General features: G+C 46.7%; 1 protein-coding gene across 1 annotated transcript; it reads right to left on the bottom strand.

Moving 5' to 3' along the window:
• Positions 1–8,171: 8,171 nt before the first annotated feature.
• LOC144690692 (interleukin-21 receptor-like) lies at positions 8,172–111,313 on the bottom strand. The gene is made up of 9 exons (XM_078558439.1): positions 111,193–111,313; positions 108,931–109,012; positions 101,620–101,734; positions 88,318–88,517; positions 87,369–87,520; positions 72,001–72,169; positions 64,812–64,920; positions 50,174–50,258; positions 8,172–10,551 (listed from the first exon to the last, which is right to left on the bottom strand). The coding sequence occupies exons 2-9, from the start codon at positions 108,998–109,000 to the stop codon at positions 9,571–9,573; spliced, it is 1,881 nt and encodes a 626-aa protein (XP_078414565.1). The 5' UTR covers positions 109,001–109,012; positions 111,193–111,313; the 3' UTR covers positions 8,172–9,570.
• Between the last annotated feature and the right edge of the window lie 32,866 nt (positions 111,314–144,179).

Genomic DNA, 144,179 nt, shown 5'->3' on the forward strand with positions numbered 1-144,179 from the left:
CATGTAAACTGTGAAGGACCTCATGCTGAGGACTAACAAACTGGAAGGTCAGCAGGGGCAAAGCAGAGAGAATTTATCTAGAACTCTGTTAGGAACCATACAGGTCCCAGAGGACCATGCTCACACAATCAATCCAGTTTCTGCCACCCTACCCAAAGCCAGCACCCGAGCAGGCAGGGACCGAGTATGTACAGCCTATGGTGCATGGCTGGTGGGGGAGGTGCGACATAATTAAGCTCAGCTTCACAGGGGGTGGGGAGTGTACCGGATTGGATTACAGATGACATCCTGCAGGGCTGGGCGCCGAAAAGTGGAAATCTTTCCTGATGTACCTTGAGACGTTTAATGCGGGCTTCCCTGGCAGCTGAACACTATGTCACCACCCACCTAAGGTTAATAGGGATGGTGTTGGCTATACCAAACTTACAGGAAGGCAAGCCCCTATATGAGGTAGAAAATATTGGGATTATAAGAGATAGCAATTGGCTTAAATTCTACCCTGTGCCCAAATATGCAACCGGGAAGGTTCATATTTTACAGGGATCTCACTGGCTGGATGCAGAGAAAAAAGGAATAATATTGTCTGTTTACATCTCATAGGGATGGGCTTGAGAGCCGCATGTGGGTTTAACATCACCCTAAATTGCACCCTTGAAATTTCCAGTGCCTGCCATGAGCCAACACGGGTGGCGTATTGTGGATGAAGGGAATACTGCTTGACCACCAACGAGCCTCAGTACCAATATGGCTACAACCACTGCCCAGTGATCAACTCAAGCTTCTTCTTCTATCCCCGGGCCACAAGGACAATCAAACATTTGATGATAGTTTGTATCCAGCCTCCCCGTAGGGAGCAGATGAATTTAACCGATGGTCTGAAGGACAATTTACTGAAATACCTCCAAATGAAAGGTGTAGCTATGGGTACATGTGGAACATTCCTTGTTCCAGTCCTACTCAGGCCCCCTCCCACAACTCTTTCTCCGGTACATTGATGACTGTTTCGGTGCCGCTTCATGCTCCCGTCTGGACCTGGAAAAATTTATTAATTTTGCTTCCAATTTCCACCCCTCCATCATTTTCACATGGTCCATCTCTGACACTTCTCTTCCCTTCCTTGACCTCTGTCTCAATTTCTGGTGTTCGACTGTCCACCAACATTCATTACAAGTCCACTGACTCCCACAGCTACCTCGACTACAGCTCCTCACACCCCGCTTCCTGTAAGGACTCCATCCCATTCTCTCAGTTCCTTCGCCTCCGTCGCATCTGTTCCGATGATGCCACTTTCCAAAACAGTTCTCCTGATATGTCTTCCTTCTTCCTTAACCAAGGTTTTCCACCCATAGTGGTTGACAGGGCCCTCAACCGTGTCCGGCCCATCTCCCGCGCATCCGCCCTCACACCTTCCTCTCCCTCCCAGATCCACAATAGGGTCCCCCTTGTCCTCACTTATCACCCAACCAGCCTCCGCATTCAAAGGATCATCCTCTGCCATTTCCGCCAATTCCAGCATGATGCCACCACCAAGCACATCTTCCCTTCACTACCCACCCCCCCACCACACCGTCGGCATTCCGTAGGGACCGTTCCCTCCGGGACACCCTGGTCCACTCCTCCATCACCCCCTCTCATGGCACCTTCCCATGCAACCGCAGAAGGAGCAACACCTGCCCCTTTAATTCGCTGCTCCCAATGCAGTCTCCTCTACATTGGAGAGACCAAATGCAGCAAATGCAGACTGGGTGACTGCTTTGCATGCGCAAGCATGACACAGACCTCCCTGTCGCTTGCCATTTCAACACACCACCCTGCTCTCATGCCCACATGTCCATCCTTGGCCTGCCGCAATGTCCCAGTGACGCTCAACACAAACTGGAGGAACAGCACCCCATCTTCATTAGGCACTTTACAGCCTTCCGGACTTAACATTGAGTTCAACAACTTCAGATCGTGAACTCTCTCCTCCATCCTCACCCCCTTTCCGATCCCCTTTTTTCTAATAATTATTATATATTTTTAAAATGTATTTTTCTTTTCCGACCTATTTCTAGTATTATTTTAAAATTTATTTCCATCCATTGTTTTATTTCCACCATTTAGCCTATTTCGTTCCCTTCCCTCCATCCCACCCCCACTAGGGCTATCTGTCACTTGCTCATCCTGCTTTCTACCCTTAATGTCACCATTAGCACATCCTTTAGCTAATATCACCACCGTCAACACCCCTTTGTCCTTTTGTCTATGACATCTTTGGCAATCTCTCCTTTGCCTCCACCTATCACTGGCCCTCTATCCAGCTCCACCTGTCCCACCGCCCTTAAACAGCTTATATTTCACCTCATTTCTATTTCTCTTCAGTTCTGATGAAGAGTCATACGGACTTGAAATGTTAACTCTGTCTTCCTCTCCACAGATGCTGAGAGACTTGCTGAGATTTTCCAGCTATTTTTGTTTATGTTACTGAAATACCTGCTCCCTGAGGGGAAGCGAATCCCCGAACTGCCAGAACATCTGCCACAATTGAGGAAAGAGGCCCAGGCAATGAAGCAGTATCATCGGATCCAAGAGGAGGTCAAACAACTGGGAGAGGATGTGAGGAAAGAATTGGAGGACACATGGTGGTGGGTGATCTAGGATTGGGGTCTTAGGATGGATGTACACCCTGGATAGAATTCTTCCCATGCACTAGTTGCTAATTGCTATTGGTCTACTGTCCAAGTGTTGCCTCCGCCGTCAGAGGAGGAGTGTTATTCAAGTCAGTGTAGTGAACACAAATTCAGGTGGTAATCCCGCAGTCTGAATTTACCGTCAATCTAGGGTACAGCCAGCACAACCAATGCAACCAGTAACTGCACAACCAATTTCAAGGGGAGAGAGAGAATATGAAGTTTTGCGTCCTGCCATTTGAAGTGAGCCTAACTATGGGCTTGGCCACCCACATGGGCCGAGGAGCTTTCCTTGGTGGTAGGTTATAGCGTACCTTGGCACATATGTATTCTCCTCTTGGGGCCAAAGGGGGGCACTGAAGGGATTAATGCACAAGGTTACATATATGCTTAAAGTTACAAATTTTGCTTAGCCTTTCTGAACTTGCAGACATAGCTAATTTAGGACTAATAGAATAATTAGGGTATGATCTAACCAGACAGATTCCAATAGTGACATAAGGGGACTTTTTGCTAGTGTCTGAGATTACAAGGTTAGATGGGATAAGATATTGTTATTTTTAATAATTTGCTGAATTCTGCTGCAAAGAGAGCCAATAAGAGGGGGCTAGAAAACTGAGGAGGTCAGAGTAAGTAGGGAAAAGGGTACTTGTGTTGTAAGGGAGAGGAGAATAAGAGAAAAACTAGGTGCAGGTGCAGATCATTTTTACACAGCCATGAATGTCTGAGATCGAAAGTATAAACAAGGTATTATGTAATCATGATTAATGTTATCATGCTTGCAAAAATGCTATAAACATATGGGAAAAATCTTTGTATCTTTGAGATGCCTTGATTTCCCGTGTATGCATACATGTCAATCAATAACTGCTTGGTTCATCTTCCAGCTGATTTGTGTCGAATGTCTTTAGATACTCCACAACAGGTGTAAGAATACTGGTTTGCTGTAATTCGACCAATAACCTAAAAATTGATCAAATTTAAGCAGAATGCTTTGCAAGGCTGAACAAGACTTTTTGAAGTAACCTGCTAAAAAGCTGCTGCTGCATTATCACAGATAAACCAGAACCAATGGGCTGTGACAGGAAGCAGCACTTTCAGGCCATGGAATGTTTAGCTGAGAGGCTCACAGTCATAAACTAGGACTAAAACCAACAGACAACCCCGCTCCAAAGCTGTGTTTAGTCTTCCAGCTAAACTGTGCCATATTAAGAAATGCTTGTTGGAATGCAGAAGTTAATTAGCGTGTAAGCTTAGTGCAAACACTTATATTTCAATAGTCTGATAAGAAATGCAAACAGCTAAATTGAATAACTATTATGAATAGCTCCGAGCATAACATGCCAATATGAACAATGAAACCCCTGAAAGCTGTTTTGAAGGCCAGGAAAAGGGATAATTCAAGGGAGCGATAAAGTCGGCCATTGGATGAGATAAGCAGAAGATGGTGTAAAACCTGATTAAGGCTTCAGGAACTCATGAAAGCTGAATAATGCCAGAATCATAGAATGTTTACACAGAGAAGTAGACCATTCAGCCCCTAACTCCACAGTTCAAAGAACTCAAAGTTTCATTGAATAATGTATGATTATGAAAGACTTTTACTGGACAGTGAGGCCAGTCAGTGTAATATCCTGAATATTGATAAAAAGGTATAGAAAGTGGTTATTGATGGAACATTGCTGCTTCAACCAAAATGAGGTGGCTTTAGCCAGTTGGCTTGAGGACACACAATCAACAAGGACTGATCAGCTATTAGTGGTTGTATGTATGGGGTAACATTATTGGTGTACCGCTGGTATTGTAGTGTTTTTGTAACAAATTTTAGATTTAGTGGTAGTCGTGGTTTTGTCAAATGATTGGGTCTGAGATCACCTCCAAACGTGTGGGTGGACACCCCATGTCAGTGGCTCTGAAGGTCACAGTGGCCCTCAACTTCTAGCCACTGGCTCCTTCTGGGGGTCAGTGGGGGATCTTTGTGAGTTGTCCCAATCAGCTGTCCACAGTTGCTTCAAGCTGGTGACTGATGCTCTGTTCAGGCGGGCAATGACATTTATTCATTTCCGTGCGGACGAGGCCAGCCAGGCTGAGCAAGCCAGAGGCTTTGCAGCGACTGCTGGGTTCCCCCACATTTGGGGTACAATCGACTGTACACATGCGGCCATCAAGGCGCCAGCAGATGAGCCCGGTGCCTTTGTCAACAGGAAGGGATTCCACTCCATGAACGTGCAGATAGTGTGTGACCATAGGATGCAGATTCTGCAAGTCTGTGCAAGGTACCCTGGCAGCTCCCATGACACTTACATCTTCAGACACTCCCAGGTGCCAAGGCTCTTCAGTGCTCCAGCTCAGCTGGATGGATGGCTGCTGGGTGACAAGGGCTTTCTGTTGAAAAGGTGGCTTATGATGACTCTCTGCCACCCAAGAACAGAGGCAGAGCAGCATTACAACAGGAGTCAAGCCTCCACAAGGGCGGTGATAGAGAGGACCATAGGTCTTCTGAAGATGCACTTCTGATGCCTGGACTTTTCAGGGGGAGCACAATACCCCCCAGAGCAGGTGTCACTGATAGCGGTTGCATGCTGCGCGCTCCACAATCTTACTCTGGCAAGGGGGGATCCTGTGGAGGAAAAGGATCTTGAGGTAGCTCCACAGGCTACAGAGGATAAATCCAATAGTGAGTCAGAAAAGGAGCACAGTGAGGAGAACGCTGAGGATGTGGAGGCAGGCCTCAGTATCCGTCAGGGAGGCAGGGACACCAGGGATGCCTGGATCCAATGCTAGGCTGCCAAAGATCCACTTCCACCTAATACCAGGGCTGCCCCCTCCATCCTGGATGTCCGAAATGCCCCTGTTATGTGAACCCAATGTCCACTCAGTGCCTGTGCAATAAAGTTTAGAGCCACTTACATCCACCATTACATGCTGGCGTACCCTGCACCAAAAATAAAAGGTGAAGCATACTCAGGCCATCAAAACAAAAACAAATTTAATGTTATTGTCACGTTCAAATCACATTGACATGACCATTACTGGTGTTGATGTCCACACCAGTAGACATATACACCAAACATAACTGAACAGAAGATCACCCGTGAACAGTGTTCATGGTGCCTTAAACTTATGTTTGCAAGTGCTACGTCTTGGTGCCGCCCCCCTTGCTGGCAGTGGCGTTGGAGGCAGCCGCTGACTCTGCTGCCTTGTTGGCCTTGATGACCTTGGCGGTCGTCCTCTGGCCAGTGGAGCCTGTGCTGGCCTCACCTGGGAGGGAACTGCCAATGCCATGGCTGGCATCTCCCCAATCATCGCAGTCTCATCAGAGGCCAAGGTCACTGGCAGAGGGGCAGAGAAGCCGCTGCCATCATCCAGAGCACCCTGAGAGGAGCCCGCAGAGACGACAAGCAGCCCATGTGCCAATGTGAGATCGCTCTGGACCTCCCTGCTCGTCATTGATGGACGGGCACCTAGCTGGGATACTGAGTGCCTCATCCATCTCCCACACCGGCACTGACCACCTGAGGTCATTGCCGGTGTGAGGGCTTGCAGGCCCCAGAGCAACCTCAGGAACCCTGGATTCTGTCCCTGGAGCTGCCTCTCCATGAGTGTCACCACTCTCTCAATAGGGGCAGCAGTGCGCTTAGCCATGAGGATCAACACAGTGCTTATGCTCTGCATGGACTCCTCCACAACAGAGACCATGGCACGCAGACCCTCATGGATCTCCGCCAGATCCTCTCGCACATCCCACTGGGCATCCAGTGTCTGCCGCCAATGGATGATTTAGAGGCTCATCGCCTGCATCGTCTTGGTCTCCAGCAGCCCTCCAACTGCTGGTGCCCTGGGCACTCTCTGCCTCCGCCTGCACCTCTAGCGAGTGCGAAGTGCCCCCACTCATATGCACCAACAACGTAGCCGATGATCTAATGCCCAACCGAGGTGCTGGTAAATGCGCTGGTGCCTGGCTCAGAATGCGGGTGTGACGCAGGCGCAGATGAAGCCGGTGGTCCTCTGGCATCAGGGGTGGCCCTTCTGGGTCCTGAGAATGAATGCATGCTGGCGAATCTAAGGGAGAAGAAGGACATGTCATTAGTTAAAGTCATCACTCTTGTCACTGTGCATGCCAGGCAACCTAGTGAGGCAATGGAGATCTGCATCACGGTGCCCTCGTCTTCCAATGATCAATGGGGACTCCAGGTCTGAGGCTCCCATCAATGAAGAGATTACACTAGAATGGTGGTACAAGTCAAACTTCTCACCTCTGTGCACTGCGCTTTTACCTTCGTCTGGCACCCCAGCCTCTCCACGCCCGGTTACACAGGGAGTGTGCCAGCTCTCCAGCTCAAGGGCATCCTGCTCGAACTTGGTCAGCAGCAGCAGGTTGGGCGGGGCCTCCACCTGTCCGTGACCTCTCCAATTGGTTATGGCCTGTCTTCTCCTGAAAGGACAGAGGGGCATTGATTAGTCCACTGTCTACCCATTCAGGTTGGCTGGCCAATTAAGGCCCACTATGCGTGAAACGGGGCTTCCCAATGGTTGGGAAGGGCCGGGTGTGGGCAGAGAAGGGGGCCAGTTAGCTGCCGGATCCAATGGCGACCTGGCGGCCAGTTTAAAAACGGCGCAGCCAGCCTTTGAAGGCTAAGGGTGAAGAAGCATACAGTCTGCGTTGCGGAGATGGTACTTATGGCCTTGGCAGTGGTTGGAGATGCCCTGGGAGTGTCTGAAGATGTAAGTGTCATGGGTGGGCACTTGGCCCCTGCTTTTCAGACGAGTGTCTCGCGGTCCTCCTAGAGGAGATGGCTGCCAGGAGGGACACCCTTGTACCAAGGGATGGAAGGAGGAGGCCACCACACGTGACGAAGAAAGCCTGGGAGGAGCTGGCAGCCTGGGTCAGCAGCCATGACATTGTGCAGTGCACGTGGGTGAAGTGCCACAAGAGGTTCAATGACCTGCTGTGCTCGGGGAGGGTGAGTGCCAGGTTGGCATGGATCAGTGGGGTGTAGTGTTAAGGGCTGGCCATCCCCCGTGGAGCTCAGGGGTGTTAGCGTCTGAGTGTCAACTGTCAATAACGCTGGAGCTGGCCAAAGGGATGAGCCCCGGCAGCTTGGACTGAGTGCCTTGCAGCTCGAGGGCCATGACTCTGATGTGCCCTGCAAGGTGTTCCTCAGGTGGGCTTGGCCAGGCTGCAATTGCAGATATGGGCCGATTGCGGTCGGGGGTATGTTTCCTGGCAGCTCCCGGGCCCACCGATTGTGCCCGCCCGCTGAGCTAAAGATTCAGCCCCAAGTTATTTTAGCTCTTATATCCAACTCTCCAACTGTCAAGAATGTTTACTTTACCTTCAGGGCCTCGATAAGCTTTGAGTAATGTGTCCAGAATAAACCCCCTGGTGATTGCTGGCAAGTGTCCGATGAAGCCACCAAACTTATATATTCCTTTCATAGGGACCTCTTTGACATGTGATGAGTGAGCAGGAAGTCACACCTTTTAGACTTTGATTTAGGTTAAACCTTTAGCAAATTTATTTAACGTACACAAGCAGGAAACAGTTGCATCATTTAGTAATGTAATTACGGTAGAAAGTCTATTTAACTCAAGTAGATAAAGATTCCAAATCTGAGAACGAGTTTGAACCTCGACAAATAATGTCCACATGCACACAGTGATTCTTCATTCTTTGTTGTATTTCTTTTCTCTGTGGGCCTTGATACAAGGCTTGCTACTGGATTGTTTTTTCTCTGTTTTAGAAGATTTAAACTATTTGTTCAATTTAAACTCCAAGGTTCTGTGTTGAGAATCTCCACAGACTTGTTTTGTAAAAGGCTAATATTCTGTAACAGGGTTTAAAGGGATATCTACTAGACTTAAATACCATATTTTGACACTCAACTCTATTGATGATGCCTAGTGGAATAGTGCAGTCTAAAGGGCTGTGTTCAAGCTTTCAGCATAAAAATTTTAACGTTCCCATTTATAATAAAAGCCAGAATTTCAAAGCCGAGACAAGTCAAACCATGTAGTGCAGCAAGACCTCAAAATGCAAATGTTCAAGCTCTCCCCATGCCGTCACTCTTATCATTTCCCCCAATATTTTCAGGTTTGAACAATGGGAAAATTTAGCCTCACCTTTTTAGGACTAGATGACTGGATGGTGCAAAGTCTCTGCTGCCTGATTTGTGTTAATCCACCGGTTGGAATCTGATTCTCCAGGTCAAAGGAATTTAAAAAGCTGCTGCTGAGTTGCTGACCAATCAGTCCTTCTCTGCCCTATTACTTTACATGGGTTTAACTATGGTTTGGTTCAGCTCAAGTTGGCTTTGTGTCTTTAAAACTGAAACAGGAATTGGTTGAAACAAATTTGAGGAACAGAAGCAACCAGTAGTATAATTATAGATTCTGTTACACATTGGTTACTGCTTCTGGGAACAATCAGAGGATTAGCTGAAAGCAATTTCGCAAGAGGTGTTGCCAAAGTGTGAGTTTTTAATTTTCTACATTAACTGACAACCAACAACACTGGAGATGCAAGATGTTGCAGGTTTTGCAAGATTGAGTTAATTAGCAGAATTTCTGAAGTATCACACTGGCAGGAAATCTAAACACAATGAGCTAATATTACACTACACACTGTTGTAAACGACAACTCAGTTTGTCATTAAAAATAATTGTAGAAACACATGTTCTGCAACACAATTCCTTTTTTCTCCATTTGGAATCGATTCAAAGGGAAACAAGTGTTGACCATCTTTAATCAATGTCAATTCCTCCCACTAAGTGCTGTCATTTTTAGCTATGCAGGAAATGGCATCAGTACAAAATGTTTCCGACATCATGACAACCTTTATGCCCCATTGAGCCATGCCTGCCAGGCATTAGAACTGAGATTAGAAATTAACCAGGGCCATTATCCATGGCTGCTGCAATCCATAAAGTTAGAGGTGGATCTAGCCCACTGCTTGACATAGCTTCTGTAATACTGCTCTTCCTGCTCTGAATTAGCAGGGCTGTTATCATCCGGTTTTTGTTCCTGCCCTACTTTGATTATTCCACCTGCGTCTGTGTTTGTTTTATATCCGGAATCCACAGCAGTCATAGAATCAGTGTCAGTCTCAGTGAATCCACTGTCAACAGTATCTAAATCCAGTAATGTCTTTGGATAACCAAGGTCTGGTTCTAGCCTACTGCATGATGAGATGGTATCAAGGCTTCCATCACTCCAAGAACCACCTTCACCTACATTTCTGCCATTCCAAGAGGCATCTTCACCATCATTCAAAGGAAAATGTTCATTTTCTGGTCCCCAGTCAGCCATGTTGAGGCAATGAAGATCAAGAACATTCCCACTTGTCCCTTCTTGGGCACCAGCAGATTGTAACAAGGACATGGCGTTGAATGGTGTGGTACTGTCACAATTCTGAAGGGTTTCTGATGTAACTGGGTACAAATGACTGAACAGTTGGTTGCTGATAGGATAATCCTGCTCATTTGAATTATCTGCATCAGAATTGCTATTACATTGGGTCAAGTAGGGTGGTTTGGTTGACTTGCATTTGTAACTACATTGGGAACAACAAGGTACAACCTCATCAGTTACTGTTACAGTGTTGATAGATACCCGTCCATAGGATTTATCCTTCCACTGCTGGATGTTGTTCCCAAACTGGCCCCGAGAGTGAGATGAAACACAGGAACTTGGGCCACACAAGGCCTGCCATGAGGAGTGGATCTCAGACTGTTTGTCCCAGGGTTTCAATCCCATCATCAACGTTTTCTGAAGAGCAACAGGTTCATCATATACCTGTACACTGTCCCCCTTCTCTAAGACCATTACATTTTTCTCATTGACTTCATACAATGCATCTGGGTGTTGGGCATTAACCCAGCTCTGAAACGGTAAAGAGAGACCTGGTTAAAAGCAACTAAAGATGACAAGTCGTTGACTCGTATTTCAATATTTTTATCTATAAAATTTTAACAGACAATTTGAATAGTGGAACATTGATATGGAGTGCAATATTTGGATCGGCAAAATAACTCCACTATGCAAGGAATTACAAAATACAACCAACTTCGTAATATAAATTAACTAACATCGATCAACCAATGTCATTTATTAGCTGATACCGGAAATTCAACAGCATCACATAACCCAGAATGGTCCTTTTTACTTCTATATAAAAACATTCTGCTGCATTATGTGGGATCAAAGGAAACAGTTAATATGATAACAGTAAGTATTATTGAAGAAGGACATGATGATCATATCTGCCTTTTTAAATCATAGAAAACCAGGTAAAGGGTGTGGTGCCAAACACTTCCAGGATAGAAATAAATATAGAACTTACATCTCTATAATGCTTTTTATGACCCAGGCTTAGGTCCTACGCAGCTGAAGGCCACAGGCACAAATGGTGGAGCAATTAAAATTGGGGATGCACGAGAGGCCAGAATTAGAGGAATCCAAATATCTCAGGAAGTTGTGGAGTCGGAGGAGGTTACATAGATAATGAAGAGCGAGGCCATAGAGGGATTTGAAAGCAAGGGTGAACATTTTAAAATCAAGGCATTGCTTGACCAGGAGGTTAATATAGGTCAGCAAGCACAGCAGTGATAGGGGCATGTGATGTGAGTTAGGACATAAATGACCTGAAGTTTATGGAGGGTAGAAATATGGGAGGCCAGCCAGGAGTATGTAAGGATAGTCGAGCCTAGAAGCAACAAAGGCATGAATGAGGGTTTCAGCAGCAGATGAACTGAGACAGGGTGAAGATGGGCAATGTTATGGAGGTGGAAATAGGAGGTCTTAGTGATGGCATGAATATGAGGTCAGAAGCTCATCTCAGGATCAAATATGACACCAAGGCTGTGAACACACTGGTTTAATTGTTGCCAGCGAGAGGGATCAGTCACTAGACGACAGAGCTTGGAGTGGGAACAGAAAAGAATGGCTTCAGTCCTTCCAATATTTAATTGGAGGAAATTTCTGCTCATCCAGCGCTGGATGTCAGATAATTTGAATACCAGTCTGATAATTTAACAAAAATGGAGGAGTCGAGAGAGGTGAAGGTGAAATAGAACTGGGTATCATCAGTGTAGAATGAAAACTAACATTTTGTCTTCAGATGATGTCGCCAAGGAGCAGCACGTAGTTGAGAAATAGATGGGGGCCAAGGATAGATCCTTGGCGGGACACCAGAGGTAATAATGCGGGAGCAGGAAGAGAAGCCATTGCAAGTGATTCTCTGGCTAAGGTTAGATAGATAAGAAGGGAACCGCATGAATGTAGCTCCACCCAGCTGGATGACAGTAGATTGGTATTGGAGGGGGATAGAGTGGTCAACTATGTCAAAGCCTGTGGACAGGTCAAGAAGGATGAGGGAGGGAAAGCTTACCTTGTCGCAGTCACATAGGATGTCATTCGTGACTTTGATGTGAGCTGTTTCAGTACTATGACAGGGTTGGAAACCTGATTGGAGGGTTTGCAGCATTTAGGTCTTGGGGGAGAATGCATTAGAGTAGCAAACTCTGATCAGACTTTACTTCTGTAGAGCAAAGCTGGAGGGAAGAGATTACACAGCATTGGGACCCTCAGTGCTCAGAAGAGACAAAGCTGGAAAACTTAGAGAAGCATTGAATCCAGTACAGTCAATAAAACTGAGAGACAAGTAGGGAAAGTGACTGGAGACAACTGCTGAGAGAAAGATTGTCAGAGTAAAGATCCCACTGTCCTATCAAGCACACCCAAGATTGGTATAGCACGTGTCTGATGATGTAGTCCAGTCTAAAGTTCCTTCAATCTTCCCAGAAAATTATGCCTTAGCTCCAGTGGGAGAAGGGGAGTCCCATTGCACTTGTGAGATGTAAGACATAAGAAATAGAAGGAGTAGACTATTTAGCCCTCTGAGCCCGCTCCACTATAGAATAAGATCATGACTAATCTTGTATTTCAATTCCACCTTCCCTTACTATCCCCATGCACCTTAATTCCCTTAGTATCCAAAAATTCTGTCAACCTCTGTCTTACGTATGCTCAGCAACTGAGCATCCACAGTTCTCTGAGGTAGAGAATTGTAAAGATTTACAATGTTTTGAGTGAAGAAATTTCTCCTCATCCACTGGTTCCCCCTAATCTACCATGCCACTTACAACCTCAAACACGATGTCAGCGTTAAACAAGATTTTGTTTTTGTAAATCCATGTTGATTCTGCTTAATCATATTATGATTTTCTAAGTGCTCTATTACCACTTCCCTAATAATAGATTTGAATGCTTTCTCTACTACTGAAATCAGACTAACTAGCTTATTCTCCGTTTTTCTCTCTCATTCCATTCCTGGTTATTGGGCGTACATTTCCTACTTTCTAATCTGTGGGGAGCTAACCACTCTATCATGGGAGTTGACCACTCCATCCTCCTAAAATCTAGGGGATTCTGTAAGGTCAAAACCAATTCTGGAAAATCAAAACCAACTCTAAAATGTAGTCTTTCAGGTCCAGGGGATTTGTCAGTCTTTAGCCCCATTAATTTATCCTGTACTACTTCTTTAGTTATACTAATTTCTTTAAATTCCTCATTCTCACTAAAACCTTGGTTCCCCACTACTTCCAGAATTTTTTTTGTGTCTTCTACTGTGAAGACAGATACAAATTATTTGTTTAACTTTTAATTTAACATGATAATTTCTACTGCCTCTGCCATTTACTTTTACTAACCCCTTCTTTTTACATACCTGTAGAAGCTTTTACAATTGTTTTTATGCCTCTTGTTAGTGACACATTTCCATTTTTCTATATCAGCTATCCTATGGGTGTAAATGAGATTGTCATTTTTGTGCCTAATTATGGGTATTTCTGTGTAGTGGACTGGAGCCCAAAAGGGACACGATTGTGCCTGCATCATGTTTGGACTGTGTCCAAACCCATTTTACATATGATGGTTATCGGCTGTAGAACTAGCCAGTCCCCATGAACTTTGAATGCTGATTTCAGAGATGGAAGATTAATATCAAACTCTTTGTGGAGCGCGGTCTCATACTAATTCTGTCTTCATTGCCCAAGCATAACTGTCTTGCAAGAAAAAAACACAAAATTATAATAAGAACTGCCAGGGCTGTGATATTTTCCACATAAAATTATATGTAAATAGATCTGAGCTGTTGAACAGTTCAGCTCTGTACCAAGTAGATGCTTGTGACTGAGGTGCAACAGTTGGTCCTCTGAAAGCTTGCTACTTTCTGTTTCAAATCAATCTTATTGATAATGTTTTAACATGCTGGCTGTTTTTTGTTTCCATTACACTTATATTTTCTTGAAGCAAGATATGTTTTTAGATATAATGTTGGGATAGATATTTGGAGACTAGAATAAAATAGATTTCTATTGTTATAAGCATGTCAACATTAGAAAGTTTTAACTGTGAATGGGAGAGTTGAAATTATAGTATAAGGGTCTGGCACATATTGGGTTAATGTAGTACTGAGTACAGTACCACCAACATAGTGATGTAAGAGAACACATGACCCGCACCCAGGGTCTGTCTAGTGTTGGAAAGAGCCGTGCATAACAGCAAGCATGGAGACAGCTCCTGGCTTGTACTCTTTACTGTAGATTTATAAATGGTTTTAAAAGTCAATAAAGACTTGCAGTTAATCTACGTAAGACTGCAAAGACTTCTTCAGATCTACTGAACAGTAACCAACACCCTACAACATGATGGCAGCTTGTGGAAAAAGCCAAGACCTCACAGGAAATGCAGAGAGAAACTAAAAAGCTGGAAAGACTGAGAAAAAAAATCAGCAAAGCAGTCTGACCTGAAAAGAAACTCCAGAAGCACAGGCGCAGAGAAAAAATCACCAGGAACAAGCTCCAAAGAAAGGTTTGGAAGCTGAGGGCAGAGATTTAAAATTCCTTACTGCAGCAGAAGACTCCACTGAACCTCCTTTGGAAGTCCAGCTTCTAATCCCAGAGTGCAGAGTTAGCAGGGGTGAGATAAATCTTTTAAAACTCAAGGCTACACCAAACCCTGAGAAATCTTTACATAATTCAGAATCAGAAGTGCAATTTGAATAAACCCATCGCCAAACTTAATTCCCAAGCTCACTCCAAAATTGAAAAGATAATAGTTAAATAATGTGGGAGAATCACAGCTTCTAATCTCGGCTGAGAGAGCCAGGATTCAACAAATTTGTAACTTTAAAGTAAAACGCTGAGCAAAAGGACACTGCAGGCAGTCGATCCAGACAGCCATTGTTGAAAAAATATTTTTCAGGCTGAGCGCAATAGCCATTGTAGCGGAGCCTGCCAAAACCAGTAAACGCTTTGTCTCCAAGTGAATGGCAATGCCATCCTGAACTTCAGAAAGCTCTTAAAGCCAAACCTGAACTTTTAAGAATTTAACCATGGCTCAGAATTCCACTCATCCACAACAATTTGGACTAATTCAAGGTCCGAACCTAAAGGAAAATATGGCATCCTGAATCACCGGAGTCCATCAGGTCTAAGTAGAAATTCAGAAAAAGTCCAAATCAATACCCTTTTATACTGGTTTTGTGAACTTGCAGATGAAATAATCCTAATGCAAGACATTAACGAATACTCAACCAGCTTCGATGAAATATATTAAAAGCCTTTTACGAATATTTTACTCTTCAACTTGTGGAGCACACAGAGCTTAAAAAGAGTGATAGAAAACCCCCAGTAAAACTATGAAAGGGGAAAAGACATTACCCAAGAAAACCACACAAGTGTGCCAGAGAGGCAAAGAATTTTCTAGAAGTCCAAAAAAAATATATTTTTGGAAACCCCGAGACATTACCCGAACTGCAACAGCAGCTAGCAGTGCAGAGCGAGCAGCTGACTGTGAATGAAGGAAAGCTATCTGATGAAGTCGAAAATATACAATACCCTGCAAAAGGAAAATGAAATAAGGTTGGAAAATGTTTGCATCAGAGTTGAATTGGAAGATTTGAAACACAAAATTCAAACTGAGGATATACCTTTGAAAATGCACAATATGAATCAAACTGTTAGAGATCTGAACAAATGAATCCCTGAGATGTCACAAAGGTGCCAGGAGGAAATAACAACTCTGAATTCCATTGTTGGCAAATCAAAGCTGGAGTTGGGAAAACTCAACCAGAAATATAGCCAGGCATAACAGCAGGCAGAAAATACGCTCAAAGAAGTTGCTGCCTTGGAAGAACCGAAGAACCAGTTGGCAGAGAAGACTCAGGAATGTTCAATATTCCAGGAGGGAGGCAAGAGGGACAAGAAAGAGACTATGGAGCTGAAGAAAATGGTTGGACATTCGGAAGAAAACTTTGGAAAGCATTACATTTCCAAAGATATATATGAAGAGATGAAAATTAAGAACCTAGAATGGCAAGAGCAAGTTGAACTTTTCAGCATGAAGAGTCTCAGAAACAATTGGCAGAATGTGAGCTTGAAGGATAGCGCAGAGGAATTATGCTCTGCTAAAGAAAAACTGATCAGCGTAGAGAACCAACTTTCACAAACGAAAGATAAGTTTGTAAAGTAAAAACAAGAACTGATGAGAATATTGGAATTTTACTCACAGGAAGTAGACGAGGACTTGAAACACTTAAATGACGAACTTATAGAAGCACATTCAACAAAGATAGATCTATAATTAAAACTTGATGAACTTTAAGCATCAGAAGTCTCCGGAAGCATCACATAAAATGCCTGGAACAGGAGAATGAATTGCTGATGCGTAAGAATAGTTGCTTGAAAGCAGAATTAGCAACCAAATTGATGAACTTCTTGAACTTTGGTCCAATCTCAACAACACAAAGGTTGAGATACACAATATGGAAGAGCAAATCCAGACTTTGAAAGCTGATAAGAGAAATTCTACAAAACAGATTGATGATCTGACAATGACGCCGGAGATGGCCGAGGGGTGAGCCTTGAGACTCGAGGGCCATGACTTGGATGTGCCCTCCAAGGTGCTCCTCAGCTTGGGTTGGCCAGGCTGCAATGGCGCTGCAGCTAGAGAGTGGACTAACCAATGCTCCTCTATCCTTTCAAAAGAGGAGCCAAAACAACATCGAGAGGTCAAGGACAAGCAGAGGCCCCTGAAACCTCCTAATCAAGACGAGGCTTGAAATAGATGCTATGGAGCTGGAGAGCCGCCACCCACCTCGATCAGTCAGTTATGGAGAGGCAAGGGACTCTGACGAAGGTAAGATCCTTGTGTAAGAGATTAGCATGTAAAATGAAAGCGCATAAGATTGGGGGTAGCGTATTGAGATGGATAGAAAACTGGTAGGCAGACAGGAAACAAAGAGTCGGATTAATCAGGTCTTTTTCCGAACGGCAGGCAGTGACTAGTGGGGTACCGCAGGGATTGGTGCTGGGACCCCAGCTATTCACAATATATATAAATGATTTAGATGAGGGAACTAAATGTAATATCTCCAAATTTGGAGATTACACAAAGCTGGGTAGGAGGGTGAGCTGTGAGGAGGAGGCAGAGATGCTTCAGTGTGATTTGGACAAGCTGAGTGAGTGGGCAAATGCACGGCAGATGCAGTATAATGTGGGTAAATGTGAGGTTATCCACTTTGGTAGCAAAAACAGGAAGGCAGATTATTATCTGAATGGCTATAAATTGAGAGAGGGGAATGTGCAACAAGACCTGGGTGTCCTCATACACCAGTCGCTGAAGGTAAGCATGCAGGTGCAGCAGGCGGTAAAGAAGGCAAATGGTATGTTGGTCTTCATAGCAAGAGGATTCGAGTACAGGAGCAGGGATGTCTTGCTGCAATTATACAGGGCATTGGTGAGACCATACCTGGAATATTGCGTGCAGTTTTGGTCTCCTTATCTGAGGAAGGATGTTCTTGCTATAGAGGGAGTGCAGCGAAGGTTTACCAGACTGATTCCTGGGTTGGCGGGACTGACATATGAGGAGATATTGAGTTGGTTAGGATTATATTCGCTGGAGTTCAGAAGAATGAGGGGGGATCTCATAGAAACCTATAAAATTCTAACAGGACTAGACAGGGTAGATGCAGGAAGGATGTTCCCGATGGTGGGGGAGTCCAGAACTAGGGGTCATAGTCTGAGGATACGGGGTACACGATTTAGGACTGAGATGAGGAGAAATTTCTTCACCCAGAGAGCGGTGAGCCTGTGGAATTCACTACCACAGAAAGTAGTTGAAGCCAAAACATTGTATGTTTTCAAGAAGGAGTTAGATATAGCTCTTGGGGTGAAAGGGATCAAAGGATATGGGGAGAAAGAGGGAGCAGGCTGTTGAGTTGGATGATCAGCCATGATCATAATGAATGGTGGAGCAGGCTCGAAGGGCCGAATGGCCTATTCCTGCTCCTATTTTCTATGTTTCTAGTCTCATCGTTAATGGGAGCCTCAAACCTGGAGTCCCCATTAATCATTGAAAGACAACAGCACTGTGATGCAGATCTCCATGGTCTCACCAGGGTGCTTGGTATGCACAGTGACAGTGTGATGACTTAAACTAATGACATGTCGTTGTTCTCCCTTAGATTCACCAGCACACACTCGAATGCAGGACCCTGAAGAGCCACCCTTGTTGCCAGAGGACCGCCGGGCTTCAGATTCACCTGTGTCACACCTGCTTTCTGCACCAGGCACCAGCGCAGATACCAGCACCTCGATGGGCATTAGATCATTGACTAGAATGTTGGAGCACAGCAGTGAGGGCACTTCACACTCCTTTGAGGAGCAGGCGGAGGCAGAGAGTGCCCAGGGTGCTGGCAGTCGGAGCACTGCTGGGGACCAGGACGATGCTGAGTTGAAGGCAGATGATGAGCCTCTGGAGTCGTCCATTAGGTGGCAGGTGCTGGATGTCGAGCGGGATGTGTGAGAGGATCTGGCAGAGATCCATGAGGGTCTGTAGGCCATGGTCTCTGTTACGGAGGAGTCCATGTGGAGTAAAAGCACTGCGTTGACCCTTATGGCTGAACGCACTGCCTCCTCCATTGAGAGAGTGGTGACTCTCATGAGAGGCAACTCCAGGAACAGAATGACAGATTCCTGGGGTTGCGCTTGGACCTGCAAGCCCTCACACAGGCAATGACCTCAGGTAGTCAGTGCTAGCGTGGGAGGTGGATGAGGCACCCAGTATCCCAGCTAGGTGCCCATCCATCAGTGGTGAGCAGGGAGGTCCGGAGCGACCTCACATTTATGCATGACCTACTGATGTCTCTGCAGGGTCCTCTCAGGATGCTCTGGATGATGGCAGCAGCTCCTCCGCCCCTCTGCCAATGTCTGTGGCACCTGATGAGGCTCCCTCCCAGGCGGGACCAGCACAGGTTCCACTGGCCAGAGGACGACCGCCAAGGTCATCAAGGCCAACAGGATAGCAGAGTCAGCGGCTGTCTCCAATGCTGCTGCCAGTATGGGGGTGGGGGGAGCACTTGTAAACGTAAGTTTGAGGCACCATGAGCACAAGAGGGACTGTTCACAGGTGATCTTCTGTTCTGCCATGTTTTGTTAATATGTTTACTGGTGTGGCCATTAACACCAGATATGGTAATGTTCATTTGTTGTGAGTGTCAAAATTATATTAATTTTGCTTTTGTCTTAATGGCCTGAGTATGCTTCACCTTATTTTGGTGCAGGGTACGCCGGTATCTAATGCTGGGCATTAGTGGCTCTAAACTTTATTGCACAGGCCCTGAGTGAACTTTGGGTTCAAGTGAAAAGGTCATTTCAGACATCCTGGATGGAGACAGCAGCTCTGGCATGAGGTGGAAGCAGATCTTTGGCAGCCTAGCTGAAGGAGTGTTGGATCAAGGTGTTCATGGTGTCCCTGCCTCCCTGAAGGATACAGAGTTCTGCTACCATGCCCTCAATGTTCTCCTCACTGTATTCCTCTTCTGACTCACTACTGGATTCATCCTCTATGGTCTGTGGAGCTGCCTCAAGATCCTCTTCCTCCAGTGGGTCCCCCCTTGCCAGTGCCAGATTGTGGAGAGTGCAGGCTGCAACTACTATCAGTGACACACGCACTGGAAGGTATTGTAGTGCTACCCCTGAACGGTCCAGGCATCAGAAGCGCATCTTCAGAAAACCTATGGTTCTTTCTATCACCGTCCTTTTGGAGGCATGACACCTAATATAATGCTGCTTTGCCTCTGTTCTTGGGTGGTAGAGAGGCATCATAAGGCACCTTTTCAATGAATAGCCCTTGTCACCCAGCAGCCATCCATCCAGTTGAGCTGGAGCACTGAAGAGCCTCAGCACCTGGGAGTGTTTGAGGATGTAAGCGTCATGGGAGCTGCCAGGGTACCTTACACAAACTTGTAGAATCTGCGTCCTGTGGTCACACACTATCTGCACGTTCATGGAGTGGAATCCCTTCCTGTTGACAAAGGCACCAGGCTCACTTGCTGGCGCCTTGATGGTCACATGTGTGCAGTCGATTGCACCCTGGACACGGGGGAAGCCAGCAATCGCTGCAAAGCCTCTGGCTCGCTCAGCCTGGCTGGCCTCGTCCATACAGAAATTAATAAATGTCATTACCCGTCTGAACAGAGCTTCTGTCACCAGTTTGATGCAACTGTGGACGGCTGATTGGGAGACTCCACACAGATCCCCCACTGACCCCTGGAAAGAGCCAGAGGCATAGAAGTTGAGGGCCACTATGACCTTCAGGGTCACTGACATAGAGTGTCCACCCACACAGTTGGAGCTGATCTCAGGCCCAATCATCTGGCAAATGGAGGTCACTGTCTCCCTTGAGAAGCAGAGCCTCCTTCTGCATTGCAAATCGAACATATTGAGGTAGCTGTATCGCTGCCTGTAAACCCTGGCAGCAGGATAGTGGCATCTTCTATGGCCCCTTCTGCCTTGGACTACCTGCTCGCCCTGCGCCCCTTGTGCCTGCGTCTCTCCTCCCACAGCCCCTCCCCTGGAAGCTGCTTTGGGACACCTGGCTTCCTCTCCCTTCTGCCCCTCTCTTCCTCCTCCGAGGTGGTGCCACTAGCGGAGACCACAATCCCCATTACCATGGTAACAGAAGGCTGTATGATACCTGGAAGGGTTCACACGGTCAAAATTCTCGGGGAGACACTGATGAGTCCTGAAATGAAGCCTGGAAATGCTGAGAATGAAGCTCAGAACAGAGATGAAGCTGTCAAGTTCAAATAAGCAACCGGCAGCAAACTATCTCCTAAACTCCTCACTGTTCACAATACAATCCCACCCTTGAATAAGGTTTTTTAAAAAGTGCGCTGCCCGCCTGCCTGTTTGCCTGTGCGATGAGCAAAACATTGCACGGGCAGCGTAAAATCATGAGCAATTGCCTTTTTAATGGCCTTAAGTGGCCTTTTAATTGATGGCGGGCTTGGCTCCGACACTAGCGTGTGCCCGCCAATCAGGAGATTGCTCGGGTGTGGGATGGTGTCAGGATGCTTGGCCAACGTCATCTCGCATGATTTTTTTTCCCCAATCGTGGGCCCGCCTGTGGGATGTAAAATTCTGCTCAAGGGCTTCAAGTGGGAGATGGGGTAGTTGTAATGTAGTAATAAAAATGCAAATATAGGATGGTGATAACAATGTAAGACATAAGGTAAACTATAATCACTTATAATAGATTGGATAAAGATTTGGGGGGAGGTGTAGTATAAAGGTCTGGCATACATTGGGTTAATATGGGATTCATATTACATTGCTGCTCACATAGCGATATAAGAAAGTACATGACCTGCACCCAGGGCCAGTCTAGTGCTGGACAGAACCGTGTGTACCAGTAAGCATGGAGACTGTTCCTAGCTTGTACCCTTTTCTGTATATTTGTAAATAGTTCTAAAAGTCAATAAAGACTTACAGTTAACCTACGAATGACTATGAAGGCTTATACAGACCTACCAAATTGTAACCAGCACCCTACAACAGAAATGAGGCCCCATCTGTCTTCACAGGCCAGGGTGACCAAACATCCCAGATATTATGGGCAGAATCTTCTGCCTGTCGGGTGGGCAGGCCCGACCCAACCTCTGGCAGGCGGGGAGCCGATCCCTGCTGGAGAAGTGGGCCCCGCCGCCATTTTAAGTGGGCGGGCCAATTAAGGCCCACCCAGCGCAACGCCCGGCAGGAAGCGCTATGCACTTCCTGTGCGGGCGAGGGGGGATTCCCCAAATGCGAGAGTGCGCTCTTTCGCGCATGCACATGAAAGAGCGCACATCTCCCTGAGGCTAAGTGCTGCCTCAGGGAGATCGCTTACACTTGTACAAACATTAAAAATAGAAAAATAAAAAAATCTTTAATATGTCCCCCTCATGTGACAATGTCACATAAAATGGGACACTTTCATAAATTTCAGTAAAACTTAATTAAAGTTTTTTAAACCCTACATGAAACCTCATCCCGCCGGTGGATGAGGTTTCATGTTTTCTCTATTTGCCGCTGGGGCTCCTGGCCTGCCCACCAACCTTAAGGTTGGACGGGCAGGTCCTTTAATTGTTTTAATTATCCTGTCAATGGCCTCAATTGGCCATTGACAGGTCGGCAGGCGGTTCCCCCCGACGTCATCCCGCGTCATTTTGCGTGTTGGCAAGTGGGCCCCGCCCCCTACTCGCCAACTGTAAAATTCAGCCCTATGTGATTGTTCCCTGACAATCCCCACCCCGCTCTCACAGTCCTGCTCCCCCAACTCTCGCACTCACAGTTCTCCCAGAACAGTTCTCTCTGATGTGCTAGCCAATATTTATCCCTCAACCAGATTGTCTTCCTCTCTGCTTCCCCCTCTATCTCTGTCTTTCTGCCTGTTTCTGTGTCTGTCCATCTCTCCATCCATCTGTCACTCTCTCTCAGCCAGTTTCTCTCTCTGGCTCTGTCTGCCCCTCTGTTGGGAACAAAGGAGCAGGAGTAAGCCATTCAGTTCATCGAGCCTGCTCTGCTATTCAATACAATAATAGCTGATCATCTACTTCAATGCCTTTTTCCCTCACTATCCCCATATCCCTTTATGTCATTGGTATTTAGAAATCTGTCAATCTCTACCTTAAACATACTCAATGACTGAGCTTCCACAGCCCTCTGGGGTAGAGATTTCCAAAGATTCACAACCCTCTGAGTAAAGAATTTCTCCTCATCTCAGTCCTAAGCGGCTTCCTCCTTATTTTGAAATTGTGTCCCCTGGTTCTCGACTCCCCAACTAGAGGAAACATCTTACCTGCATCTACGCTGTCTATCCCTTTTAAGTATTTTGTAGGTTTCAATTAGATCACCTCTCATTGTTCGAAACTCTAGAGAATACAGGCCCAGTTTCCCCAGTCTCTCTTCATAGGACAGTCCTGCCATCCTGGGAACAAGTCTGGTGAACCTTCATTGCATCCCCTCTAAGGCAATAATATCCTTCCTAAGGTAAGGGGACGAAAACTGCACACAATACTCCAGATGCGGACTAATCAAGGTTCTATACAATTGAAGCAAGACTTTGCTACTCCTGTACTCAAATCCTCTTGCGATAAAGGTGAGCATACCATTAGCCTTCCTAATTGCTTGATGCACCTGCACATTAGCTTTCAGTGACTTGTTGACGAGGACACCCAGGTCCCTTTGTACATTTACACTTTCTAATTTCTCATCATTTAAGAAATACCCTGCACATTTGTTCCTCCTCCCAAGTGGATAACGTCATATTTTTCCACATTATATTTCATCTGCCATGTTCTTGCCCACTCATTAAGTCTGTCCAAATCCCCTTGTTGTTTACCAGTTACAATAACATAACCGATCTGCTTTGTTTTCTGCTTGATAACCTGATGCATTGAGGCAAAATGGAACACCTTAACTGTTCCCTAGTTTGAGTTCAGTTAGCCCAGCACAGACTGAAGCTTAAGAGAGTTTCTTCCCCATCCTGCTAAACCTTGAGGTTGTTCATATCTATCTTCCAGTAGTTTCTTAGAGAACAGAGGCAGTGGCCTGGGAATAGGGCACCTGGTATCATCTCCTGAGTTAGGAGATACTGAACAGAGGGGCAAGAGAGCCAAGGAAGCTGACCTGCCACCAATACAAAGTACAGTCTAGGATACATCCCTGGCTGTGTGGGAAAATGGCTGCACAAATGTAAGGATACACCACACGAAGCCTCTCAACGTGGCCCCCGGAGCCAGTTTTCAAAATGCAGGTAAGTGGAGTGGAAGATCCTGAAAGGAGCTGCTCCTCCAATCACAGGCTGTTCTTCTCCCACGTTTGCTACTGATAGGCTCACTGGTGTCCGTGTTGGTTAAACCCAACTCCTTAGTTTAGCACTGGTCCCCTCCCCCCTTCCCTAGTGACCAGGTTTGGTGCCTATTCTGCCTCTCTTTAGCTTTGCTTCTTAAGTGAAAAGGCAAGAAAGGTTTTAGCTCTGCTTCTAGGCCCTTTTTAATGGTCATTTTTATTAATTACTCATTTTTTTTTAAAATTATCAATTTATTGCTTTGACATTGATTGTTTTACTCAGTGAGTTGTTTATGTTTCCTTCATACCTTAACATTTTTTTTTGAAATTCCTGTTTAATGTTGTGCCAACCCAGGTCTCAGGCAGCTGCTGCTGGGTTTCTCGCTGAAGGGGAATGAGAGGCTCATGAGAAATGTGATTGCTTTTGGAGGGCTGGCAAAAGGAATTATTTTTGCTCCAATAGAAACAGGACTTGTTGAAAATACTCAGCACATCTGGCAGCATCTATGCAAAAATAAGCGGAGGTCAGTGACCCTTCATCAGAGCCAGTGCAGAACATGGATCTGAAGCATTGACTCTGCTTCTCTCTCCACAGATGCTGTCTGGCCTGTTCTGTATTTCCACATTTTCTATTTTTATTTCAGATTTCCAGCATCTGCAGTACTTTACTCTCCTATTATATGCTCCATGCTGGCCATTTGTAAGTGTGGCTAGTTTCAATTTTAAATGAGAAAATATTGATCACTCAGTTCAAAGTGTAACTTTTCTGCTAAAAAAGCCCACTTGTGTGGATAGAAATAGCACATTATTGAAGGTGAATTGTTTGGCGCTAATTTACTAGAAGCCTGGCCATTTATGCCTAGAGGGCTAGAAAACAAGGTGGTAGAATCATGCTTCAGCTATACAGAGCAGTCCTGGACATGCCAACTTAGGAAGGATATATTGGCTATGGAGGGAGTACAGACTAGATTTCCCAGATGATACCTGGACTTCAAGGATTAAATTATGAGGAAATATTATGCAAATTAGGTCTGTATTCTCTGGAATTTAGAAGGGTAAGAGGTGGTTTGCTTGGAGCTTTTCAGGAAACTAAGAGATTCAGTTAGGGTAGATAGAGAGAAACTATTTTCACTGGTTAAGGAGTATAGGGCTAGGGGGCTAATCCAAAAATTAGAGTCCGGCTTTTCAGGATTGAAATTAGGAAATGCTTTTACACACAAAGGGCGGTAGAAGTTTGATACTCTCTTCTGCAAATGATAACTGATGCTAGATGAATTATTAATTTTAAATCTGAAATGGATAGATTTTTATTAACCAGAGGTATTTAGGGATATAGATTCAAGATAAGTTGCAGAAGGTGTAGGGGGGACATGAGGAAGAACTTTTTTATGCAGAGGGTAGTGGGTGTATGGAATTCGTTGCCCAAGTTGGTGGTAGAGGCAGAAACTTTAAACTCTTTTAAAAAGTACCTGGATCTGCACCTAAAGTGCTGTAAACTGCAGGGCTATGGGCTGGGTTCAGGAAGGTGGGATTAGAAAGGGCACCTGGGTGTTCTCGGGCTGGCATGGACAAGATGGGCCGAATGGCCTCCTTCTGTGCTGTAACTTTTCTATGGTTCTATATAGTTCAAGGGCAGGTATATGGAGTTCGGTCATAGATCAGCCATCTCATTGAATAGCAGCACAGCTTTGAGGAGCTAAGTGGTGCACTCCTCTTCCTCTAACAAAAATTTATCAATCTCAGATTTAAAATTAATTGATCTAGCATCCAAGTCATTTTTGGAAGAGAGCTCCCAACCTCTGCCACCCTTTGTATTTATAAATGTTTCCTAACTTCACTCCTCAAAGGTCAGGCTCCAATTTTAGATCATGTCCCCCTAGTCCTAGATTCTCCAACCAGTGGAAATAGCTTTTCTCTTTTTACCCTATCAGTTGCACTTAAACTCTTGAATGTTTCCAACTTTTCATGATTTATAAAGTACTCTGATCTATCCTTTTTAGGTCCCAAGTGGTCACATTTGCCCACATTGAAATATATTTGCCGCAGTTTTACTCAATTCACTCAATCTATTAATGTATCTTTATAATTTTATGCTTCCATCTACACTGCTTACAATGCCACCTATCTTTGTGTCATCAGCAAACTTGAGTATGTGGCTCTTTATTTCATTAAGTAAGTTAATAAATACAATAAAAACTGGTTGAGGTCCCAATGTAGATTCCTGTGGGACACCCGGCCTATTTGAGTAGATAACTATTATCCCTACACTCTGTATCCTGCTGCTCAAATAACTTCCTAAACAGACCCATAAATTGGGAATCCTAATCCCAGTTGAATTGGGATTCAATTTTAGCTAACAGTTTCTGATGAATGACTTTTTTGAATGCCTTCTTGAAGCCCATACAAATAGCATTTGTGGACATTTTTGTTCACTACTCACTTCTTATAAACTAAATGGTCCAATTTTAAAGGCTTGCAGAGACAGAAAGGCCTGCGCGTGTATGTACACAAATCTTGGAAAAAGCATATGGGATTCCTGGCTCTATAGAGTACAAAAGCAAGGAATTTAGGCTAACTTTTTGTAAAACACTGATTATGTCTCCGCAGGAATTCAATTCTAGGCATCACATTTTAGGAAGGATGTCAAGGCCTTAGAGAGGATGCAAAAGAGGTTTATTAGAATTGTACCAGGGATGAAGAAGCTGGGATTGTTTTCCTTTAGAGCAGAGAAGAGGAGATTTAAGAGAGGTGTTCAAAATTTACTGGAGTATGAGGAAAGAGCAGGGGAGTGGGGCTAATTGGATAGCTCTTTCAAAGAACTAGTGGAAGCATGATGGGATGAACGAGTTCTGTGCTCTATCATTCTATAATTCTATGATAATTAAGAATGGGTTAAAAAATGAAAGCAGGAGTCTGATGCGATGAAGCACAGATAAATTTGCTGTTAGCGGCATCACCACAGCAACATCAATTCCTGTTTCTTCCTAGTACGTGCTGCTGATCTGCTTCGCTTTGGAGAGGAAACTGTTGTGGCGCCTCTCACTCTTTGTGAAAGTGTTGAGCTAGCTTCGAGGTTTTCTCACTTGCTATTTGAATTTGACAGCTCTGGTGCTGATTGATTGTAATATCTCATGGGACCACCAAACAGGAAAAAACATGAGAACGCTTCAAGATTTCTGATCCAGGGTTGGTTAACATATGCATGTCCTATGAATGTTGAGTGCTCCTGTGTGAGTTTGAGTCTTTGTGTGTTCATGTATGTATATGTGCGTGCATCCAGCTGACTCATACTCATAAGTTTATCCATTTAAAAGCAACAAAGATATTTGGATTAATCTACCTCATCTCAGACTGGGAAATTGAAAAATCATCAGCAACTCAATATAATGGAAACTCTTTTTTATTTTCTTCAAATTCCTTCCTCTTTTCTACATACAGAATTTCACATTGGGTGCAATTCTCGAGCTGCCAGTGGAGGCCTTCCCAGATTCTCACTATCCTTGACAAAACCCAAACCATGATTGTTGGTTGGTCATTCGGCTATGGGAGGGCCTGACAATTCTGTTCTCACCTAGTGCTGGTGCGTGCACCTTCCAGCAGGATTGAGGAAATGTCCAAAACACGGTGGCTCTAATCTGCCCAGGCTCTGAATAGCCAATGCAGAAAGACCAATAGTTGGAATTGGCTAACTTTAGCCCCTAGATCTCTCTCCTAAAGAGTGGACACAGATGGTGAGATTACTTTAAAAGGGATCCTTCTTGGACTGTAACATTGGATTAAATTATTATCTAGAAAGAGGAAGGAAACTAGTACAGATTTGTAAAAGTCATGTTGTATCTGCCAGCATAGATATTTTCCTGACTGAAACGAATAGATTTTTGTTAGGTAAGAGCTGTGGAGGAAAAGCAGGTAAATGGAGGTGGGGCAGAGATCCACCATGATCTGACAGAATAGAGTATGGACTTGAGGAGCTAAATGGCCTACCTACTCTTGGTACAATGTACATCAATTTGGAGTTGGGATATTTTGGACGTCTTGGTTTAAGGAATGTTAAGGTCATAGAGATGGTGCAGAAGGATTTATTAAAATGACACGAGAGCTGAGAGATTTTTTTACAAGGACAGACTAGAGAAATTCATGAGAAGGGACAACGAGATGGATAGAGGCAGAGTGGTGGTGGGGGGGGGGGGGGGGGGGGGGGGGGGGGTGGAGGGGGGGGGGTGTCAATTATGAGGAGCTTTTAATAAAGTAAATCAAGAAAATCTATTCCTGATGGAAGGTCATCAACCTGAAAGGTTGGGCTGGATTTTCCTACTAAATCCAAGGGGCTTCAGAGTCCCCACATTGGGATCAAATGGGGTTCTCGAGCCCATGGAAAAAGCCAGCCCAGCCTTTCAGGTTGATGACCTGGCTGGGATTCAGACTGGAGGAGCTATTTTCCGGAGAAGCCCTCCTAATTGTCCACCTCTGCACTCACCAACCTTCCAATTCTGCTGGTCCAATCAGACAGCAGGCAACCCTGGAGCCTTGGCAGCCCCACTGGGAGCAATAGGTGCTGCTAAGGAAGGTGGGAGACCTCGAGAGTGACTCATAAGGAAGGCACTCTCGGAGACATAAATTTAAGCTATAAGGGGCCAGCTGTGAGGCCCCTCGGAGCAGAGGGGAAACTCCTCCAGTGGTAGTGTTTGGGCCCTGCGTGTAGCCTTTGCTGCTGGCAGGCCCCTCTATGTGGGATGGAGACTGGCTCAGATGGCCCTCCGGGGGTGACCTCCCTAAGTGGCAGGGTATGGATGGGGGAATTGTTCTGCTGCCAGCAACTCTTTCGAGTACAATCACAGTTCTTGGTTTTCCGGGAGTGGGACATGAAACTCTTTCGAGTTATCAACAGTCACAGATTGCAACTCTTTTGAGTACAATCACAGTTCTTGGTTTTACGGGAGTGGGACATGAAACTCTTTCGAGTTATCAACAGTCACAGATTGCAACTCTTTCGAGTACAATCACAGTTCTTGGTTTTCCGGGAGTGGGACATGAACCCACAACAAAGTGCTGGCCCTCTAGATCACCTCTAATTAGATCCTCAATTATTTAAATTGGCTGCTTGCCTCCATTCAGCTGGCAACTGATCAACATCCAGGCTTGCCTCTGGGAATCCTCCCCAGCTACGGGCATGCATTGGGCTCCCTGATGTTTTCCTGAGGCCACCCCCCACCCCCCCCCACCCCCAAGTCTGCCACCCTGGGGCTGGGAAAATTATGCACATTAACTCTGTTTCTCTCTCCACAGGTGCTGCCAGACCTGCTGAGTATTTCCAGCATTTTCTGTTTTAATATCACAGGCTTGAGTTGACTGAGGGAGCAAAGTTAGCCAGGGCACTGGGAGAATACCCAGCTCTTCTAACACTGACATGAAATATTTAAACTCTTGAACAAGCAAACAGACCTCAATTTAGCATCAAAAGGATGGCACCTCTGACAATGCAGCATTCACTCACTACTGCACGGATGTGTCAATGTGGATTATTGAATCTGAATTATAAACTGAAGCCCGAGTGTGGTACTCAAACTCTTAGCCTTCATCGACATTGCTGTCTACAATGGGTTAATTATCCCATTAAATGGTAAACTCAGCCAGTGAAGACAGCCAACTCAGTCAAAGCTTTGGTTCAAATTTACAACTCCCAGATGTGATGCCCAGTGATTAAGTTTGAGAATATTCTCTGCCCTGGATCTGTGTATCCAAACCAGTTATCAAACTACATGATTCACAAGTGGAGTCATTACATATTGGGCATGGACATTGAGACCAATGGATTTGAAGGTTTCACCATTGATAGGGTGGGATTGTTAATCTTGAAGGCCAAGATCACTTGTACTGAAAGACCTTCTCAATCTGATCCATTCTTGTGATCCTGCAAACAGTACGATTTTTTTGTTATTTCTCTAGTCCCTGTTACTCACAGTGTATTGAGCAGATGCGCAAAATTGGAAATTGTTGGAACGTACTGATTAAAGTAGAGCAACAATGAACTTTTTATTGAAAGTCCTTCTTGATGTAGTTTACTCCCCTCCAACAATCAGCCTGTACAAGGCCATTGCAGAGTGGAGTCCTTTCGTGAGCGTGTTCAATTCTCTGGGCAACTGCAGAGTTGTGTTTCTTCAATTTTTATCAAAGGAAGTTAAGGTCAGATGGGAGGATAGCACAACACTTCAGAGCAAACCCTCTGCATGGTAATTCGTTCAATGAAGCAAAAACAAGAAGGGGCTGACCTGAAGTCACTGACAGATTTTTGCATTGCATCGAGTGGCACTCAGGGGTTGTATTCAATTCCAGAGCAGTATTTTTTCTGAAAGAGTTATCTATGAACCAAAGCTTGTGAATTTCAGTAGCGGATGAGAATTCTGGAAAGGCTGAACAGTGTTCAGCACTTCAACTCATTGGGAGAATGTGGTTTGCTTTGTTATACTGGTGACCAATTGGTCAGTATCGATGTTAGTCACCTTGGAAACCAATTTTCTTCACATCTTCCCTGAAGTCACTGACTTTCACTGGTTTTGGTTCCCACCTTTCCTGAGGGCACTGGCTTTTACTGGGGTATGGGTCTCTTCCTCTCCTGAATGTGGTGATTCTAAATAGGGTTCAAGTCCCCATCTCTCCTGAATGGAAAGGGGTTAAGGCCATTGGGATTCTATAATTTGGGGGTGAATGAAAAAAGGGTTTGCACCATTGGAATTCTATACAATGGAAAAGAATTGGAAGAGCTTTGGTTCACTGGGATTCTGTACAATGAGACTGAATAGGAAAGGGTTTGCAGCATTGGGATTCCAAACAGGCCACTTAATGTGCACACTGCTATAACATATCTGCAAAGATCAACTGCCAACTGTTGTAAAGTAAGAGGCAGATGTAGGTCTTGATCAGTGCAAGATTCAGGAAGTCTATCTCCTTAATCTTCAAGTATCTGAGAAAGTCATCAATTTGTTGCAGAACCAACTTTAGGCTGAGCTTCCTGTCATTGCAGCAAATGCCGGATGTTTTCATTCTCTTTATCTTAATAAGGTCAATGGTTGGCATCTGTGGACATCGCAAATCTTTTTTAAGATCCCCTTTGTTGTACAGTCAGCGTCCAGTGATGGTCGACATCAAAATGCAACTAACAATCAACTGAAGATTCAATTTGATGCAATGAATTTTGGGAAGGCAGTTGCTGTTCTGCAGCAACTGGCAATGGCGGAGGAGGAGGGGGGGGGGGGGGTGCGGTGTTGGAACACTGAGTGACATGTGATCCCACAGGGTTTGTAGGGGAGGAAGGGGGTGGCTGAAATATGGGTAGTGGGACTAGATTGGGATTGATAGAGGGCTATGGAGAGGTCATGGCAGTGGAACTAGACGGATGGAAGGGAGTTGCCCTGGGAATTCTCAACGTCGACTCTGGACCCCATGAAGTCTCATGGTATCAGTTCAAACACAGGCAAGGAAACCTCCTCTGATTACCACCTACCGAACCCCCTCAGATGGTGAATCAGTGCTCCTGCATGTTGAACACCACTTGGTGGAAGCACTGAGGGTGGATAGGGCACAGAATGTACTCTGGGTGGGGGTCTTCAATGTCCATCACAAAGAGAGGCTTGGTAGCACCACTGCTGACCGAGCTGGCCGACTCCTAAATGACATAGCTGCTAGACTGGGTCTGCAGCAGGTGGTGATAGAACTAACAAGAAGTAAAAACTTCCTTGACCTCGCCCTCAACAATCTACCTGTCACAGCTGCATCTGTCCATGACAATATTGGCAGGAGTTACCACCACATAGTCCATGTGGAGACAAAGTCCCGCCTTCACTTTGAGGATATCCTCCTTTGTGTTGTGTGGCACTGTAGTAAATGGGATAGATTTCGAACAGATCTAGCAACTCAAAACTGCGCATCTGTGAGGCGCTGTGGACAATCAGTAGCAGCAGAATTGTACTCAACCACAATCTGTAACCTCATGGCCCGGCATATCCCCCACTCTACTATTACCATCAAGCTAGGGGAACAACCCTGGTTCAATGAGGAGTGCAGGAGGGAATACCAGGAGCAGCACCAGGCATACCTAAAAATGAAGTGTCAACCTGGTGAAGCTATAACACAGGACTACTTACATGCCAAACAGCGAAAGCAGCACCATTCACAACTCGTCAGATCCTCGTGCAGGCCATGCCCATATACAGCAAGACCTGGGCAACATTCAAGTTTGGGCTAATAAGTGGCAAGAAACATTCGTGCCACACAAATGCCAGGCAATGACCATCCCAACAAGAGAGAATCCAAACATCTTTCCTTGACATTCAATGGCATTACCATCACTGAATCCCCCACTATCAACATCCTGGGGATTACAATTGACCGGAAACTGAACTGGATCAGCCATATAAATACAGTGGCTACAAGAGCAGGTCAGACGCTGGGAATTCTGCAGCGAGTAACCCACCTCCTGACTCCCAAAGCCAGCTTACCATTTAAAAGGTACAAATCAGGAGTGTGATGAAATACTCTCCACTTGCCTGGATGAGTGCAGCTCTGACAACACTCTAAAAGCTTGACATCATCCAGGACATAGCCGCCCACTTTAATGGCATCCTATCCACCACCTTCAACATCCACTCCCTCCATCACCGACGCACAGTGGCAGCAGTGTGTACCATATAAAAGATGCGCTGCCGAAATTCACAACGACTCCTTCGACAATGCTTTCCAAAACTCTCTCCATAGCCCTGTATTAAACCCATGACCACTACCATCTAGAAGGACAAGGGCAGCAGATGCATGGGAACACCACCATCTGCAAGTTCCCCTCTAAGCCACACACCATCCTGACTTGGAAATATGTCACCATTCCTTCACTGTCACTGGGTTAAAATCCTGGAACTCCCTCCCCAACAGCACTGTGGTTGTACCTATGCAACAGGGACTGCAGGGGTTCAGGAAGGCAGCTCACCACCACCTTCTCAAGGACAATTAGGGATGGGCAATAAAAATGTTGGCCTAGCCAGCGATGCCCACATCCTGTGAAATAATTTTTTTTAAAATTAGCATGGGATTAATACAGGGCGATGGAGAGAGTGTGGCTGTGGGGTCAGTGTGGGATTGATACAAGGCTATGGGGAGAGGAGTGGGAATAGTATGGGATTGATTCAGAGTTATGGGATAGCATGACAGTGGGAATAGTCTGAGATTGATACAGCCCTATGGGTAGAGAGCATGATAATGGGAATAATATGAGATTCACAAGAACAAAACACAAGAACACGAGAATTAGGAGCAGGAGTAGGCCATTTGTCCCCTCAAGCCTGCTTCACCATTCGGTAAGACCATCGCTGATCTGATCATGGCCTCACTTCACTTTCCTGTCTGTCCCCCATAAGCCTTGACTCCCTGGTTGATCAAAAATCTAACTCAGCCTTGAATATATTTAATGACCCAGCTTCTATTGCTCTCTGGGGAAGAGAATTCCACAGGCTGATGACCTTCCGAAAGAAGAAATTTCTAAGTCTTCAATGGGAGAGCCCCTAATTTTTAAGCTGTGTCCCCTAGTTCTAGATTCCCCGACAAGGGAAAACATCCTCTCAGCGTCCACCCTGTCCCCTCAGGATCTTATATGTTTCAATAAGATCACTTCTCATTTTTCTAAACTCCTATGGGTATAGGCACAACCTGCTCAATCTTTCCTCATAAGATAACTCCTTCATTGTAGGAATCAGTGACATGAACCTTCACTGAACCGCTTCTTCTAATGCAATTCTATCCTTTCTTAAGGAGACCAAAACTGTACACAGTACTCCAGAAGTGATCTGACTAAGCCCCCTGTACAGCTGTAGCAACTCTTCCCTTTTATATTCGATTCCCCTTGCAATAAACACCAACATTCCATTTGCCTTCCTAATCACTTGCTGCACCAAAATACCAGCTTCTTGTGATTCATGAACCAGAGCACCCAGTTCCCACTGTATTGTAATGTCTCTCTATTCAAATAACATGCTGCTTTTCTATTCTTCCTGCCAAAGTGGACAAGTTCACATTTTCCCACATGTACTCCATCTGCTAAATTTTTGCCCACTCGCTTGACCTATCTAAGTCCCTCTGTAGACTCTTTATATCCTCTTGACAACTTATGTTCCTTTGTATCTTTGTGCCCTTAGAAAATTTAGCTACTATATATTTGGTCCCTTCATCCAACTCATTGATCTAGATTGTAAATAGCAGGTGCCCCAGCACTGATCCCTGTGGCACTTCATGAGTTATAGCTTGCCAGCCCGAAAAGCATCCATTATCCCTACTCTCTGCTTCCTGTTAGCTAACCAATCCTCTGTCCGTGCTAATATGTTACCCCCAACACCATAAGCTCTTATTTTGTGTGCAAGCCATTAGTCCAAGGAACTTGTCCACCTTTAGTTCTAATAGTTTTCCCAGTACCTTCTCCCTTATGATTGTGATTGTTTGAAGTTCCTCCCTCCCTTTTACCTCTTGATTTTCAAATATTCTTGGTATGATTTTTGTGTCTTCTACAGCGAAGACAGACACAAAATACCTGTTCAATGCTTCCGCCATTTCCTTGTTTTCCATATTAATTCCCATTCTCACTCTGAGGGACCAACACACATTTTAGTTACTCTTTTCCTTTTTAAATACTTGCAGAAACTCTTACTACCTGTTTTATATTTCTAGCTATCCTTTTCTCATACTCTAATTTCTTAGTCATTCTTTACCGATTTTTAAAAATCTGTCCAATCCTCTGACCTACCACTAATCTTTGCAGTATTGAATGCTTTTACTTTCAATTTGACACTACCCTTAACTTCTTTAATTAACCACAATGGTATGTCCTTTCTTTCTCAATGGAATATATCTTTCCTGAGAGTTATGGAATATCTCCTTAAATATCTACCACTTTTTCCCAATTGCCCTAACTTTTAACCTATTTTGCAAGTTCACTTTAGCAACTCTGTCCTCATCCTTGTAATTGCCTTTATTGAAGTTTAAGAAACTAGTCTCAGGCCTGCACTTCTTACCCTCAAGCTGAATATGAAATTCTATCATGTTATGATCACTGTCACCTAGAGGCTCCTTCACTATGAAATAATCAATTATTCCTGTCTCGTTGCACATTAGCAGGTCTAAAATAGCCTGCTCCCTTGTTGGCTAGTACACACTGCTCTAAGAAATTGTCCCGAATAAACTCCATGAACTCATCATCCAGGCTATTTTTGTCAATCTGATTCCTCCAATCTATATGAAGATTAAAATCACCCCTGATTATTGAAGTAACCTTCTTACACACCCCAATTATTTCTTCCTGTATACTCTGTCCTACAGTGTAGCTACTGTTAGGGGGCCTATTCCCACATGTGACTTCTGATCTTTGCTATTTCTTATCTCTACCCAAACTGATTCTACATCTTGATCTTCTATGGTCACCTCTCATGACTGTAGTCACATTGTCCTTAATTAACAGAGCTACCCCACCAACTTTACCTTTTTCCAGCTTCCTGTCCTTCCAAAATGTCAAATACCCTTGAATATTTAGGTTCCAGCTGTGGTCACCTTGCAACCACATCTCTGAAATGGCTTTCAGGTCATACATATTTGTTTGTTTCATACAGGGCTATGGGGAGAGAGTGAGACAGTAGGATTAGTATGAAGATAGAAACATAGGGCGGAATTTGACGGCCTTGTCGCAGCAGAGGCGGTGTCATAAAATGCAGCAGGTCATTCAAAACTCCGTTGACTTCGCCAGGACCGTAAAACCCCGCCAGCGTAAAGTTCTGTCCATAGGTCTCAGGAGCAGGAGAAGGCCATTGAGCCCTACGAGCCTGCTCCGTCATTCAATAAGATCATGGCTGATCTGGTTGTGGTCTCAATTCCACTTTCCTGTCTTCCCCCCATAACCCTTGACTCCCTTGTCTATCAAAAATCTGTCTAACTCTGCCTTGAATTAATTCAATGATCCAGCCCCCACTGCTTTCTGGGGAAGAGAATGCCACATACTGACTACCCTTTGAGGGAAAAAAATTCTCCTCATCGTTGTTATCAATGGTAGACCTCTTATCCTTAAACTGTGTCCCCTGCAGTGGGGGATTTAGTTACCCGTGCTCTTACCTTGTTCTTCGGCCACCACACCACCACCGCCTCCCTCCCACCCCCGCTCCAAACCTCTCCCAGTCTTGAAAGGCGAAGCCAAGAAAATACACAAGTTGATCAGTGCTTTTTCACTTGTAAAAAATGTCTATATAAATAATTGCCTTATTGAAATCTAAGCTTACCTCTTGTCTGAATGATGGTGAGGGTAAATGTTGTGACATGAGGTGAGCAAACATAGAAACATAGAAACTAGGAGCAGGAATAGGCCATTCGGCCCTTCGAGCCGATTCATTATGATCATGGTTGATCATCGAACTCAATAGCCTGCTCCCGCTTTCTCTATAGAAACATAGAATGGAACATGGAACCTGCTGGTGAGAAAAGCCAAAAACCAAGGACAGATTATACATAGGGAGAGAGAGGGAGAGAGATTGTCCGCAGGTAGGAGAGGGAAGCTGACCCGATACACACTCAATCTGTTGGTATAATTTTGTTCAGAGACGGGGACAGCATATTGGAGCCCTGCTCTGGTGCCAACAGTTTACTGAGGCAAAACAGCACTGTCAGCACACCTGTTACCCTGGAGACCCGGGAAACATTGCACTTTACTGAGATCTCATCACTTACTGGAAAGTCTCATAACAGTGGCACTCAGTGGAAGAGCATGAGATGCTGTGGTGGATTTAGGCTGGACCGTGTTACCATCATGTAAATTAAAATCAACTTAAAACTCGGCTTGACGTTTCAACCTCTGACCAAACTGGCTGAGGTTTTACTGAAACTCCTCTCCTCCATCAAAGCTTGCTGACTATTAAGAAGAATGGGAATGTGTGGAGTGAGGCTCTGGGACTGCCCAGCATCTTCCCTCCAACATCTGACCATGGTCTGTCTTCCAATCCAGCTTCTGGTGTCTCTCTGTGCTGGACATGGTGTCTGGAGTGAGAGCCAAGGAATGATTCTGAAGACTATGAAACCAGCTGATAGGATGTAGCCCAGAGCAGTGCCAGGCGACTCTGTCTCCATTTATTTCTTGTCATTGAGTCTAACTTGGCATTATTGAGTTAAGAAGATAACTGTAAGCATGTGTGTGGACTACAATTCCTCCTGTCCCAGCATGGTGGGCTGGTACTTTTAAAACCATCTCATAGCCATACCAAAATTTTAAGACTTGCAATTGTATAGCGCCTTTCACAACCACCAGAAATCCCAAAGCTGTACAGCCAATGAAGTACTTTTGAAGTGGGAATGTGGGAAACACCACAGCCAGTTTGCACCCAGTAAGCTCTTTCAAACAATGTGATAATGACCAGAACCTGTCTTAGAGTCATAGAGATCAACAGCACAGAAAAAGGCCCTTCGACCCATCGAGTCTGCGCCGGTCAAACAGATACCTAACTATTCTAATCCCATTTTCCAGCACTAGGCCCATAGCCTTGTATGCCATGGCATCGCAAGTGCACATCCAAATACTTCTTAAATGTTATGAGGGTTTCTGCCTCTACCACCCTTTCAGGCAATGAGTTCCAGATTCCCACCACCCTTTGGGTGAAAAAATTATTCCTCACATCCCCTCTAAGCCTCCTGCCCCTTACCTTAAATCTATGGCCCCAAGTTATTGATCCCTCCACCAAAGGGAAAATTCCTTCCTGTCTACCCTATCTATGCCCCCCATAATTTTATACACCTCAATCATGTCCCCCCTCAATCTCCTCTGCTCCAGGGAAAATAACCCCAGTCTAACCAATCTCTCCTCATAACTAAAACTCTCCAGCCCAGGCAACATCCTGGTAAATCTCCTCTGCACTCTCTCTAGTGCAATCACATCCTTCCTATAATGCAGATTCCAGTACTGCACGCAATACTCTAGCTGTGGCCTAACCAGCGTTTTATACAGTTCCAGCATAACCTCCCTGCTCTTATATTCTATGCTTCGGCTAATAAAGGCAAGTATCCCATATGCCTTCTTAACCACCTTATCTACCTGTCCCGCTACCTTAACGGACCGGTGTACATGCACATCAAGGTCCCTCTGATCCTCGGTATTTCCCAGGGTCCTACCATTCATCATGTATTTCCGTGCCTTGTTTGTCTTGCCCAAGTGCATCACCTCACACTTATCTGGATTAAATTACATTTGCCACTGATCAACCCATCTGACCAGCCCGTCTATATCCTCCTGTAATCTAAGGCTATCCTCCTTACTATTTACCACCCCACCAATTTTCGTGTCATCCGCGAACTTACTGATCAATTCTCCTACATTCAAGTCTAAATCATTTATATATACCACAAACAGCAAGGGACCCAACACCGATCCCTGTGGACACAGGCATCCAGTCACAAAAACACCCCTCGACCATCACCCTCTGCTTCCTGCCACTCAGCCAAGTCTGGATCCAATTTTCCAAATTGCCTTGGATCCCATGGGCTCTTACCTTTGTTATCAGTCTCCCATGCGGGACCTTATCAAAAGCCTTGCTGAAGTTCAAGTAGACTATGTCAAATGCGTTGCCCTCATCTACACACCTGGTCACCTCTTCGAAAAATTCAATCAAATTGGTCAGACATGACCTCCCCTTAACAAAACCATGCTGACTGTCCTTGATTAAGCCCTGCCTCTCCAAGTGTAGATTAATTCTGTCCCTCAGAATTGCTTCAAATAGTTTTCCCACCACCGAGGTTAGACTGACTGGCCTGTAGTTCCCTGGTTTATCCCTTCCTCCCTTCTTGAATAACGGTACCACATTGGCTGTCCTCCAGCCCTCTGGCACCTCTCCTGTGGCCAGAGAGATATTGAAAATTATTGCCAGTGTCCCTTTCTATCTCCTCCCTTGCCTCACTCAACAGCCTGGGGTACATTTCATCTGGGCCTGGAGATTTATCTACTTTTAAGCCTGCCAGACCACTTAGAACCTCCTCCCTTTCTATGCTAATTTCTTTAATTATATAACAGGGTGGAGGATAATCAGACCAAAAACTAAAGGCTGAAACTAGTTTCCATTTTAGTGCCCTAGATTTGCCCTGCTTTTTATATGTAGAAGTTACAAGATGATGAAAAACAGGCCATTTGCATTTGGTCCAACCAGTTTGGGATGATGTTTACCCTCCACACAAGCAAATAGTTCTAATCACATTTACCCAACATGTTCCCAGATCCCTTGAATCCTTCACCTTTCATCCATCCAGTTTCATCTAAAATGTGGGCACTTTCTGCCCAACCATTAACCCTGAATATGAATTCCAGTCTCACGACTCTGAAGAAGCTTCTCCTGCCCTCTGTTCTAAATACTCTCTAATGTATCATGTATCTATGACTCCTATTCCTTGACTCTCAACCACTCGAAACAGTCTGCTTCTATCTACCCTTAACTATCATATCATAATTGCTAAAATTATTATATTGCTCCTTAACTTGCATTACAAAAACAGGAACAATTTTTCAAGGTTTTCTTTTCATTTGTGTCTCCACATATTGGGCAACATCCTGGTAAATCTGCATTAACTCCCTCTGTACCCTAGGAATATAATTACTGATTTTTTTTAACAGAAATTCATTACCTCACACTCAATTACACTGAATTCCATCTGCCACTTATTAGGCCATTCCCCATCTTGTCAATATTCTTTACAGCTTTCTTTGGCCTCCTTTTACATTTACATTAGAAATCCCTATGCCTACGTATTTAAACCTCCCAGCGCTGTTCTGAAAAGTTCCCATTTATGATAACCATATTCTTTTGTTTCAAGGTAATTTTTATCCTGTGTTCCATTTTGCATCCTATTTGAATCTCTTTTTTAATCTCTAGGATGTAAAGGTAAAAAGGAATGTTAACGATATCCGGCATCTGGTTATCGAGGAAACGGAACTGGGACCAGGCTCTAATAATCTTGTGTGATGTTGACTGAGGGATAAATATTGGCCAGGACACCAAGGGTAACTCACCTGCTACTCTTCAAAATAACCTCATGGGATCTTTTATATCCAAAGGCGGCATCTCTGACAGGCCAGCGCTTCCCTGGAGTGACTGCCTGGACAGGAGTGGGACTTCAACTCACAACTGTCTGACCCAGAGGCCAGACTGCTAGCATCAGAGCTGACACCTTTAACCTGTGGCCCTGGCTATTCATTCAAACAACCAGAGTGAGTGAGCTCCCTACTTGCATTGGTGATCATGGGCTGAGGGGAGCGAACGGACTTCATTATTGCAAGGTAAAGCACGTTAGCTCACCGTGTGCCCCTAGCTGTTTGCTCTAGGCTTGTTAGCAAGTGGCATGCCTTGTATCAGAGAGAGAGAGAGTGTATGTGGGAGGAGAGGGATTTATCAAAAAAAAGGGGGAAATATAATTGCTGCGGCAACCTGGTTGGAAAAGGAGCCATTTCTAGCCATCTGTTAATATCATTTCTGAACAGTTCAATCTCCTTTCAAACTTACTTTTCTAAGCAATGCTTTCGTGGTGGAATAGCGGGAGTGTTACTATTTACTTTGTGAAGATTTGACAGAGACCAAGACAGGCCCGCTTTGTGAAATGATCATTTGTCAGTAAAGTGAGTGCATCTGAAAGGTGTTTTCATCGGGTATGTTTTTGTAGCTGATCAGAGGCAGAGATGTTGTTGAGAGCACCCCGGGTGGTCAAAGGTGTTACTGAGACCACGCCGGGTGGTCAGAGATGTTACTGAGACCACCCCGGGTGGTCAGAGATGTTACTGAGACCACCCCGGGTGGTCAGAGATGTTACTGAGACCACCCCGGGTGGTCAGAGATGTTACTGAGACCACCCCGGGTGGTCAGAGATGTTACTGAGACCACCCCGGGCGGTCAGAGATGTTACCCCGGGTGCCTGTCATTCCCGTCACACAGGGACTCGGTCCCAAAAGTAACTCATTTACTCAGCACTTCCCTTTTTAACTCTGCAAATGCAGCATCGGTTTGCACACCTAGTTTGAATGTTTTGAAACCCATTTATTTTGGGGCCTTCCTGTCGTTTTGGAGCCCTGTGCCATGGCACAGTGTGTACCATTGTAAATCCACCCCTGGAGTCCTAGTTCTAGCCTCTCCCACAGGTGGAAACATCCTCCCAGTTTCTACCCTATCAAATCCCCTCAGGATCTTCCATGTTTCAATAAGATCACCCCTCACTTTTCTAAAGTCCAATAAATTTCGGCCCAACCTGTTCAATCTTTCTTCATAGGATAAGCCTTTCATCCCAGGAACGAGGTTGACACAGGGCTATGGGAAGAGCAGGGTAGTGGGATTAGTATGTAATTGATATAGGGCTATGGAGAATGTGGCAATGGGAATAGTATGAGATTGATTACAGAGCTATGGGGAGTACGGTGCAATGGAGTAGTTTGAGGTTGATACAGGGCTATGAGGAAGTTGGGGTGGTTGGGTATAGGCTGCGTCATATAAGACCTTAGGAATTAGCGAAATTACAAGGGAGATTTTCCCACTCGACTGCATCCAACCTGTTCTGCACCTGTCCTACGAGTGTTTGATGGGTCAGTATAAAGGGGCTTTACTCTGTTCAGTACTATATGTTGAACATATGCTGTCTGAAGCCTGTCCGCCATCTACAAGGCACAAGTCAGGAGTGCGATGGAATGGATGAGCGCAGCTCCAGCAATACTCGAGAAGCTCAACACCATCCAGGACAAAGCGGCCCCTTGATTGGCACCCCTTCCACCACCTTCAGCATTCACTCCCTCCACTAAAATAAAAACAAAATGCTGCGGAAGCTGGAAATCTGAAATAAAAACAGAAAATTCTGGAAGAACTCAGCAGGTCTGGCAGCATCTGTGGAGTGAGAAACAGAGTTAATGTTTTGAGTCTGTTTGACTCTAATTCAGATCTTCAGAACTCTGAACATGCGGACTCAAAAGGTTAACTCTGTTTCTCTCCCCACAGATGCTGCCAGGCCTGCTGAGTTTTTCCAGCATTTTCTGTTTTTATTTCACTCCCTCCACCACTGGCGCACAGTGTACACCACCTACAAGATGCACTGCAGCAACTCACCAAGGCTCCTTCGGCAGCACCTTCCAAACCCGCGACCTGTATCACCTAGGAGGGCAAGCGCAGCAGAAGTACAGGAACACCACCACCTGCAGGTTCACCTCCCAGCCACACACCATCCTGACCTAGAAATATATCGCCGTTCCTTCACTGTTGCTGGGTCAAAAAGCTGGAGCTCCCTTCCTAATAGCACAGTGGGTGTACCTACACCAGACAGAGTGCAGCAGTTCAGAAAGGTGTCTCCCCACCACCTTCTCAAGGGCAATTAGGGAAGGACAAAAAAATGCTGGTCTTGGCAGAGATGCTCACATCCCACAGAAGAGGTAAAAAAAAGGCCCTAGGAGAGCTGATGAGACAGATTAGAGGGAGTTTTACTTTAACAATCCTTTTTTTAGAGTAACCTGCAGCCTTTCTCTCTACTTCCTCCTCACTCCATACATTGCAAACTGTTCTCTAACCAGCAACACTCACCGCATGTCAAAAAATTATTAGTAGTGCAGCATGATGCAATAGAACAGCAACAGGCAATGGTTGCAGTACCTGCAAGACATCTGGTGGTGGAACTGAATAGCGCAGGCAGCTGAAACTCTTTTGAGTTATTAACAGTCACAGATTGCAACTCGTTCGAGTACAATTACAGTTCTTTGTTTCCGGGAGTGGGACATGAACCCACAACCCTCTGATTCAACGGCGAGGGTGCTATGAACTGAGCCACAGCTGACACCTCCTGTGCAGGCAGCTGAAGCTGCACATCATGGGCTGAATTTTCCCCCCGTCGGGGGGTAAGTTGATGGGCGGGCACGATGCCATTTTACGTGGGCGGGCCAATTAAGGCCCACCCAGTGTAACATCTGTAGGGAAGCGCTATGCGTTCCCTGTGTAGGCGGGGGAGGGGGGGGAATTTCCTAAAATCGAGAGTGTGCTCTTTCGCACATGCACATGAAAGAGCGCACTCATCTCCCTGAGGCTAAGTGCTACCTCAGGGAGATTGGTTCTAAATGTGAAAAAGCTCAAAATAGAAAAATAAAATTTCCCTAACATGTCCCCTCATGTGACAATGTCACATGAGTTGGGACATGTTCATAATTTCCAAAAAAACTTCATTAAAATTTAAAAAACCCTACATGAAACTTCATCCCGCCTGTGGATGAGGTTTCATGCTTTTTCTAGTTCGCGCCGGGGCTCCCGGCCTGGCCGCCAACCTTAAGGTTGGACGGGCAGGTCCACTAATTACTTTAATCGACCCTGTCAATGGCCTCAATTGGCCATTGACAGGTCGGTGGGCGCATGGTTGATTTTGCTGCGCCCCCGGCTTGCTGAAAATTGAAATGGGGCGCGGTGACATGGGGAGTTCTCACCGCGCGTCATTTTACGCGTCCGTGAGTGGGCCTCACCCCCCTCCGCTCGCCGACGGTAAAATCCAGCCCCATATTTAATCAGGGACCAGCCAGACAACTTGTCAACCTTTCAGATTTTGCCCCATTCAGGTTCAGTTTTCTGTTTTGAACTGTGATTCTCAGGTGAAAGACTGAGCCATAAGGGCAGGAGACCAAGAGAATAAGTCATTTCCACAGTGCAAGACACCACCATAGTTGGGGAAAGTAGCCAAGAAGTTGAGGTAAATTGAAAATTGTTGGGTCAGAGGAAAGGAGGAGGAGAGAAATAAAGTGGGTCAAGTGCACCAAGTGTCACTATGGAAACACTTAAGTGGTCATCATGTTATAGGATTTAAGTGAGCTTTGGAAAAGAACGAGAAACAGTCTAGAGTAAAATAAATTAATTGGGAGAGAGCCAACTTTAATGGGGTGAGAATGGATCTGGCCCAGGTAAATTGGAATCAAAGAATGGCAGGCAGAACTATAATGGAACAATGTACTGCCTTTAAAGAGAAGTTAATTCGGGTGCAGTTGAAATACATTCCGACAAGAGGGTGTGGGGAAGATAAGGCAACTAAGCTGAGTAATGAAGCTGGGCAATGAAAGAGATAGAGAGTAAGATGAAGCAGATAAATGGTGCGTATGATAGATGTCAGGTTGCTAACATAAGTGAGAACCAGGCTGAATATAGAAAGTTCAGAAGGAAACTGAAAAAAATTGGAGAGGCAAAGAGAGATAATGAGAAGAGATTGGGAGCCAACTTATAAAGGGAATCCAAAAGTCTTCAATAGGGGAAAGAATAGTAAAAGGGTGGTAAAAGGAATGGGGCTGATTAGGCTTCTAACTGGGGATTTACGCATGGAGGCAGAGAGTATGGCTGAGGTACTAAATGAGTACTTTGCATCTGTCTTTACCAAGGAAGCAGACGCTGACAAAGTCATAGTGAAAGAGGAAATAGTTGACACATTGGATGGGCTTAAAATTGATAAAGAGGTGGTAGAAAGGCTGGCTGTACTTAAAACACGCTGTCCATACTTAAAGTATGTTAGCACCCAACTCTACTTCATCACCTCTCCCAGTTCCTCCATTCTCACTAAATTACCAGCCATCCAGTACTCAATGAGCAGAAATTAAATTGTGGGGAGACTGAAGCCATTCTTTTTGATCCTCAGTTCAAACTCCATTCCCTAACCACTGGTTCCATCCCCCTTCTTGGCAACAGTCTGAAATTAAACCAGTCTGTTCACAAACATGATGTCACATGTCCAACTTCGCCCCTGTCACACCTCATCTGCTGCTGAAACCCTCACACATTCATTATCTCTAGACTCGACTATCCCAAAACACTCTGGGCTGCTCTCCCGCATTCTACCCTCAGTAAACTTAAGGTCATAAAAACTCTGCTGCCCGTGCCTTAAGTCACAGCTAGTTCCTTTCACCTATCACGCCTGTGCTCACTGACTTACATTGGCTCCAGGTCAAGCAACATCTTGATTTTAAAACCCTCATTCTTGTTTTCAAATTTCTCTCCATGACCTCACCCCTCTCTAATCTCCTGCAGCCCTACAACCCTTCAAGGCAACTGTGTTCCTCTAATTCTGGCCTTTTGAGCATTTCTGATTTTAACTATTCCACCATTAGTTTTCAAAAAAGGGTGTAAAGATAGGCCCAGCAACTTCAGGGCAGTGGGTTTAATCTCAGTGCTGGGAAATCTTTCAGAACCAATAATCTTAGGCAAAATTAATAATCACTTGGATAAATGTGGATTAATTAAGGAAAGCCAGCATAGATTTGTTAAAGTCAAATTGTATTGAACTAACTTGATTGACAATTCCCTTCCCTTCCTTGACCTCTCTGTCTCAATTTCTGGTGATCGACTGTCCACCAATATCCATTACAAGCCAACCGACTCCCACAGCTACCTCGACTACAGCTCCTCACACCCCGCTTCCTGTAAGGACTCCATCCCATTCTCTCAGTTCCTTCGCCTCCGTCGTATCTGTTCTGATGATGCCACTTTCAAAAACAGTTCCTCTGACATGTCTTCCTTCTTCCTTAACCGAGGTTTTCCACCCATGGTGGTTGACAGGGCCCTCAACCGTGTCCGGCCCATCTCCCGCGCATCCGCCCTCACACCTTCCTCTCCCTCCCAGAAACATGATAGGGTCCCCCTTGTCCTCACTTATCACCTCACCAGCCTCCGCGTTCAAAGGATCATCCTCCACCATTTCCGCTAACTCCAGCATGATGCCACTACCAAACACATCTTTCCATCCAATGTGTCAACTATTTCCTCTTTCACTATGACTTTGTTAGCGTCTGCTTCCTTGGTAAAGACAGATGCAAAGTACTCATTTAGTACCTCAGCCACACTCTCTGCCTCCATGCGTAAATCTCCAGTTAGAAGCCTAATCGGCCCCATTCCTTTTACCGTCCTTTTACCTTTCCATGCAACCGCAGAAGGTGCAACACCTGCCCCTTTACTTCCTCTCTCCTCACCGTCCAAGGGCCCAAACACTCCTTTTAAGTGAAGCAGCATTTCACTTGCACTTTCCTCAATTTAGTCTACTGCATTCGTTGCTCCCAATGCGGTTTCCTCTACATTGGAGAGACCAAATGCAGACTGGGTGACCGCTTTGCAGAACACCTTCGGTCTGTCTGCAAGCATGACCCAGACCTCCCTGTCGCTTGCCATTTCAACACTCCACCCTGCTCTCATGCCCACATGTCCGTCCTTGGCCTGCTGCATTGTTCCAGTGAAGCTCAACGCAAACTGGAGGAGCAGCACCTCATCTTCCGACTAGGCATTTTACAGCCTTCCGGACTGAATATTATTCAACAATTTTAGATCATGAACTCTCTCCTCCATCCCCACCCCCTTTCTGATCCCCCCCTTTTTTTCCAAATAATTTATATAGATTTTTCTTTCCCCACCTATTTCCATTATTTTTAAATGTATTTCCATCCATTGTTTTATCTCTACCTTTTAGCCTTTTTCGATTCCTTCACCCCACCCCACCCCCACTAGGGCTATCTGTACCTTGCTTATCCTGCTTTCTACCCTTAATTAGCACATTCCTTAGATAATATCACCACCTTCAACACCTCTTTGTCCTTTTGTCTGTGACATCTTTTGGTTATCTCCACCTATCACTGGCCCTCTATCCAGCTCTACTTGTCCCACCCCCCCTTAAACCAGCTTATATTTCATCTCTCTTCTATTTTTACTTAGTTCTGTTGAAGGGTCATTCGGACTCGAAACGCTAACTGTGTTCCTCTCCGCAGATGCTGCCAGACCTGCTGAGTTTTTCCAGGTATTTTTGTTTTTGTTTTTAACTTGATTAAATTTTTTGATGAGGTAATAGAGATGGTTGATGACAATAATACAGTTGATGTGGTGTACATAGACTTCCAAAAGGTGTTTGATAAAGTGCCACACAACTCTGTAAGCAGAGTTAAAGCTCATGAAATAAAAGGGGCAGTGACAACATGGAAATGAAGTTGGCTGAGTGACAGGAAATTGTTGAATGGTGAATAATTGTTTTTCAGACTAGGGAAAGCTATATAGCGGGCTTCCCCAGGGTTTGGTATGAGGACCGCTGCATTTCTTAATCTATATTAATGATCTAGACTTGGGGTGCAGAGCACAACATCAAAATTTGCAGATGATGCAAAACTTGGAATAATTGTGCACTGTGGAGAGTATAACAGGCTGGTGGAATGGGTGAACATGTGGCAAATGAAATTTAATGCAGAGAAATGTGAAGTGATACATTTTGGTAGGAAGAATGAGGAGAGGCAAAATAAAACAATATAAAACAAAGGATGCAGATCTAAACAGGGTGCAGGAACAGAGAAACCTGGGGTATACGTACACAAATTGTTGAAAAAGAGGTTAATAAGGCATACGGGGATCTGGGCTTTTTAGATCGAGGCATAGAATATAAAAGCAAGGAAGGAATGATAAAACTTATTTTTATTCATTCACGGGATGTGGGCATTGCTGGCTAGGTCAGCATTTATTGCCCATCCCTAATTGCCCTTGAGAAAGTGGTGATGAGCCGCCTTCTTGAATCACTGCAGTCCATGTGGTGTAGGTACATCCACAGTGCTGTTAGGAAGGATGTTCCAGGATTTTGACCCAGTGACAGCGAAGGAACGGCGATATATTTCCAAGTCAGGATGGTGAGTGACTTGGAGGAGAACTTCCAGGTGGTGGTGTTCCCATCTATCTGCTGCCCTTGTCCTTCTAGATGGTAGTGGTCATGGGTTTGGAAGGTGCTGTCTAAGGAGCCCTGGTGAGTTCCTGCAGTGCATCTTGTAAATGGTACACACTGCTGCTACTGTGCATTGGCAGTGGAGGGAGTGAATGTTTATGGAAGATGTGCCAATCATGCAGGCTGCTTTGTCCTGGACTGTGTCAAGCCTCTTGAGTGTTGTTGGAGCTGCACTCATCCAGGCAAGTGGGGAGTATTCCATCACACTCCTGACTTGTGCCTTGTAGATGGTGGACAGGCTTTGGGGAGTCAGAAGGAGTTACTCGCCACAGGATTCCTCGCCTCTAACCCACTCTTGTAGCCACAGTATTTATATGGCTAGTCCAGTTATTTTCTGGTCAATGGTAACCCCCAGGATGTTTATAGTGGGGGATTCAGCAATGCTAATGCCATTGAACATCAAGGGGCGATGGTTAGGTTCTCCCTTGTTGGAGATGGTCATTGCCTGACACTTCTTGGCACAAGTGTTACTTGCCACTTGTCAGCCAAAGCCTGGATATTGTCCAGGTCTTGCAGCATTTGGATATGGACAGCTTCAGTATCTGAGGAATCACGAATGGTGCTGAACATTGTGCAATCATCAGCGAACATCACCACTTCTGACCTTATGATGCAAGGAAGGTCATTGATGAAGCAGCTGAAGATGTTTGGGCCTAGGGCACTACCCTGAGGAACTCCCATGGTAATGTCCTGGAGCTGAGATGATTTACCTCCAACAACCACAACCTTCTTCCTTTGTGCTAGGTATGACTCCAACCAGTGGAGAGTTTTCCCCCTAATTCCAATTGACTCCAGTTTTGCCAAGGCTCCTGATGCCACACTCGGTCAAATGCTGCCTTGATGTCAAGGGTAGTCACTCTCACCTCTCAGCCTCAACTGGAATATTGTGTCTAATTCTGGGTACCACACTTTAGGAAGGATGTGAAAATTTCAGAGAGACTGCAAAAAAGATTTCCGAGAAGTTTTCCAGGGGTGAGGAACTTAAGTGGATGGACTAGAAAATCTGAGGTTTTTCTTCTTAGAGAAAAGAAGGTTGAGAGGTGATTTCATAAAGATGTTCAAAATTGTGAGGGATATGGACTGGGGAGACAGGGAGAAACTGTTCCCATTGCATTGGGATTAATTAAGAATCAAAGGACACTAACATAATGGCATAAGAATCAATGGTGACATGAGGAAAAGCTTTTTTATGCAGTGAGTGGCTAGGATCTGCAAGGCACTACCTGAATGTGGTGGAGGCAGATTCAATCATTGCTTTCAAAAGTGAATTAGACAATTATCTGGAGAAAAAGACTGCAGAGCTAAGTGGAAAAGGTAGGGTAAAGGGAGTAGCTGAGTTGCTTTTGCAGAGAGCTGGCATGGACACAATTGGCTGAATGGCCTTCACTGTTACAACCATAGTATGATTTTATTTGACCCCATGCTTGGTTTTTAAAAGGTAGCAGGGTGTAGGAGGCAGGTAAGGACTGAAGGGGGAGCAGTTCCAGAGTTTTGATGAATGTTGATTTGGAGGTGGGACAGTGCAGGAACAATAAACAGGTGATGTTCCCATCATAATGGGATCAGTAAAAGGGAGGGAAAAGAGTGAGAAAGAGATCCCCCGTGAGAGGGGATCACCAACGGAGAACAACCTGTTTCTATATCCTGCTCACTCTCTGCTGAAGTTAGTACTTACTGGTTATTTTCGTGCCCAAGGCTCAGTCAGCTTGGGTTTGGCAAAGAAGGTCCCATGCTCCTTCTAGGTAGGAGGAGTCCCATTAGGACGGTAAAATGAGTATTAAGACACTGTCTCGTTCCAGCCCCAACAAGACAACATCCCACCATGAGACAAGAGAGTGTCTCACAGAACACCTTCAAATAAAGAATACTAAAACTTGGATCCTTTTTAAAGGGTGAGGGGAGGAAATGGGACCTTGTATTGTCAGTTTCATAGGCATAAATCAAGTGTAACAAGCACCAATTTTGGGGACCAAAGTCCCATGCCCAAAGTACACCTGAAAGGTACCCAACCCAATATCTGGTTGGGCCATCTTTCATTAGTTACTGGTTCATAACTTGTTTTAGGCACCCCTCAGGAAGAACAGGTTGTGATTAGTGGAACTGGGCTCAGGCCGTCTCCTTTAGGATTCCACCGTGTTGCTGCAGCCCTAATTTTTGAAAACACTCACTGAGGAGCCAGACTGCTCCCCGAGTCCACAGTATCACAATTGCTTCTTCCACCGCCAACCCAGGACTTGTCAATGGCTCATATTATGCTAATTAAGCCAACTCTGGGCCAGTCTCAGGCATCATAGTTTGGGCGCTCGCACCAGACATCCATTTCAGGCCCAAATGCAAGCCTGAAGGTATTTCCAACCCTGTATTGCTCTGCACTGTAGTTATGCAAGTGTCACTAACCTCCCTCCCCATATCACTCTACACTGTAATTACATTCCTATGTTGCTGGCTATTTTAATTTCCATGTCCCTGCCTTAGAGTTGAGGCATTTGCTCTGTGCTGCAGGAATCCCCAATATTCAAACTCCCATTAAACATCTGATGGATTATTACCGTGAAATTTCCTCCGTGATCCACAAACAGTGGTTTGAAGAATGGGGCTGGATTGGGAGTCATCACCCACAGTTTCTTCCGCAGTCTGTAAAATAAGAAGAGTCAGTGAGAGAAAGAAAAAGAGGGAGTCAGAACCTGCATTTATATTTCAGTTTATTGCATCCAAAGGCTGCGCACAATTAACTCCTTTTAAAGTACAGACATGTAGGCAAATGCAGCAGTCATTTTTGTACTCTATTAAAAATTGCATTGTGCATTTTGCCCACATGAGGCTACTATACACATATGTACCAGCAGAAGGGGCCTAAGGGAAATAAAGAAGGATCCACTGTTTTAACAGCATGTGCAGTTCTGATTCTGAATGCTCCTTACTGAATATCTTACTGTTTCTTCCCAAGAACTTCACAATTTTGTGCACATCAGACCACCAATCAATGGACTGCTGGAGGAGTGATTTCCCTCTCGGGTTACCCATTGAGAGCCCTTCAAATGGGGCAGAGATCCCAAGACAGAAGATTGTCTGGGGCTGGGTGAGTCAGTAGAAGAGCTGATAGCCCCAGAAATGTTCTACTTTCCACTGTGTCCAGACAAAACTTTCTAGTCTATGGGGTCCCGGCACCAACCCCTGTGTCAGCTTTGTATGTCATCCCTCCACTGAGGCTGCGGGATACCAAGAGTGAGGTGGGGACTGTGGAAAAACAGAACATTTAAAAATTGTCGGCTGATCTAAAACACAGTTGCCTTCAAAAAGAAGGAAAAATATTAAAGCCATACCGCATACAAGAAGTGGAAGAAACACAGAAAAAGGAAATAACTTTTAAAGGGGAAGTAAATGAAATGGAAAATAAATAATGGAGTATTAAACCTGTAGTGGATGGACACTTCACAGAGTTTAAAGTAGACACAGTGGGAGGAGTTTCTGTCCTATCTGACAAAGTAAAGTGGCTTAAGCGTATTATGCTACAGACTTCATCTATCAAGTTACAGGTTCCAGGTGGGAATACACTGAAAGTCATAGGCCAACACATGGTAAAATTGAAGTATAAAGATAGAGAAATCATTGGACCTCTGTATATCATCCAGAATCAAGAATCTTCTTTACTAAGCAGGAAGGCATGCTTAAAATTGAAGCTAATCTATAAAGTTGATCAAGTTGCTGATGAGCATTACAGCAATACATTCAGGAATGAATTTCCAAGATTATTTATAGGCTTGGAAAGTCTGAAGACTGAGTACCATATTACCCTGCAAACTGATGCTAAACCAATTTGCCTTTTTACACCAAGGAAAGTCCTTCACCCACTCTTGGACAAAGTCAAGGGTGGAATTGAGAACATGCTGTATCAAGGGGTTATCTCACCAGTAACCATGCCAACAAAATAGGTCACGTTCCAAGGCCAAGTGGCTCAATTAGAATCTGTGTGGATTTAATCATTGGAATGTGAGGTCCATAGTGAATGAGAGTCTTTCCAAACTAGCCGAAAGTGCTCTATTCACCAAACTGGATGCAAATAGTGGATTTTGGCAGTTGCCTCTGGACAAAGAATCCACTTTTATAGCACCATTCGGTCATTATTGCTTTAATAGAATTGCGATCCACTCCTGAAATTTTCCAGAGAACAATGTCTCAAACCCTAGAAGGCATGGAAGGAGTAAGTTGCAATTTGTACAACATGGCTCCACGAGAGAAAAGCATGACCGTAGAGTTGGAGTAGTCCTGAAAGTCTTACAGAATGCAGGCCTAACATTGAATGAAAAATGTGAGTTCGCCAAACCTATGATTAAATTCCTAGGTCACATTGTATGAGCCTCTGGAATAACAGTTGACATACAAAAAACAAAGGTGATCAGAGAATTTCCACAACCCAAGAACATTACTGAACTTCAGAGATTTCTCAGGATGGTCAACCAACGGGCAAGCTCCTACCAAATCTGGCAGAAGTCAATGAGTCTTTGAGACAGCTGTTGAGACAGGGTCAACAGTGTTTCTGGAAAGCGGACCAACAAAATGCTCTGAAATTTTAGCACATTATGACCAAGAGCTAACAACCATTATAGCAGCAGATGCATCATCTACAGGTTTGGGTGCAGTATTATATCAAGTACAGAGAAACGGTAAATGTAGACCAGTTTACTTCACCTCAAGGATTCACAGACACAGGGAAAAGATATGCTACAATTGAGAAGGAAGCATCGGCAGCAACAAGGGCGTGCAAGAAGCTCTCAGACTACGTGATAGGATTGCGGATCAAAATTGAAACAGACTTTAAGCCACTCATCACTCTTTTGAACATGAAAGTGATTGTGAAGATGCTGCCTAGAATCCAAGATTCTGATTAAGTTTAACGAGATATGACTCCATAACAGAGTACGTTCAAAGGAAGTACCAGGCGAAAGCAGACACGCTATTGAGGATACCTATCGAATGAACCAATCTAGAGGATATACATTTCATCGAGGAGGGGGCTACTGCAAAGAAGTTGCAAAGATAAAACAGGCACAGCAGCAAGATGATGAATGTGTCCAGACGAGAAAATAATGTCTGGAAGGGAAGACTATACTCCTAACAATCCAGTACCACAGCAGTACTTTGTACAGAGAAAGCACCTCACAATCATTGATGATTTCCTAGCTTTTAATGGCAGAATAGTCACTCTGAGAACATCAGCTTTATTTCTTCAAAGACTTCACCAAGGTCACTTAGGGATAGAAAAATGTCGAGCGAGAGCCCAGCAATCAGTCTAGTGGTCAGGCATGACTCGTTCTATAGAAGAAATGATTTCCAATTGTCTTATGTGTGCAGTGAACAGCCAAGAGCAAAAAGAACCACTATCAACTTCTACTTTTCCATCAAGACCTTGGGAGTGCCTTGGAATAGATTTTTATTTTATTTTAAAGGCAAGATATTCCTTATTGTCATTGATTACTAGTCAAGGTGGATTGAAGTGAACAGATTGCACAGCATCACGGTGGAAGCAGTCATTCAATCACAGAAGAGAATTTATGCAATCACATAGCATTCCGGACATTGAGGTGTCAGACAATGGTCTGCAATTTGCAAATTAATTATTCCAAAATTTTGCAAAAGGTTCTATATTCATTCACATAACCAATTCACTCACCTCAATATTCTCGGACAAATGGAGAAGCTGAAAGAGGTGTGCAAACCAAAGACTTAATGAAGAAGAATGAAGATCTTAAGTTAGCTCTTGAGTTACAGAACCTTCACTACAAAATGGTTTTTCACCATCAGGGTTGTTGATAGGAAGGAGTTTGAGAACACAGCTTCAACAGAAACTAAAACCCAACATTACCTTGAATGACCATTAGCAGGTAAAACAGTGTGAGGAAGAACAAAGAAACAAGACAAAGCTCTACAGCCACCCAGGAGGAGGACACTTAGACTGACAAAAGGGAGAGTGCAGAATGTCCTCGACCTCAGAAAGAGATTAGAACACAATCAGGAAGATTGGTCAAGAAACCTCGGAGACTAACCCTGTGAGGTCTGAGACCTTGTGGTGAGATGTAAGAGGATGTATATAATTGGGATAAAGTCTTGGGGGGAGATGTAGAGGGTTAACATCAGAAGCAAATGATGCTGTTGTAATGATGATGTAACACCACATGATTGCATAACAGAAATCTGGAGAGAGCAGAAGCTTCAGCCTCATGCAATGTTCTTAATATGTATAGAGTTGCTGTAAATAAAGAGCAATGGTTTTAACAAACTATAGTCTTGAACAGCTTACTTTGGGAGAATAAATAAACCCCAAAGAACTCCACCTAGACTCCGAACACATGATGAAACAGATATGTTTCAATGGTTAGGGATCTATAAGCCTGTGATCCATGTGCACTGCACATTTAATTTGGAAGGTACCATTTAATTCCAGTCAGAGATATGCAAATATGACATAATGACTTTTTAATAAACTCAAGTGCCTTCCTGCCGCTTCCACGTGGCATACAGCCGCCGTGCTGCCTGCATAATTCAGCCGAGAGTTCCTGGGGCTGGGTTTCCAAAATGCAGCCTCCCACGCAATTTTACAGCCCTCCCACCCCAGTCCCCACTCCAACGGCCTGCATTTAATTCCATCGCCTGTGCGTTCTCCAACAATTCACTGTGTGAAGATATGGCTCCTATCCTCTCTCCTCATCCTTCTAATTATTTTACTCCTTGTCATTGGCTCCCTAAACAGAGGAAATCGTCTTTCCCTACTTACCTTATGAAAACCCATCACTGAAAGTCTTTGCACAGGGAGTTGTGATTGAAGCACATCAACATTTGAGGACCGTTTGGACTGGGATAAAGGGATATGGGAACAAGGTGGATATGTGGGATTAGGATGCGGCTCTTCTGGAGGATTGGTTGGGTTGTTTCTACATAGCTATTCTGTATAATTGCAATGAATTATAATTCGAGGATAGCAGCCAATTCAAAGTGAGTTTCTGTAGGATCCAAGAGGACTGAACAGATGTGACTTCCGCTTTTAGGAAGACTACTGGCTGGTTTGAGGTTGATGCCACAGCTGCATGTTTTTATTTTTAGGTTCTGTTTGCCCTGCCTGCATTTTTATATTTTTAGTTAAGCTGACAAGCAGCTTCCTGAGGAAATGTGATTGAGTAAAAATGAGAGGAGGCGGCGAGGGACAACAGCCAAGCCAAGCTAGCAGAATGTCTATTTGATAGAAGTGGCTATGCAGCTTCTAGATGTTTTTCCACACTGCACAATACATCCCACAGCCTCCCCTAGACTCTCTGATTTTAGAACATTAATTCCACTAAACACCGATTTCATTATGCAATAGCTGATGTGGAATTGAGTCCTGCACATCAGCACACAAAGGACCCGATCCCCAGTCTATGTGGGGTTAGTTCCTCTCAACTGCACTGGAAGTAGGTGTTTTAATCTTCCTCCAAATATAAGGTGTGGTGATGGGTACCCGTATGGGCCCCAGTTATGCCTGTCTCTTTATGGGGTGTGTGGAACATTCCTTGTTCCAGTCTTATTCAGGCCCACTCCTACTATTCTTTTCTCAGTACATCGATGACTGTTTTGGTGCCACTTCATGCTCTCGTCTGGACCTAGAAAAACTTTGCTTCCAATTTCCACCCCTCCACCACTTTCACATGGTCCATCTCCAACACTTCCCTTCCCTTCCTTGACCTCTCTGTCTCAATTTACAGTGATAGACTGTCCACCAATATTCATTACAAGCCCACTGACTCCCACAGCTACCTCAACTACAGCTCCTCACACCCCGCTTCCTGTAAGGACTCCATCCCATTTTTTCAGTTCCTTCGCCTCCGTCGCATCTGTTCCGATGATGCCACTTTCCAAAACAGTTCCTCTGACATGTCTTCCTTCTTCCTTTACCGAGGTTTCCCACCAATGGTGATTGACAGGGCCCTCAACAGTATCCGACCCATCTCCCGCACCTCTGTCCTCACACCTCCTCTCCCTCCCAGAACCATGATAGGGTCCCCCCTGTCCTCACTTTTCACCCCACCAGCCTCTGCATTCAAAGGATCATCCTCTGCCATTTCCGCCAACTCCAGCATGATGCCACCACCAAACACATCTTCCCTTCAACCCCCTGGTGGCATTCCGCAGGGACCGTTCCCTCTGGGACACCTGGTCCACTCCTCCATCACCTCCTACACCTCAACCCCCTCCCATGGCACCTTCCCATGTAACCGCAGAAGGTGCAACACCTGCCCCTTTACCTCCTCACTCCTCACCGTCCAAGGGCCCAAACCCTCCTTTCAGGTGAAGCAGCGCTTCACTTGTACCTCCGTCAATTTGGTTTATGCATTCGCTGCTCCCAATGCAGTCTCTTCTACATTGGAGAGACCAAATGCAGACAACTGGGTGACCGCTTTGCAGAACATCTTCAGTCTGTCCGTAAGCATGACCCAGACCTTCCTGTCGCTTGCCATTTCAACACACCACCCTGCTCTCATGCCCACATGTCCGTCCTTGGCCTGCTGCATTGTTCCAGTGAAGCTCAACGCAAACTGGAGGAACAGCACCTCATCATCCGACTAGGCACTTTACAGCTTCCGGACTTAACTTTGAGTTCAACAACTTGAGACCATGAACTCTCTCCTCTACCCCCACCCCTTTTTGATCCCCCTCTTTTTTCTTATTCATTTTTATTTTTAAATTTTTGTTTATTTAGTTATTTTCCCCCCACTTATTTTCATTAACATTATTTATTTCCATTTTTATTCATTGTTTTATCCCCAGCTTTCAGCCTTTTCGATCTTTTTCCCCACTATTGTCCCCTCCCCTCCACCTCACCCCCACTAGGGCCATCTGTCACTTTCCAGAGCGCTTACCCTGGTCCGGCCATTATCACATTCTGCTTTCCACTCTTAATGTCACCATTAGCACCTCCTTTAGCCAGTACCACCACTATTAACAACACTTTGACCTTTTGTTTATGACATCTTTCGCAATCTCTCCTTTGCCTCCACCTATCGCTGGCCTTCTATCCAGCTTCACCTGTTCCGCCCCCCACCCCCCCCCCCACCCCTTCTCCTTAAACAGTATATATTTCACCACATTTCTACTCCCCTTTAGCTCTGAAGAAGAGTCATATGGACTCGAAACGTTAACTGTGTCTTCCTCTCCACAGATGCTGTCAGACCTGCTCAGTTTTTCCAGCATTTTTTGTTTTTGTTTCAGATTTCCAGCATCCGCAGTATTTTGCCTTTAACTTAGTGTTCTGATAATGGCTTTAGTTGCCTTGGGATCAACAAGAAATATCAGCTCCACTTTCTGGTCCTAATTACTCCACTTATTCCTATTGAAAATGTGTATGTCTTTCTTCGATGAGGTTAATATTGGTCTGGCCTATGAAGCCCCCATGGTGAAATATCCTGCCAACAGTGACTGTTGGATTCAGGCATGAAGAATGGAAGGGGTTTGATCCTTTGGCATCTTGCACAATGATAATGAATGGGAAGGGGCTTTATCCACTGGAATTCTGGATGATAGCAGTGATTGGGCAGGGATTTGGTCCATTGGAATTCTATGCAATGGATGTGAATTGGTAAGGCTTTGATCCAGTGAGATTCTGGGAATGAATTGGAAGAGTTTGGTTTGTTGAGGCTCTATACAATGGTATTTTGACTGTTTTTGATTCTATACAATGAACAAGCAGGGGTTTAGTTGATAATGGATTGGATGAATCCATGTAAAGTTACAAAGCTTGATCCAGTCTTTGCCTGATGTCCACAAACTTTCCAGTAGGAGTAAGACCATAAGACCATAAGATATAGGAGCAGAAGTAGGCCATTCGGCCCATTGAGTCTGCTCCGCCATTCAATGAGATCATGGCTGATCTGATAATCTTTAACTCCACTTTTCTGCCTTTTCCCTATAACCTTTGATTCCCTTACTAATTAAAAATCTGTCTATCTCAGCCTTGAACATTCTTAACGACTCAGCCTCTATAGCCCTCTGTGGTTAATCCACAGATTAACTACCCTCTGAGAGAAGAAATTCCTCCTCACCTCTGTTTTAAATGGGTGACCCCTTACTCTGAGATTATGCCCTCTGGTCCTAGACTCTCCCACGAGGGAAAACAACCTCTCAGCATCTACCCTGCCAAGCCCCCTAAGAATCTTATATGTTTCAATAAGATCATCTCTCAATCTTCTAAACTCCAATGAGTACAGGCCCAACCTACTCAACCTCTCCTCATAAGAAAATCCCTCCATACCTGGGGTCGACCTGGTGAACCTTCTCTGGACTGCCTCCAATGCCAGTACATCTTTCCTTAGATAAGGGACCAAAACTGTTCACAGTATTCTAGGTGTGGTCTAACTAATGCCTTGTATAGTTTTAGCAAGACTTCCCTATTTTTATACTCATTCCCTTTGAAATAAAGGCCAACATTCCATTTGCCTTCCCTATTACCTGCTGGATTTGTTTGCTAGCTTTTTGGGATTCATGCATGAGGACCCCTAAATCCCTCTGTGATGTAGCCTTCTGCAGTCTTTCTCCATTTAAATAATATTAGGCTCTTCTATTCTTCCTGCCAAAGTACATAACCTCACATTTTCCCACATTATATTCCATCTGAAAAGCTTTTGTCCACTCACTTAACCTGTCTATATTCCTCTGTATCCTCACCATTTGCCTTCCCACCTATTTTTGTGTCATCCACAGACTTGGTGATAGTACATTCATTTCCCTCATCTAAGTCATTAACATATATTGTAAATAATTGTGGCCCCAGCACTGATCCCTGTGGCACTCCACTAGTTACAGGCTGTCGTCCTGAAAATGCCCCCCTTATCCCAACTCCCTGTCTTCTATTAGTTAGCCAATCCTCTGTCCATGCTAATATACTACCCCCAACACCATGGGTTCTTATCTTATTAAGTAGCCTTATGTGGGGTACCTTATTGAACGCCTTTTGGAAATCAAAATATATTACATCTACTGGTTCCCCTTTATCTATACTGCTTGTTAACTCCTTGAGGAACTCTAATAAATTTGTCAGGCATGATTTCCCCTTCATGCAGCCATGCTGACTCTGCTTAATTATATTATGCATTTCTAAATGCTCTTCTATTACATCCTTTATAATATATGCTAACATTTTCCCAATGACAGATGTTAAGCTAACTGGCCTATAATTACCTGTTTTTTGTCTCCCTCCCTTTTTGAATAAGGATGTTACACTGGCAGTTCTCCACTCCTCTGGGGCTTTTCTGGAATCTAAGGATTCTTGGAAGATTACTACCAGTGCATCCACTATCTCTGCAGCTACTTCCTTTAATATCCTCGGATGCAACCCATCAGGCCCACAGGACTTATCGGCCTTTAGCCCCATTAGTTTCCCTAGTACTTTTTCTCTAGTGATAGTTATTGTATTTATTTCCTCCCCGCACCTTTGCCCCTTGATTATTTAATATTTTTGGAAAGCTATTAGTGTCTTCTACCATGAAAACTGATGCAAAGTATTTACTCAATTCCTCTGCTATTTCCTGGTTCCCCATTATTATTTCCCCAGCCTCATTCTCTAAGGGACCTATGTTCACTTTGGCCTCTCTCTTCCTTTTTATATATTTAAAGAAGTTCTTACTGTCCATTTTTATATTACTTGCTACTTTACCCTCAAAGTTTATTTTCTTCCTCTTTATTTTTTTTTGGGTCATCTTCTGTTGGTTTTAAAAGCTTTCCCAATCCTCTGGTTTACCACTATTCTATTAATCTATTAAACATTGTGGAGAGTTATAGGATTAACAGTCAAACTTCTTTGTATCATGGAACAATAGACTTTCCAATGTAAACAGGATGGCTCTGAAGTGTCATGAGGGGAAAGCATAACCTTGTCTTCTGTTCTGTTAAGCACTTGTATAAAGAAACACATGACAGTAATGACATCAGCCATGAGTATATTGAAGGGTAACTTTAGGGGCTAGGGTAATAAACATGGTAGAGGTAGAGGTATGGAAAGAAAGCAGTTGATAAAGCCAGTTTTTCAAAGGACTTGAGAACAGTTACATCAGGAAGTCTTGTTTCAGGGAAATAGGTTTGGAGTAAACAATTGCAACTGTTTACATGAATAGCATGTCTTTAAAGGATTTGGGGATAGGTACACTATGAGGTCTTATCTATATCATGTACCTTTAATGTGAGCATAATATGCTGTATTAAGGAGTATGATTTTCAATAATTCTTCAGAGGGCTCAAGAGATAGAACTTGAGTTGATGACTCAAACCGATCATTAATCAAGTCTGATCTATAGACAACATTACAGAGTGTTTTGAGATCACTCAAAAAGTATTCTTGTGAACTATAGGAGGAAGGAAATTGACTGCTAACAGGTTTTTTTTTCTCACTTTTTAACCCAGGGATCCTGGGCTATGAGGTCTGCTAATTCGGCACAGGAATTCCCAGAATGAGCCTGAGACATTGCTGTTCAGTACATCCAAGTCTCTAACTGAGGAGTACTATGTTCACAGAATGAGCCTGAGACATTGCTGTTCTGTACATCTGATTCTCTAACTGAGGAGTGCTATTTTCACACAATCACAGAATCACTGAAATTCAACTACAATAAGTGCCCTTAACGCAGAAAATTATCCCGAGGCACTTGGCAGGAGTGTAACCAGGCAAATTTGGATGCTGAACTAATTAAGAGATTAAGAGGTCTAAAAGTCTGGTCAGATAAACCAAAGAATTAGGTTTTAAGGGGTACTTAAAGGAGAAGGAGGTAGAGAGGTTTAGGGATGGAATTCCAGAGCTTAGGGCTTGAAAACAGCTGTCAAGGGGTTGGGCAAAGGATGTGGAGGATGCACAAGAGATCCGAGTTGGAGGAATGCAGAAATCTTGGAGGCTGTAGGCCTGGAGGAGATTACAGATATAGGGAGGATGAGGCTGTGGACGGGTTTAAACTCCTGGATGACACACTATATGGAAAGTTATCTAAAGGCAACAGCTCAACTCTGTCACATTCCCCATGTTGATGCTTTTCAATATCACCGCTATTTTACTTTTGTTTGATTGCGTTGATTGAAAGGACCACTTGAGACAGTTGACTGAGGATGTGGTGCAATATAACGTCACAAACATTAATTCATTCATTCATTCATGAAATAAGATTACTCCCAGTCAGTTTCAGTTATTAGTCTATTGGAACCATTACAGTGTGATCAGTTACTATTTACACGGACATCCCAGAAATGGGTGACTTCGTCAAGCTCCTCTGAAATTATTCTCTGTATTAAGCTCTATAATCTACATCTCCTCCCCTGCCATATCTTATCAACTAAGGGTGTTTCTACAACATTGTGCACAAGTGAGATCTGATCACTTTTCTTACAACCTTCGCAACAATTCGTGTGTGGAGAACATCTTTTGTGTAACAAACTATTGCACATAATGAGAGAAGGACTTTGAGCAGGAAAGGGCCAAGGAGGAGAATGGGAGAAGGTTTAGGGGAGAGAAGGTTTGACCAGATTTATAGAGAGTGTGTGTGTGCGCATGCGTGTGTGTGAGCGTATGTGTCTGTGTGTGGTGTGTGCGTGGGTGTGGTGTGTGTGTGTGCGCGCACGTGTTTATGGTGTGTGTGTGTTTGTGGTGTGCGCGCGTGTATGTGAGCTTATGTGTTGTGTGTTTGTGTGGTGTGTGAGGTGTGTATGTTTGTGGTGTGCGCACCTGTGTGTGAGTGTATGTGTGGTGTGTGTGTCGTGTGTGTGTGGGTGTATGTGTGGTGTGTGTGTGGGTGTGGGTGTGGTGTGGTTATGGTGTGTGTGTGCGCGTGTGTGGTGTGTGCACGTGTGCGTGAGTGTATGTGTGGTGTGTGTGTGTGTGCGGTGTGTGTGTGTGCACGGTGTGTGTAGGCGTTTGTGTGGTGTGTATGTGCGGGGTGTGTGTATGTGGTTGCGGTGTGTGTGTGGTTGTGGTGTGTGGGTGTGTATTGTGTTTGTGGTTGTGTGTGTGTGTATGTGTCGTGTGTGTGCGTGTGTGTGTTGTGGTTTGTGTGGTTGTGGTGTGTGTATCTGTGTGGACTATGTGGTTGTGGTGTGTGTGTGTGGTTGTGGTGTGTGTGGGTGTGGGCGTATGTGTGTGGTGTGTTTGCATGTGTGTGTGTGTATGTGTGTGTGTGTGGGCGCATGTATATGGTGTGTGTGTGTGAGCGTGTGTGTGTGTGTGGGCGTATATGTGTGGTGTGTGTGTGTGGGCTATGTGGTTGTGGTGTGTGTGGGTGTGGGAGTATGTGTGGTATGTTTGCATGTGTGTGTGGGCGTGTGTGTGTGGGCGTATGTGTGTGGTGTGTGGTGTGTGTGGGTGTGTGTGTGGGTGCGTGTGTGGTTGTGGAGTGTGTGTGTGTTTGGTTTGTATGTGTGTATGTATGTGTGGGCTGTGTGTGTGGTGTGTGTGTGACATGTGCGCGCGTGGCGTCCACGCGTGTGTGTGTGTGTGTGTGTGTGTGTGTGAAGATGTGGTGTCTGTGTATGGTCGTGTGGTGTATGTGTGTGGCGCGGTCTGTATGTGGTGTGTGTGTGTGTATCTATGTGTGGAGTGTCTGTGTGTGTGTGGTGTGTGGTGTGTGTGTGTGTGTGATGCCTGTGAGGGTGTGGTGTGTGCATATGGGCATGTGATGTATGTGTGTGGTGTGTCTGTGTGTGTGTGTGGTGGGTGTGTGGTGTGTGCTGTGTGTGTGTGCGCGCACATGTGTGTGGTGTGTGCATGCACGGTGTGTGTGTGTGTGTGTGTGATGTGCGTGTGGTGTGTGTGTGATGCCTGTGAGGGTGTGGTGTGTGCATATGGGCATGTGATGTATGTGTGTGGTGTGTCTGTGTGTGTGTGTGGTGGGTGTGTGGTGTGTGCTGTGTGTGTGTGCGCGCACATGTGTGTGGTGTGTGCATGCACGGTGTGTGTGTGTGTGTGTGTGTGATGTCTGTGAGGATGTGGTGTGTGCGTATGGGCGTGTGGTGTGTGTGTATGGTGTGTTCGGTGTCTGTGTGTGTGTGATATCTGTGAAGATGTGGTGTGTGTGTATGGTGTATGGTATAAGTGTGTGTTGTATTTGGTGTGTGTGTGGCGTGTTTGTTGTGTGTGGGGATGTGGTGTGTGTGTACATGTATGATGTGTGTGTGTGTGGTGTGTGTGTGTGGTGTGTGGTGGGTGTGTGGTGTGTGTGTGTGCGCGCACATGTGTGTGGTGTGTGCATGCACGGTGTGTGAGTGTGCGTGTGTGTGTGTGAGATGTCTGTGAGGATGTGGTGTGTGTGTATGGGTGTGTGGTGTGTGTGTATGGTGTGTTCGGTGTGTGTGTGTGGTGTGTGTCGGTGTGTGTGTGGTCTGTGTGTGTGTGGTGTGTGGTCTGTGTGCATGCGTGTATGGCATGTGTGTGTGTGTGTGTGTGTGTGTGTGTGTGTGGTCTGTGTGTGTGTGTGTGTGAAGATGTGGTGTCTGTGTATGGTCGTGTGGTGTATGTGTGTGGCGCGGTCTGTATGTGGTGTGTGTGTGTGTATCTAATGTGTGGAGTGTCTGTGTATGTGTGGTGTGTGGTGTGTGGCATGTGCGTGTGGTGTGTGTGTGTGTGATGCCTGTGAGGGTGTGGTGTGTGCATATGGGCATGTGATGTATGTGTGTGGTGTGTCTGTGTGTGTGTGTGGTGGGTGTGTGGTGTGTGCTGTGTGTGTGTGCGCGCACATGTGTGTGGTGTGTGCATGCACGGTGTGTGTGTGTGTGTGTGTGTGTGATGTCTGTGAGGATGTGGTGTGTGCGTATGGGCGTGTGGTGTGTGTGTATGGTGTGTTCGGTGTCTGTGTGTGTGTGATATCTGTGAAGATGTGGTGTGTGTGTATGGTGTATGGTATAAGTGTGTGTTGTATTTGGTGTGTGTGTGGCGTGTTTGTTGTGTGTGGGGATGTGGTGTGTGTGTAGATGTATGATGTGTGTGTGTGTGTGTGGTGTGTGTGTGTGGTGTGTGGTGGGTGTGTGGTGTGTGTGTGTGTGCGCACATGTGTGTGGTGTGTGCATGCACGGTGTGTGAGTGTGCGTGTGTGTGTGTGAGATGTCTGTGAGGATGTGGTGTGTGTGTATGGGTGTGTGGTGTGTGTGTATGGTGTGTTCGGTGTGTGTGTGTGGTGTGTGTCGGTGTGTGTGTGGTCTGTGCGTGTGTGGTGTGTGGTCTGTGTGCATGCGTGTATGGCATGTGTGTGTGTGTGTGTGTGTGTGTGTGGTCTGTGTGTGTGTGTGGTCTGTGTGTGTGTGTGTGTGTGTGTGTGTGTGGTGTGTGTGTGTGTGTGTGTGGCATGTGTGTGTCTGTGGATGTGTGGCATGTGTGTGTCTGTTTGTGTGTGTGTGTGGCATGTGCGTGTCTGAGTGGCATGTGTGTGTCTGTGTGTGTGTGATGTGTATGTGGCGTATGTGTGTCTGTGTGTATGTGTGCGTGTGCATCTGTGTGTGTAGTGTCTGTGAGGGTATGGTGTGTGCGTATGGGCGTGTGGTGTGTGTGCGGTGTGTTTGGTGTGTGTGTGTGTCTGTGTCTATGTGTTTGTGTCTGTGTGTGTGTGTGTGGTGTGTGCACGTGTGTGTGGGCGTATGTGTCGTGTGTGTGTGTGTGTGTGTGTTGTGTGTGAGCGTATGTGTGTGTGTGTGTGGTTTGTGTGTGGGTGTGAGGTGTGTGTGGTGTATGTGTGTGTTTGTGTGTGTGTGTGTGTGTTTGTGCATGTGGTTGTGGTGTGTGTGTGCGTGTGGCGTGTGTGGTTTGTATGTGTGTATATGGGGGGTGTGTGCGGTTGTGTGATTGTGGAGTGTGTATGTGTGCGCGTGTATGTGTGTATGTGTGTGTGTGCGTGTGTGTCTGTGGCGTCTGTGGGTGTGTGTGGTTTATGTGTGTGTTTGTGTTTGTGTGTGTGTGGTGTATATATATATGAGAGTGTGTGTGTGTGTGTGTATGTGTGAGAGAGCGCGCACGTGTGTGTATTGGTGTGTGGGTATGTACGCATGAAAAGGACACAGAAGTTACTAGGTTGTACATCAGGAATGAAGGGGCAGGTAATACACTACCATGCTAACATTGTACCCACTGAATAGGAAATGTGAACTGTGATAGAACCAGTATACATGACAGGAAGTGAGGGAAATGCCAGGTGATCTTACCTTTGAGGTACATTGAATATCACAACTGCCACAACTAAGATCAGTGTAGGGATGAGGCCACAGAGGAATGGGAGCCACGGTATCTGTTCAAGGTCTGTCTTGCACGCTGCTATAGAATGCAGAAAAAAAACTAGCTTATTACATTAAAAGTGGTAGTTTTCAATTTTAATCGTGGTTTCAGTTTTAGAAGAGTTTTCTCTCTCGAAGGCTCGGACCCAGGTTCCAGTCTACCCTAGTGTTATACAAGCAGCTGCTCTGATGCTTGTACAAGAACAAGGTAACTCCATGTGCTGGAAAACTGAAATAAAAGCAGAAAATGTTGGAAATATTCAGCAGGTCTGGCAACACCTGTGGAGAGAGAAATAGAGTGAACATTTCAGGTCAATAGCCTGCTTTCGTCAGACCTGGGAGATGTAACAGTTTTTAGGCAAGGCAGGGAAAGGGTGGCTGAGACTAAAGAGCAAACTGGCAGATCTGTGACATGGTGGAAGGCAGGACAGATAAAATGACAAAAGGGATTGTTAGGTGTTGTATGTTCAGTAGGTCTCACAAAGGTGTTCTGAGTCCTGTATGGTTGAACATTAACTGTTTATCGGTAACACATAAGTATGTGCATATGGTACAATGTAGAGCCCAAGCTATCAGCTAACTCCATGCTTGCTGCTACTCAAGTCCACAGCTAGACTTGTACCAAAATTGGGAGAGCTGTCTCACAGGTAGTCAAACAACAGTCTGACATAATCAAACTCGCCATGTTATAACTTTCCGGTAAAGTCCCAGACTCCATAACCATCCCTGGACAGACCCACCAGAAATGGTGGCACAGCGCTGTACAGTCAGGAGGGAGTGGTCCTGGGGGTCTTCAAGACTGACTCCAGACCCCGTGAAGCCTCATGCCATCAGCTGAAACATGGTCTAGGAAACCTCTTGCTGATTATCATGTCCCGCCCTCCCTTCCTCAAATGATGAATCAGTGCTCCTCCATATTGAATACCACTTGGAAAAGCACTAAGGGTAGCAAGGCACAGAGGTACTCTCGGTGGGGGACTTCAATGTCTGTCACCAAGTGTGGCTTGGTAGAACCAATTCTGACCGAGCTGGCCAAGTCCTCAAGGACTTATCTGCCTGATTGGTTAGAAATCCAACAAGAGGGAAGAACCTACTTGACCTGATCCTCAGCAATCCACTTGTTCCAGATGCATCTGTTCACGACAGGATTGGTAGGAGTGACCACTGCACAGTCCTTGTGGAGACAAGTTCCGTCTTCACATTAGAGGATACTGTCTATCATGTTGTGCACCTTTGTGCTAAATGGGATAGATTTAGATCAGATCTAGTAGCTCAAAACTGGGCGTCCATGAAGCACTTTGGGCCATCAGCAGCAGCAGAATCATATTCACAATCTGTAACCTTATGGCCCAGCATATCCCTCACTTTACCATGGCCATCAAGCCAGGGGATCAGCCCTGGTTCAACAAGGAATGTAGGAGAGCATGCCAGGAACAGACATACCTAAAAATAGTGGTGGAAATTAAACAACGCACTGGAAGAGGAGGCTCCACAAATATCCCCACCCTCAATGATGGAGGAGCCCAGCACATCAGTACAAAAGATAAGGCTGAAGCATTCGCAACAATCTTCAGCCAGTCTTCAGCCAGAAGTGCCGAGTGGATGATCCATCTCGGCCTCCTCCAGAGGTCCCCAGCTTCACAGATGCCAGTCTTCAGCCAATTCAATTCTCTCCATGTGATATCAAGAAATTGCTGATAGCTCTGGATACTGCAAAGGCTATGGGGCCTGACAATATCCCGGCAATAGTACTGAAGATTTGTTCTCCAGAACTTGCCGCGCCCCTAGCCAAGCTGTTCCAGTACAGCTACAACACTGGCATCTACCCAGCTATGTGGAAAATTGCCCAGGTATGTCCTGTACACAAAAAGCTGGACAAATCCAACCCGGCCAATTACCACCCCATCAGTCTACTCTCGATCATCAGTAAAGTGATGGAAGGGGTCATCAACAGTGCTATCAAGCAACGCTTGCTTAGCAATAACCTACTCACTGATGCTCAGTTTGGGTTCCACGAGGGTCACTCAGCTTCTGACCTCATTATAGCCTTGGTTCAAACATGGATAAAAGGGCTGAACTCCCGAGGTGAGGTGAGAGTGACTACTCTTGACATCAAGGCAGCATTTGACCAAGTGTGGCATCAAGGAGCCCTAGCAAAACTGGAGTCAATGGGAATCAGGGGGAAAACTCTCCGCTGGTTGGAGTCATACCTAGCACAAAGGAAGATGGTTGTGGTATTTGGAGGTCAATCATCTCAGTTCCAGGACATCACTGCAGGGTTTCCTCAGGGTAGTGTCCTCGGCCCAACCATCTTCAGCTGCTTCATCAATGACCTTCCTTCCACCCTAAGGTCAGAAGTGGGGATGTTCGCTGATGATTGCACAATGTTCAGCTCCATTTGCTACTCCTCAGATACTGAAGCAGTCCATGTCCAAATGCAGCAAGACCCGGATAATATCCAAGCTTGGGCTGGCAAGTGGTAAGTAACATTCATGTCACACAAGTGCCAGGCAATGGCCATCTCCAACAAGAGAGAATCCAACCATCGCTCCTTGAAATTCGATGGCATTACCTTAACTGAATCCCCCACTATCAACATCCTGGGGGTTACTATTGACCAGAAACTGAACTGGACTAGCCATATAAATACTGTGGCTACAAGAGCAGGTCAGAGGCTAGGAATCCTGCGGCAAGTAACTCACCTCCTGACTCCCCAAAGCCTGTCCACCATCTACAAGGCACAAGTGTGTGATGGAATACTCTCCATTTGCCTGGATGAGTGCAGCTCCCACAACACTCAAGAAGCTCGACACCATCCAGGACAAAGCAGCTGCTTGATTGGCACCACATCCACAAACATTCACTCCCTCCACCACCGATGCACAGTAGCAGCAGTGTGTACCATCTACAAGATGCACTGCAGGAATTCACCAAGGCTCCTTAGACAGCACCTTCCAAACCCACGACCATTACTATCTAGAAGGACAAGGCCAGCAGAGAGATGGGAACACCTACACCTGGAAGTTCCCCTCCAAACCGCTCACCATCCTGACTTGGAAATATATCACCGTTCCTTCACTGTCCCTGGGTCAAAATTCTGGAACTCCCTTCCTAACAGCACTGTGGGTGTACCTACACCACATGGACTGCAGTGGTTCAAGAAGGAAGCTCACCACCACCTTCTCAAGGGCAGTTCGGGAGGGGCATGCCTACATCCCATAAATGAATAAGAAAAACCTCATGAGCACAGGACCACATGCATGCTAAACAGTAGAAGCAGCATGTGATAAACAGAGCTAAGCAATTCCAACACCAACAGATTTGGACAATTAAGCAACTAACCGGAGGAAGGGGCTCCACAAATATCCCCATCCTTAATCATGGGGGAGCCCAGCACATCAATGCAAAAGGCAAGGCTAAAGCATTTGCAACCATCTTCAGCCACAAGTACCAAGATGATCCATCTTGGCCTCGTGCAAAGGTTCCCAACATCACAGATGCTAGCCTTCAGCCAATCCGATTCACTCAGGTGAAATGAAGAAACGGCTGAGTGCAGGCACAGCAATATCCTCCTGGTATTAGTACTGAAGACGCATGCTCCAGAAATAACCACACCCCTGGCCAAGCCATTCCAGTAGAACTGGAACACTGCCATCTACCTGATAATGTGGAAAATTGCCTGAGTGGCTGATAGCCACAAAAAGACGGGACAATTTCGATCTGACCGATTACCACCCCATAAGCCTACTCTCAATCATCAGCCTACTCTCAATCATCAGCAAAGTGATGGAATGTGTCATCAACAGTGCTATTAAGTGACACTTACTCACCAATAATCTGCTCGCCTGTACACATTTTATCCTTGTGGCCCATACCCCACGAATGAAGAAATAAAAAGTTGTTGTACATTGTGGGAAGGTATCAGATAGGCAGAAAAGTGAAAAATGGGTCAGATTTTACTGACCCCGGGGCAACAAGCTGAGAGGCGGTGGGCCAGTAAAATACCAGGAAACCCTGTCAGGCTGACTCCCTGATGCAGTCATGGTGCTGAAGTTACCCAGTTTCCCTCTGCTAGGCTGCCCTGTGACCAGAGGTGGGCAGCCAGTTTGAATAATTAAATGCTCGATTAAGGGGGTTTTCCCGGGTCACTGACAGCGGCCCTCCCTGCCGCCTGTGGAGGCAACCAACTACGTGGAGTCAGCCTCTCAGTGGCTTCCCAGGTATGGGGCTGGCCATCAGTGCCAGAAGCTCCATGGCCCAAGGAGGGGGGTCAAGAGCAGCAAAGTTAGCCACCACAGCTTCGACACTGCCACTGGTGGGGCTTCTCCTCCAATCACTGGGGCCTACCTGATTGGCCCCAGCGAAAAAAAAATCTCTTCCACCCCTGTGAGCACCATCTTCCTTATTTGCCACCTCCCCTGCCAGCCATTCATCAATTGGATGCTCCCAACAATATTGCTTTCTTATTTCAGACCTCCCTCCTGTCCACACGGCCCACTTTATTTCCCGCTGGCGGGACTTTGTTGTTGCTGCAAAGTTTTGCACACGGAGTTCAATCCAGAGCAGGTGAGGTAATGCATTAGGGGGGGACAAACAATGCAAGGGAGCACACAATAACTGGTGGGATTCTGAGAAGTGTAGAGGAACATGCAGAGGCAGTTTGGAGCGCGGGTAGAAAAAGTGATCGAGGAGGAGTGCAGGGAACTTGGCTGAGGCATAGAGTATAAGAGCAGGGAATATACAGAACACTAGTTAGATCACAGCCAGAGTACTGTGTATAATTCTGGGCACCGTATTACCAGAAGGATGTGATTGCACTACAGAGGGCGCAGAAGAAATTTACAAGGATGTTGCTGGGAATAGAGAATTTTAGCTATGTGGAAAGATTGGGTTGGCTGTGGTCATTTTCTTGGAAACAGAGGAGGCTGAGGGGAGATTTGATTGGGTGGATCAAATTAGGAGGAGCCTAGATAGAGTGAATAGGAAGGGCCTATTTCCCTGAGCAGAAAGATATAGACTTAAAGTAATTCACAGGAGGATTAGAGGGGAGTTGAGGAGTATTTTTTTCATCCAGAGTGGTGGAGGCCTGAAACTCACTGTGTGAAAGGGTAGTAGAGGCAGAAAACCCACTGCATTTAAAAATACTTGTTTTTTTCATTCTTTCATGGGATATGGGTGTCACTTGCAAGGCCAGCATTTGTTGCCCTTCCCTAATTGCCCTTGAACTGAATGGCTTGCTAGGCCATTTCAGAGGGCAATTAAGGGTCAACCACATTGCCATGGGTCTGGTGTCATATGTAGGCCAGGCCAGGTAAGGACGGTAGATTTCCTTCCCTAAAGGACATTAGTGAACCAGATGGGTTTTTACAACAATCGATGATAGTTTCATGGTCACCATTGACTAGTTTTCAATTCCAGGTTTTATTAATTGAATTTAAATTCCACCAGCTGCCATTTGAACCCATGACCCAGAGCATTGGCCTGGGCTTCTGCTGTCCAGTGACAATACCACTGCACCATCATCTCCCCAATGTGCACTGGAAATGCCGCAAGCTACAGGCCTACGGACCATGATCTGGAAAGTGGGATTAGGCTGGATAGCTCTTTTTCAGCCAACACAGTCACAATGAGCCAAACCATCTCCTTCTGTGCAGTAAATTTTTCTACATTTCTTGATTCTATATAAATTCGAGGAGAGTACCTCATCTCTTAGTTAGGCACTTTACAGCATTCCAGACTCACACTGAGTTTAACAATTTCAGATCGTAACCTCTACCCCCATTGTCTCATTATCACCTGCTTTTGTCTTGTGCATCATGCCTTTTGCTATCTTATCTCTCCTGCCCTCCACCCTATCGCAGACCTTCCCTTTTGGTCTTTCCTCTCTTTTCCATCTTCCCTGCTTTGCTTAAAACAATTACATCTCAAAGTATTCCCAATTCTGATGAAAGTTCATCAACCTGAAACATAACCCTGTTTCCCTCTCCACAGATGCTGCCAGACCTGCTAAGTATTTCCAGTATTTTCTGATGCTCTGATGTGTTTTGCCTGAGTAATAGAAATAAAGCAAAGCAAAGCGTCCACTGTCCCAGCCTTTGATCACCATTCAGGCACCCACAGATATGGGTGGGGATGGGGTGCGTGGCACAAAAATAGGATTGGACGCCTGTGAGGTCCAGCATAGTCAAAAAGTTAGTGGACATTCCACCGTTTAGGTTTACACATGAAAAATGTGCACTTGGGTGAGGGACTGGCAATCGTGTCAGCGCCTTTAGGAGGTGTCTCAGCACCTGGCTAGGAATGGAAGGTAGATCCAGGGTCCCCGTACATGACTCAGACAAGGAGGCCTTTGTGATCTCTGAACCTGTTGACCCTGCCAATACTCTCTGCCAACATTTAGAGAATAGTCATTTGGTCAAGGGCTGGAGGAGTCAGTGGAGCTGAGTCTCAGGAGGAATCGGCAATTCTGGGAAGCAGAGGAGAACTAGGGGATGAGGGGGGGAACAAAACTAACCAGCACCAGTAGAAAGTGACTGACATCTTCAGGGACTGAGATGAGTTTTATACAACAGGAAATAGAATTCTATTGGTCACGACAGAATTAGCTTCATATCAAAGTGTTAGTGATGCTGGTGAGCGGCACACAGTGGGACTCCTCCTCACCCTGCCCATCTCCTCACCCCTCTCCTCTCATCCTTTCTCCCCATTCCTCATCCTCCCCTCCCACCCCTTTCCTCCTCAGTCCTCTCCCCCTCCTCCCATCTCCTCTCCTTATCCTTTCAACTCCTCCTCTGTGCTTTGCCTCAGCCCTCTCGTTCTCAACCTCTATGCCCCTCCCCTCTCCTCCCCACTCCTCCCCTCTGCTCCTTACCCCTTCTCCCCTCTGATCCTTCTCACTCTCTCCTGCCACCTGTGTCTGCTCTTCCTCAGCTGTCCCCTTGACTTCAGCCCTCTCCCCTCCTCTCCTACTCACCCCAATCTCCTCCCCAATATTCTGCGAACATGGAGTTCAGAACTGAGGGAACTTAACGTTCTCCAGTTCTGCCGAGGTGTGTAAATGGAGACCCACTGAACAAAGAAATCCACTGATCCCGCCCATGGTTTTGAGTGGGTCACTAACCTGTTCTCCAGTTCACTGGGGGGCTCCAGTCGCTCCAGGTCCCTGTGTAATCAGAACCTTCTGCAGGGCAACTGCGAATCTGCGCTGAATGCTGCGTGTCCGAGGCCAACTCCGAGGCCACCAATGGGAAAGTTCTCTGGTTATTTCTTACGTGCTTGACATTCTGGTGCTGCAAATGAAAGAAATAATTTCATTCATTGTTGAAAATACAAACCCTTTGCCTCCGGACTGAAGCAGCTGCTTTGGTAGGACAGGCTGTGGTTATCACAGCCCGCTCATTAAAATTCATCATTGAATGAGTCAAGGGTCAGAAGGTCATGTTCAATATTCCACTCCAGAAATTTAGCCAGGCTGGCACCTCAGTGCAGAAAAGGTGGCACTTTGTGACGGAGGGTGAGTACTAGGGAGCATTGCACTGTTAGAGGGTCAGTACTGAGGGGGCTCTGCACTGTTAGAGGGCCAGTACTGAGGGAGCACTGCACTGTTGGAGGGTCAGTACTGAGGGGGCTCTGCACTGTTGGAGGGGCAGTACTGAGGGAGATCTGCACTGTTGGAGGGTCAGTACTGAGGGAGCTCTGGACTGTTGGAGTGTCAGTGCGGAGGGAGCTCTGCACTGTTGACGGGTCAGTAGTGAGGGAGCAATGCGTTGTTGGATGGCCAGTAGTGAGGGCACACTGCACTTTTGGAGGGTCAGTACTGAGGGAGCACAGCACTGTTTGAGGGTCAGTACTGAGGGAGCACTGCACTGCTGGAGGGCCAGTACTGAGGGAGCACTGCACTATTGGAGGGTCAGTACTGAGGGAGCACTGTACTGTTGGAGGGTCAGTACTGAGGGAGCACTGCACTGTTGGAAGGTCAGTACTGAGGGAGATCTGCACTGTTGGAGAGGCTGTACTGTGGGAGATCTGCACTGTTGGAGGGTCAGTACTGAGGGAGCACTGCTGTGTCGGAGGGTCAGTACTGAGGGAGCACTGCGCTGTTGGAGGGTCAATTCTGAGGGAGCACTACTGTTGGAGGGTCAGTACTGAGGGAGCACTGCACTGATGGAGGGTCAGTACTGAGGGAGCACTGCACTGTTGGAGTGTCGGTACTCAGGGAGATCTGCACTGTTGGAGAGACAGTACTGCGGGAGCTCTGCACTGTTGGAGGGTCAGTACTGAGGGAGATCTGCATTGTTGGAGGGTCAGTGCTGAGGGAGCTCTGCACTGTTGAAGGGTCAGTAATGAGGGAGCAATGCCTTGTTGGATGGTCAGTAGTGAGGGCACACTGCACTGTTGGAGGGTCATTACTGAGGGAGCACTGCACTGTCACGTCAGTACTGAGGGAGCTCTGCATTGTTGGTGGGGTAGTACTGTGCGAGCTCTGCACTGTCAGGTCAATACTGAGGGAGGTCTGCAGGGTTGGAGGGTCAGTACTGTGGGAGGTCTGCAGTGTTGGATGGACAGTACTGTTGGAGCTGTGCATTGTTGGAGGGTGGTTACTGAAGTAGCATTGCGTTGTTGGAAGGTCAGCCTTGAGGGAGCTCTGCGCTGTCAGGTCAATACTGAGGGAGCTCTGCACTGTTTGTGGGTCTGTACTGAGGGAGCTCTGCATTGTTGGTCAGCACTGAGGGAGCCATGCCTTGTTGGATGGTCAGTAGTGAGGGCACACTGCAGTTTGGAGGGTCAGTAGGGAGGAAGCACTGCACGGCTGGAGGGTCAGTACTGAGGGAGCACTGCACGGTCATGTCAGTACTGAGGGAGTTCTGCACGTTTGGAGGGTCAGTACTGAGGGAGCACTGCACTTTCATGTCAGTACTGAGGGAGCTCTGCACTGTTGGAGGGGTAGTACTGAGGGAGCTCTGCACATTTGGAGGGTCAGTACTGAGGGAGCACTGCACTGTCATGTCAGTACTGAGGGAGCTCTGCACTGTTGGAGGGGTAGTACTGAGGGAGCTCTGCACTGTCAGGTCAATACTGAGGGAGGTCTGCAGTGCTGGAGGGTCAGTACTGAGGGAGTTCTGCAGTGTTGGAGGGTCAGTACTGAGGGAGGTCTGCAGTGTTGGAGGGACAGTACTGAGGGAGGTCTGCAGTGTTGGAGGGACAGTACTGTGGGAGCTCTGCACTGTTGGAGGGGTAGTACTGAGGGAGCTCTGCACTGTCAGGTCAATACTGAAGGAGGTCTGCAGTGTTGGAGGGTGACTACTGAGGGAGCACTGCACTGTTGGAGGGTCAGTACTGAGGGAGCTCTGCACTGTTGGAGGGGCAGTACTGAGGGAGCTCTGCACTGTTAGAGGGTCAGTACTGAGGGAGCACTGCACTGTTGGAGGGTCAGTACTGAGGGAGCACTGCACTGTTAGAGGGTCAGTACTGAGGGAGCACTGCACTGTTAGAGGGTCAGTACTGAGGGAGCACTGCACTGTTCGAGGGTCAGTACTGAGAGAGCACTGCACTGTTGGAGGGCCAGAACTGAGGGAGCACTGCACTGTTGGAGGGTCAGTACTGAGGGAGATCTGCACTGTTGGAGGGTCAGCACTGAGGGAGCACTGCAATGTTGGAGGGTCAGTACTGAGGGAGCACTGCACTGTTGGAGGGTCAGTACTGAGGGAGCACTGCACTGTTGGAGGGTCAGTACTGAGGGAGATCTGCACTGTTGGAGGGTCAGCACTGAGGGAGCACTGCACTGTTGGAGGGTCAGTACTGAGGGAGCACTGCACTGTTGGAGGGTCAGTACTGCGGGAGCTCTGCACTGTTGGAGGGTCAGTACTGAGGGAGCACTGCACTGTTGGAAAGTCAGTACTGAGGAAGCACTGCACTGTTGGAGGGTCAGTACTGAGAGAGCTCTGCACTGTCAGGTCAGTACTGAGGGAGCTCTGCACTGTTGCAGGGTCACCCCTGAGGGAACTATGCACTCTCAGCTCAGTACTGTGAGTGCACTGCACTTTTAGAGGGTCAGTACTGAGGGAGCTCTGCACTGTTGGAGGGGTAGTACTGAGGGAGCTCTGCACTGTCAGGTCAATACTGAGGGAGGTCTGCAGTGCTGGAGGGTCAGTACTGAGGGAGTTCTGCAGTGTTGGAGGGTCAGTACTGAGGGAGGTCTGCAGTGTTGGAGGGACAGTACTGAGGGAGGTCTGCAGTGTTGGAGGGACAGTACTGTGGGAGCTCTGCACTGTTGGAGGGTTAGTACTGAGGGAGCTCTGCACTGTCAGGTCAATACTGAAGGAGGTCTGCAGTGTTGGAGGGTGACTACTGAGGGAGCACTGCGCTGTTGGAGGGTCAGTACTGAGGAAGCTCTGCGCTGTCAGGTCAATCCTGAGGGAATTCTGCACTGTTGGAGGGTCAGTACTGAGGGAACTCTCCACTGTGGTAGGGGCAGTACTGAGGAAGGTCTGCATTGTTGGAGGGTCAGTAGTGAGGGAGCTCTGCACTGTCAGGTCAGTACTGAGGGAACGCTGCAGTGTTGGAGGGTCAGTAAAGTAGGAGCTCTGCATTGTTGGAGAGTCAGTAAAGTAGGAGCTCTGCATTGTTGGAGGGTTCTGGTGGACATTCTGGTGCTGCAAATGAAAAGAAATAATTTCATTCATTGTTGAAAATACAAACCCTTTGCCTCCGGACTGAAGCAGCTGCTTTGGTAGGACAGGCTGTGGTTATCACAGCCCGCTCATTAAAATTCATCATTGAATGAGTCAAGGGTCAGAAGGTCATGTTTAATATTCCACTCCAGAAATTTAGCCAGGCTGGCACCTCAGTGCAGAAAAGGTGGCACTTTGTGACGGAGGGTGAGTACTAGGGAGCATTGCACTGTTAGAGGGTCAGTACTGAGGGGACACTGCACTGTTGGAGGGTCAGTACTGAGGGAGCACTGCACTGTTGGAGGGTAAGTCCTGAGGGAGCACTGCACTGTTGCAGGGTCAGCACTGAGGGAGCACTGCACTATTGGAGGGTCAGTACTGAGGGAGCACTGCACTGTTGGAGGGTCCGTACTGAGGGAGCACTGCACTGTTGGAGGGTAAGTCCTGAAGGAGCACTGCACTGTTGCAGGGTCAGCACTGAGGGAGCACTGCACTGTTGGAGGGTCAGTACTGAGGGAGCACTGCACTGTTGGAGGGTCAGTACTGAGGGAGCACTGCACTATTGGGGGGTCAGTACTGAGAGAGCACTGCACTGTTGGAGAGTGAGTACTATCGGAGCTCTGGACTGTTGGAGGGTCAGTACTGAGGGAGATCTGCACTGTCGGAGGGTCAGTACTGAGGGAGCACTGCGCTATTGGAGGGTCAATTCTGAGGAAGCACTGCACTGTTGGAGGGTCAGTACTGAGGGAGCACTGCACTGATGGAGGGTCATTACTGAGGGAGCACTGCACTGTTGGAGGGTCAGCACTGAGGGAGCACTGCACTGTTAGAGGATGAGTATTAAGGGAGCACTGCACTGTTGGAGGGTCAGTACTGAGGGAGCACTGCACTGTTGGATGGTCATTACTGAGGGAGCACTGCACTGTTGGAGGGTCAGCACTGAGGGAGCACTGCACTGTTAGAGGGTCAGTATTAAGGGAGCACTGCACTGTTGAAGGGTCAGTACTGAGGGAGCACTGCACTGTTGGAAGGTCAGTACTGAGGGAGCACTGCACTGTTGGTGGGACAGTACTGAGGGAACACTGCACCGCTGGAGGGTCAGTACTGAGGGAGCAATGCACTGTTGGTGGGTCGGTTCTCAGGGAGATCTGCACTGTTGGAGGGTCAGTACTGAGGGAGCTCTGGACTGTTGGAGTGTCAGTGCGGAGGGAGCTCTGCACTGTTGACGGGTCAGTAGTGAGGGAGCAATGCGTTGTTGGACGGCCAGTAGTGAGGGCACACTGCACTGTTGCAGGGTCAGTACTAAGGGAGCACTGCACTGTTGGAGGGTCAGTATTGAGGGAGCACTGCACTGCTGGAGGGTCAGTACTGAGGGAGCACTGCACTGTTGGTGGGTAAGTCCTGAGGGAGCACTGCACTGTTGGAGGGTCAGCACTGAGGGAGCACTGCACTGTTAGAGGGTCAGTACTGAGGAAGCACTGCACTGTTGGAGGGTCAGTACTGTCGGAGCTCTGGACTGTTGGAGGGTCAGTACTGAGGGAGATCTGCACTGTTGGAGGTTCAGTACTGAAGGAGCACTGCACTGATGGAGGGTCATTACTGAGGGAGCACTGCACTGTTGGAGGGTCAGCACCGAGGGAGCACTGCACTGTTAGAGGATCAGTATTAAGGGATCACTGCACTGTTGGAGGGTCAGTACTGAGGGAGCACTGCACTGTTGGAGGGTCATTACTGAGGGAGCACTGCACTGCTGGAGGGTCAGTACTGAGGGAGCACTGCACTGTTGGTGGGTCAGTACTGAGGGAGAACTGCGCTGTTGGAGAGTCAGTACTGAGGGACCACTGCACCGCTGGAGTGTCGGTACTGAGGGAGCAATGCACTGTGGGTGGGTCGGTTCTCAGGGAGATCTGCACTGTTGGTGGGTCAGTACTGAGGGAGCTCTGGACTGTTGCAGTGTCAGTGCGGAGGGAGCTCTGCACTGTTGACGGGTCAGTAGTGAGGGAGCAATGCGTTGTTGGACGGCCAGTAGTGAGGGCACACTGCACTGTTGGAGGGTCAGTACTGAGCGAGCATTGCACTGTCACGTCAGTACTGAGGGAGCTCTGCATTGTTGGAGGGGTAGTACTGTGCGAGCTCTGCACTGTCAGGTCAATACTGAGGGAGGTCTGCAGTGTTGGAGGGTCAGTACTGTGGGAGGTCTGCAGTGTTGGATGGACAGTACTGTTGAAGCTGTGCACTGTTGGAGGGTGGTTACTGAAGGAGCATGGCGTTGTTAGAAGGTCAGCCTTGAGGGAGCTCTGCGCTGTCAGGTCAGTACTGAGGGAGCTCTGCACTGTTGGAGGGTCAGCACTGAGGGAGCCATGCCTTGTTGGATGGTCAGTAGTGAGGGCACACTGCAGTGTTGGAGGGTCAGTAGTGAGGAAGCACTGCACGGTTGGAGGGTCAGTACTGAGGGAGCACTGCACAGTCATGTCAGTACTGAGGGAGCTCTGCACATTTGGAGGGTCAGTACTGAGAGAGCACTGCACTGTCATGTCAGTACTGAGGGAGTTCTGCACTGTTGGAGGGGTAGTACTGAGGGAGCTCTGCACTGTCAGGTCAATACTGAGGGAGGTCTGCAGTGCTGGAGGGTCGGTACTAAGGGAGTTCTGCAGTGTTGGAGGGTCAGTACTTAGGGAGGTCTGCAGTGTTGGAGGGACAGTACTGAGGGAGGTCTGCAGTGTTGGAGGCACAGTACTGTGGGAGCTCTGCACTGTTGGAGGGGTAGTACTGAGGGAGCTCTGCACTGTCAGGTCAATACTGAGGGAGGTCTGCAGTGTTGAAGGGTCAGTATTGAGGGAACACTGCACTGTTGGAGGGTCAGTACTGAGGGAGCACTGCACTGTTAGAGGGTCAGTACTGAGGGAGCACTGCACTGTTGGAGGGTCAGTACTGAGGGAGCACTGCACTGTTGGAGGGTAAGTCCTGAGGGAGCACTGCACTGTTGGAGGGTCAGCACTGAGGGAGCACTGCACTGTTAGAGGGTCAGTACTGAGGGAGCACTGCACTGTTGGAGGGTCAGTACTGAGGGAGCACTGCACTGTTGGAGGGTCAGTACTGAGGGAGCACTGCACTATTGGAGGGTCAGTACTGAGGGAGCACTGCACTATTGGAGAGTCAGTACTGTCGGAGCTCTGGACTGTTGGAGGGTCAGTACTGAGGGAGATCTGCACTGTTGGAGGTTCAGTACTGAGGGAGCACTGCTGTGTCGGAGGGTCAGTACTGAGGGAGCACTGTGCTGTTGGAGGTTCAATTCTGAGGGAGCACTGCACTGTTGGAGGGTCAGCACTGAGGGAGCCCTGCACTGTTGGAGGGTCATTACTGAGGGAGCACTGCACTGTTGGAGGGTCAGCACTGAGGGAGCACTGCACTGTTAGAGGGTCAGTATTAAAGGAGCACTGCACTGTTGGAGGGTCAGTACTGAGGGAGCACTGCACTGTTGGAGGGTCAGTACTGAGGGATCACTGCACTGTTGGTGGGTCAGTACTGAGGGAGAACTGGTCTGTTGGAGGGTCACTACTGAGGGAGCACTGCACTGTTGGAGGGTCAGTGCTGAGGGAGCACTGCACTGTTGGAGAGTCAGTACTGAGGGACCACTGCACCGCTGGAGGGTCAGTACTGAGGGAGCAATTCACTGTTGGTGGGTCAGTTCTCAGGGAGATCTGCACTGTTGGAGGGTCAGTAATGAGGGAGCTCTGGACTGTTGGAGTGTCAGTGCGGAGGGAGCTCTGCACTGTTGACGGGTCAGTAGTGAGGGAGCAATGCGTTGTTGGACGGCCAGTAGTGAGGGCACACTGCACTGTTGCAGGATCAGTACTAAGGGAGCACTGCACTGTTGGAGGGTCAGTATTGAGGGAGCACTGCACTGCTGGAGGGTCAGTACTGGGGGAGCACTGCACTGTTACAGGGTAAGTCCTGAGGGAGCACTGCACTGTTGGAGGGTCAGCACTGAGGGAGCACTGCACTGTTAGAGGGTCAGTACTGAGGGAGCACAGCACTGTTGGAGGGTCAGTACTGAGGGAGTACTGCATTATTGGAGGGTCAGTACTGAGGGAGCACTGCACTGTTGGAGGGTCAGTACTGAGGGAGAACTGGTCTGTTGGAGGGTCACTACTGAGGGAGCACTGCACTGTTGGAGGGTCAGTGCTGAGGGAGCACTGCACTGTTGGAGAGTCAGTACTGAGGGACCACTGCACCGCTGGAGGGTCAGTACTGAGGGAGCAATTCACTGTTGGTGGGTCAGTTCTCAGGGAGATCTGCACTGTTGGAGGGTCAGTAATGAGGGAGCTCTGGACTGTTGGAGTGTCAGTGCGGAGGGAGCTCTGCACTGTTGACGGGTCAGTAGTGAGGGAGCAATGCGTTGTTGGATGGCCAGTAGTGAGGGCACACTGCACTGTTGCAGGATCAGTACTAAGGGAGCACTGCACTGTTGGAGGGTCAGTATTGAGGGAGCACCTCACTGCTAGAGGGTCAGTACTGGGGGAGCACTGCACTGTTACAGGGTAAGTCCTGAGGGAGCACTGCACTGTTGGAGGGTCAGCACTGAGGGAGCACTGCACTGTTAGAGGGTCAGTACTGAGGGAGCACAGCACTGTTGGAGGGTCAGTACTGAGGGAGTACTGCATTATTGGAGGGTCAGTACTGAGGGAGCACTGCACTGTTGGAGGGTCAGTACTGAGGGAGCACTGCACTGTTGGAAGGTCAGTACTGAGGGAGATCTGCACTGTTGGAGAGGCTGTACTGTGGGAGATCTGCACTGTTGGAGGGTCAGTACTGAGGGAGCACTCCTGTGTCGGAGGGTCAGTACTGAGGGAGCACTGCGCTGTTGGAGGGTCAATTCTGAGGGAGCACTGCACTGTTGGAGGGTCAGTACTGAGGGAGCACTGCACTGACGGAGGGTCAGTACTGAGGGAGCACTGCACTGTTGGATGGTCAGTACTGAGGGAGCACTGCACTGTTGGAGGGTCGGTACTCAGTGAGATCTGCACTGTTGGAGAGACAGTACTGCGGGAGCTCTGCACTGTTGGAGGGTCGGTACTGAGGGAGATCTGCATTGTTGGAGGGTCAGTACTGAGGGAGCATTGCACTGTCACGTCAGTACTGAGGGAGCACTGCACTGTTGGAGGGTCAGTACTGAGGGAGCACTGCACTGTTGGAGGGTCAGTACTGAGGGAGCTCTGCATTGTTGGAGGGGTAGTAATGTGCGAGCTCTGCACTGTCAGGTCAATACTGAGGGAGGTCTGCAGTGTTGGAGGGTCAGTACTGTGGGAGGTCTGCAGTGTTGGACGGACAGTACTGTTGGAGCTGTGCACTGTTGGAGGGTGGTTACTGAAGGAGCATTGCGTGTTGGAAGGTCAGCCTTGAGGGAGCTCTGCGCTGTCAGGTCAATACTGAGTGAGCTCTGCACTGTTTGTGGGTCAGTACTGAGGGAGCTCTGCACTGTTGGAGGGTCAGCACTGAGGGAGCCATGCCTTGTTGGATGGTCAGTAGTGAGGGCACACTGCAGTGTTGGCGGGTCAGTAGTGAGGAAGCACTGCACTGTTGGAGTGTCAGTACTGAGGGAGCTCTGCACATTTCGAGGGTCAGTACTGAGGGAGCACTGAACGGTCATGTCAGTACTGAGGGAGCTCTGCACGTTTGGAGGGTCAGTACTGAGGGAGCACTGCACTGTCATGTCAGTACTGAGGGAGCTCTGCACGTTTTGAGGGTCAGAACTGAGGGAGCTCTGCACTGTCAGGTCAATACTGAGGGAGGTCTGCAGTGCTGGAGGGTCAGTACTGAGGGAGTTCTGCAGTGTTGGAGGGTGACTACTGAGGGAGCTGTGCACTGTCAGGTCAATCCTTAGGGAATTCTGCAGTGTTGGAGGGTCAGTAAAGTAGTAGCTCTGCATTGTTGGAGGGTTCTGGTGGACATTCTGGTGCTGCAAATGAAAAGAAATAATTTCATTCATTGTTGAAAATACAAACCTTTGCCTCCGGACTGAAGCAGCTGCTTTGGTAGGACAGGCTGTGGTTATCACAGCCCGCTCATTAAAATTCATCATTGAATGAGTCAAGGGTCAGAAGGTCGTGTTTAATGTTCCACTCCAGAAATTTAGCCAGGCTGGCACCTCAGTGCAGAAAAGGTGGCACTTTGTGACGGAGGGTGAGTACTAGGGAGCATTGCACTGTTAGAGGGTCAGTACTGAGGGGGCTCTGCACTGTTAGAGGGCCAGTACTGAGGGAGCACTGCACCGTTGGAGGGTCAGTACTGAGGGGGCTCTGCACTGTTGGAGGGGCAGTACTGAGGGAGCACTGCACTGTTGGAGGGTCAGTACTGAGGGGGCTCTGCACTGTTGGAGGGCCAGCACTGAGGGAGCACTGCACTGTTAGAGGGTCAGTACTGAGGGGGCTCTGCACTGTTGGAGGGCCAGTACTGAGGGAGCACTGCACTGTTGGAGGGTCAGTACTGAGGGAGCACTGCACTGTTGCAGGGCCAGTACTGAGGGAGCACTGCACTGTTGGAGGGTTAGTACTGAGGGAGCACTGCACTGTTGGAGGGTCAGTACTGAGGGAGATCTGCACTGTTGGAGGGTCAGCACTGAGGGAGCACTGCACTGTTGGAGGGTCAGTACTGAGGGAGCACTGCACTGTTGGAGGGTCAGTACTGAGGGAGCACTGCACTGTTGGAGGGTCAGTACTGAGGGAGCTCTGCACTGTTGGAGGGGCAGTACTGAGGGAGCACTGCACTGTTAGAGGGTCAGTACTGAGGGAGCACTGCACTGTTGGAGGGCCAGTACTGAGGGAGCACTGCACTGTTAGAGGGTCAGTACTGAGGGAGCACTGCACTGTTGGAGGGCCAGTACTGAGGGAGCACTGCACTGTTGGAGGGTCTGTACTGAGGGAGATCTGCACTGTTGGTGGGTCAGCACTGAGAGAGCACTGCACTGTTGGAAAGTCAGTACTGAGGGAGCACTGCACTGTTGGAGGGTCAGTACTGAGGGAGCACTGCACTGCTGGAGGGTCAGTACTGAGGGAGCAATGCCTTATTGGATGGTCAGTAGTGAGGGCACACTGCACTGTTGGAGTGTCAGTACTGAGAGAGCTCTGCACTGTCAGGTCAGTACTGAGGGAGCTCTGCACTGTTGCAGGGTCACCCCTGAGGGAACTATGCACTCTCAGCTCAGTACTGTGAGTGCACTGCACTTTTAGAGGGTCAGTACTGAGGGAGTACTGCACTGTTGGAGGTTCAGTACTGAGAGAGGTCTGCAGTGTTGGAGGGTCAGTACTGAGGGAGCACTGCACCGTTGGAGGGGAAGTACTGAGGGAGCTCTGCACTGTCAGGTCAGTACTGAGGGAACGCTGCAGTGTTGGAGGGACAGTTCTGTAGGAGCTCTGCACTGTTGGAGGGTCAGTACTGAGGGAGCACTGCACTGTTGGAGGGTCAGTACTGAGGGAGCACTGCACTGTTGGAGAGTCAGTACTGAGGGAGCTCTGCCCTGTCAAGTCAGTACTGAGGGTGTGCTGCAGTGTTAAAGGGTCAGTACTGTAGCAGCTTTGCACTGTTGCAGTGTTAGTACTGAGGGAACTCTCCACTGTTGGAGGGGCAGTATTGAGGGAGCTCTGCCCTGTCAGGTCAGTACTGAGGGGGCTCTGCACTGTTGGAGGGCCAGTACTGAGGGAGCACTGCACTGTTGGAGGGCCAGTACTGAGGGAGCACTGCACTGTTGGAGGGTCAGTACTGAGGGAGGTCTGCACTGTTGTAGGGTCAATACTGAGGTAGCACTGCACTGTCGGAGGGTCAGTATTGAGGAAGCACTGCACTGTTGGAGGGTAAGTACAGTAGGTGCACTGCGCTGTTGGAGGGTCAATACTGAGGGTGGCCTACACTTTTGGAGGGTCAGGAATGAGGGCGCGCTGCACTGTTGGAGGGTCAGTACTGAGGGAGCACTGCACTGTTGGAGGGTAAGTACTGAGGGAGCTCTGCACTGTTGGAGGGCCAGTACTGAGGGAGCTCTGCAGTGTTGGAGGATCAGTCCCAAGGGCGGTCTGCACTGTTGGTGGGTCAGCCTTGAGGAAATGCTACACTGTTGGAGGGTCAGTACTGAGGGAGATTTTCACAGTCAGGACAGTACTGAGGGAGCGCTGCACTGTTGGAGGTTCAGTACTGAGGGAGCGCTGCACTGTTGGAGGTTCAGTACTGAGGTAGGTCTGCACTGTTGTAGGGTCAGTACTGAGGAAGCAAGAGCCCCTGGGAAGGCCACTTAGGAATCGCCTTCTGAATATGAGGGAGAACTTTCAGCAATCTGTCTGGAAATGTTTCCCATTCCAGCCAGCATCCCATCATTAAATGGATACCTTTCTTCATAGTAACCATTTTTTGCTTTTATTGTTTCTGTGTCTTTTATTGAGACACATAAGCTAGCACAAAACAAAGCAGAAATGTTTTCTAAACTTCCCCTCCATACTTGATATGGAAGGAGCCTCAGAATTTGGAGGAAATTGTTCACCTGGCAAAATGAGGCAGTACATCAAGTAGCCACTTGGGGGAGCTGTGAGGTGACAATTGCACAAGGAATAAACCTGAGAATGGGCAGCTCAGTGTAGCAAAGTGAACACAGGGCCATAGAATGTTCCAGGACACAACCTCATCTAGTCCACATGAATCACACAGTCTAATCCCACCCCTGCTCACTCCCTATACCTACAATATCTCACCCAGTCTAATGCCACTCTCTCCCTGACCCTTTATTATCACACCCAGTACAATCACACTCTCCTGTTCTCTTCTTGTACCCCTTAATATTTATCCAGTTCAAGCAACTACCTAATTATCTTATTATAACATTCCTGGACTTTTTCCAACCTGGGTTTGTGTCCAGAATCCTACATTCTGTGTAAAGGTATTTTCCAAGTTTATATTAAATTTGAATCTCTTGGAATTACCTCACTGGCTGGAGGAAGCATTTTTTTTATTAGTTCATGGGATGTAGGAGTTGCTGGTAAGGACAGCATTATTGCCCATCCCTAATTGCCCTTGACAAGGTGCTCATGAGCTGCCTTCTTGAATTGCTGCAGTCCATCTGGTGTACCCACAGTGCTGTTAGGAAGGGAGTTCCAGGGTTTTGACCCAGCGACAGTGAAGGAACAGCGATATAGTTCCAAGTCAGGATGGTGTGTGACACAGAGAGGAGCTTGCAGGTGATGGTGTTCCCATGTGTCCAGTGGCCTTGTTCTTCTAGGTGGTGGAGGTAGGGTGTTTGGAAAGCACTGTCGAAGGAGCCTTGGCAACTTGCTGCAGTGCATCTTGTAGACAGTACACACTGCTACCACTGTGGAACACATCAGTGTGGAGGGAGTGAGTGTTTAAGGTGATGGATGGAGTGTCAGTCAAGCAGGCTGCTTAGTTCAGGGTGGTTTCAAGCTCCCTGAGTATTGTTGGAGCTGCATTCATCCAGGTAAGTGGAGAGTATTCCATCACACTCTTGAATTGTGCCTTATAGATGGTGGACGGGCTTTGGGGAGTCAGGAGGTGAGTTACTCATCGTAGAATTTCCAGTCTCTGACCTGCGCTTGGAGCCACAGTATTAATGTGGCTGGTCCAGGTAAGTTTCTCCAGGCCATTGAGGTTTTTCTCCCCGATTCTCATTCATTTCAATTTTACTCAGGCCCCTTGATGCCACACTTGGTCAAATGCTCCCTTGATAACAATTCTCTATCTAGAGATTCTCATCTCTAGAATTTGCTTTTTTTCTCATGGTGCAGATGGTCATTGCCTGGTACTTGCATAACGCAAATGTTATTTGCCACTTATCAGCCCAAGATGAATGTTGTCCAGATCTTGCTGCTTGAGGACACTGACTGTTTCAGAATCTGAGGAGTTGTGAATGGTACTGAACAATGTACAATTATCAGTGAATGTCCCAACTTCTGACCTTATGTTCGAAGGAATATCATTGATAAAGCAGCTGAAGATGGTTGGGCCTAACACTCTGCATAGAGGAACTCTGGCAGCAATAACCTGGGACTGAGATGATTGGCCTCCAACAACCACAACCATCTTCCTTGTGCTGAATATGACTCCAGCTAGTGGAGAGTTTTCCCCCTGATTCCGACTGACTCCAGTTTTGCTAGGGCTCCTTGATGCCACAATCAGTCAAGTGCTGCCTTGATGTCAAGGGCAGTCACTCTCACCGCACCTCTGGAGTTCAGCTCTTTTGTCCATGATTGAACCAAGGCTGTAAATAAGGTCTGGAGCTGAGTGATCCTGGCAGAATCCAAACAGAGCACCAGTAACAGCCATTGCTGTGTAAGTGCCCTTGATAGCACCTTCCATGACTTTGCTGATGATCAAGAGACCAATGGGGCAATAATTGGCTGGATTGGATTTTTTGTCCTTTCTGTGAACAGGACATACCTGGGTAATTTCCCACTTTGATAGGTAGATGCCAGAATTGTGTGTGTATTAGAACAGCTCAGCTCGGGGAGCAGCTGGTTCTGGAGCACAAGTCTTCAGAATTGCAGCAGGAATTTTGTCAGGCCCATAGCCTTTGTTGTATCCAGTGCCATCAGTAATTTCTTGACATCACATGGAGTGAATCAAATTGGCTGAAGGCTGGCATGTGAAGCTGGGGACCTCAGGAGGAGACACAGCTATATCATCCAGTTGGCACTTCTGGCTGAAGATGGTTGCAAGTTCTTCAGTCTTGTCATTTTCATTGATGTGCTGGCTCTGCCATTGTTGAGGATGTTTGTGGAATCTCCACCAGCCATTAGTTACTTAATTGTCCACTACCATTTACAACTGCATGTGGCAGGACTGCAAGCTTTGATCTTATCTATTGGTTGTGGGATCACTCAGTTCTGTCTAACACTGGTGACTTCTGCTGCTTAGCGTGCATGTAGTCCTGGGTTGTAGCTACACCAGGTTGACACCACATTTTTAGGTATACCTGGTGCTGCTCCTAGCATGCCCTCCTACCACTCGCTCACCATTTACTTCACATCCTTCCCTTTATTCCATCTGTCCCTCACTATCTCTGGAACACATACCCCAGTGAGAGTTAATGCCCAAGGAACATTACCTCAGTGAGAGTCAGTATCTGTGGAGCCTGTACCTCAGTGACAGTCAATGTCTGTGGAACTGTACCCAAGTAAGAGTCACAGTCTGTGGAGCCTGTATTCCATGATGGTCAGTGCGTGTGGAACCCATATCTCAGTGAGAGTTAATGTCTGTGAAACTGTACCTCAGTGAAAGTCAGTATGTGTGGAGCTGTACCCCAATGAGAGTCAGTCCCTGTGGAAGTGTATCCCAATGGGAGTCGGTGTGTGTACCCAAGTGATAAACATGGTCCATGGAACCCACGCCCCATTGAGAGTTAACATCTATGAAACTGCATCCCAGTGAGAGTTAGTGTGTGTGGAACTGTACCCCATTGAGAATCAGTGCCTCTGGAACACCCACCCCACCGAGAGTCAGTGTCTCTTGAACCTCTACCCCAGTAACTGTGGAAACCAAACCCCAATAAGACTTGGTTTCTGTGGAAGGCATATGCCAGTGGGAGTCTTTGTGCCTGGAACCCATACCACACGGAGAATCTGTGTGTTTTGAACCCTTACTCCACTAAAAATTGGTGCCCCTTGAACTCATACCCCACTGAGAATCAGAAGTCAGTGAGAATATGTGCTTTTAGTACAAAAGGGAGGTCAAGGATGCATGAACAGTGCTGCGTGGGTACAATGGGAAAACCTCTGGGAAGAGGCAATGTAACAGTATTAGAGAGGGATAGGCACAGTCCTACCTCCCAGTTATCTTCTATCCTCTTGTATCTCAGTTCATACTCGAAGTCCTCTAAGTAATCGTAATTTCCATAGGCTATTTGCCAGGTGAAATTGTATGCTTCACATGGAGCAACATATGAGACATCCAGATTGAATGGTGCACGAGGTTTAACTGTAAAGGACAAACATTTGTTTTACAAGTTTGAATTATGAATTACAAAATGAACATTAATGCACATCAAAAGGTCCTCGCACAGGGTCAGGGTTGTGGGGCAGACATTGTGAATGTAGTTGAGGTTGTGTTAAGGCTCTGTGTAATGAAGTGAATTGATCAGATTGGTGGTGGTTATGGAAAATCCCAGAAGGACACAAGTTAAATAGGAGGAGGAGGAAGCAGGGAAGCTGTAGGAACATTTTCACCCAAAGGGTAACAGGGTAGTGGAATTAGTTCCTGGAGTAGAACCTTGAAATGGAAAGAAATGGAGTGAAAATGCAATAGGATATATTTTGAGAGAGAGAAAGTGAGAGAGAGATGATCAAGGGTATGTTGGAAAGGTGCTCATGCGATTACACATGGTCACTAGGGGGGTGCAAAATCTGTACGTGGACAACTGTCTCCCCATTCACTAGAAAGCTGGGTCTAATTCTGTTTGAAACTCATTTTAATTCACTATCCATCCAAGGAAAACAACAGGTATCAAATTAAAATCACTCATTTCTCACATGTATGTACAAATGGTTTCACTCTTCATCTAATCTGCGCTGGATCTGCCCTGAGAGTATTTGATGGATCAGTGCAAAGGAGCTTTACTCTGTATCTAACTTATGTTATTCCTGCCTTGGGAATGTTTGATGGAACAGGCTAAATGTGAAAAGGGTTTTATTCCCCAACAACACTGCTGCCTCAGACATGAACTCTTGAGATGACCAATCCATCTAATAGTGACAACGTTGTGCTTTCACACTTACCGTTTTGTGCTGTATTGAAGTAAGGGCATTCCTCACTGTACTCCTCTTTCCCTTCGGTTTTCACTTTGATGCTGATGGTGTAATTTTCCGATGTAATTCCTATATCTTGATAGAGTTCGCACTCGCATTCGGTGAGACCCTTATCCACATCAGAACAGGATGTCACATTTAGATTGCAGGAAATCTTCTCACCATCCAGCCTAGAGTTGAAAATAGGAAGAAATGGCACATGATTTGCAGTCTAATAGGGGAGCTCCATAATGAGCATGGCACTGATCCAGAACACATCAGGCTGATTCCGGGTACAATACCCAGTCATAGAGTCATATAGTCATAGAGGTCTACAGCACAGAAAAAGGCCCTTCAGCCCATCGAGTCTGCGCCAGTCAAACAAGTACCTAACTATTCTAATCCCATTTTCCAGCACTAGGCCTATAGCCTTGTATGCTATGGCATCGCAAGCGCACATCCAAATACTTCTTAAATGTTTTGAGGGTTTCTGCCTCTACCACCCTTTCAGGCAATGAGTTCCAGATTCCCACCACCCTCTGGGTGAAAAAATTATTCCTTACATCCCCTCTAAACCTCCTGCCCCTTACCTTGAATCTATGACCTCTGGTTATTGATAACTCCACCAAGGGGAAAAGTTCCTTCCTGTCTACCCTATCAATGCCCCCCATAATTTTATACACCTCAATCATGTCCCCCCTCAATCTCCTCTGCTCCAGAGAAAATAACCCCAGTCTATCCAATCTCTCCTCATAACTAAAACTCTCCAGCCCAGGCAACATCCTGGTAAATCTCCTCTGCACTCTCTCTAGTGCAATCACATCCTTCCTATAATGCGGATTCCTGAACTGCACGCAATACTCTAGCTGTGGCCGAACCAGCGTTTTATACAGTTCCAGAATAACCTCCCTGCTCTTATATTCTATGCCTCAGCTAATAAAGGCAAGTATCCCATTTGCCTTCTTAACCACCTTATCTACCTGTTCCGCTACCTTAAGGGACTGGTGGACATGTACACCAAGTCCCTCTGATCCTCGGTACTTCCCAGGGTCCTACCATTCATCGTGTATTCCCGTGCCTTGTTTGTCCTGCCCAAGTGCACACTTATCCAGATTAAATTCCATTTGCCACTGATCAGCCCATCTGACCAGCCCATCTATATCCTCCTGTAATCTAAGGCTATCCTCCTCATTATTTACCATCCCACCAATTTTCGTGACATCCGCGAACTTACTGATCAACCCTCCTACATTCAAGTCTAAATCATTTATATATACCACAATCAGCAAGGGACCCAAGACAGATCCCTGTGGAAACCCACTGGACACAGGCATCCAGTCACAAAAACACCCCTCGAACTTCACCCTCTGCTTCCTGCCACTCAGCCAATTCTGGATCCAATTTGCCAAATTGCCTTGGATCCCATGGGCTCTTACCTTCATTATCAGTCTCCCATGCGGGACCTCATCAAAAGCCTTGCTGAATGTCCAAGTCGACTATGTCAAATGCATTGCCCTCATCTACACACCTGGTCACCTCTTCGAAAAATTCAATCAAATTGGTCAGACATGACCTCCCCTTAACAAAACCTTGCTGACTGTTCTTGATTAATCCCTGCCTCTACAAGTGTAGATTAATTCTGTCCCTCAGAATTGCTTCCAATAGTTTCCACACCACTGAGGTTAGACTGACTGGCCTGTAGTTCCCTGGTTTATCCCTTCCTCCCTTCTTGAATAATGGTACCACATTGGCTGTCCTCCAGTCCTAAGGCGCCTCTCCTGTGGCCAGAGAGGTATTGAAAATTATTGCCAGCACCCCTGCTATCTCCTCCCTTGCCTCACTCAACAGCCTAGGGTAAATTTCATCCAGGCCTGGAGATTTATCTACTTTTAAGCCTGCCAGGCCACTTAGAACCTCCTCCCTTTCTATGCTAATTTCCTTAATTATATCACAGTCCTTCTGCCTGATTTCCATACCCACGTCATCCCTCTCACTTGTGAACACCAACACAAAATATTCATTTAGAACCTTACCTATGTCTTCTGGCTCCACACACAAATCACCCCTATGGTCCTTAATGGGCCCTACTCTTTCCCTAGTTATGCTCTTACTCTTAATGTACTTGTAAAATAACTTTGGATTTCCTTTTATTTTACCTGCCAATGTTTTTTCATGCCCCCTTTTTGCTCTCCTAATTTCCATTTTAAGTTCCCCCCTACACATTCTATACTCCAACAGTCAGTTGGGATCTCAAGCAAGAGATGGTATTGGTTCTGGTACTGGGTACTCCAGAGCCTGAAACTAATTCCCAGAGGGATTCTGCATCCTGATCACTATCCAGTATTCCTTGCTGGAAGGTGTGTGGACCTAGAGTGAGGGCAGCATCAGACTTAGTTATGACCCTGCCACTCCAACAACATATCTAAACTCAGACATGAAGAATGGCCAGCAAAGAAAAAAACTTGCACTTATATAGTGCCTCTCATGACCAAAGTGCCACATCACAATCAAATGCTTTGGAAGTTATTATTGTAATGCAAGAAATGTAGCAGCCAATTCGTCCATAAACTGCAATGATCTGATAATATGTTTTCGTAAAGTTTTTTGAGGAGCATATATTGACAAAGGCTCTCCTTTGCATAATTTGTTTGATATGTGTATCTTCACACTCTTTTCTCGCTCGGAGAATGAAGTGTTAGAAGGTTTTTGTAGGCTGATATTAAACCTGCTTTGAGCTGTGCCAAAGTTCCTCCCTTGGCCAGCAAGTCCTGGGGCAGAAATTTTTGGATGGCAGAGTTTCCCATCCTGCCACCAGAAAAGTCGACGGGGAACTCACTCCCACTCATGGCGACTGCCTGACAGCCAATGTGGAGCATTAATTGGCTAGAGGTGGGCCTTCCACCTGCTCTATCTTAGGAGGACGTCCTGTCTCAGACAGCTGCTGGCCATCTGTCAATCGCTCTCCAGTCCCAGCAGCCCCACTGGAAGTGGTTGCCAATGTTGGGACTACACCAAGTCCTTTTACTTTTATTCATTCACAGGATGTGGGCTTCGCTGGCTGGGCCAGCATTTATTGCCCATCCCTAGTTGCCCTTGAGAAGGTGGTGGTGAGCTACCTTCTCGAACTGCTGCAGTCCATGTGGTGTAGGTACACCCACAGTGCTGTTAGGAACGGAGTTCCAGGATTTTGACCCAGCAACAGTGAAGGAACAGTGATATATTTTCAAGTCAGGATGGTGAATGACTTGGAGAGGGATTTCCAGGTGGTGGTGTTCCCATCTATCTGCTGCCCTTGTCCTTCTAGATGGTAGTGGTCTTGGGTTTTGAAGGTGCTGTCCAAGGAGCCTTGGTGAATTCTTGCAAAACATCTTGTAGATGGTATACACTTACACACTGCTGTGCGTCAGTGGTGCAGCGAGTGAATGTTTGTGGGTGTGGTGCCAATCAAATGGACTGCTTTGTCCTGGACAGTGTCAAGCCTCTTGAGTGTTCTGGGAGCTGCACTCATCTAGGCAGGTGGGGAGTATTCCATCACACTTCAGACTTGTGCCTTGTAGATGGTGAACAGACTTTAGGGAGTCAGGAGGTGGGTTACTCGTCACAGGATTCCTAGCCTCTGACTTGCTCTTGTAGCCACAGTATTTGTATGGCTAGCCCAGTTCAGTTTCTGGTCAATGGTAACCCCCAGGTTCTGTTCTGTGGAAGGGTCATGAGGACTCGAAACGTCAACTCTTTTCTTCTCCACCGATGCTGCCAGACCTGCTGAGTTTTTCCAGGTAATTCTATTTTTGTTTTGGATTTCCAGCATCCGCAGTAGTTTTTTGTTTGTAACCCCCAGGATGTTGAAAGTGGGAGATTCAGTGATGGTAATGCCATTGAACATCAAGGGGTGATGGTTGGATTCTCTCTTGTTGGAGATGGTCATTGCCTGACACTTGTGGCGCAAATGTTACTTGCCACTTGTCAGCCCAAGCCTGGATATTGTCTAGGTCTTGCTGCATTTGGACATGGACTGCTTCAGTATCTGAGGAGTTGCAAAAGGTGCTGAACATTGTGTAATCATCAGCGAACATCCCCACTTCTGACCTTGTGATTGAAGGAAGGTCATTGATGAAGCAGTTGAAGATAGTTGGGCCAAGGTCACTACCCTGAGGAACTCCCATGGTAATGTCCTGGAGCTGAGATGTGGTTGACCTCCAACAACCACAACCATCTTCCTTTGTGCTAGGTATGACTCTAACAAGTGGAGAATTTTCCCCTTTGATTCCCATTGACCCCAGTTTTGCTAGGGCTTCTTGATGTGATACTCGGTCAAATGCTGCCTTGATGTCAAGGGCAGTCACTCTCACCTCACCTCGGGAGTTCAGCTCTTTTGCCCATGTTTGAAGGCTGTAATGAGGTCAGAAGCTGGCACTGACGGAACCCAAACTGATAATCAGTGAGCAGGTTATTGCTAAGCAAGTGCTGCTTGATAGCACTGTTGATGACCCCTGCCATTACTTTACTGATGATCGAGAGTAGACTGATGGAGCGGCAATTGGCCGGGTTGGATTTGTCCTGCTTTTTGTGTACAGGACATACCTGGGCAATTTTCCACATTGCTGGGTTGATGCCAGTGTTGTAGTTGTACTGGAACAGCTTGGCTAGGGGTGCGGCAAGTTCTGGTGCACAAGTCTTCAGTACTATTACTGGAATATTGTCAGGGCCCATGGCCTTTGCAGTATCTAGTGCCTTCAGCCGTTTCTTGATATCACATGGAGTGAATCGAACTGGCTGAAGACTGACCTCTGTGAAGCTGGGGACCTCCTGGGGAGGCCGAGATGGATCATCCACTCAGCACTTCTGACTGAAGATTGTTGCAAATGCTTCAACCTTACCTTTTGCACTGCTATGCTGGGCTCCTCCATCATTGAGGATGGGATAATTGTGGAGCCTCCTCCTCCAGTGAGTTGTTTAATTGTCCACCACCATTCAGAACTGGATGTGGCTGGACTGCAGACTTAGATCTGATCCGTTGGTTGTGGGATCACTTTGCTGCTTATGCTGTTTGGCACGCAAGTAGTCCTATGTTATAGCTTCACCAGGTTGACACCTCACTTTTAGGCATACCTGGTGCTGCTCCTGGCATGCCCTCTTGCACTCTTCATTGAACCAGGGTTGATACCCTGGCTTGCTGCTAATGGTAGAGTGGGGGATATGCTGGGCCATGAGGTTACAGATTGTGTTCAAGGACAATTCTGCTGCTGCTGATGGCCCACAGCGCCTCATGGATGTCCAGTCTGGAGTTGCTAGATCTGTTCAAAATCTATCCCATTTAGCATGGCGATGGTGCTACACAACGTGATGGATGGTATCCTCAATGTGAAGGTGGGACTTTGTCTCCACAATGACTGTGTGGTGGTCACTCCTACCGATACTGTCATGGACAGATGCATCTGCAGGGAGGTCAGTGAGGATGAGGTCAAGCATGTTTTTCCCTCTTGTTGGTTCTCTCACCACCTGCCGCAGACCCAGTCTAGCAGCTATGTCATTTAGGACTCGGCCAGCTCGGTCAGTAGTGGTGCTACTGAGCCACTTTTGGTGATGGACATTGAAGTTCCCCACCCAGAGTACATTCTGTGCCCTTGCCACCCTCAGTGCTTCCTCCAAGTGATGTTCAACATGGAGGAGCACTGATTCATCAGCTGAGGGAGGGCGGTACGTGGTAATCAGCAGGAGGTTTCTTTGCCCATGTTTGACCTGATGCCATGAGACTTCATGGGGTCCGGAGTCGATGTTGAGGACTCCCAGGGCAACTCCCTCCTGACTGTATACCAATATGCCGCCACCTCTGCTGGGTCTATCCTGCCAGTGGGACAGGACATACCCAGGGATGGTGATGGTGGAGTCTGGGACATTATCTGTAAGGTATGATTCCGTGAGGATGACTATGTCAGGCTGTTGCTTGACTAGTCTGTGAGACAGCCCTCCCAATTTTGGCACTAGCCAGTAAGGACTTAGAAAGGATGGCTTTGCCGTTGCCATTTCCGGTGCCTAGGTCGATGGAGGTGGTCCGTCCGGTTTCATTCCTGTTTTGTGTCTTTGTAGCGGTTTGTTAAAACTGAGTGGCTTGCTAGGCTATTTCAGGGGGCATTTAAGAGTCAATCACATTGCTGTGGGTCTGTAGTCACATGTAGGCCGGACCAGGTAAGGACGACAGATTTCCTTCCTTCAAGGACATTAGTGAACCAGATGGGTTTTTACAACAATCGACAATGGTTCCTACAGAACAAAGTGCTGGGAGCCCAGAATGCAGACAATTCTGGGGGTCTCTTGGTGGGGCCAGGAGAGGAGGCTCTGGTGGGAGGCTGGGGGTGGGGGAGAAGAGGGGTAGGGACTGGGTTGCAAAGGGCAAGGAGGGGAAGGGACACCAGGGTGACAGGCCTTGTGGGTGGGGGGGAGCCTGTTGGAAAAGGAGGCCAGTGAAGAAGGTACTCCCCCACCACTTTCTGCATAAGCCCAAACAGGCTAACCTGCCGGGCTTCACACCCCGATCTCTGACCTCCCCACACTGGCCTAAAAATTGGGGCCATAAAATCATTGTCAGGTTAGGGTTAGGTGGGTCGGCGGCAGGACATTCGCCCGCATAATTTTATGGGCCCCCTCTCACCCCCACCCCAGCCTGCAAACCTGTCAATGTCTTATTAATTACATCATTAAGGCTTAATGGCAATTACATTGTTAAACAGTTGATGGCTATTTATACACCTATAAATGGGGATAGCTGGGACACTGGGGTGTTGGAATAGTGTTCACTGTGGACTAAATCAATAAACTCTCTCCAGCAAAGAAAGCAGCTGTGCCTTAGCTTTAACTTCACCAACCAGCATGGATCCATTAACAAACCTGGCAGTGGGGGACTTTAAAGTTCTGCTCCTGGAGTGGGACTTTAACCCAGGGACTTCCACTTCAGAGGAAGAAGCACTACCAAGTGAACCACTAAGGTCCTTCTTTGCATAGCGAAATGGGGTCTTTTACGTCCACCCAAGAGAGCTGACATGGCTTATCCAAAAGTGGATACCTCCAATAGTGCAGCACCCACAAAATCACAGTGCAGAAGAGGCCCTTCGGCCCCTCGAGTCTGCATCGACACGTGAGAAACACCTGACCTACCTACCTAATCGCATTTACCAGCACTTGGCCCATAGCCTTGAATGTTATGATGTGCGAAGTGCTCATCCAGGTACTTTTTAAAGGATGTGAGGCAACCCGCCTCCACCACTCTCCCAGGCAGTGCATTCCAGATTGTCACCACCCTCTAGGCAAAAAGGTTTTTCCTCACATTCCCCCTAAACCTCCTGCCCCTCACATTGAACTTATGCCCCTTGTGACTGACCCTTCAACTAAGGGGAACAGCTGCACCCTATCCACCCTGTCCATGCCCCTCATAATCTTGTACACCTCGATCAGGTCGCCCCTCAGTCTTCTCTGCTCCAACAAAAACAACCCAAGTCTATCCAACCTCTCGTCATAACTTAAATGTTTCATTCCAGGCAACATCCTGGTGAATCTCCTCTGCACCCCCTCCAGTGCAATCACATCCTTCCTATAATGTGGCGACCAGAACTGCACACAGTACTCCAGCTGTGGCCTCACCAAGGTTCTATGCAACTCCAACACGACCTCCCTACTTTTGTAATCTGTGTCTCGATTGATAAAGGCAAGTGTCCCATATGCCTTTTTCACTGCCCCACTAACATGCCCCTCCACCTTCAGAGATCTATGGACACACACGCCAAGGTCCCTTTGTTCCTCAGAACTTCCTAGAGCCATGCCATTCATTGAATACTTCCTTGTCAAATTACTCCTTCCAAAGTGTATCACCTCACACTTTTCAGGGTTAAATTCCATCTGCCACTTATCTGCCCATTTGACCATCCCGTCTATGTCTTCCTGTAGCCCAAGACACTCAACCTCACTGTTAACCACCCGGCCAATCTTTGTGTCATCCGCAAACTTACTAATCCTACCCCCCACATAGTCATCTATGTCATTTATATAAATGACAAATAATAGGGGACGCAGCACAGACCCCTGTGGTATGCCACTGAACACAGGCTTCCAGTCATTAAAGCATCCTTCTGTCATCAACCTCTGCCTCCTACAACTAAGCCAACTTTGAATCCACCTTATCAAATTACCCTGTATCCCATGTGCCTTTGCCTTCTTCATAAGTCTCCCATGCGGGACCTTGTCAAAGGCTTTGCTGAAATCCATATAAACCATATCAATTGCACTAGCCTGATCTACGCACCTGGTCACCTCCTCAAAAAATTCAATCAAATTTGTTAGGCATGACTTCCCTTTGACAAAGTCATGCTGACTATCCCTGATCAAAACTTGCATCTCCAAATGGAGATAGATTCTCTCCTTCAGAAATTTTTCCAATAGTTTCCCTACCACTGACGTGAGACTCACTGGCCTGTAGTTCCCTGGCTTATCTCTAAAGCCTTTCTTAAATAGCGGAACCACATTAGCTGTTCTCAAGTCCTCTGACACCTCCCCCGTGGCCAGAGAGGAATTAAAAATTTGGGTCAGAGCTCCTGCGATCTCCTCCCTTGCCTCCCTCAGCAGTCTGGGACACAAATCATCCGGACCTGGAGATTTGTCCATTTTAAGCCTGCCAACACCTCCAATACCTTGTCATTCCCTATATCAATTTGCTTAAGAACCTCGCAGTCTCTCTCCCCAAGTTCGATACCTTCATCCTCATTCTCTTGGATGAAGACGGACGTGAAGTATTCATTCAACACTCTAGTGATCTCCTCTGGCTCCACCCATACATTGCCCCCTTGGTCCCTTATGGGCCCTACTCTTTCCCTGGTTATCCTCTTTCCATTGATATACTTATAGAATTTCTTGGGATTTTCCCTACTTTTACCAGCCAGAGCTTTCTCATATCCCCTCTTTGCTTTCCTAATTGCTTCCTTAAGCTCCACTCTGCACTTTCTGTACTCCACTAATGCCTCTGCTGATTTGCTTCCCTTGTACCTGCTAAAAGCCTCTCTTTTCCTTCTCATCGTAACCTGAATATCTCTGGTCATCCATGGTTCTCTGGGCTTGTTACTCCTTCCTATCACCCTAGCGGGAACATGTTGAGCCTGTACCCTCCCCATTTCCTTTTTGAACACCCCCCACTGCTCCTCTGTAGATTTACCCATAAGTAGCTGTTCCCAGTCTACCTTGGCCAGATCCTGCTTTATTTTACTAAAATTCACTCTCCCCCAATCCAAAACATTTTTTTGCAACTTGTCTATTTCTTTGTCCATAACAAACTTAAACTGTGCCATGTTGTGGTCGCTGTCACTAAAATGCTCCCCCACCACAACCTCAGCCACCTGTCTGGCTTCATTCCCCAGAATTAGGTCCAGCACTGCGCCGTCCCTTGTTGGAACCTGTACATATTGACCTAAAAAATTCTCCTGTACACATTTCAAGAAATCCACTCCATCCAAGCCCTTAACACTATGTCTATCCCAATTAATGTTGGGAAAGTTGAAATCACCTAATATAATTACCCTATTGTTATTGTTTTACACACCTCCACAAATTGTGCACATATTTGCTCCTCAATTTCCCACTGACTATCTGGGGGTCTATAATAAACACCTAATAATGTGGTTGCCCCTTTTTTATTCATAAGCTCTACCCACAAAGCTTCATTTGATACCCCCTCCAAGATACATCTCTCCTTACTGCAGTAACGACCTCTTAACTAATAATGCAACGCCTCCTCCTCTTTTACCCTCTCCCCTGTCTTGCCTGTAGATTCTATATCCCGGAATGTTGAGCTGCCAATCCTGCCCTTCCCTCAACCTCGTCTCTGTGATGGCTACTATATCACAATTCCACATGTCAATCCCCACCCTTAACTCATCCGTTTTACCTGTAATACTCCTGGCATTAAAGTAGAGGCCATCCAGCCTTGCCTTACTCCCTTGAAGCTTATTGCAGCTGTACTCCCTCTGACTTGATTGTTTTACTGTATTATGATGTGTCCCTATTCTGCTAACATTCTGTGTCCCCTCCCCCTGCCAAATTAGTTTAAACTCCTCCCAACAGCACTAGCAAACACACCCGCAAGGATATTAGTCCCGCTCTGGTTCAGATGTAGACCGTCCTGCTTGTACAGGTCCTACCTTCCCCAGAAACGGTCCCAGTGATCCAGGAATCTAAAACCCTCCCTCCTGCACCAACTCTTAAGCCAAGTATTCATTTGTGCTATTCCCCTATTTCTGAGCTCGCTAGCACGTGGCACTGGGAGTAATCCAGAGATTACAACCCGAGAGGTCTTGCTTTTTAGTCTACTGCCTAACTCCCTGAATTCTTGATGCAAGACCTCATCCCTCTTTCTACCTATGTCATTGGTACCAACATGTACCATGACCTCTGCCTTATCATCCTCCCCTTCAGGATGCCCTGCAGCCATTCAGTGACATCCCGAACCCTGGCACCAGGGAGGCAACATGCCATCCTGGAGTCACGTTGACGGCCACAGTCGTGACTCAATACTGCTTGAATTATGGGCTCAAGTCTCATCGGACCTGACCCCATAACTTCCTGAGTCTAAGACAAGTGCGCTACTCACTGAAACATAACTGACATAGTGGTGGAAAGCAGCACTGAATTCAGCTGGAATAGGTTGCAAAAAAGTGATAGTAAACTAAAATAGCAAGTGATGTGGTAGGGACAGTGAGACTCAGTGGGAAACTTTATTTCTTTTTCAAGTTCAATAGAGTTATTATCTGAGTAATGAAACAACTCCCAAAAATACTCAAAAAAATCTTATAGTAGTACAAACAGCTTGAAATAAAACCTTTTCAAAAATGACCTGGGGAGACTGGAAATTCCCCAGGGCCACAGAACTGTAAAATGGTCTTATGTCGATTTGTATTTTAAGCCCGAATAAGTCAGTGGAATGTTTAGTGATGTCACTTTATTCATATGACATTGCACTGCGGCAAATTTCTGTTATTCTTTTCACCAGTGGTTCGCTATGCAAGTTTTACAATTCTATTTATACTAGATACAGAGAGAGGGCTTGAGCGGGAGTGACTGCGCTGCAATCTCCACACCACAATAACATTAACTCTGCACAGAATATACTTCAAACACAGCTCCAGATCTCAGGGGAAACCACAACGTCTGAGCTCAGACATCCAAGTAGTCAGCCTGACTTCAAAGACATTCACAGCTCAGTCTGTCTACTGAGCTTTCTCTATACCTGATGTTCTGCCCATCAACAGCCTGTGTGTCCATTTGTTCTCTATCTAGTTCTGTTTCCATCCACTCACTTGCCTGTCATCTCTTGCTTTCTCTTGCTGTCTCTTTCCCTCTGTCTAACTATCATTCTGTTGCTCTCTGTTGATTCATTCTCCCTCCTATCTGTCTTAGTCAGTCCCTCTCCATATTTGTGCCTGGCCCCATCTCAATCCAACTAGCCAACTCCACCATCCCCCTTTACATCTGCCTGTTTCCCTCTCCAGCTGGTCCCTCTGTTTCACTGTCCTTCACTCTCAATCTGTCCTTCTCCCTCTTTCTGTCTCTCGAATTATCTGCCCCCACTCTCAATCCATCTCTCTCATTCTGTGGCTTTAACCCATTCTTCTCAATTTCAAAGCTGTGAATCCCTTTATCCCACTCTGACTCCCTTTCCTGCTACACTGTTGCCTCTAAAACCAAATTTAGTGTCACTGCTTCCTGCTTTACCTTGTCTTCTCCTTTTCCTTACAATCTTGGTGATGTCTTCAGCCCATTACCTGGTGTCTTGTGTGGCTGTGCCCATCCGCTGATGCTGTCCTGCGCTGCATGTGTCGGCCTTCCCCTGGTGCCCTATACTCTGGTACTGGGCTGTTCCACTGCTGTCCAGCACTGTGGAGCATGACCCTTCCCCTGGTTACCAGCACGTTTGGGCTGGGTCTTTTCCTTGGTGCCCTTTGCCATATGTCTGGGCTCTCTCCGTGGTGCCATGTGAGACTGGACCCTTTCTCTGGTGTCCTTCCTTGTGGGGCTGGGGCTCTCCCCTAGTTCCCTGTGTGCTTGGCAACTTCCCCAGTGCCCTGCACTCTGGAGCTGGGCCCTTCCCTACTGGCCTGCACAGTGGTAGTAACATTTCCTCTGGTACTCACCCTGTGGAACTGGATCATTTTCTGGTGTGATGCACTTTGGGGGTCAGCACTTCCCCTGATATCCTGCGCTGTGGGACTGTGCTCTTCTGCTGGTGTCCAGTGGAACTGGGTCCTTTGCCTGTTGCCCTGCCTTTGAGACTGGACTCTTTCACTGGTACCCTTTCTTGGGTGCGCTACCATGTGGACCTGCCCCTAGAACCTCATCATATTGCGTCCTTCCTCTGCTTTGCCATTCTATGAGATTGGGCCATCACTTGGTACCCTGTGGAACAGGGAAAATTTGGGACTGGCCCCTTCACCTGGAAGGATGAGTTTGATGGACTGAAAAGTTACATTTACCTGTGGTGCACATGTTCGTTTTCACACATGTTCAACTTACTGTTAAATTTAACAAACATTTTCATCAGCAGCTTGTGACTCTGGGAATCTGTTACTATGAAAGATTTGCTGCTACCTTTGCTGTCAGCATGTATGATGATGTAAGAGCGTATGAATTAGCAGTCAGTGATGTAAGAGCAAACAATTTAACAGAGTGTGATGTACGAGTGAGTACTGTAACAGCTGGTGGTACAAAAGCATGCGATGTAACAATGAATGACGTAACAGTGAGTGACACGAAAGCGTGTGACATGAGTGAGTGAAATAACAGTAAGTGACATAAGAATGAACGATGCAAGTGTGCGCTATGTAACAGTGAATGAAATAACAGCCAGTGATATAAAAAAGAGTGAACGATGCAAGAGCAGGTGATGTAACAGCTGGTGATGAAATGCAAATGTTGCAACAGCAAGTGATACAATGCTGAAAGATGTAAGACTATGGAATGTAATAGTGAGTGAGGTAAGAGCGAGCGGTGTAACAGCAAGTGGCGTAGGTGTGAGCGGTGTAGGTATGAGTGGTGTAGGTATGAGTGGTGTAGGGACGAGCAGTGTAGGAATGAGCGGTGTAGGAGCGAGTGGTGTAGGAATGAGTGGTGTAGGAGCGAGCAATATAAGAGCAAGTGATGTAAGAGCGAATGATGTAAGTAATGATGTGAAGTGTGTGATTTGTTTGTTATTTGGTTTCAATTTTGCTTCACTATGTCACAGATCACCAAAGATGCAACTTTGAATAATTCTATACTTACGATGCTGCAGTAAGATGGTACGAAACTCCAGGCTCCTGTGGAGCTGTAACTCTCCAGATGCATGTTATGTGCTGCAAGTAGTCGGTGACACAGGTTAGGTCATCACAACCTGTAGCTTGGAAGAGATTATTGGAATAAGATGTTATTAATGGGTGGGGCGGGGAGGGGGGGTTAACTCCTCTATATATATTGACTCATTCTGGATACAGCTTCCTCCCTCAACTCACACCATAGATGTGGAAGATCCATTGCTGTTTGTGAGAGCTTGCTGTGCCTAAGATGGCTGCTGCATTTGTCAACATGACAACATTCACTACAACTTATTGTATGTGTGAAGCCCAAGAAGTTAAGGGCTTTATACAGATTAAAGTATTTCATTAAAATTAACCTTTCTCTGTAATTGTTACAAGCAGCACATGAATTAGTTACTTAAATATTTTTTTACAAGTTGTAAGACTCAAGTGCTGGCATCAACATCCCCCATCTTGAACACTGTTCCCTAGAGCATTGGGCTTGGTCCTCAACCATGACTGAAGTGAATTATGGTGATCCTGTTGGGTTCATTACTCCCTTGTCTGTGTGATTGGTCATTTACTGGGAGCTCCTTCAGCATAAGGGTCATAGAATTTTACAGCAGAGAAGGAGGCCATTCAGTCCATCAAACCTGTACTGAATCCCTGAAATAAATATCCAATTAGTCCCATTCCTTTGCCCTTTCCCCATTTGGTCCATTACACCTTAGATGGCTCTTTGAAAATAGGTATCCTGTGTCCCATTGATTTGAATAGATTTAACATTGTTTCCTTACTTTAACATCCTTCCCCAATCCATATATCGAGGATCCTATATGCTTTAGAAAAAGAGTGTTATCAACATGTTCTTCCACTTTTAAAGATTTGTGTACCTGACCCCATCAGTCTCTGCTCCTTTAGAGTTTTATCATTTGGTATATATTTCATCTCCTTACTTACATTTCACTGCATTAAATTTAATATGCCTTCTATATTTCCCTGTCAAACATTTATCCCTTAACCAACATTGTTCAAACATGATCTGGTCCTTTATCTCATTGTCATTTGTAGCAGTTTGCTGTGTGAAAATAGGTTGATGTGATTGTCCTAAACAACACTTCAAAAGTACTTAATTGGCTGTGAAGTGCTTTAGGACATCCTGAGGATGTCAATGATCCTGTATGAACAGAATTTTTTTCTTTATCTGTCCAATCTTCACAGTTAACCATGCTCTTTATTCTCCTGTATACCCCCTCTGCCCAAGTCCAGATCATTTATCTATATTGAGAAGAGCAATCCTGTTAACACTGACCCTGGGTGTCTGAAAAACATGTATTAACCACTAGTGTTTGTTGTCCTCTAACTTACTTCCTACCCATGCTGCCCATTCCTTCTATATCGTATAGCTTGCTTTTAACAAGTCTCCAAGGTGACACCTTATCAAATTCCTTTTCAAAACCCATGTCCACTGCATTTTCTTTATCAATACACTCCATTATATCTTCAAAAAGCTCTAAATTTTGTTTATTCTTTTGCAGGATGTGGGCATTACTGACTAAGTCAGCATTTATTGCCGCTCTCTAATTGCCCTTGAGAAGGTGGTGGTGAGCTGCCTTCTTGAACTGCTGCAGTCCATGTGGTGTAGGTACACCCACAGTGCTGTTAAGGAGGGAGTTCCAGTATTTTGACCTAGTGACAGTGAAGGCCTAGGTAGATGCTGGGTAGTCCGTCCATTTTCATTCCTTATTGACTTTTCTATAGTGGATTTGATACAACTGAGCAGCTTGCTAGGCTATTTCAGAGGGCATTTAAGAGTCAACCACATTGCTGTGGGTCTGGAGTCACATGTAAGCCAGGCCAGGTAAGGATGGCAGATTTCCTTCCCTAAAGGGGATTAGTGAACCAGATAGGTTTTCACAACAATTGACAATGGTTTCATGGTCACCATTACTAAGTCTAATTTTTATTTTATTCCAGATTTATTAATTGAATGTAAATTCTACCAGCTGCCATGGTGAGATTTGATCCCCAGAGCATTAGCCTGTGAATCACAACTAGCTTTTTATAAATCAATTTTGGCTATCATTAATCCATGTCACTCTACGTTCCCAGCACATGTGACTCTTAAGGCTCCCAATCTTATGTTTAAGTGGGACTTTCAGTAGCAACAAAGTCACCCTGAAGGAATCATATTTGACTTTCTTCCACTTGCTCACTGAGTGGAAGCTGGGTGCATTAGCAAGACTGTCCGCAATGGATCATTCCATTGAAACTCTATCCTCAGCTCTCACATTTCTTACACCCGCTACTGCATCAGTGATTTCAGGGGAGTAGGAGAGAAGAGTGCAAGAGAGAAGTGTGCAAGTCAATTGTAGTGAGGCAATTTGAAGTTGGTTGAGGATTTTAGGCATCTGACTGGCCAGTCTCAGAGGGATTCCACTGACTCTCAATATTCAAAGCGCTGTTGTCAGTTCGAGGTTGAAGTGTGAGTGGAATTTTACCATAAAGTAACTGTGCAGGCTAGACCTCCGGTCACATACAAACATTGGCTTCTGAACCCGGCCTCACTTCAACACCTCATAGTTGACAGAGAGGGGCTAAATGTCAGATCATGTCCAATACTGCGGCTCAGATCCCAATTAGCTAATACTCCAGCTGGTTCACGCTTCTGCTGGCTCGTCCTCCTGCCTGCTCATGCCCCTACCCATACATGCCCCTGCCCGCTCATGCCCCAACCCAGCTCACACTCCTGCCCGGCTCACACACTCATGGGTCACAAGCCCACTCGTCACATGCCAGTCATTTGGAACAAAATGAAACTGAATTATTTTCTACTTGCTATTTAATGAATAACATTGTTGCTCTCTTCATCCCTACCAGGTTTTCTCCCCTGAAAGCACTGACTCACTGGGTTATATTTTCATAATGTCTGAAAGGACACCTTGCCCTACTGACCAGTTCCTCCCATGTGAATCTACTCTGAGTGTTGGGCTGCCCCATAATACACCCAACCATGATGCCTGATATCAATCCTGTTCATGCCTAATGGCTGCACATTCACTTTCTTTCCCACACTGTTCAACGAGCAGAGACGGAACCCCGACTGGATTTCTCCCTCCCTAATCAAGGGCACTGAGGCCAGTGACCCTGTCCCCATCACAACCCAGCTAAAATCAGATAGTTTGGAATAGAACCCAGGACCACCCCAGGGTGCAGAGTTAAAGTGCAGGCTGACTCAATGCACAAGGTTTTAAATGTTGTAGGTTGTAGGAGGTTGGAATTGCTGAGTGAGGGGAGGAATTTCACAGTTCTGAGGCCTTGGTGATGAATGAGCTGTAGTAGGAAACGGGGTAATAAGTTCTAATTTCATTGATGCTAGGGAGAGCCAGGAATGGGAGAGAAGTGCCTACCTAAACAAACCCAACGCAATCTAAATCTGCCTAAAGTGTGCATTTATTTTACAATTCCTGAGAAAACTAGCTGTGTTCTGGGAGGTGTCAGTGAGATGGCCTCAGATGTTGGAATCCTCCTCAGTTAATGCTCATAATTTTTCAGAGAGAACTTCTTTCACATTTCATTGCTTTCTAACTTCAATTCATTCATTCTAACTTTCTAACCGTTGACTTAAAGTAGTAAAGAAACTGAAGTCAAGGGGTGTCTGAGAGACAGTTGTGTCCTATATCCTTGTGAAGCCAGATTCCAGGTTCTGGACCAAAAATCTAGTGGTCATGAGTTCAAATCCCACCATTACAAATAATGAAGTTAAATTCAAATAATCTAATAGTTAATGGGCTGGCACCAAAAAAATGCATTTGAAATTTACTGGATTGGTGTAAAAACTTAACTTGCTCACCAATGTCCACCAGAGATGGGAACCGACTGTCCTTACCCAGTCTGAGCCTATATATGACTCTAGTCACACAGTGTGTGGATGATAGTTAATGTCTTGATGGAAACTAAGGATAAGTCATACATGAGGCCTTGCCAGTGTCACCCCAACCTTCAAAATAATACAAAAACTCAAACAAGATAAGATCAACAAACCATCCCTTTCTAACAGACCAACTTCACCTGCCCACTTTCTCTCCAAATTCCTCAACCTCACCAATAACCTTCTTACATTGCTCAATCCCACCGAACCCCCTTCTCTCCATTGCCTCAACTACACCTTTTTTTTTCATTCATTTACAGGATGTGGGTGTCACTGGCTAGGCCAGCATTTATTGCCCATCCTAATTGCCCTTGTTCAAAGGGCATTTAAGATTCAACCACATTGCTGTGGGTCCGGAGTCACATATTGGCCAGGCCAGGTAAGGATGACAAATTTCCTTCCCTAAAGGACATTAGTGAACCAGATGGGTTTTTACAACAATCGGCAATGGTTTCATAGTCATCATTAGACTTTTAATTCCAGATTTTTATTGAATTCAATTTCTACCATCTGCCGTGGCAGGATTCGAACCTGGGTCCCCAGAGCATTATCCTGGGTCCCTGGAATACTAGCCCAGTGACAATAACACTATGCCATTGCCTCCCCACCTAACCACCTTCGCCCATCTCCTTCAACACCACCTACCCATTTTCTCCCCATCTCCCTCAATATCACCTCTCCCCTTCTCCCCAAATATCTCAACTATACCTACCCGCCTTCTCCCATATCCCTTAATCCCAGCTACCCAACTTCTCCTCACATCCTCAGTCTCATCTCCCCTCTCTCTCTCTCTTCCCTCTCCAGAAAGGTATCCAATAATCTTCTGACCTAACTGGCTTTTTTTTCCCATAACATATTCGGCATTTGTTTTCCTGTTGCATGAAAGTGTTCCCAGACTTCCTTCTTAATTTGACTGCCCCATTTTCACTTATCTCACAAGATTTGAGCCCTTCACCACAGTGAATGAATGAATTGATCTCCTGTAGTGTCAACACAATTGACAGGTTAGCATTGTTTTTATATAAAATAACAAATATCCAGGAGTAAGTCACAGGCTGGAATCTAATTGAGGAGTTTAGGTAGTTTATATGTAGCATAATGGCTACCAAGAACACAGGAAATAGGAGCAGGAGTAGACCATAGGGCCCATCAAGTCTGCTCCATCATTCAATACGATCGTGGCTGATCTTGGGCTTCAACTCCATTTTCCCATCTGTTCCCCATATCCCTTAATTCCCTGAGAGACCAAAAATCTGTCTATTCCAGCCTTAAATGTATTCAATGATGGAGCGCCCACAACCCTCTAGCCTAGAGAATTTCAAAGATTAACAACACTTGAGTGAAGTGGTTTCTCCTCATCTCAGTCCTAAATGATTGGCCCCTTATCCTGAGATGAGGCCCGGGTGTTTTAGATTCCCTAACCAGTGGAAACATTCTCTCAGCGTCTACCCTATGAAAACCCCCTTAGAAATTTGTAGGTTTCAACGAGATCGCCTCTCATTCTTCTAAACTCCAGAGAATATAAGACTAATTTACTGAGCCTTTTATAATAGGACAACCCCCCTCATGCCAGGGACCAGCCTAGTGAACCTTCACTGTACCGCCTCCAGGGCAAGTATTTACTTTCTTAAATGTCGAGACCAAAACAGCACACAGTTTTCGAGCTGTGGTCTCACCAAAACCCTGAGCAACTGTAGCAAGACTTCTTTATTCTTGTACTCCAATCCCCTTGCAATATAGGCCAACATGCCATTCGTCTTCCTAATTGCTTGCTGTGCCTGCATGCTAACTTTCTGCATTCCTTGTACAAGCACACCCAAGTCTCTTTGAATATCAACACTTACAAGTTTCACACATTTTTAAAAAAATTCTGCTTTTCTATTCTTATATGCTCTATCTGCCATCTTGCTGCCTTAACCTGTCTATATCTCTTTGCAGCCTCTCTGTGTCCTCCCCACAGCTTACCTTCCCACCTCACTTGATATTATCAGCAAACCACCCAGGAGTGAGTTGCTGACGGGAATATAATCAAGGAGTTCAGGGGTTTCTATATAGAATAACAGATACCCAGGAGTGAGTTACAAGGTGGAATATAATCAAATTGTTTGGAGCTAGGTTGTGGGTTTATAAATAGAATAATATCCAGGAGTGAGTTACAGTGTGGAATCCAATGGAGGGGTTTAGGTGGTTTATGTATCGAATAGCAGATTCCCAGGAATGAAGTGCAAGCTGAAATATGGGTTTGTTGGGGTCTTTATATATAGAATAACAGATACCCAGGAGTGAGGGAAAGGAAAACAGAAAATGCTGGAAAAACTCAGCAGGTCTAGCAGTATCTGTGGAGGGAGAAACAGAGCTAACATTTCAAGCCCATGTGACACTTCTTTAAAGCTGGGGTGTTGCAGGAGTGAATTGCAGGCTGAAATATAATTGAGGAGTTTGTGGGGGTCTTTATATATAGAATAACAGATACCCAGGAGTTAGTTGCAGGCTGAAATATAATCGAGGGGATTTATATAGAGAGTTATGGATTCCCAGAGTGAATTAATGGCTGCAATATAATCAAGAGTTTTGGGGGTGGGGTTCAGGTTTACATATAGAATAATATCCAGGCTGGAATCCAATTAAGTGGTTTGGCAGGGGTTTAGAGAGATTAATGGGTTAATAAGTGTTGCACAAGCCAGACAGAATAATAATCTTGTTTGTTAAAAAAAGTGCTTGAGTCTATTATTGACTGAAGAGCATTGAATGGAGTAGAAATGTAATTTTCAGTTGAAGCACAAACATTGGTGCATTTTTTAAATTTGCGATTAATTAATTTGGGTGATAGAATTAACACATTGTGTTATTACAAAATTATCTGCCCAATGGGAACAGCGGGTAGAATTACTGAAAATTGTGGTGGTTTGGTTGTTGATTGTATAAATTAAGGTTATGTGTATACAGGTGGTGGGGAACTCATTGGACAATTACTTAAGCAGATATAAAGGGACACTTTGGTAGACTGCTGGTGGGTTGTAGAGTTAGGAGATATACATTTATAAAGTTTCACTTTCTGAATAAATCTAAAACTGAGCAAAGATTGATTTTGGTTTCCTCCTCCTCCAATTGGTTGTCAGAAGTTTAACATTGGTTACCACCCCATCCCCACTCTACATCATGTTGTTTGCAGGCCTCTGAGAGAGCAGGTCAGACCCCCTACATGTTTCAGGCAGAGGCTGCTTTGAAATTTGCTAATTTGGAACACCTCATCACACGAGGACCATGAACAGTCCTGGTAGCCCTGCAACAATCTCCCCACCTCTCCCCCACTGTTTACAGGATGGCACAATTGAAATTCAACGCAAAGTGCCATTAGTTTGAACTTACTGCATTGTGCCCGTCTACACAGGAGAAGAAGGAGCACTGTGGTCAGCAGGATCCTCCAGAGGCAGCTCATTGTGGGAACCTTCTGTGGAGGAGAAGCACCAGGTTTAACATCAGGGTCACTTGTCTGATGAAGTACAGGTCCGTCACTACACCACACACACCACGTATATAAGACAATGACTTACACTGAGATAAAACCACATACAGAACACATGTATTAACAAGCAGCAAAGAGAAGGCAGAATTTGGAAAGAAGTAGGGAGCACAGAGTTTGCAGGCAAGCATAAAGGTAGCAAAGGGAGATCATTTTTGAAGTGAGCTACATAAAATGGGGAGGGGTGTGGGCAGAGTTTACAGAGGATCCAGACTTGTATGTATGCAAATGTTGATAAAAGTCTGTGTATATTCACACACTGTTACAGGACTGTGTACATTCAACACTGATATAGGGCTGTGTACATTCACACACTGTTACAGGACTGTGTACATTCAACACTGATATAGGGCTGTGTACATTCACACACTGTTACAGGGCTGTGTACTTTCACGGATAATGAAAGAGCTGGTATCAGAAAGTGGAGCAGGCTGTGTGTGTGCATGAGCGGGTGCCAGTGTGTGAGCTAGTACCTGAGATTTGAGCCAGTTGTTTGTGCAAGTAGGAGCTGGTATCTGAGAGTGGGACAGATTGCATGTGTACGGTGAGGAGTTGGTGTCTAAGAGTGGGACATGTGTGTGTGAGATGAGGAGTTGGTATCTGAGAGTGGGACAGGTTGTGTGGATGACAGAGCTTGTTACTGTGGGTGTTTAGGTCCATTGACAGTGTTTACCATATTTATTAAGATTGTTTATCCCTAACATTGATCCTTCTTATAAAACTACTCCAACACATAGCACAATATATTATGGACAGTTCAGCAATCTTTACTGCCTAGTTGTATGTGCATGTCAGGCCCAATGTTCCTTCCACTGTTGATTACTTTATTTTGACATAAACCTGGAATAAAATGCTGTATTTGAAAGCTTGGATGAGAGCAGCAGAGGGCACTGGACATTGCTGTATTAGCTGCCAGAGTTACTCAGTATTGGTACTACAGCCAATCCTGGTTTTAATGGGGACTCAGCTGGTCTTGTGGCTCAGTGGGTAGTTATACTGTCGTTGAGCCAGAAGCTCCTGGTCCCAGGACCAAGCATTCCTTATGTGGTTCAAACACGTTGATATTCAACCTGCTGATCCTTTCCCATTATTCCCCAAAGGGGGTAAAGTTTGTGTGACAATATCAAATAATCCCCCCCCCCGCCCCCCCCACCAGTCCTGTGGCTTTTCAGGAAGTAATCCGCGGCCACCGCCGATTCTCCAACAGATAAACAATCATTGTGGCAACCGACTGATGCTGTTGGAAAGGATTCAATGAAGACACAGTAAAAAGAGATTTGTCCCTCTGATCTCTCATTCTGGCTGCTCTTCAATGCCGGCCCTCTCAGCAGGACATAGGGAGGGTCTGGCCCAGTCATCCCTTCTCCCGGTGCCTTTCGCAAAAACACCAAGTTACTCCGCTGTATAAAGAGCATTTCACAAGAGGCAGACTTCAACTGTCCGAAGAAACCCGTCCCAAAAACCCTCCCCCCAACCTCCAGTGAGTTCCTAACTATTTTCCCAGTTTTCTTTGGATCCCGGTTAGAATCAAGGCTGGAAATCCGGTATTCTTCCACAGGCATGGCTCAATCCGACAAATATTCCACAATTCGGTGATGAATATTCACTTAATGTTCTCTCTCTCTCTCTACGCTTGTCCTGTTTCACTTTTACAACCACTCTCAGAAAGCTCAACCTTGGCGTCAACTACCCTCCGCTCACTGAGACACCTGGGCCATCTCGGTGGACTTTACCCAAGCTTTACACAGCCTTGTTCCTTCATTTCAGTTTCTTAATGCGGACATTTGCTGGGTATCAGAGAGTGGGGAGTTTTTAAAAAAAAAATCCTCAGCTTCGAATCATTGTTGATTAAAACGTTACAGGACCCAAGCAGTTGATGATGCCTGTTTATAACGCAGGCTACATAATAATTCAGCTGGTTGGACCAAGGTTCTGAAATCAGAGGAATTACAGACTCTTGAGCGTTGTGAAAAAAAAAACAAGAAACTATGGTCAACAGCATTGGTTGTTGCGGTAAGAAGGCCGACTGGAAGTAAAGCCACATCCCATCTGCGAGCCAGTGGGTTTAGTCCTAACCCCACTTCAGTTTACCTCACTTTACCACTTACCAGCTTCACAGTCCTTGCTTAACGCCCAATCGGCCAGAAAATGGCACCTCACTCTTCGAGCCCGCTTTTTAGTTGCAGATTGTGACCCCAAAGGCATCTGTGTGACTGGATAGAAACAGCGGCTGTGTGCTGACGTCGTTGGATGGCCATTGTCTCCCTGGCAGAGTGTTGATGGGGTGGGGTGGGGGGGGAAAGGGAGGGGACTGGTCAGGTACTAGAAATAAAAACTGAACCCCATCCTTCAGATGACACGCTCGACACTACAATAAATAGATGGAACATTCAAATAAATCGTGAAGATCATTGACGTCACCTATTAAGAAAAGGTCAGGATGTGGTTTAAGGTTAAAAATGAGACACGTAGAGTCATAAGCCAGCTCAATCATCACCAGTCTCCGAGTCACTGGGCAGGAGGGGTTGAATTTTGACATTGTGGGGTTTCAAAGTTCGCAAAGTTTAAGGAAACATTCTTTAATTAAATTGTCATTTATGGTCTTCTAGTTATACTAAAATAATTCCTCTTTAACTCTGTAAACAAGGAAATATGTCCCTGGGAGTGGGAGAGGAGGGGGTCTAGTTATGATGTATTGGTACCATTTGCACTTAATCAAATCTTCAGCAATACCTCAAGGGGTTTCATCCCAGGCTAAACCATTGACATTTTAATGAGGGCTGATACGGTTGCCAGTCTGCGCACGGCACGATCCCACAAACAACAGCGATATGAAGGTGCCTGTTAATCTGGGTTTTTTTTTTGATAGGCTGTTGGTTGAGGGATGAATGCTGTCCGGGTCATCGTGGTGAAGCCACTAATGCTACCGATGGGGAATCTCCACAAGTGGTCAGCAAGAGAGTTACCACCAGAAGCTGTCAACAAATGGTGATCAGGTGAAATTACCCCTCCTCCATGAGGGAGCCTCTAGATTGTGCTGAGAAGATGCAGAAGGCTCTTTGTTTCTGGGCAGTATTAGTGTGGTGGGGTGAGTTAAAGCAAAACAGCTGCAGCTGGGGTGAAAACAAGAAACAACGACACAGAGGTTGCACTGAGGTTGCACTGAAAGATGATTCCGGCCCTGCAATACTTCAGTAACATCTACAGTAAAAAAAAACAAATGAAAGTACAGAAAATCGATTCACGATCTGCATCGTTCAGTGCTGCTCTCTGAAGCGGGACCGAATGACATCCACATCTCACTAAAGGCCTCTTCATACAACCTGAATGGTACTTTGCAGAGCGGGAACTCCTCATCCCTCCATGAGCGGATGCAATGTGACACGCACACACACACACACACAGGGCCCAGGAAAGTCCCGAGCTTCGATCTTCATACTTGACTGATCTGTGGAGTTGGCAGTGAAAGGGGAGGAACTTTCATTGACGGGAGATGAGAGAGGAACCAGGAATCCTGCTCCTGATCTCTAGCCAGGGACTCCAATTGGGAAGTATGTTGGGTGCGGTGATGGAGTGCTCCATGTTACGAGGCTAATAATTCAAATAATTCACTTTTACAAACCCACCATGGCAGTTTGATGATTTAAGTCATAGAATTATACAGCACAGAAACGGGGCCTTCGGCCCATCGTGTCCGTGCCGGCCATCAAGCACCTATCCTAATCCCGTTTTCCAGCACTTGGCCCGTAGCCCTGTATGCTATGGCTCATCTAAATACTTCTTAAATGTTGTGAGGGTTCCTGCCTCTACCACCCCCTCAGGCAGTGTGTCCCAGATTCCAACCACCCTCTGGGTAAAAAAACTTTTCCTCAAATCTCCACTAAGCCTCCTGCCCCTTACCTTAAATCTATGCCCCCTGGTTATTGACACCTCCGCTAAGGGGAACAGTTTGTTCCTATCTATGCCCCTCATAATTTTGTATACCTCTATCAGGTCCCCTCTGAGCCTTCTCTGCTCTAAGGAAAACAACCCTAGCCTATCCAGTCTCTCTTCATAGCTGAAACGCATAGCCCATGCAACAACCTGGTGAATCTCCTCTGCTCCCTCTCCAGTGCAATCATAAGCTTCCTATAGTGTGGTAGCCAGGACTGCACACAATATTCCAGTTGTGGCCTAACTAGCGTTTTATACAGCTCCAACATGACCTCCCTGCTCTTATATTCTATGCCTCAGCTAATAAAGGCAAGTATTCCATATGCCTTCTTAACCACCTTATCTACCTGTGCTGCTGCCTTCAGGGATCTATGGACATGTACACCAAGGTCCAACTGATCCTCTGTACTTCCTAGGGTCCTATCATTCATTGTGTATTCCCTTGCCGTGTTAGTCCTCCCAAAATGCATCACCTCACACTTCTCAGTATTAAATTCCATTTGCCACTGCTCTGCCCATCTTACCAGCCCATCTATATCATCCTGTAATCGAAGGCTTTCCTCCTCACTATTTACCATACCACCAATTTTCCTATAATTTGTGAACTTAATGATCATACCTGCTATATTCATGTCTAAATCATTAATATACATCACAAACAGCAAGGGTCCCAGCACCGATCTCTGTGGTACACCACTCATCACAGGCTTCTAATCGCAAAATAACCTTTGACCATCACCCTCTGCCTCCTGCCACTAAACCAATTTTGGATAGAATTTGCCAAATTACCCTGGATCCCATGGGCTTGACCATTCTCCCATGTGGGACCTTGTCAAAAGCCTTACTGAAGTCCATGTAGACTACATCAACTGCCCTACCCTCATCTACACAACTTGTCACCTCCTCGAAAAATTTGAATTCAGTGAATATGAAGTTGTTGGATTGTCATAAAAATATCCAATGGCTCAGTACTGTCCCTTGGGCCTATACAAGACTTCAGTCCCACACCAATATGGTTGATTCTTAACTGTCCTCTGAAATGACCCAGCAAGCCTCCCAGTTGTATTGGGGCAACTGAGCATTGGCATTAAGAGCCAAAAATGACATTGAGTTGAAGCACTGAGAATGGCTGTGCTATAGCCAGGGGTAAAAAGGAGCAGGGGTGCCGCCCGAGCTCTGTGTGCTGTGTACTATGGTGCTGCTGGCCAGCTTTGGGAGATGCAGCTGCACTAATTCTGCACCAAGCCAGAGTGCAACGTTTTGCAAGTTTCTCATAGAATGAACGTAAGATGTTGAGAAGCGATAGCTGGAGAATTTCTCTCGGCTTTACAAAACCGCAGCAGCATAAAAATAAGCCCACACAAATCTTAGAATTATAGTTAAAAAGTCAGATGGAAAGACACAATCAGAGCCAGTAATCAAGGGGATTGCAGGACGGGGGAAGACTGTCAAAATGAGAAAAAGATAAAATGGTTAATCATTTGTAAGTGGAACAGACAGGACTAATTGAGAATGACAGCGGCACTATCCCTTCTTCCCATCACCAAAAGGCATTGACTGGCACTCGGACTATCCCACCGCAGCCATCCTCTAGGACCTCGATTCACTGAAGAATGTCTCTCGTGCTTGGGTGGCAGTGGACTTTCCCGTCGTGAAGGGGATCAGAGCCGACCCCACTGCGCCCTCCCCTGACATTTACACGTCGGTAATTTCCAGTCGGTGACAAGCAGCGACAAGTGATCTAGGGAAATACTGACGGGTTGTTCCCCACAGCCCTCTCCAACTCCGGTCACGGCCAACTGCAGCCTTCATGCCCAGCTCAGGTCAGATGGCTCAGGCACACAGGCACAGCGAAACCGGGCGCCTGCCCGCTTTGTGCGGCTCAGTACACGAGGACGACAACTTTGAGCACGAGAAAACCCGAGCAGCAGGCCCCCACATTCAATAGCACCAGTGTTGCCGAGTACCCCATCATCATGGGGTCACTATAAACCAAAGACAGAACTGGAGCAGCCACATTAACACCGTGGCTCCAAGGGTAGGCCGTAGGCTGGGTACTCTGCACCATGTGGCTCACCTCCACATCCCTTAAAGTCTCCTCACCATGTTTCATGGTCCAAGTCAGGAGTTTGATGGAATAGTCTCCTTACTTCAGAACCACCCAGAACTGAGCAGTTTGCTTGTTTGGTGCCCTGGACACTGGGCTTAACCTTCACCCTCCCCGCACTGCAGGATGCACAGCACCAACTCAGCAAGGTCACTTTATCAGAATCTCCCTCCCCGTGATCTTTACCACCAAGATTGGCAAAGGGCAGCAGGTGCGGGGGACCCATTACCACTCCCCCACCCCACTCCAAGTCACAAACCACCCAGACCCCCGGTCCCTTCCTCTTAGCCAAGCCAGGGTCTGAAGTTGCCGACCTAACACCACCCTGGATGTACCTTCACCACATGGGGCTGCAGTGACTCAGGGAGATCGCCCACCACCAACCCAACTGGCCTGGCCGGTGAATCCAGCCTCGCCAATGTCACCCACAGCCAGAGAATACACATGTGAACGATTCTCCCTGGTTTCATTGACTCAATGTCAGACTGAACAGTGTATTTGCCCCAGCCAGTCACAGGGTTAATATTTAAGCTGTAACATAGTTGTTTTTTTTAATATATTAATTCCAGTTAATAAAGGGGAGATATTCAGAACTCAAAACAGTCACACGGAACCACTCCAATTCACTAATCATGCAACTGAATAAAATGTCACTGTTTTAATCCAATTATTTTTAGCCGTTTTAAGGAAAACACCAGTTTGTAACCCAGAGCTGTCAGACTACAGATCATTGCCAGTTAGTGAAAGTCTAGTCTCAGGCTGCACCTGCTGCTTTTTATTGCTCTTGTTAAGAAGTATGAATTCATGTTTAGCCGCAGGATCAGATTTTTTCTTTCCGCTTTTGAAAAGCTCACAGCCGGTGTCAGGCCAGGCAGGTGAGTTATCGCAATCCCCAAGCACCGTTACTCTACTAGTTACTCTACTAGTCTTTGAGTCCGTTTTGCCCAGGGGGTTAAGTTACTCTCACTGGTTGTGGTGAACAAACTTGAGCCTCCCTGGTTTGCATGATCCATACAAACTATACAAATAAAAAAAACCATACAAATATTACGGACAGGGAAATTTCACAGCAAGTGGAAGCTAAAATCCCCTTTCACTCCAACCTCTCACTCCGACACACTCTTATAACTGCCAATATTTCATTGGCCCCATTAAGGCCACAGTTCCGCTCGATTCTGTGGCTTCTCATGTCCACACTCCCCATCCTCCCCACACTTAAACCCGACACTGGGAATTGTTGCATTCTCTCTTAAATTAGGAGGGAAATTGGAAACAACCTGATCCCCTCAAACCAACCCAGTGAAACACAAATCCTACGCTTTTTTTTCAACCATCCACTTACAAACCGCCATCTTTTAAAATCCAAGCTATGGCGGTATCTCCAGTCACTGCATCCTGACTTAATTCTCTAATGGGATGAAGCTGTTGTGCTCCGTTCCGCCGAGGAGCTGGGGATTCGGGAACCCAGTGTTGTGGCTCGGTGCCTGACTCCCGCTGCCCGGAGGTGTAACGTGGCCATTGGCGATGTTCTGCTTTATGAGGTGGACCCAGCAGAGAGCAGTTGTTAGCCAAGAGCATAAGATGTTTAATACCACACTTGGGATAACACTCACTACTTACCGCCACACTTTCTCACACAGTTAACAATTCATACGACATGCTTCTGTCTGAAGGATCCGTGTCTCCAGCCCTCGTACACGTGTAAGGATCCCTCACTCAGAAACTGCCAGCAGTGTTTATGTTTTGGACAAAAACGCAAATGGGGAAATCATGTGAAAATAGAGAAATACAATTATTTCTTCCTTGGTTTCTTTGAAGTAAAACCTCTCACTTCTGCTTTGGTCGAGGCATTGATGGAGACTCAGACACTGAAACCGTTTTTTTTTCCTCTTTTTGCATCCAAACATTTTAAAATGCTGTGTACATCGGTGAGCTTCACTTCAGCTGTCGTGACCAATTGGAGGAACCTTGCATCTGGTTGACCCCCCTTCGCACCTGTTTCATTGGCTCAGAAACTTCAAGTCCCCGCCATTTCTCTCCCACTTCCCTGAATGTGGCCATGTTTCACATGTTAGCCGCCCCGAGTAAGACACCCACACATAGACGCACAAACACAGGCAGAATGAAAGATTGGGCAGAATTTTAACCCCCCTCCCCCAGTAGAGATGGGAATGGATACAGAGGGGGGGCCATTGTTGGTTGGGCCAGGCCAGCCCCCTGAAGTTATCCTGCCATTGACCAATTTTGCCTGATGTGGGCAGCAAGACAGATCACTGTCTGGCAAATCGGTGGCAGGCTTAAAGGCCTAAAACAGCCAATTATCAGGTCATTTCCCAGCAAAATTGAAGTAATTGTGAATTGTGGGGTGGGGGAGGGGTATCCACTGGTTGGAGTCATACCTATCTCAAAGGAAGATGGTTGTGATTATTGGAGGTCAATTATATTAGCCCAAGGACATCACTATAGGCATTTCTCAGGGTAGATTCCTCGCCCAACCATCTTCAGTTGCTTACAGTGGTGTACATTGGCAGCAGTGTGCACCATCTACAAAATGCACTGCAGCAACTCACCAAGGTTCCTTTGACAGCACCTTCCAAATCCACGACCTCTACCATCTAGAAGGACAAGGGCAGCACATGCATGGCAACACTACCACCTGCAAGTTCCCCTTCAAGTCACACACCATCCTGATTTGGAACTACATTGCTGTTCCTTCACTGTCACTGGGTCAAAATCCTGGAACTCCCTTCCTAGCAGCATTGTGCGTGTACCTACACAACATGGACTGCGATGGTTCATGAAGGTGACTCACCATCACATTTTCAAGGGCAACTAGGAATGACCTTCCCTGCAATATAAGGTCAGGAGCGGGGATGGTTGCCGATGATCGCACATTGTTCAGTGCCATTCGTATTTCCTCAGATACTGAAGCAGCCCATGTCCATATGTAGCAGGAACTGGACACCACTGAGGCTTGGACTGGTAAGTGGTAAGTAACATTTGCACCACACAAATGTCAGACAATGACCATGTCCAACAAGAGAGAATCTAACCATCCTCCCCTTGATGTTCAATTGCATTACCATCACTGAATCCCTCACCATCAATGGGGTCATTGTTGACCAGAAACTTAATTGTAGCCATACAAATACCGTGGCTACAAGAGCAGGTCAGAGGCTGGGAATTCTGTAGTGTGTAACTTATCTCCTTATTTCCCAAAGCCTGTCTACCATCTACAAGACACAAGCCAGGAGTGTGATGGAACACTCTCCACTCTCCTGGGTTAGTGCAGCTCCAACAATGCTCACGACCATCCAGGGCACTTGACTGGCACCCTACCTATCACCATAAACATTCATTCCTTCCACCTCTGTCATACAGTGGCAGTAGTGTGTCCCATCTACAAGATGCACTGCAGCAACTTGTCAAGGCACCTTCAACAGCACCTTCCAAATCCATGACATCAACCACCTAGAAGGACAAGGGTAGCAGATGCATGGGAACACCACGACCTGCAAGTTCCCCTTCAAGTCACACACCATCCTGACCTAGAACTATATCACTGTCCTTTCATTGTCACTGAGTCAAATCCTGGAACTTCCTCCCTAACAGCACTGTGGGTGTACTTACACCACATGGACTGAAGTGGTTCATGAAGTTGACTCACTACTGCCTTATCAAGGTCAATTAGGAATGGGCAATGCTGGACTTGCCAGTGACACTCATATCCTAAGAGCGAATATAAAAAAAACTCCCTACCTTTTTCTGATTTTGCTATGCTTTCAGGCCAGAGGCACAGATTGGGGATGTAGCCACTTTGAGCGGGTGTGCAGCAGCCAGGGGAGCTCCAGCGGCAGGGGAAGACATTGAGAGAGCCGTATCCTCAGAGGAAGAGGATAAGCATGAGGTCTTTCAACAGGTGCCAGCCAATGAAGATGGTGCCACAGGGCCCATCTCACAGGGCCCAGCTCACAGGACCCAGCTCACAGGACCCAGCTCACAGGACCGAGCTCACAGGGCCCATCTCACAGGACCCAGCTCACAGGGTCCAGCTCACAGGACCCAGCTCACAGGGCCCAGCTCACAGGACCCAGCTCACAGGACAGTGAAATGTGCGGCAAAGAAACTTACGACTCTCAGATCAGCAGGTGCTTCATAAAAGGGCAAGTGCAAGGGCCACTGAACCAAAAAGCTCTTCCCCAGAAGCAGCCTTGCTGACCTTTAGCATCTCTTTGCATCTGTCAGTCAAGGTCTCTGTCAACACAGGTGCTCATGAGGCCTCTGCTTTTACATACTATCGATTTATTTGATTCCATATCTGAGGAGGGTCAGCTGTTGCATAAAAATAAAAACATGAGTCATTCTACATTGAATGTCAAGATTTTTAGCTCTCATTGGACATTAAATTCTTTTGCGGTCAACAAAGTATTATCACTCAGTGAAACCCCAAGTGTTAGTCCATGCATTTACGACTTGCTTATGGTCACATCTACAGGGTCCCCTGCTCCTGGAGATGATGTGAAGTCAGGCTGCTGTCTTTCTTGCTTGGGTTTATTAGATGGCTGTGGCCTGCATCCTCTTGGTCCTGGCAGCCCAGCACATTCAGGACCACATGTATATGTGTAGGGGCCACCTCAGTCCAGCATGCTGCATTGGTGTCACTGTTGGGCCAAGCTATCAAAGTGCCTTGAGAGGAGCCCCCGTTGCCTTCAGCCTGCTCCTTCTCTGCCCTTTCAGGCTCCACATGCACCCCTTTGGTTGTCTGGAGTGGTTCAACTCCTGGTAACAGGGAGATACATGGCTGGCCTATCTCACCTACTTGTTTCTCCATAGGCCTCATGGATGAAGCTATGCTATGGAGCTCTGTGTACTCCCTCCATCTATGTGGTGCTATGTGTCTCTCTGTGAGTGTTGTCACTCTCTCAGTGGAGGAAGCCATATATTTACATGTCAAAGAGATGGAGCCACTCATGGCATAGATGTATCCCTCCATCATTTGTGCAAGGGACTGCGCTGCCTTTGGAAGCTCCAACGAATCCTCATACATTTGATGCTGCTGCTTAAGAATCTGCTGCTTTGCTGAATACACCCGAGGCTCATTTTCTGCATGAAGTTGAACATCACTGGGCCTTTCCTTACTCCTCTGAGGGGAAATTGCCTCAGCTGCCGTTGCCTCTGTTAACCCCTCCTGCACGTTGGAGTGTGCTGAAATAAAATGACAGTGTCTTGAGTTATCATTACATTATGTGAGCTTCCATTGCAGCAGGAGCCATGGTCTGTTCCTCATCTGGGGCTGTGCCTGGTGGAGATACATGATTTCAGTGAAACTTTTAACCCTTCAACTAAGCCCTGGTGCCTCTCCTTGATCAGGGTTTTCAAGTGGTGTTAAAGACCCACACAGGTGCCACAGGTCACACATGGTCTAGGGAATGCTGAACGCAACTATCACTTTACTCATGCTTCATAGTTTCCACACCTACCTTGTCCTCAGTGACAGGCTTCCCTGCTGTGATCTATCCAATACCCATGGCCTCCTAATCTATTGGTGTTACCACGGTGATGAGAGGCACTCCGCCTCTAGTTCTAGGTTCCTTCTGGCATTCTGAACACACTTCTCCTGCAAGCATACACCTGCAAGTGCCACTCCTGTCTTATGGCCCATTTTGCTGGTCACTCAGAGGTATTGTAAATATGCGGCATTGCACTGGTGGGATGGTATGCTGAGGTGACCATTTAGCCATCTTCAGGCAGCATTAACCCATCACAGACCATGAGGTTTGGGTGCGTGTAAACTGGGTAGCTCAATGTGGATGTTGGTGCCTGCTGCCCCATGCATGAGTCTACAACCTGCCACCTCCAGCCATGCTTTCTTGTGAGTCTTGCTGGCCTTCTCTTCTCTGGCTGCTTGGCGGAGCACCTCCAGGGAGGCGTCACTGAATCAGGAAGCAACACTTCCTCATTCTTCCTCCAATGGAAACTTGTGGTCAGACAACAGATGTTGCATCAGAGCTAATGGGGAAAGTGCAGGGTCTGCTAATGACACAGGGAGCAAAATCTCTGCTATTATCCTCAAAGTGAATGGAGCCAAATGAAGTTACCTTTCACTGATCTATTCATGGAGTGTTTGTGTCAGTGATGTTTGCCCTGCGGGTTATATTGATGCTTCAGATTGTGTAATGAGAGTTTTATACCAAATGGATTTTCATGAAACTTGCACTATATGGCAGTCTCTTGCTGGATAACATGGGCAGGGGAACTCAGCCAATGGATTTGATGCCTGAGGTGGGTATCTCTTGATTGTATGTTTTCTTCACTGTAAACCCATCTTTCATGCCTCTGTCTTCAGCCTGGCTGACCGCTGCACATGTTCCTTCAAAAAATGGCACCTCCTTGCGAGGTGTCGGCACTCCCAGTTTGTCCGGCTGCTGGCCCTTAATTGGCTGGTGCTAGTAAAATCCCTGAAGTAGAAAGTCCTGCTGCCTCCCCTTAGCTCTGCCTCCCCGTGGCACCGCCTCCCCGTGGCTCCGCCTCCCCGTGGCACCGCCTCCCCGTGGCACCGCCTCCCCGTGGCTCTGCCTCCCCTTAGCTCTGCCTTCCCGTGGCTCCACCTCCCTGTGGTTTGGCTGCACCGTGGCTCTGCCTACCCGTGGCTCCCTGCCCCGTGGCACCGCTTTCCCATGGTTCCGCTTCCCTGTGGCTCCGCCTCCCCGTGGCACCGCTGCCCCGTGGTAGCCGCCTCCTTGTGGCTTCTACCTCCTGTGGCTGCTGCCAACCGTCTTTCTGCCTAACGTTGAGCCATCCACCCAATCAGGACAAAGACATGGGCACACTGACATATGAACATACACGTGAACCCACACAGGCAAACACAAACACACAAACACATACATACTTATACACTTATTTGAACACACTCACAAACACATAAACACACACATGAACATATGTGGCTGTACCTTGATTCAAGAATGACGTCTACTCAGGGTTGCGAGTTTCTGCTATGGGTCTTCATGAGACTGAACATGCTGATTCTCAATCCACAAATCTTTGGACACATGGGACAGGACATCCCACAAGGTAGTGGGATTCGGAGTGCAGGATTTGCTTCCCTTTCTTTCCTTCTCTGCCACCGATCTGTCTCATCATTAAGATGCTGGGACTCAAAGCATGATGGAGCTTCACAGAATCACAGAATCACACAGTGCAGAAGAGGCCCTTTGACCCATTGAGTCTGCATCGACATGTAAGGAACACCTGACCTACCTACCTAATCCCATTTACCAGCACTTGGCCCATAGCCTTGAATGTTACGACGTGCCAAGTGCTCATCCAGGTACTTTTTAAAGGGTGTGAGGCAACCTGCCTCCACCACCCTCCCAGGCAGCGCATTCCAGACCATCACCACCCTCTGGGTAAAAACGTTTTTTCTCACATCCCCCCCACCCGCTAAACCTCCTGCTCCTCACCTTGTACTTATGCCCCCTTGTGATTGACCCTTCAACTAAGGGGAACAGCTGCTCCCTATCCACCCTGTCCATGCCCTTCATAATCTTGTACACCTCGATCAGGTCGCCCCTCAGTCTTCTCTGCTCCAACAAAAACAACCCAAGTCTATCCAACCTCTCTTCCTAAATGTTTCATCCCAGGCAACATCCTGGTGAATCTCCTCTGCACCCCCTCCAGTGCAATCACATCCTTCCTATTATGTGGCAACCAGAACTGCACACAGTACTCCAACTGTGGCCTCACCAAGGTTCTATACAACTCCAACATGACCTCCCTACTTTTGTAATCTATGCCTCGATACGCCTTCAGAGATCTATGGACACACACGCCAAGGTCCCTTTGTTCCTCAGAACTTCCTAGTGTCATGCCATTCATTGAATACTTCCTTGTCAAATTACTCCTTCCAAAGTGTGTCACCTCACACTTTTCAGGGTTAAATTCCATCTGCCACTTATCTGCCCATTTGACCATCCCGTCTATATCTTCCTGCAGCCCAAGACACTCAACCTCTCTGTTAACCACCCGGCCGATCTTTGTGTCATCCGCAAACTTACTAATTCTACCCCCCACATAGTCATCTATGTCGTTTATATAAATGACGAATAATAGGGGACCCAGCACAAATCCCTGTGGTACGCCACTGGACACTGGCTTCCAGTCAATAAAGCATCCTTCTGTCATCACCCTCTGTCTCCTACAAATAAGCCAATTTTGAATCCACCTTATCAAATTACCCTGTATCCCATGTGCATTTGCCTTCTTTATAAGTCTCCCATGTGGGACCTTGTCAAAAGCTTTGCTGAAATCCATATGAACTACATCAACTGCTCTACCTTCATCTACACACCTGGTCACCTCCTCAAAAAATTCAATCAAATTTGTTAGGCAGGACGTCCCTCTGACAAAGCCATACTGACTATCCCTGATCAAACCTTGCCTCTCCAAGTGGAGATAGATTCTTTCCTTCAGGATTTTCTCCAATAATTTCCCTACCACTGGCTTATCTCTACGACCTTTCTTAAATAGCGGAACCACATTAGCTGTTCTCCAGTCCTCTGGCACCTCCTCCGTGGCCAGAGAGGAATTAAAAATTTGGGTCAGAGCCCCTGTGATGTCCTCCCTTGCCTCCCTCAGCAGTCTGGGACACAAATCATCCAGACCTGGAGATTTGTCCAATTTCAAGCCTGCCAACACCTCCAATACCTTGTCACTCCCTATACCAATTTGCTTAAGAACCTCGCAGTCTCTCTCCCCGAGTTCGATGCCTTCATCCTCATTCTCTTGGGTGAAGACGGACGTGAAGTATTCGTTCAACACTCTACCGATGTCCTCCGGCTCCACCCATAGGTCCCTTGGTCCCTTATGGGCCCTACTCTTTCCCTGGTTATCCTCTTCGCATTGATTTACTTATAGAATATCTTGGGATTTTCCCTACTTTTACCAGCCAGAGCTTTCTCATATCCCCTCTTTGCTCTCCTATTTGCTTTCTTAAGCTCCACTCTGCACTTTCTGTACTCCACTAATGCCTCTGCTGATTTGCTTCCCTTGTACCTGCTAAAAGCCTCTCTTTTCCTTCTCATCGTAACCTGAATATCTCTGGTCATCCATGGTTCTCTGGGTTTGTTACTCCTTCCTATCACCCTAGAGGGAACATGTTGAGCCTGTACCCTCCCCATTTCCTTTTTGAACTGCTCCTCTTTAGATTTCCCCACAAGTTACTTTTCCCAGTCTACCTTGGCCAAATCCTGCCTTATTTTACTAAAATCCGCTCTTCCCCAATCCAAAACATTTTTTTGCAACTTGTCTATTTCTTTGTCCATAACAAACTTAAACTGTGCCATGTTGTGGTCGCTGTCACTAAAATGCTCCCCCACCACAACCTCAGCCACCTGTCCAGCTTCATTCCCCAGAATTAGGTCCAGCACTGCGCCGTCCCTTGTTGGAACCTGTACATATTGACCTAAAAGGTTCTCCCGTACACATTTCAAGAAATCCACTCCATCCAAGCCCTTAACACTATGTCTATCCCAATTAATGTTGGGAAAGTTGAAATCACCTAATATAATTACCCTATTGTTATTGTTTTTACACACCTCCACAAATTGTGCACATATTTGCTCCTCAATTTCCCGCTGACTATCTGGGGGTCTATAATAAACACTTAACAATGTGGCTGCCCCTTTTTTATTCATAAACTCTACCCACAAAGCTTCATTCGATGCCCCCTCCAAGATATCATCTCTCCTTTCTGCAGTAACCGACTCCTTAACTAATAATGCAATGCTTCCTCCTCTTTTATCCCCTCCCATGTCTCGCCTGAAGATTCTATATCCCGGAATGCTGAGCTGCTAATCCTGCCCCTCCCTCAGCCACGTCTCAGTGATGGCTACTATATCACAATTCCACGTGTCAATCCTCACCCTTAACTCATCTGTTTTACCTGTAATACTCCTGGCATTAAAGTAGAGGTCATCCAGCCTAGCCTTAGTCTCTTGAAACCTAATGCAGCTGTACTCCCTCTGACTTGATTGTTTTACTGCATTATGATGTGTCCCTATTCTGCTAACATTCTGTGTCCCCTCCCCCTGCCGAACTAGTTTAAACTCCTCCCAACAGGACTAGCAAACCCACCCGCAAAGATGTTAGTCCCGCTCTGGTTCAGATGTAGACTGTCCCGCTTGTACAGGTCCCACCTTCCCCAGAAAAGATCACAGTGATCCAGGAATCTAAAAGCCTCTCTCCTGCACCAACTCTTAAGCCACGTATTCATCTGCGCTATTCTCCTATTTCTGAGCTCGCTAGCACGTGGCACTGGGAGTAATCCAGAGATTACAACCCGAGAGGTCTTGCTTTTTAGTCTACTGCCTAACTCCCTGAATTCTTGATGCAAGACCTCATCCCTCTTTCTACCTAGCGCTTGATGGGCAAGTTGTCGTCATTCTGAATGTTTGCCATGAAGCTCCTCCCAGTCATTATTGTCAATGCTGCCATGCTTCAAATAGAGCTTCAGAGTGTCTTTGAAGCATTTTCGTTGTCCTCCCCTGGAACGTTGGCCATTTGAAAGTTGAGAAAACAGGACCCGGTAGGGGAGACTGTTTTTGGCCATTGCGCATGAACGCACACAAACAGCCACACAAAAACAGAACACTTGAATATACACATGGACACACTCACACAGACACACATACGCAGATGCACAAATACACACAGATATGAATACACAAAGACTCATATATAAATGCAGAATTCACACAGACACTAACACAAACAGGCACATATTCACACAGAAATGCAAACACGCAGACATATAGACAGACACACATAAAAGTACAAACTTTTAAAAATTCTTTCATGGGATGTGGGCGTTGCTGGCTAGGCCAGTATTTATTGCCCATCCGTAATTGCCCTTGAGAAGCTGGTGGTGAGCTGCCTTCCCAAACCGCTGCAGCCCCTGTGATGTAGGTACACCCACAGTGCTGTTAGGGAGGGAGTTCCAGGATTTTGACCAGTGACAGTGAAGGAATGGCAATATATTTCCAAGTCAGGATGGTGAATGACTTGGAGGGGAACTTCCAGGTTGTGGTATTCCCATATATTTGTTGCCCTTGTCCTTCTAGATGGTCATGGTTGTGGGTTGGAAAGTTCTGTCTAAGGAGCCTTGGTGAGTTCCTGCACTTCCTTCAGAAGTTCTGAAGAAGAGTCATACGGACTCAAAATGTTAACTCTGTCTTTCTCTCCACATATGCTGTCAGACCTTTCCAGCAATTTTTGTTTTTGTTTCATCTTCCTTTGTGCTAGGTATGACTCCAACCAATGGAGAGTTTTCCCCCTGATTCCCATTGACTCCAGTTCTGCTAGGGCTCCTTGGTGTCACTCTTGGTCAAATGCTGCCTTGCTGTCAAGGACAGTTGCTCTCACCTCATCTTGGGAGTTCAGCTCTTTTGTCCATGCTTGAACCAAGGCTGTAATGAGGTCAGGATCTGAGTGACCCTGGCGGAACCCAAACTGAGCATTAGTGGATAGGTTATTGTCAAGCAAGTGGTGTTTTATAGCACTGTTGGTGACCCCTTCCATTACTTTACTGGTGATTGAGAGTAGACTGATGGGGTGTTAATTGGCCGGGTTGGATTTGTCCTGCTTTTTTTTGTGTACAGGACATTTTCCACATTGCTGGGTAGATGCCAGTGTTGTAGCTGTACTGGAACAGCTTGACTAGGGCTGCGGCAAGTTCTGGAGCACAAGTCTTTAGTACTATTACCGGAATATTGTCAGGGCCCATAGTCTTTGCAGTATCCAGTGCCTTCAGCCATTTCTTGATATCACATGGAGTGAATCGAATTGGCTGAAGACTGGCATTTGTGATGTTGGGGACTGCTGGAGGAGGCCGAGATGGATCATCCACTTGGCACTTCTCGCTGAAGATTCTTGCAATGATGTGCTGGGCTCCCCCATCATTGAGGATGGGGATATTTGTGGAGCCCCCTCCTCCATTGAGTTGTTTCATTATCCAACACCATTCATGACTAGATGTGGCAGGACTGTGGGTCTTAGATCTGATCCGTTGATTGTGAAATTGCTTAGCTCTGTTTATCCCTTGCTGCTTATGCTGTTTGGCACACATGTAGTCCTATGTTGTAGCTTCACTAGGTTGCCACCTCATTGTTAGGTATGCCTGGCAGTGTTCCTGGCATGTCCTCCTGCACTCTTCATTGAACCAGGGTTAACCCCTTGCTTTGGTGGTAATGGTAGAGTGGGGGATATGCCAAGCCATGAGGTTACAGATAGTAGTTGAGTACAATTCTGCTCTGATGGCCCATACTGCCTCATGGATGCCCAGTTTTGAGTTGGTAGATCTGTTCGAAACCTATCCCATTTAGCATGGTGGCAGTGCCACACAACACGATGGAGGGTATCCTTAATGTGAAGGTGGCACTATGTCTCCACAATGACTTTGCCGTGGTCACTCCTGCTGATACTGTCATGGACAGATGCATCTGCAGCAGGCAGGTTGGTGAGGATGACGTCAAGTATGTTTTTCCCTCTTGTTGGTTCCCTCACCACCTGCCACAGCCCCAGTTGAGTACTATGTCCTTTAGGACTCAGCCAGATCGATCTGTAGTGGTGCTACTGAGCCACTCTTGGTGATGGATATTGAAGTCCCCCACCCAGACTACATTCTGTGCCCCTGCCACTCTCAGTGCTTCCTCTAAGTGATGTTCAACATGGAGAAGCACTGATTCATCAGCCGAGGGAGGGTGGTATGTGGTAATCAGCAGGAGGTTTCTTTGCCCATGTTTGACCTGATGCCATGAGATTTCAAAGGGTCCGGAATCAATATTGGGGACTCCTAGGGTAACTCCCTCCCGACTGTGTACCACTGTGTCACCATCTCTGCTGGATCTGTCCTGCCAGTGGGACAGGACATACCCAGGAATGGTGATGGTGGAGTCTGGGACATTATCTGTAAGGTATGATTCCGTGAGGATGACTATGTCAGGCTGTTGCTTGACTGGTCTGTGAGATAGTTCTCCCATTTTTGGCACTAGCCCCCAGATATTAGTAAGGAGGGTTTGTTTGCAGGGTGGGCAGGGCTGAGTTTGCCGTTGCCGTTTCTGGTGTCTAGGTCAATGCCGGGTGATCCGTCCAGTTTCATTCCTAACTAACTTGTTTTTAGCGGTTTGATACTGGGCCATTTCAGAGTCAACCACATTGCTGGAGTCACATGTAGGCCAGACCAGGAAAGGACAGCAGATTTCCTTCCTGAAAGTAACCAGATTGCTTTTTATGACAACCGACAATGGTTTCATCATTAGACTTTTAGTTCTAGGTATTTTCATGAACCCTGAGAACATTGCCCTGGGTTTCAGGATTACTAGTCTAGTGACCATACCACTACAGTACCACCTCAAACAGGTACACAGATGACAACACAGATGCAGACACACACATATTGACATAGAGGCACAAACACAGACCCAAGAATATTCATGCACACACATATATACATATTCACACATATGTACGTACACACATATATCTACACATGCACCTGTGTATGTACTCATACATGCCCAAACTTTACAAACTAACATACATATCCCTCCGGGCATCTCTGGATAATGATCAATTGCAAGAAAACTCGTTAATTTTTTTATTATGTACCGTGGACATGCTGTACCTGACCTGCGACTGTCTGATGGCACAATGTATAGGGAACTTTACTCTGTATCTAGCCCGTGCTGTACCTTCCTTGGGAGTGTTTGATGGGACAGTGTGGAAGGAACTTTATCTCAACCGTGCACACTCAGTCCTGACACACTCACTAACCCTGACATCCTGGTCTTGGTATTAGCTCCAGCAGTGGCTGAGGCTCTTTACCAAACAGGGACTCGGACGCCGAGCGGGACAGCATGTGTTTGGGATGCTGGAGACTTGACTTTGAAAAAGGCGCGGAGAGTGCAACACAGACACGGGCTGGATGTTCAGTGCAGTGCAATTGTTTGATGTAAGTGGGGATGGGTCTGAGCTGTGCGCACACACGCTGCAGGCAGTCCACATGCCTCCGTGCTTGGGAGCATATCGAGTATTGGTTGAAACATTGATCGAGTTTGTGAATCACCACAGATCTTTCAGTGCGGCTGTGTATGTGTGTGTGTGTGGATAACAGCCCAGACTGACTCACACTCGGATCCCCAGCCTCCGGGCTCCCCTGCCCCCGCACCCACAGTGCTCCGTGGCTACAGCTCCTCCCTCCCTGCACCGTGAGGGGGTTTCTGCGGTGCAGGGTGTTACCAACGTCACACGGTTAGGATGATGTTTCCGAAACTGCAACAATAGCAAATATTAAAATATGGTGCAGTCCGGGTACTAGACAGCGATTCACCCCAGTTTGGGACTGTAGAGCCTAATATATGTTTCAATGCCTCCTGTACATATACACACGGGCTAAACCCGCCGCCCGTGCCTTGTTGCCGTCCGGCGGCGGAGGTCCCCAGTGTGGGGGTGCCTCTAGGAGGGTATCCTCCAATTTTCCATCGGGTACCTGGGGTGGAGGGTGTTGCATGCAGCAGTCCCATACAACCGCAGGTTGTGTCAGTTCACCGATACCCAAGGCGCCTGTGTTTTTTGCAGCCTCGTGAAGTCGGTGGACTACACATATGTAAGTTGTCATAGGCTGCACCCCCTTTTTAGTTACTTGAGAAACCTTTTGCTTCTGTTTTGTTTGCACTTCAGCCCCACGCTCCTGATCTATGGGCACCCGGTGCGGAGGGGGGGCCGGTAGACAGGAGGACCTCCTCGTGAACCTGCTCCAGGGCCTGGCCAAGGCCATTAACAGGTCCAGGAAGCGGGCGATCGAGGGGGTCATCCCACCCAACTGTCTGCCCCTCTTCTGTGGCTGTTTGTGGCCAGGTTTCCCTGGAGAGGGAGCACGCGGTGTCTGCCAGCACCCTCAAGGCCTTCCATGCCCGGTGGGCACCGTGGGGACTGGGGTATTTTATTGACCCTGGTAATCACATTTTGGTTTAATGTTTGCAAGTTTCCTTTAAATTTTGTCTTTTGTTTTTGCAGTTTCCCTTTAAGGGGCTGCCTTTTACTTTGTCCCTTGATTTGTTAATTTAGTTTATTTGTTTTGTAACAAAAAGAGTTACACACGGGCTAAAAGGGAATGATCCAATTTCTCTTCAGTTAGCAAGAGTGTGTTCTCTGGAACAGTTCCCCCCCCTTTCCAGGCTGAGCTCTCCCAAATTCTTCTCTTCTCTTCTTAGGCAGTCCCTCGGGGTCGAAGGTGACTTGCTTCCACAGTAAAAATGAGTTCTCAGGTGATTGAAGAGTCCAATGCATGACCCACAGTCTCTGTCACAGGCGGGACAGATGATGGTAGGGGTCAGCCTCTGAGTGTGTGTAGAGGCGTCGTCTGCGTACTGTAGTTCAATGACAGAGGATGGGACGACCTTGGATGTGACTTGCAGGCAGTTGAGGCTGAACAGGTTCCTGTTTGTTCTGTTGTTTAGCTCCACGCCAGCGGGGAGCTTGCTGAGGGTGAGATGGAGCATTGCAGTAAGGAAGATCGAGAATAGTGTCGGTGCGATGACACCGGTCCGAACATGGATTGGGTCTGTGGTGGATCTGTTGGTCAGTGATGGATCCGTTGGTCAGGATCATAGCTTGCATGTCATCATGGAGCGGGTGGAGGATGGTGACAAACTTTTGGGGGCAGCTGAAATGGAGGAGGATGCTCCATAATCCTTCATGGTTGACAGTGTCAAAGGCTTTTGTGAGGTCAAAGAAGGCCATGTACAAGGGCTGGTGATGTTTCCTGCATTTCTCTTGCAGTTGCTGCACGGTGAAGATCATGTCCACTGTGTCCCTTAGAGGGTGGAATCCGTATTGCGACTCTGGGAGGAGCTCTTCAGCCACAGAGAGAAGGCGATTGAGGAGGATTCTTGCGATGACCTTCCCTGTGGCTGACAGCAGGGAGATTCCTCTATAGTTACTGCAGTCAGACTTGTCACATTTCTTGAAGCTGGTCATAATTACGGTGTCTCTGAGATCTCCTGGCATGTTCTCCTCCTTCCAGATAAGGGAGATGAGGCTATGTATTTGCACCAATAGTGCTTCTCCACTGTGCTTTAGTGCTTCAGTGGAGGTTCCATCTACTCCTGATGCCTTGTTGCTCTTCAGCTGTCAATGGCCTTTTCTACCTCATGCTGGGTTGGGGTTGTGCTGAGATGGTGGTGGGTAGCAGGCTGAGGGATGGAGTTGATGACACTTGCTTTGAAGACAGAGTCTCTGTTAAGAAGATCTTTGAAATGCTCCTTCAGCAGATGCTGACTGCCTCTGTGTCCTTGATGAGCACTTCTCCGTTCTTGGCCAGCAGTGGAGTGGGCCCTTGTGTGCTTGGACCGTAGGTGGTCTTGACTGCGCTAAAAAAAGCCCGTATGTCATGGTTGTTGGCTACCTGTTGGATCTCCTGCGCTTTCTCCACTCACCATCTGTTCTTCAGGTCGTGGGTTTTTTGCTGGACCTCAGCCTTCAGCCACCTGTAGAGCTGCTTTCTTGCTCTCGAGTTGGGTTGCTGTTTCAGGTTCAGAAATGCCTTGCGCTTGCAGCTAATCAGCTCCTGGATTTCTTGGTTGTTCTCATCGGACAGTCTTGGTGTTTCCTGGTCGAGTGACCAAGCATCTCTTTGCAGGTGCTGATGATGGAGGCCTTGAGGACAGACCAGGCGCTGTGGACACTCTGAGACTCTGGGTCACCGGGAGTCACTAGGTTGGCAGTGAGGCGCTGGCTGAATAGGGCTCTCTTATCAGGGTCCTTGAGTGCCTCAGTGTTGATTTTCCTGCGGCATTGTTTCTGTTGCCGTTGCTGCTTTGGGGCTACGTTAACGTTGATGACAGAGCGAATTAGGCGGTTGTCGATCCAGCAATCACTGGCTCCTGTTATGGCGCGACTAATACACACATCCTCGCGGTCCCTCACTCGGACAATGACATAGTGGAGCAGGTGCCAGTGCTTGGAGCGAGGGCGTTGCCATGAGGCCTTGTACTTGTCTCTCTGATGTAACAAGGTGTTGGCTATGACAAGGCCGTGTTCTCGGCATTTTGTCAGGAACAGGGTACCATTGTTGTTGGATTTCCCTACCCACTCTCTGCCGATTATATCTATCCAGAGGCTGTGTCCTTCCCAACTCTGGCGTTGAAGTTGCCAAGGAGGATCAGCTTATTGCCTGCTGGGACTCAGGCTAGGGATTATTTGAGGCTGGAGTAAAATTCCTCTTTGGATTTGTCTGTGGCATCCCTTGTTTGGGTCATATGCACTGAGGATAGTAGAGCATTGGTTCTGGGCTAGGGTGAGCCAAGGGGTCATGAGGAGCTCGTTTATCCCGCAGGGGGTGCCTTTGAGATGGCCAATGAGTTTGCTTTTAATGGCGGAGCCAACCCCATGGAGGCGGCGATCTTCTACGGGTTTACCTTTCCAGAAGAAGGTGTAACTGCCATCTTGTTCCTTGAGCTGGCCTTCCCCTGCCTGCCAGGTCTCACTCAGGGCAGCGATGTCAATGTCGAAACATCTGAGCTCCTGGTCAATGATAGCAGTATGCTGCTCCAGTCTGTTGCTGTTAGGGTTGTCCATGAGGGTCTTTATGTTCCAAGTCCCGAACTTCATTTTAAGGGGGTGGGAGATGCCTATGCATGGGTTCTGTTAGCGTGCGTTGGCTATTGCACACCAACTACCACACGGGCTTGACGGAGCAAGGCCTTGGTCTAGTGGCAGGGGGATCTGAGACGACTGGAGACCAGGCTCCGCTGTGTGTGCCTAGGACATACAGACACACATACTCCTACTAGTAACTACCAGGCGGTGGTTCCTGCCTCCGGCTCCTCACCCACCCCCCCACCACCACTGTCTTGTCCAAGCTTTATGCACCAATTGTCGAAGCTTTTCTGATTTTCCATTCCCTCCACAGCTCAAACTCCTCCTTCTGTTAGTGACACCTCCCAGTCCTTCAGCCCCATGCACTGGGTTGTTAATTGTTCCCTTTTTTTTTACTAATATGTGAGATTTGAGCTTCACTGGGAAGCCCAACATTTATTGCCCATCCCTAATTGCCCTTGAGAAGATGGTGGTAAGACACCTTCAGGAACCACTGTAGTCCATGTTGTGGACCAGGTACACCCACAGTGCTGGTAGGGAGGGAGTTCCAGGATTTTGACACAGCAATATGGTTCTTAGAGTGGTGAGTGAATTGAAGGGGAACTTGCAGGTGGTGGTGTTCTTAGGCATCTGCTGCCCTTGTCCTTCTAGGTGGTAGATGTCACAGGTTTTGGAGGTGCTTTTGAAGGAGCCTTGGTGAGTTGCTGCAGTGCATCTTGTAGATGGTACACACTGCTGCCACTGTGTATTGGAGGTGGAGGGAGTGAATGTTTATGGTGATGGATAGGATACCAGTCAAGTGAAATGCTTTATTTAGGATGGTCTTGAGCTTCATTGAAGCTGCACTCCTCCAGGCAAGTGGGGTGTGTTCCATCACACTCCTGACTTGTGCCTTGTGGATGGTGGACAGGCTTTGGGGAGTCAGGAGTTGAGTTACTTGCTGCAGAATTCTTAGCCTTTGACTTGCTCTTGTTGCCACAGTATTTATCTGGCCAGTCCAGTTAAGGTTCTGGTCAATTGTAACCTCAGGATGTTGATGGTGGGGGATTCAGTGATAGTTGAAGATCAAAGAGAGATAGTCATTACCTGACACCTGCGTGATGCAAATGTTACATGCCATTTTTCAATCCAAGCCTGGATATTGTCCAGGTCTTGCTGCATTTGGACATGGACTGCTTCAGTATCTGAGGAGTTGTGAATGATGCTGAACATTGTGCAACATCAGCAAACATCCCCACTTCTGATCTTGTAATGGAGGGAAGGTCATTGATGAAGCAGCTGAAGATGGCTGGGCCGAGGACACTGCCCTGAGGAACTCCTGCAGCAATGTCCTGGAGCTGAGATGATTGCTAAATTTGCTAAGGCACCTTGATGCCACTCTTAGGACAAATACTGCCTTGATATCAAGGGCAGTCACTCTCATCTCACTTCTTGAGTTCAGCTCTTTTGTCCATGTTTGGACCAAGGGTGTAATGAGGTCTGGAGCTGCATGGCCCTGGTGGAACCAAAGCTGAACATCAGTGAGCAGGTTGTTGCTGCATGTGCCATTTGGTAGCACTGTCAACGACACCTTCCATCATTTTGCTGATGATTGAGAGGAGACTGATGGGGCAATAATTGGCCAGGCGGATTTGTCCTGCTTTTTGTGGACAGGGCATTGCTGGGCAATTTGTTACATTGCCAGGTAAATGCTAATGCTTTAGCTATACTGTAACAGCTTAGCTAGGGGCTCGTTCTGGAGCACAAGTCTTCAGTCGCACAGCTGGGCTGTTCTCAGGGCCCATCGCATTTGCAGTGTCCAGTGCCTTCGGCCGTTTCTTGACATCACATGGAGTGAATGGAATTGGCTGAAGACTGGTATCTGTGATGCTGGGGACCTCAAGAGGAGTCCAAGAGGGGTCATCCACTTGGCACTTCTGGCTGAAAGTGGTTGCAAATGCTTCAACCTTGTCTTTTGTACTGACGTGCTGGGCTCTGCCATCATTGAAGATGGGGATGTTTGTGGAGCCTCCTTCTCCAGTTAGTTGTTTAACTGTCCATCACTGTACATGTCTGAATGTGGCAGGACTGAGACCTTAGATCTGATCCATTGGTTGAGGGATTGCTTAACTCTGTCTATAGCATGCTGCTTCTGCTGTTTAGCATTCATATAGTCCTGTGTTGTAGCCTTTGGATTACTAGTCCGGTAATATTACAGCAATTCTTCACTTAATGTCATAGTTCCATTCTTGAAAAGTGCGACTTTAAGCAACATTAAGCAAATCAAATTTTCCCATAAGAATTAAAATATAAACTGGTGTTAGATATTTTTGGATGTTTCTTGTCAGAAAATAGAACATTATAAGTTGAAATACTCCTAAATGAAATAACTTATTAAACAGACTAAATGTATAAATATAAAAGAAATATAAATGTAAATAACAGTCACCAGTGATGGTTGTGAAGTTTGTTTGCTCAATCACCTGGTTTTGGAGTGACCGGGCTCCATTCTCTATTACTGACACCCTGTGGACCCCACCTCATTCTGCCCTCCTGATTAACCCAGCCGCTTGTCTGTTGGCATGATGTCAGGGTGTGACATTGAGGGCTTAATGGCAGAAGATGGTGCAAATGCTGGAGCAGCTGAATGAGTTCACAATGATGATGACGTACACTGGGGAGGGCTATCTCCATGGCAACCCCCATCCCTCCCCCTCTTCTCGTAAGGCTGTCATCCTTGATCCAGGGCCTCTGAGCTGCTTCTATACCCCAGCAGAGGCAGGGGGGTGGTGAGATTTATGATCAAAGCCACAGTATGAAATGGTGATACAAGGGAGTGGGCCATCATCTTTTGTCAACTCTGCATTGTGAGCTTATTTGTCAAGGTAAATCTCAGGCCTACAGCCTGGGATGTGTACGCTATGGACCAGGAAATCTCTGGCAAACAATGTAATAGTGAACATTGCAACGTTGAAAGATATACATTCCTTATGTTATCAGCGATGTTATAACAAAGCAACATTGACCAAGTCAACATTAAGGGAGGAATTACTGTATGCTACCACCAGCCTCCAACACTACACTCGCTCTGGAATTCCCTTGAGGCCACTTCAGTCTATTACCTGTTCATGAGCTACCAATGAGTTCTTCTTTTTGACTGTACGTTTAATCTAAGTTCCCTTTAAATTTCCTCTTTGTTTGTACTTGGTGTTCATTATTTGGCCATGTAAAGGAAGCTAGATTTTGATTTTCTGTGTGACGCACTGAGGAATGGCTGCCCACTCATTTCTGAGGTAGGCCAGTAACCCAATGAGTTCGGCTCCTACCAGGACAAGCCGTGAAACTCAACCCAATAAATCTGGTGACATGTGGGCTTGCACCAGAAAAAATGAAATTGATAACTGTTGTGTTTTGTTAAAATTCACGAGGAAATGGAAGCTGCCATCCTTATCCTGGCTTGCATGTCTCCAGTACCATATTACATGGTTGACTCTTATTGCCCTCAGGCAAATAGGAACGGACAATAATTGCAGCCTTACCAGTGTCACCCACATTGCAAGAACAGTTTTTTAAAAAGCGCTTACTTCCCTACGCTGGGTGCAGTATTGTGACCTTTGTTGTCCAGTTTCTCACTGACACTCAGGTCCAACATGCATAGGTAGAGGAGGATGTGGGAGGGAGAAATAAAACAATGGCCATAATTTCATCAAATATGGAATTGCATCTTTTACATTTAATTTAATTTTCACTTGCATCCTTTCTATTGCACTGAAACCAGTTCTACTAGTGAATAGGGGAAAACCAGAAAGACAGAAAAAGAAGGGGATGAACCTAACCTAGTGCTAAAAACAGTCCCTCAATCACACAGGGCAGTTGCCTTCTCATCCATATAAACCAGTGATGAAAAAGGCACTTTTCCCCTCATTTGAATGTTCTACAATGAAGCTTGAATAATGCGTAAGTACTCACATGGAGCGCTTAACCTTAGCCCTGTCTACATCCTTCTTGGGAGTCACTATGAGTAAAATGTGAGGTTCCTTGTATATAGTACATGTCCATGTATCTCATAAACCATACGTACACAGAGGTGGACACCATGAAACTCACAGATATATTCAGACCAGTTCGAACTGGCCTCAGGAGCCAAGGTAAATCGTGGGAAGAGCGAGGCCATGTTCTTTGGGAACTGGGCTGACCGATCCTTTGTCCCCTTCACTGTCAGGGCTGACGGCCTGAAGGTGCTAGGGATATGGTTCGGAGGGACCAGGGCATGCGTTAGAAACTGGAAGGAGCGAGTGTCTATGGTGAAAAGGAAACTGGGCATATGGGAGCGACGCTCCCTCTCCATTGCGGGTAAGAATCTGGTCATCAGGTGTGAGGCACTCTCGCTGTTGCTGTACGTGGCGCAGGTCTGGCCCATTCCACACTCCTGCGTGGTGGCGATCACTCGAGCCATCTTCCGCTTTATCTGGAGGTCAAAAATGGATCGTGTCCGCAGGGACGCGATGTACAAGCCTCTAGATAAAGGGGGAAAAAACGTGCCCAACATCGCCCTCATACTGATGGCCACCTTTGTGTGTGGCTGCATCAAGCGGTGCGTAGACCCTCAGTACGCAAACACCAAGTGTCACTATGTGCTGAGGTTCTACCTGTCCCCGGTGTTGTGAAGGATGGGTCTGGCCACGCTGCCGCGGAACGCTCCAAGTAGTTGGACCGTGCCGTACCACCTGTCCCTCGTGGAAAAATTTATGCAGAAAAACACCTTTGACCACAAGTCCATCAGGCAGTGGTCAGCATGTAACGCCTTAGAGGCCCTGAGGGAAAAGGAGAGGGTGGATCCTGTGGGATGGTTCCCCGAGCAGACTGTCAAAGTCATTTGGCAGAATGCCTCATCGCCAGAACTTTCCAACAAGCACCAAGACGTGGCTTGGCTGGTGGTGAGAAAGGCCCTCCCCATCAGATCCTTCCTACACGCCAGGAGTCTCACCCCCTCTGCACGTTGCCCTCGAGGTGGCTGTGGTGGGGAAGAGACCGTTGTTCACCTCCTTGTGGATTGTGCCTTTGCAAAGAAGGTCTGGAGAGAGATGCAGTGGTTGCTGTCGAGGTTCATCCCGAGCAGTTCTGTGACACAGGACTCTGTGCTCTACGGGCTGTTCCCAGGGACACACACCGAGACAAACATCAACTGCAGCTGGAGGATCATCAACTCGGTGAAAGACGCGCTTTGGTCTGCCCGAAACTTGTTGGTCTTCCAGCACAAAGAGTTGTCCCCGACCGAGTGTTGCGGACTGGCACAATCCAAAGTCCAGGACTACATGCTGAGGGACGCACTAAAGCTCGGAGCAGCTGCTGCAATGGGGAAGGGTCGCTGTCTAAGACCTTCTGCCACAGTGCACCGAGGGGCTGGGAACTGTTTAAACCCCCTCGGGCTGTACAGCTCAAAATGAAAGGCTGTAAATGATTGTAATATTGTTTGTACTGATGCACCTGGTGATACATTTTGTAAAAGTTGAACCTGATTGTACCCTTGTAATGGTGTTTTTGAAATGGCTTGGAATGTGGTTGAAGATATTTTATGAATAAAGTATATTTTTGCAAAAAAAAAGATATATTCAGGCCAGGGTTTATCTTTTCTTTATTCTGTCATGGAATGTGGGCATCACTGGCAAAGCCTGCATTTGTTTCCCATTCTAATTGCCCTTGAACTGAACATTTCAGAGGACAGCTAAGGGTCAACCACATTGCTGTGGGTCTGGATTCACACGTAAGCCAGACCACATAAGGCCAGTGGATTTCATTCCCTAAAGAACATTAGTGAACCTGATGGGTCTTCACAACAATCAGTGATAGTTTCAAAGTCACTATTACTAGCTTTATTTTCCAGATTTATTAATTGAATTTAAGCTCCACCAACTGCCATGGATTGGATTTGAAATCATGCCCCCAGAGCATTAGCCTGGGCTTCTGGATTACCAGTGATATTACCACTATGCCACCATCTCCCACCAGGGAACATCCTCCACAGTCTTATATATATATATAAAAATAGAATTATGAAAAGTGGAAATGGAAAATATCTCGAAATCAGGATGGAGGATGGTTTGTGACTTGGAGTGGAACAAGTGGGGGTTGGTTTGCTCAGTTGGCTGGTGTGGATCAGATTAACACCAACACCATGGAGTTTGATCTGTGTTCTACCTGAGGTAGATTCGGGGCCTGCCTCCTCACCCTACCCATAATTTTAAGAAAGCACTTTGCTGTGGTTAGACAAATAATCGGCAAGGACCCATCTTTGAGCAGAGAACCTGAGAGAGACAGAGAGAGTGGCAAAATTTTCCATTTTTAAAGATAAGTATTGTGGCGGGCAGGTTCCGTGGTGGGTTTCCCACTGGTCAGAGTGGTGAGAAATCACACTCAATTTCATACTCGGAAGCTGATTAATTATGAATAAGTAAATATCTCTCCGAATCACATGGTGGCTCGGGAATTGATTTATCCATCCTGTCGTTACCTAATGGGGTCAAAGGTCTAGGCGACACATTTAAATGCGGCCCGAGCACACACATTTCACTCTCTACAGCCCAGCTGTCATCAGGAGACCTATAGAGATGTCTGTGCAGCAGAAGAAGAAGAAGAAGAAGGCTGCCCTGGGGTTTAGCCATGACTCCCTCGAGGCTTTGATAAGAGGAGTAGGCCAGCACCGGGATGTCCTCTACCTAATGGATGGCTCCAGGAAACACACCAGCCTCATCTCACTGGCCTGGGAGGTGGTTGCAGAGGAGGTCTGGCAACTGACCCCCTTGGAACACAATCCAGTGCAGGAGGAGGATGAATGATCTCATCCGCTCCACCAGGGCAAGTCAACCTTCAGCTCACACCAATCTCACACTTTCAATGTGGCATCATGCATTCAGAGGCCACACTGTTCATGGATCTCACACAGCCTTAGGTGGGGGCACATATTAGCACTGATTGTCTCATGGTGCTTTAACATCACCGCCATCTCATTTATAATGTTGCACAAACTCCATCCTCAGCCCTTACTGGGGAGGGCTCAGCGCACACTGCCGGCCTGCATGCTTCCCAACCTCTGCTCCATCCTTTCTCATCACATTCCATCCCTTTGTCTTCAAGCATGTCCAGCTTGCCCACAACAAGAGGGAGGGATCCCAGACTGGTGGAGGGAAGGCCAACACACTTGAGATCACTACCTTCGAGGAGGATGCTGCCAAGCTGGCTGGAGAGGGTAGGGTTCGCTCCTGTGGGGAAAGTGAGGTCGGCCTCTCCCAGCAACGCAGTACGGTTGAGCCCTCCATGAGTTGATCACATTCTGACATCCACAGTGAATGACATGAAATCTTGTCATGAACTAAGTCTATCTTCTTTCTCTTACAGGCACCAGCAGTTACAGGCAGCAGAACAGGGCCAACATAAGCCCCAGCCCCGAGCCCACTTCAGAGGGGGATTCTGAGGAGCCAACTGAGGAAGATCCATCAATGTGTTCAACTACACCTTCCATCAACACAGAGAGACACATCTCAGAGGCTCATAGTTCTAGATTAGACTCAGGGTCACTTTCTGGAGAACACCTCACTGACACGTCATCACAACAGTCAGAGGCAGTGAAAGCCCAGGTCTCTGGAACTCTGAGGAGTGCTGGAGATCAGGCAGCCACTGATTCCCAGTCGGATGATGAACCTCTGTGGTTGGCCACTGAGACAATGCTAGAGGTGCAACGACATGTTGGGGAACTTTAGGCCGAGATGCAAGGGGCACTCAGCAGACTAGAGCAAAAGATGGGGGAGTCCATCTACGTTCTGTCTGATGTTGTGGCTCCAACATGCGAGTGCCTCGAGGTCATGTGGGAAGGGTGGCATCTGCCTTGGAGACCTTGGTCCAGCAGGTTCTGCTGGATATGCGCTTGGACCTGCACTCCCGGGCCATAGGCATTGGTGGGATCCATCAGTGATTAGGGGAGGGGGAGCGGAGCACCTTGACCTCCCTCCAGATGCCCCTCCTCCTCAACATGTCAGAGGGGGGCTCTGTCGGGCGTCCACAGGGTGGATGAACGTCAGCCAGGCACCCCGGGGGCCTCCATACAGGACACTTCAAGGGTATCCAGTTGCTCCAAAGCCCCTCTGCCTGTGACTCCAGCAACTCCAGCTGGTCAGGCCGAGGAGGGTGCATCTCCCCCGAGCAGGAGACCCTTATCAGGCCTCGGACCTCCAGAGGACATCCAATGTCACCAGACAACAGGGCGAAGCAGTCAGTAGGCTGCCTCCACCTCTGCTGTGGATGTTGAGGCTGCACCCAGGCATAGGGTGGTAGGGTTAGGAAAATTAAGAAATATTGACATCACTCCTGGGCCACGGGTGTTCAATCACTGTATATATCTTGTGCATTTGTAAATACATTTGCTGCTCATGAGCATGGTCTCATCATTTGACAGGATCGTGCATATGCATGTATGTGCCCTCTTATTGTGAGGGTGAGCCATCCTCCCACTCAGTGATCACCTCCCTTTGTGAGCCTCACATTCATGTGATGTCTATCTGACTCATGATAGTAACTGGACCCTTGTGTTATGTCAAGGAGATGTCTCAAAATCTTTATTGGAAATGTGAGCTAAAGGCATTTGTAACCTCTACTCCTCACAAGCCAACATGGAGTGAGGCCTGCTCAATGGCCTTGGAGGGATAGCTGCATTACACAGGTAAAGGTACATTACACACTAAATAAAACCATAATTACTACACCCCCCACATTTATTGGTTACTGCTCCCCTACCCCCTTCCAACTCCTTCATGCTCCATTGCCCCTCATGTGTCTGTCATCCTCCCCACCCCACTCCAGTCGCATTGCTGGTCTCTGTTTGAGGGTGCAGCCCTTGCAGCCCTGCCTGAGAGCTGCTGCACAGTGCTGCCCTCCCAGAGTACAGAGGCACCCACTGTCAGCAGACCAACCCTACATCCCCAGCAGTATGGTGTTCCACTGCCAACCCCAAAATGAATGCTGCACTCATCTTGAAGTTGCGAGCGAAGCGAGGGATGACCAATTCACGCCGCACATTATCAAAAATGTCTCAGACTGTTGTGAATTCCTGCTGGCGTGATGCAAGATTGGAAGGCGGAACGTGATTCTGGTGAGCAGCATTTCTAATGAGCACTCATGAGATGGTAATGAACATAAGTGGCTTTCCCGACCCTGATCAACGGAATGCTTGACCCACCATTAACCCCGCAATGAAAGAGGTGAGGGGAAAATTGCAAACCGTTTCCCGCCAGCGGGAATCTGATTTTTGGTTTCTCTCCAAATTTTCAGTTCCAGCCCGCCATGGAACCCGTCTCGGGCAGAAGGGGGAAATTGCGCCCAGTGGAACTGGTAGGTGATGCATTGGGGGAAAAGAAAACCCCATGCAGCTGCTGCCCTTGTCCTTCTAGGTTTGGGTGAACTGACTTTGGTGAGCTGCTACAGTGCATCCTGTAAATTGTCAACATTGAAGCCATAGTGCCCCGGCAGGGTGGGGAATGGAAATCTAGCCGGTCTGATTGGGCTGGATTTCATTGGGCGCTGCAGTCCCAATCTACCACCCCCCTGGCTAAATGGTCAGTGGTTAGGGGGGAGCCTGCCCACTATCCCAACAGCGGCCCTGCAGCAATTTAATGCCTAAAGGTCTCCTTTACTGGTGGTCTGGCCAGATGTCAGCTCCTCCCAGCTGAAAAACAAGGAATCGGTCACTTCTCCAAACGGACCCCTAGTTCTAGATTCTCCCACAAGAGGAAACATCCTCTCCATATCCACCCTGGCAAGACCCCTCAGGATCTTAAAGGTTTCAATCAAATCGCCTCTTACTCTTCTAAGGGTGGAAATCTCATCTTAAAGCAATTAACGCAGCTTCCAGCATTATTGATTGTCGGAGCAGGCTCGAGGGGCCAAGTGGTCTACTCCTACTCCTAATTCGTAGGTTCATATGTATGTTCGTATGTTCTATCTCGGGAGCACCTCAGAGAGCTACTGGCCAATCGGATGGCTGGAATCTCTGTAGACCCAGCAGCGGCAGACGGGAGTGGTGGACACCCCTGAGGCTACACCAAAGAGCCCTGGTAAGTCCGGGGCCAGGGGTCTCAATGAGGGAGGTGAGGGGGTTGGGGAGGCAGGTTCAAGACACCAACGGTAAGGTTAGAAGGGTGGATGACCTTGAGGAGAATTTTGTCCATCTGTCTGTGTGTTGCCTGTATGTGTTCACTGTCTATCTGTGTGTGTGTGTTCATGTGGATTTCAGTGACAGTCAGTGGTATGACTCTAAACTGCCACTGATCTTTCTCCATCCAGTACAGACAAAGATTTCCTCTCATCAATTGTAAAACATTCACTTGAAACTCATTTCTCCTGTGTAGGTGAAGAAACCAGTTTGAATGAATTGATGCTGGGAACTGAATCAAACAGGCCCTTTTGTGTATTAGACAGAAGTTCTTTTTATTGCAAAAATATACTTTATTCATAAAATATCTAATACAACATTATAAAATATTTCAAAATGGCCATCACAGAAATTGCAATGATATTCAAATTTTCTACACAGCCCATGTTGCATTGTGAGGTGCTTCAGTACAATAAAAAGAACATTACAAACATTTCAAAATGGTAATTACAGAAAGTGCAATGATATTATCTACATAGTCATATTGCACTCTGAGGTGCTTCAATACAGTTGTGATGCATGTAATATTCACTGTTGTAAGATTTCGGAATTCCGGGCCACAGATACCTAAATAGACAGTCAACTAATCGTAAGTAATTTTAAGATGGTTTATTAAGTTTACTAAGAAACAACAGTTTAACTAATTAATTAATTAGACAGAGAAAAGTATGCGACCTGTAACAGTTGATAGCAGTGTACTGATCTCAGAGGGCAGACAAATGGTTGGCACAGAGTGTGTTGATTTCAAATTCCTCCTCCTCCTTGTCCATTCTGGAGAAGGCAGCTACCAACGAGTACTGCAACCTCACCAGGACCTCAGCAGTACCTCACAAGGACCTCACCAGGCCCCCACCAGTATACGACTAATGTATATACCCTCTTTGGGGGGGCTAGTAGCTTACCCAGTGTCAATCACCTATGCAAACTATTCTGGCCAATGGACAGGTACTCCAAGCATCAGGGTGGTTATCACCTCCCCTTGTGTGCCACCCTGCTCAAGGTCAGCATTTTAGTTTACATCTTGCTGAGTGTCATATACTGGCTCTTTTTAAAACTCTTACAAAGATAAAGGGGTACAGAAGACATCATCCTGCCAGTTTAGGAATGTCAACATGGCAGCCTGAACTAAGACTGTTTAGAGGTCAAAGTGTTTAGAAATCCTCTTTCCAGAGAGAGAATCAATGCTGTTTAGAAAATACTATTAAGGTTCTATATTA

The sequence above is a fragment of the Cetorhinus maximus genome, chromosome 15 (genome assembly GCF_964194155.1).
Source record: "Cetorhinus maximus chromosome 15, sCetMax3.hap1.1, whole genome shotgun sequence".
In the NCBI taxonomy this organism is placed as follows: domain Eukaryota; kingdom Metazoa; phylum Chordata; class Chondrichthyes; order Lamniformes; family Cetorhinidae; genus Cetorhinus; species Cetorhinus maximus.

Excerpts from the sequence above, each read along its gene's own strand:
- LOC144690692 (XM_078558439.1), bottom strand. The coding sequence starts at position 109,000 with ATGAGCTGCCTCTGGAGGATCCTGCTGACCACAGTGCTCCTTCTTCTC. Across the intron at positions 87,521-88,317 it reads CTTCAATACAGCACAAAACG|TTAAACCTCGTGCACCATTC; the intron begins GTAAGTGTGAAA and ends TGTCCTTTACAG. Across the intron at positions 64,921-72,000 it reads CCCAGTGAACTGGAGAACAG|CAGCGTGCAAGACAGACCTT; the intron begins GTTAGTGACCCA and ends TGCATTCTATAG.